Source organism: Myiozetetes cayanensis, unplaced genomic scaffold (assembly GCF_022539395.1).
Source record: "Myiozetetes cayanensis isolate MyiCay16 unplaced genomic scaffold, myiCay2020 scf16, whole genome shotgun sequence".
Taxonomy (NCBI): domain Eukaryota; kingdom Metazoa; phylum Chordata; class Aves; order Passeriformes; family Tyrannidae; genus Myiozetetes; species Myiozetetes cayanensis.
The window spans coordinates 18,357,912-18,484,402 of NW_026087270.1; the positions used below are offsets into that span (position 1 = coordinate 18,357,912).

At 39.5% G+C, this 126,491-nt stretch overlaps 1 protein-coding gene across 1 annotated transcript; it reads right to left on the reverse strand.

Moving 5' to 3' along the window:
* Positions 1-5,080: 5,080 nt before the first annotated feature.
* Positions 5,081-106,100, reverse strand: SMPD3 (sphingomyelin phosphodiesterase 3). The gene is made up of 8 exons (XM_050311040.1): positions 105,936-106,100; positions 36,693-38,313; positions 24,804-24,879; positions 18,280-18,435; positions 15,040-15,129; positions 14,186-14,249; positions 10,570-10,732; positions 5,081-9,403 (listed from the first exon to the last, which is right to left on the reverse strand). Exons 2-8 carry the CDS (start codon positions 38,025-38,027, stop codon positions 9,302-9,304), a joined length of 1,986 nt encoding a protein of 661 aa, XP_050166997.1. The 5' UTR covers positions 38,028-38,313; positions 105,936-106,100; the 3' UTR covers positions 5,081-9,301.
* Between the last annotated feature and the right edge of the window lie 20,391 nt (positions 106,101-126,491).

Below are 126,491 nucleotides of genomic sequence, written 5' to 3' on the forward strand. Positions count from 1 at the left end.
TCTGTCTTGCCTTGCCCATCCCTCTCATCTCTGGCTGCAGCGCTAGTACTCGAGCTCTGGGAGGAAGAGTGGCTGCTGCAGGTTACTGAGTGGAGTCCCGCTTCTCCAGGGTGGTGATGGATCCTGCTGCATCTGTCTCACATAAAGTGACTGCTTGCTTCATGTTAGGGTATCTAAGAAACCAATGACTCACCCCCTGGCAATCAGCAAACAAATCGAGCTGCGGCGATGAATGGGGTGGGAGGGAAGGAGGGACAAACAGCCTTCACTGCGGCACTTGAAAATGTCATTGCTTCTCAACTGCAGTATTTCTAGGAATGGCTGAAGTGACCGTGCAGCAGGTCTACATGGATAAGCTCATGCCTGCCTCACAGGCAGCAGCAAAGTCGTTTCTACCACAGGGCTGATGATATAGGATGACATCCCCTCATGCTGGTGGAGAGGGCTGGGAGCACATCCAGGATGTGTGATAAACCAGCTGCTCTGCAGCCTCCAAGTGCAGCAGGTGAGGGACAGGGGGCCCTTGGCCAGGGATGCCAGCGAGTCTCTCATGCCTTGGTGCCCCTCTCCTTGGGGGTTCCTGCAGGGCTGAGCCTCAGGGCAGGACAGACACGTTCTCCTCATGCCTGCCCTCTGTGTCTGCACATCCCAGCACACCAGGCAGTGTCCTGCCTAAGATAAAGTGTGTTGGCACCTGCTGCCAGCCCACGGGGGGCAGAGGGGCTGGGGGAGAGGCCAGCTGTGTTTTGTAAGCAGTAGTGGGACCTGAGAAATGAGAGTGCCATGTTGGGTGACTCCACACTGAGGGAACCAAGCACACTCTCGGGTAGTGAATTGGTGTGCAAAGACATCTCACACCATGTGCTTTGCTGGCTGTTTTGCCACTTGTGCATCCTGTCCTTACACTGGGACATTGGACCAAGGACCAGGGCAGGGGCTTTAGTATTGACTGCTTGTGTTCCTGTTTTCAAACAGCAGTGGTACCTCCTGAGCAGATGCTGTTTATGAGTTCCCCCTAATATTTCTCCTTGCCTGTTTCCTTTGAGTGGAGCCTTAATCCTCTGGCCTTTGAATGGGAAGCATATGGAGAAAAAACGTTTTGAACATGCTGGGCCTCTTTCTTCAGAGGTACAAAACAATGGCTAAATTGTTTGTTTGTTTTAGCATCACTCAGCTCCTGCTGAAATTGTGCTTTTAGGTATTGTTGCTTTTAGTTTAGATCTAGTTGCTTTTAGGTCTAATTTGCTGTAAACCTTTTTTTCCCTAGATATGTCTTTACAAATAACAAAATAAGTCTAAAGAGCTGTTTTTCAAGCCATGCTGACTGACACAAAGGCAAACCGTATGTCATAGGTTTCTGTGGGTTCTGCCCCCCTTTAAAGATACCTTTCCATGTTATGGCTGGCATTTGAATCTTTGCTTTCCATGCTTGAGTAAGAAGGAGAGGGTAATGAAGGGTAAAAGGAAAATATTACTTGCAGAGCTCAGTTGTGGGCTAAATTTAGGATTAAATCTGTTGTAATCTGTACATGCAAGACTAAAAGCTCAGGAGAAGGGTTCATTATGTTAAAGTCTGGTCATCCCTGGTTTGTTTTAAAACATTTCCCTCCCCACCCCAATTTAAATAACAATCACAGCAGCTTTATCATACCTTATGACACAGGCTCAGCTGCCTACATGTACAGCTGTCTGGTGGTGTGTTCTCTTCTGAGTGGTTAAAATGGTCTTTGGACTCCAAATGGAGTAGTTTCATTCTGGTAATGGAATTTAAGTGATGGTCCCTTAAGTGACCCTGTTGGCATTACTTCTTACTGAGCCTTGGCCTTGCTTAAGGCTTCTCCTTCATGCATTAAATAAATTTCTTTTTAGATCTCAGGTGTTTAGATTCTGACCACACCCTGGCCCTTCTCTTTTTGTGGAATACTGATGAGTGTTCAACAAAAACTGACAGGTTCCTCTGTGTTGCAGAGTGCACTAAATGAACTATGAAGTCAACTTCTACGTTAAATGTTCCATTTTCACCTTTTCTGCATTATCTTGGCACATACCTTGCTACATACATCAAAAAAGTTTTCTCAAAGGGAGGAAGGAAGGAAGGGAGATATCTAGGAAAGAACATGTCTTCGTATTTCAGTACAGAGCAGGTTTTCTGTCTGTTGTAGCTGGGTGCTCTGCTTCACACGTTTCATGGGTATGTACTAACAAAACATTTCATTTGGGTGTGTTTTGTGCTTGTCACAGACGGGAAGCTCTCCAAGGGCAGTCTCTCACTGAGTTCGTGTGCTGTGCCTGTGCTGCCAGGCTGGGGGGGTTGTTTCTTGCTTATGGATTCCATGAACAGGCTACAGGTATAAGTAGCATTTCCCTTCCATAAGGGGCAGCAGCCCCTCCGATCATCTGAGCACTTCTGAGCCAGGGGAGTGTCCGTGCTGAGCTGCTGGTGCTCCATTGCAGGAGTGCTGATGTACAGGTGTGATTGGCATGTTCCTTGTTCCAGTGGCAGCCCTCAGATGGCATCTGCAGTTCTGTGCTTAGGATGTGATGTGGCCCTCTTAGGTGCTATAAGTTTATCCTGTTCTTCTTTGAAGGCTCCTTCGATGGCAGAACATGTCCCCATTTCGAGTGGTACCATTTCTGTTCTGTCTGTGCCAGTCAGCCAGGCCTTGGAGCTGCCTGGAGAAATAAAGGTATTTTCTCACAGGAGATCATCTGTTCCAATTGAAGCAGTGCCTTATATCCACTGCCAGCTTCCTGCTGCTTTCTTGGATGCTGCTGCCCACACCCCTTTACTTGCAGGGAGAATATTCCACTTGTGTCTCTGCCTCTAGCTGGGAACTGGATACACTGCTCCATTGTTTACCTCCCCTAGAAGCTCTCTTTTAAGACAGTCTGTATTTGCATTCCCTGGGCTGGCTGGGCAACAACTAATCAAATAATTATATTTAAAATAAGATTTAACAAAAAAAGTATCTCTAAAAATAAAGGTGTAGTCATGCTTCTCACCGACAAAACTAGTCAGCAATGTACGTTCTGTGGAATGTTTCCCAAATAATTGAGGGCCACTTAATGTTCTTAACTTTTTTTTGTTGCTGTTTTTTAAAATTTTATTAGATGTTCTCCTATCTTTATAGTATGTCTGCAGATCAAGTATCTCCTCCTTCCATTCCTTTTCTTTCCATTCCCCCTGCCCCCTGTGCTTTAAACAGTCCTTGCATAGAGCCTTGAAAAGCAGCTATTCATACTTGAAGAGTTTTTGCTAGTAAGCTCCAGTTCTGGCCATGTTTAAAACATGAATAAAAATAGCAGTATTTTTTTCAAGATTAAACTGAAGGTCCCAAACAGATAATTTTTCTTGTCCTTATAAATAAGCATTACCCAGAAGCTGAAGAAATGCTGTACTTTTCCCGTCCTCAAACCAGACGGGACCGAGTGGGACCTTCTGGGTTGTTCTGGATCATCCCTTCCTGTAGCTGGGCTCATGCATAGGAACTCTTTAAAAATACATTCAGCTCTTTTAAAAGCATTGGGGTTTCAGAGAGGAATTTTTGTTTGTTTGTTTTGCATTCCATTGTGGTCATTTGGAAGCTGGTTTTGAACTTGTCTGGTCTTGTGGTCAGAAACTTTCTTCTAATTGTCAGCCCAGGAATCCAGGCCTGGACAAGGACCTCTTGTACTGGTCTGGAGCCATTGCCCAGCACTTGACCAGACTCAGCATTTCTTTCAGCCAGTGTATAATAAATGCTCCATTTACAGCTTCTAATTTGCTCTTTCAGTGGAACACGGAGCTTCAGGATGGTGAGGCTGAGGTTTCTGCAGTGAGGTGGAAGGACACTCAAGGTCAGCTGTGGGCAGAGGGGATCTCACCAGGGTAAGCACTGTTAGTTCAAAAGTGACACCGAGTTTCAGGAACACAGACCTAATAATTAGTGAAGTAGCTACAGCCCTTCTGACGTGCTTATTGTGGCATACAAGACACATTTTGTTAAAAGTCTGAGTTTGTTGTATATAAATATCTTCTCGGCAAATGTGGAAAAGAGAAATCAGATGTTACCAAAGAGTAACAGAAAACAGAGTTTAAAATACCCGTTTCGTAACAGTCTTATTTTGGGGCTGAGATAATGGACCAGGCTTTGTACTGAGAATTAGTTTGTCTTGTATGATATACCTTTCATTAGAAATATATTTAGCAAAGTGCCTGGCACTGTGGGAGTCCTGGGATTTTTGTTCTGTTGGTGTCCTGCAGACCTTGCAGCTGCCTATCAAGTCTGTTGAAGTGTAATGCTATGGTAGCATCAGAATGCAGACAAAATTCCCCTGTACAGCAGTGGAGAAAGCTGCAGAAATCCATCTCTAACGACCTGTCTCACAGGATGGAGTGGTTCCTTCCTGAGGCCATGACAAGAACCTTGTGCACTGTGCTCCTCCATAATCACCTGCATTCCACTGATTTCCTCCTTTCTGCTTGTGGAAAAAACAAATTCTTTGAAGAGGGGTTTTGTGCTGGTTTTTATAAAGGACTTTGAGGACTGTTCAGAAAGACTAAACCAGTCAAATGGATTCTTTTCCCTTGGCTTGTTTTGTTAAACCCCTGGATTTCTTAAGGACATGTACAGGGTTGTGGGGGTGCTTTTTATCTATGACTGGAAAGCATAAAGATCAAACCTGCTCTCCATTGGTTCAGGGCCCAGGGAACTGTTGGGGGTCCAGCTGTGCAACTGCACAATGCCTTGTTGCTGCAGTCTGATGTTCAGCAGTGCCAGGCTGCAGGTTGGGTGCAGATCCTTGTCCTTACAGTGTGAGATGCTGGGTCAGGTTTGCAGCCTGCAGCAGGCTCTGGGAATGCTCTGATGGAGCTGCACAGCTTGAGAACTGCCAGGGTGTCTGTGCAGGGACGCTGGGCAGTGGAGGGGAGTTAAAAGGACTCCTTTCTTTCACCCTTTATTTTCTGCAGGCTCACCAGAACAGGTGTAGCACAGTGAGACTGTACTTGACCCACCCACTCGATCACCCTGTGATTTGGAGTCAGATTTCTGTTAGTGACATCAGACTCCACAAAACCAGAGAACACGACTGCACAGAATCATTTGAGCCTTGAAATTTTATTACCTTGTTTGCATCAACCAGTTATTCCTTTCAGCACCAATAGAAGACAAAAACCCCTCCATATTATTTAAAATACCTTGTTTTTATCAGGTCTGAGATTGTGGTTTTCTTGCAGATAAAGAAACCAATGAAAATATTTAATTTTTTCTTTTTTTTTTTTAGTACATTTATAACAAAATGTTGGAAGGTGTGTGCTTACCATATAAAAACATTAGGTTCCAGAAGGATACAATACTGAAAAATCATTGAAATAAAAAAGGCTATTCTTATTATAGGATTTCTAAACCTTAGCAATATTACAAGTCTTTAAAAGCATCGAGATTATGTTGAAAATAAGGTGGCATGGAAAAGTGAGACCTTCAGTAACAATTTGACCCTTGTAATGAATGATAAAATTGGGAGCTTTTCAAAGTGCTTGAATTGTATTTCTCATCCTGTAGTGCCAGGAGGAGGCAAAAATGCTTAATTTGTGAGCTGATGATATGTGCTGACACTGATGTGCTGCTCTGTGATCCAGGGGAGCTCAGAGACCACACTGGGGACAGTCAGATTGGCTCGTTCTGGAGCACCAAACAAAGGCCTTTGAAAAAAAGATTCTTCAGTGGAATTGTATGTTCCCTAAATCTTACTGTCTTACCCAACAAGTAGGACTGAGGGTCTGGGATAAAGGGGGCCGGTCCAGTGGTTCTCCAGCCAGCAGGACACAGCTCCGTGGATTCATCGGACAGAACGGCATGGATTGACTGGAGCTGGATGTGCCCGAGGCCACGTTCTGTAAGGAGTGTTCTGATCTAAAGTTACTGACTTTGTCAGGACCTGACACCCTCAAAACTTCTGCAAGGGCTTACTTTGACTGTCCTCATTTGTGTCTTTTGTTCACTTGTTCTAGAAGTGCTGTTGTAAAATGCAAATCGAACAGGAGAAACAGGAGATGTTATACACCTTTTATAAAAAGATGACACTTGCTCTGCTGTGTCCCTGGTGCGTTATTAAACCAAGAACAGCGTTATCATCCAGAAGATGCCTGAAATCCCAGTACAAAGTGGGGTAAGCATAGGAGAGGAAGCTTAACCCTAATTCTTATAAATAACATTCTAGTAATAAATTGGGTCATGCTATCCATAAGTAAAGAGAATTGACATATGAACAAACTATCCAGGGTTTGATCTCCTGGGCATGTTCCCACACCCAGGCCTGCCCTCCCTTTGTTTTTCATTTCAGGGCAAGTATTCTGTGACACAGTATCTGCCTAAGGCTTGTGGGGATGGATGTCATGCACAGGCACTGTCTGAGGTGTCGCAGTGGGGGAGGCAAAACTCATTTTTCTCGTGGAGGTCACTCCTGGAAAGGAAAGCCTGTTCATTCCAGCTCACCTGGACAGACACTGCCTGACCCCTGCAAACATGGAAAGGCACAGGAGCAATGTGAAAAACCAAGGAGCATCTGTCCAGTGGTACCACAATGCTGCACCTCCCAGCATCACTCTCCTGCAAAGTTACATCCCTAAGACAGTTAGAAAGAACTTCTGAGACTGGTTAATGTATGTGTATTGTGTAAGAGAGCAGTTTACAACTAGGCAGTTCTTGAGCACTGAGAAACTAGGAAACACCAAAATCTAAACCAGTTTACTTCAAATTTGAAAAACCATTTCTCAATATATCTCAAGAAGGTGACAAAAGTGTCTCGTTTTTAGTCAGCACAAAGCCACAGACCGACTTTTAAGGTAATTTAGACCATGTTAGTTTTACTGTAAATAACGTTGTTTGGCAGTAGTTTTATGTTTATATCCCACACGGTGTCAAATTCAGCTCCTACAACTGATACTTGGTGAAGTTGATATCAAATTGTAATTTACATTGTTAGGAAAATTATTAAAAATAGTGTAGTTAGTTTTACTGCTGAGAAATAGCTGCTGGGCAGCACACACATTGCTACTGATGCTGTTTCGATTTTTTTAAAAAAGGTTAATAAAATACAAGTAAGGTAGAAAATAGGACTAAAAAGCATTGGTTTGGGTACAAGTTTTTCTGAACTGGGTGGAAGAATAAGAAACCAGAAAAACACATTGCACATATGTGCACCCTCTGTATAAAGACAAACATACAAAGTGGGAAACTTGTGGTGCACTGGGGTAGTACACTCAAGTCTCTGGTGCTGTAAACTTGAATTTCTAATTTTATCAAAAGGGGGAATTGAGTCTGGTTCCATTTTTGAGTGCCCAGGGGTTACTTGCAGATTCCCCCTGGTTTGGCACAGTACACTTAAGAGGCAGTCTCTGCTGAAGGGACCCTGGGATTGGAAAATGAGGCATAAAATGTATCAAGACCAGGTGCAGTGGGAGAGTGTGAACAGTGGCCCTACTGCCTACTTGGAATTAGCCAATACTGTTAGTCCTGTACTCTCATGACTAGTAAGAGTTTCTCTATTTGCAAAATCAGGCTGATTTCAGAAATCTGTTGTTTACCATAGCTAACTAAGCCAGTACCAGAGACTGCAGACTGAGATTTCTAATTTAAATCTATTCAGATTTAGCTCAAGCTGATTCCTAGCAGGTGTAAACTAAACCAAAACAAGAGCATCTTCAGGAGCTTGTGGTCAGCATAACTAAAACAGGTTACTTTACGGAGTAAGTCAAATATTGGATTAACTCTTCCTAACACAAGGAATCTGTAATGTACGAGGAAATAACACTAAAATTGAACACGACATAGGCAGAAGAAACTAAGTAATGGTTAGAACACAGGGGGTTTCATTGTTCTCAAAACACAAACCCTCTGAAATGAAATCCCCCCAAAAAATGCCAAGTCTCATTATGGACCTGATTCTCAGTTTTTCGTTCTTTTTGTTAAGGTTACAGAGGCTGGGCAGGTCAGGCCATGGGGAGATGGCAGAAGGGAGCCCCACCTTTGAAGAGCTGTAGTGGAAAGAACACGTAAGTCAGATGGCAAGACTCCTATTCAAGTCTGTACTGCATAACAAAAGGAGAATCACGTCTCACAGACACAAAAAAAGCCTCTGCTCCTGGGAAGCAGTTACCTAAGGCCAAGAGTCATAGCTCTGTACTCTCCAGCTGGCCATGCTACACTTCCCCTTTAAGTGTACTGATTCCTTTAGAAAATTGTTAGGTTATTCTGCCTTATCAATCATACACTTTTCTACGCTTTTTTTCTCCCCAAATGTCACTTATGTTTATGTTTACTCTATATCTAGCATGCATTTTACAATTCATTTCCCACTTCCCCTTTCTAGCTAAGGCAGAATGTTGGCTCTGGTGTTACCAGCGGTACTACAGGAATCTATTCACTCTACTGTAACATACATATCCCATATCATAATTCAGAACTGTCCCACACATGAGAAAGAAAGAAAAGACATTACAGGGAAACTATATTTCTTCTTAAGGGAGTAAGTTGCATTTAGAAAGCTGAAGGCCTGATTCTGGAGTCATCATTCAGACAAAACACTTCATAATTTCAGTGGGAACACAGTAGAAATAAGGGTAGAGCTGTGTTCCTAAAGTCTTAATTCCAAATCTTTTGTGTGTCCATAACTCGGACAGGAAGATATTGGTCTGCAGATTGAAGAGCGCTGTTGTTTGTTCTTAGGTCTATCTGTAGTGACAGAAGGGTTTGCCAGTCCCAGAATGCCTCGCTCTGGCTGGAATGTGGTGTTGGACCCCCTTCCCTCTCTGTTTGTGGTGCTCAGTGCCCGCTGTCGAGCGCATGCAGGGCGGGCCATGCGGCTGCTGCGAGCGCGGCTGCTGCGGCTGCAGCCAAAGGAGAGACAAAGCTTCAGCTTCTCAGCAAAGAAATGATGCAAAAACCATTGAGCAGCACTAACTCACGGACTAATTACAAACTAAATTGTGCTATATATTAGTATAAAAACATGTTTGAGTAAGAATGGCACTGGTTTAGAAGGAATTAGGACTTCCATCTTGGTTCTGTTCGGTCCACAGTGAAAGTGTTGTAGTACAGGCCTGCCCTGTTGCCTGAGCAACTTGTGACAGTGGCTTTTGGCCACAACCCCTTCCATTTCTTCCCTTTTTAAATCCACATTGTTGGTACATTCTGGGAGTAGCCCAGGTCAGGTCTGGTCACCTTTCCTAACGTGGCACCAGGATAGTTCGCTCTTATCCTCTGATATTTTTAAAATATCATTATTGTTTCCCTCTTCTGATTCTCAAAGCTGGTCAGTTTTAAGGATCATCTTCTCCTGTAGACACCATGAGACGCATTGCTACCGGTAGGTGGTCTGTCAAGCCTGCCAACTGGGTAATGAAGCTGAACTCTTCCACTTCCTGCAAAGGAAAACAAAAGTAAGAAAAGGAATTGAAAAACCTGTCTGTTCCAGCACACACCAGGACTCAGGCTCTGTGAACGACCTCAATGTATTAGTAGAGGTGTGGGGCCAGTCTGGTTTGGCTGGGCCTATGGTAAACTGTGCCACACAGACAGTCAGTGTGGTGCAGCTGATGAGGTGAACCACTCACAGGATACCCACCTGAACTGTCTGCAGGAAATCTGTTGTACCTTTTCTTTCCATTTACAGTAACAGCTTGTTGTTCCCGACAGATTTATCCAAGTATGTAGGGAGGCTCTTACCTGGGAGGAGGGGCTGGCTCTACCATCCCAGGCAGGGCATGCAGCTAAAAAGGAAAACCTGTCTTCATTAGACATGAGCTTAGACCAAGGTGTTGGGTGGGAATGTAAGGTGACAGGAATCCTGCTCCTTCTGTCTCTGAATTCCAGCCCTTGTTCTGGCATCAGTTCATGTTTGTAAGATGGATTTACCATAGGGGTGTGCCATGGGCATTTGTGCTTCTGAAACAGGAAGACTTAAAAGAATTTCCCTGCTAAGCTGCTGTCACAGAGCACATGAAGAGAGAGTGGTATCCTGCACTAAGCTATGCTGAACTGCTCTGTTGCCCACTCTTCTACAGCAGCTGCAATGCTAAATAGGTGTGAATGAGCTTCTCATTTTCATCATGGCATTCTGTACAATTCTGGCAAGGTCCTACTCTAGGAAGCAGACTGCACCCTGCAAGTTCTCATTCTGGGTAGCTCGTGTCAGCTTCTGCCTGCACATCGCAGAGTTGTAACTTGGGTAGGTTTTCACAGGCACAAAAGAACATCCAGACACTTGAAAAGATTGAAAAATATTCAGACTGCAGGCACAGGAAAAGCATCAGGCAAAACACTTAGTCTGGCAAAAGTTTAGGGAGTGGAAACGAGGTTGGTTGGTTTGGAAGAGCAGCACATCTACCAGTTGCTGCTGGAGTCCTTGAACTCAACTTTGTTTTGTAGTAGGTTTACAAACTCAGAACTTGCATGCAAAAGTGGAAAATAGCAAAGCAGCAGGTCCTCCTTGGAGTATGAATATGAATCCAAGCAGAACAGGCTGCAATGTCATTCAGGCAAGTTTGCTGTGTGAGTTACAGCTCTTTTTGACAAGTCTGACACTCACCACTTTCCATTCCAGGTAGAGACCTTCTTCTGTATACAGCATATAGTCAATCCTCCTCCCATTTCCCTTCAGTGATGCCTTCCTCCCTTTTTGACTGGAACTGTGGTTCTTGCTGGTGGGATAGACTAAGTATCCTTTCCTTCCTTCTTCACTTTCCAGCACCCTATTTCATTCAGAAAACCAAAAACAAGCACTTTAAATGGTTTGCTCATTCTGTCCATCCGTGCATTACCCTGGATTCTCTCCAAATCCCCAGTAAGGGCAATTCAAGTCCAAAAGGACTGTTAAACTTGTAAAGCACATCTTCCCAATGTTTTCCAGTCTGAGGTTGTACTAACTGCTCATGGCAGGCTTGGCATCACTGGTGCTGTGCTGCTGGAGCTCCCCTGTAGCCCCTTTACTTACCTGCCAAAACCTGAGCTCAAGGGTCTGTGCTTTCCCTTGTAAGAGTTGATTACACCATTAAGCAATATCATCAACTGTGTGGGAGAAACACTGAGCCATGAACTTGGGTCCTAGCAGGTACAAAGCCTTTCATTTCACCTTGGAAAAAAATAAGATATTTTTGACCGCCCAGTTTTTGAGACTTGACTTGGATTGCTTTTATGGGGTTGGAATTTTTTAATGCATGATCACGAGAGCACAGGATGAAGGAATAACAAGGGATAACCACCAGACTCTCATGATATATTTTAATGTGTGAGATTCAAATGGGTTCTTTGTCAAACTTGGTCTCTTTGGAAGGACCTGAGTGGTGGCAGAGGGGCACTGGCTACAGGTGATTAGGTCTCAGTTGTGTTATAATCTGTAAGTTTGGATCAGTTGATACACCCGAGAAGCACTTAATGTGCCTTCACAAGGTAACAGTGACAAAATTCTGATCACACAGTTATTTAGATAGAACATTTTTAACCTCCTTTGGATTTAGAGAGGTTCTTCGAGTTTACTCTAATCAGTTTCAGCAAGTAAACTTTCTTTCATGTGTTACTTGGTTTTAATAATAACTCACAATAAATTAGCTTACTCTCTGCACCCCATTTGCAAGATGATTCTACAAAGAGCTACTGCAAATGGTTCACTTCCTTAGATTGTTTTTCTAGGCTAAAGGAAGCAAGTTCTTTGATGGGACTGACCTCTTTCAAAAATTGTATTTATATTTGGCAAAGATAATTAAGTAACAAAGTAGAAGAAACTGCTGATTAGCACTGCAGTACTATTACAAAAAAATCTTATTTGCATTATTTAATAGATGATTTTTTTTTTAGCTTCAATTATGTCTTTTTAAAAGTCTGTGAATGCTGGGTATTCACTTAACCTGCACAACTGCTCACAGAAGGGAAATGTTAATTTCAAATACATGAAGGAAACAAACTGTAAATGTGCAGCATCTGCTGCTGACTAAAACTTGTACTGCTGTCTGCACAGTAGTTTGCTGTTTGTCTCTACAGGAAGTAGACACAAGTGATGGACATCTGGCTCTGCTGTGCTAACAGTTCAACACTAATTGAGTGAACATCATTAATTTTGACTGAGATGCTCAACTAAACCTGAATCTTGTTTCTTAGCTGTGCTGTAGTGTGCTCTCATAGGCCTGACTCTGTTCAGGGTTCAGAGATGAAAGTGGGCTTAAAGAACACAATCATCTTTGTGAGATGGGATTATTGGTGTGCATTTCATGAAGCCTTTCTGAGCAGAAGCTTGAGTGGTTTCCAGCACTGTGGCAGGGCCCAGATTGTTACATCTATCTAATTAATTGCTCTATAATTATAAATGACTCGCTCATTATTTGTAGCAAGTATGTTGTTCTAGTCTGATGTTTTAGGGATGCTGTCCTTAACATGAAAGAGATCTTTAAGAACGAGTTACTCTGCTGCTTTTATGGCCTATTTGTTTTAGTAATGTGAACTACTTAATTTTATTTATAAAGTAGAGAAGAGTGCTGCTGAAGAAATAATTCTCTGGATAGCTTACATTGCCAATCTAAATGTCTGTAAAGTTTGATCAAGGTTTCTTACTGAAAAATTTGAGAATGAATCGGTTTTAGGCGGAACCCTGGCTTGCCGTGTGTATGAACAATATTTGTTAACTAGACAGTGCCCCACAGCCACTGCACAGTTTAACATTTCAATGTCTTTAAAGCCCAGATTCCGCTAATTGCTTTCATGTCCCTGAGTTTCTTGGCAATGCTCCTGTTTACCAGTCCCTTGCAGAGTCAGGAGGACAGGCTCTCTCACCCTCTCATGGAAACCATTCTAATATATGAGCACATTTACATAATGTACCCCTGCAGATCCCTGTTTCCCTGCAGAGCTGCAGAAAAAGCCAGTGAAATTATGCTCTCATAGAGGGTTTTTTCATCAGTGCAAAAGAATTATAACACATTACAGAAAACTGAAAGCCACACTTAGCAGGGAAAAAGTCTTCCATATATTCTGTTCCTAAGGCTCAAGAATATTTTCAGTTATCACATCCTGAGGTGCTCTACACACATCGAGGTAGCAGAAGTAATATTCTTAAATCCTTATGGATCATTTGATGGTTCCCTATCTAATCAGTCATGTTTGTGGTGGAACATAATTGCTGAATACAAGTAACTCTTCAGAGAATAAACTATAATACCCCAAAAGTAATTTAGTGACATGTTGTCTGAAAAGGCCTCTTGGAAGTACAGGTTTTGTTTGGGTTTGTTTCTTTCATTCTGGGGTTTTTTTAGGTTGTGTTGCTTTGGGTTTTTTATTTTAAAGAGCTCCAACCCTGCTCTTGAAACCATAAAATGGAATGTTAAACCCACATAGAGATTTGCATTTGCAAACTTGATTCTAGGGCCAAATCATCTTAATTTTGCATTCCAGAAAACCCTTTCACATATACCAAATTTTATGTTTTCAACACGTGAGTAGAACTGTTTGGAAATTTTGCAAGTTCTCAAATGTGCAAACTGGGACTTGCTGTAGCAAATCTTTATTTTAGACATAAACTAAGCCCAGACCTGATGTCTAGAATTCTCTTTCTTTGTTCAAAACTGATAAAAAAGAAAACTTCAGGGGGCACCTCACCTAACCCATTCAACCAAGTGTCCATCTATTCCATGCAGAGGTAAGTACAAATGCCAGCATAAACCACCTATAACGTACCATTTCCATTATGTGTGTCAACAGAAACATCTGGACAAGCTTGCTAATTCAAATAACTTTGCCTCTGTATTATTATTTTGGTAACAAACAGCTAGAACATCCTTTATAGTTAGTAAGGATGATAATGTATTTAGTCCAGTAAACTCCCCTTCAAGGTAGAGAAGGTGCAAAAAGGATTGCCACATTCATTAACTGCTGCTCTAAAATTTACAAAGCTTATTAATTTCTCTCCACTGGGATATTCTTTAACAAACAGTACAGGTATTCAAGGAATTTATCATAAGACTTTGGCAAATTAAGGTTTCTTTGTATTTTTCATAACTCCACTAGCTCAAACCAAAGAGTTAACACCCTTGAGTTAAACTTTATTTTGTTTTCCAGTCCATAAGCTACCCTCAATTTGGGAAATGTTAAATAGCAAGCAATGAACTCCCTTTTTACAGAACTGTCTAAAACATGTGGAAAGATTAGGAAATGCATACTTCTGTAGGTTATCTGGGGTGCTCACTTCTTCATCATATAATCCTTCAGGATCCAACAAGGTACCTGTGAACAGAAAGGGAGATGTGACTGCCCAGCATCCTCCTGTGCTGCCTCGGGAGGCTTCTGGAGGCACGGCTGTGTGGGAGAGAGGGGACTGCTCTGACTGAGAGCATGTTCTGTTCACTTCTCCTCTCTCCACACTTCCCTGCTGCCTGCCACCTTTCAAAATGTCTCCACCCTTCCACTTCCTCAGCTCCGATGTCTCTGATTTGTTTTTCTGCTACCACAGAGTAAAGCCCCATTATTAAACAGTTCCACTTACCTTTAGTATCTTCACAGTTATTATTGCTGTTCTAGAGACAGTATTAATTCCTGATCTAAAACTTCATCGGGTTCAACTGAATTCCACCAGGAATTAGTATTTCGGAGTTCTGGGAAATCTTTTCTAATACAAAACCTACAAGTTTGTAGTGTTGTTGATTTGCTTTGTTACATCCTCACTGACAGTATTTATGCAACACCAAGCTGCAGGCTTTCACTGCAAGCACACAGTACAGAAACAATAATTTGGTTTCCTCCCCCCAAGTAATCTAGAGATTGTTTTAGAAGCAGGATAGGTGGGGGAAAGCATTCAGGTACCTTGAGACATGGGCTCTAGAATGTGGACTGGAGTTTGAGATTTTTGGTTCTTAATTATAATTCAACAACATATGTTAAGATTTGTAAAATATATGCTACAAATATTTGTTCTCCACCAAATTCTTACTGCCAGTTATCTGAACTCCCTGCTGTTGGAGACGTGTGGGTGACAGATAGGAAGGGTTCCCACAGCAAGGGCGGGAGAGGCTCTTACCGATTGCCCACGGTTTATCCTCCCCAGGACCAATCCGACAGGGGTCTTTGTAGTGTGTAAACAGAGAGTGCTGCTGCTCCAGCTTGTCATCTGCAGGCAAAGAACAACCATCAGCTACCAGTTGTGAACCTATGCACAACTGTGTGTCCTGCCACAACAGGCTCAGCAAGTCCTCGTTTCTCCTCAGTATAAATACAGAGGTTTGATTTGAGTCAGTTCAGCAGCAGCTTTACTGCACAGCAGGATCTCACCTTGGTCAGAAATTCCAACAAAGGCTTGCTAATAACACTGCTTTCCTACCAAGTCTTTTCTGTGAAAGACATTTTTGGTAGTTTTTAGCTCTAAATCGAAGTGAGAGTTTTCCAGTGTTTTTCCTCCCTTTGCCATTGCATTGCTTACACTGATACCAAACTCTTGTTGAGATGGATCACCCAGCAGACAACTGGGCTGGCTTCCCAGGGGCAATCATTTGCCATTTTCTTATTCAGTCATTAATACAGCTGACTGTCCTTCAGCTGCTGCATCCACACCAGTTCAGCTGTTTCATTACATCTTTCCAGCTAGCTCTCAATCTTGAGAACATCCTCATAACTGCAGGGAGACTGAAAAACTAATTTGTCAGGGAATCCTGGAGTTGTGGCAGAGGACTGGAGGACTGACCCTCCCCAAAGTTTGCCAGGTGGGCAATGCAGAGAATTGCTTTTTCTGACTGAACAGCCAATTGGCTTGTTTAACGTTTATGGAAAAGTAAAAGATTAAATTTTTGCTATTTTTTGTTTGCCCGAGTTTTCCCTTGTTCTATCATTTGTCAATAGAATTTCCCTGAAAACCAAGATAGATTAAAAATTATTAATTTGCAATTGGCACCATGATAAGTCACAGCTGGTGACACAAAACTTTACCCATCTAATTGGAAAGCTTTTTATCTTACACTAAAAGGTTTAAAAACATAAGAGTTTTACACGAGTCAGTCCAAAGCAACATGACAGTAACTGTCTAATAACATTTCCACGAAGTGTGAATTCTCTGTATGAACGTTGCCATAATGCTCTATAAAGCTGGAGGGGAAAACTGAGCTGAGAAAATTTGTCACGAGCATAAGGTCACTCATGGACCTGAATATCGTTGAAAACTCCACTGTCAATACAACTAAGAATAGAAGCTTGGTATTCACTGAGACATTAATTAGCTGCTTTATCAGACTGTGGAGTGGGAAAGGACACAGAAAATCATAAAGATAATTACAGGCAGTTGATTGTTGCTTTACAAAAACTTATGTTCAATTAACCTGTAATGCTAGAGATGTCCCTAAAACAATGAGTAATGTAAAAATGGAGGAGAGAACTTTGAAACACTGCATTAATCTTGCTTAGCGCATAAGGAAAGAAAGCAATCTAAAAGTAAAAAATTAAATAGCTTAATTCCAGTTCCCAGGCTGAGTGCATTTTAAAGGGGAGGGCAATGCAAATAAGTGGCAGAGATAGTAAAAATAAAATTAATGTTTATAACTTGCTTTTCAGTCCTCTTTAGCAGTAGTTGCAATGTTTACAACTATTATTTGCAAGAGCAAATAGTTGGTTTTACCTTTTGTTTAAAAAGACAGCTCAGAATTGCACTAATTATACTCTGTGCAAGACCTTGGGTAGGGTGCCAGAACTCCTCAGGTACAGAGTCCTGACTGTATGTTCTGCCTCACAGCTTCACTGCCCTCCCTCCCTGTTCCCTCTGGATCTGTGATCTGCCTGGGCAGTCTCCCACGTGTTATGCAGCTCGTTTATTTCCTTGATGGACACCTTTGCCTCCAGGCCACTCCATCCACCCAAACCATTGCAATGCAGCCCCAGATCCCAGCAGACTGTGTCCTCCAGCTCCTGCCTCCCTTTCCCAGCACTGCTGCTGCCTCTCGGCCAGTCTGGGCAGCTGCAGAGCTGCTACTGACCCCCTTCCCTCCTGCCTTCCCTCAGAACTCACTGCCACTGCTACCACTGGACTGATCCTAACAGGTGTTTGTCTGACTGCAGCTCCCTGGAGCCGCTGCACTTCCCCATCACCTCCCCCTGCAGAAGGGAGTCTTGGCCCAGTCAGAGCGCTTGCCAGCACCTTCTCAGACCACTCTGAGTTCACTTGGGATCATACACCTGGGACTGATTTACTTTTAGTACACATGAATTAGAAATGAGTGACAGAAGGGCTGGGGTTTAGGCTGATGGTCTTTTCTACAACTTTGCTAAAATCCTCCTTTTCAAGTGTCTGATACAAGTAATGAGATTCGAGATTGGGAGTTTTTAGATCAGACAATGCTTGCTTTTTGCTTCTTAAAATTCTTTTTGGTACAGTTGTTGCTCTCTGCCTAAGTTACCTGAGGCTTCTTATAAATACTACAGCATTCACACTGGATGCTGTTCCACAGATGCACCTGGTCTGAGTTGCTGAATCCCACTTGGAATGCTGCAGCCCGAGCTCAGCTGTGCAGTGACCCCCACCCTGTCCCTGCCCTGTGCTCCCTCTGTGTCACCACTTCAGTCACACAGCAGGACCAGCCAGGCTGGTCCATGTGCCAGCTCCAAATCAGCAAAGAGCTCTGGGATACACAGACACAATGCAATTTAACTGTTAACAGAGCATAATATTTATGTTTGGAAAAGGCTTCTATTTCTGTGAACTCACCACCCATTAATTATGGTTTTGTGGAGTTTTTTCCTAGTACCCTCAGCATCCAATTAAAGAAAAAAACAGTTTTAAAATTTCTTAAAATAAAAGCCCTAAAACTACATACCATCAGTTAATTTTTTCCAAGACTGATTCAGCAATGTTGAGTTCTCTCTGCAGCATTAGTCTCCTATGTCTATGTACCATGAAACTATTTTTAACTGCATGAATGTACTACTTTTTCCCCACAAAAATCCCATAACATACATGTCTGTCATTAGTAATTAAAACTGTTGAACAGTAAGTGTCTACCTAATTCAAGTGAAGCTAAACCACTGGATCTGTCCTCATTATTGCTACATAAGTCACAAATTATTGCTCTTTGTGCCTTAAAATCCATCATGCTTAGTAACTCCACAGAGCTCATGGGATGAGCCAAGGAGAGTAACTCACACTTAAAGCTATTTTAGCAGTGTTTGTAGCAATTAAGTTTTTCCTTGCAAATGCCAGTGTTAATATACTGCTCCAGTCCACAGGGATCAAGAACATTCCTATTCCTTTCTGAACACATCAAGGCAAATCTTGTCTTACCAGAGGAGCAGTTATCAAAGTTGAGATCTCCGCAGATTACATCAAAAGCCACCAGCTCCTCTGGATTGGCTGTACTGGAGGAGGAGGTAGATTTTCTGAATTCAGACAGCCAATCTTGAAGCATATCCAGTTGCTCACATCGAACAGTAGTGTCTCCTGTAGCAGACAAACACACAAATAACCAAACATGTTACTCAGCCAAACAGCAGTTGCTAAGCTCTTAATAGACATCCTGAGAAAAGGGTGCAAGGTAAGAGAAATGGTGTGGCTGACAGTGCACTCATCGTGCTTCACCTGTTAGGACGTTCATTAGGAACCACACTTTCTGATGATTTAAATATCTCTCCTGGAACCAATCCTACCAGGCTTGTCTGAAGAAATGAGAGGACAAGCCACCTGTGCTGCAGACAACCAGCCAAATGTTTCTAGCCAGAGGAGGAGCTGATGCATTACATTAATGATCAGGAATTCAGAGTTAAAATCCTACTTCAGACAGAACTAGACAGTATGTTCTGGGGTAAATCACTTGATCTTGCTTTGCTTTCTAACTTTTAAAAATGAAAATGTTAACTTTCAAGTGTAAATAGTAAATATACATCAATGGTGAATTCAACTTACTCATACCGTAGTAGTCCACCCAAGGTAGTGTTCTATTTTTGTTCAAGTAAGAATGCCTGAACCGGAAGTACTTTTTCATCATTTTAAAGGTACATGTTAGATACGTATTTAGGTTGGCAGGTATTCAGAAATAAAGAACTGGATTCTTTTCACCAGGACATGCCCTGTTTTATAGGAGTGATATGAAAGGGCTGAGATTGATCGGTTGCCAAACAGTTTTTGTTTGTGAAACCATTTGACACACAAACCAGCTCTCTAATTACAGCAATTAACCCCACTTAACTTCAAGAACATTAGGTGACATGAAGTCTAATAAAAAACTATTACTGTCTCTCTCTTAAAATGATTACAGCAAAAGCTTGATGTGGGGAAAGGAGCAGAAAGAGAAACATTGTAGAAATAATTCTTTACCATATCGTCTTCCTTTTGTTTTCACTGTACTGATAGTTAACAGTTATCATTTTGCTTGTTTCAGACTTGAAAAGATGTATCAAACCAGAGTGACATTACTTTTCTTCAAAATGAAGGATTTGTTTTCAAATACCACAATCAGAAGGAAAGGCAGCTAACCCAAAATTACTTATTCTGAGTAGAATTTTATTTTAACTTGATTTACGACTTTGTGCTAGATATTAAAAAGGTGTAAAGCCTAATTAAAACATCAGTTACATATGTCTGGAGCTGCTTTCAGTGGCCATTATGGAGATGGTGAATATTGGAGTCTACGTGCACACAGTTTAGTAATCACTCATCTCAACTGCAGCTGTCACCAGCACTCTGTAGACTTTCAAAATGTGAACTCTGCAGCACAGCATCACTACCACTACAACCCTGGGAAGTCCTAGGTTTTCAAGAACATCTCAGGGCAGGAGTGGGGGAAAGGTGTTAAAACACAGTTAAATACAAACAGACTCAGAAATGTTCAACCAACCATGACTTGATACAATGCTAAATAATTTAAAGAAATCTTGAAAAGAACACGACTAGGGAAAGAGTTTTAAGTAGGTTCTTAAGCTGACTCATCTCTTCAGTCTACTAATTCCAACAGAAAATAATCTGCTTTTTTCTTCTGCTTGTGCTATTCCCAGCAAATCTTTACCAGTTGGGCTGTGATAAAAAAGCAGATAAAAATGCTTCCCAAATCTATCCCCTAACCTACAGTTTCCAGTGACTTGTACCTCAGGTTCACATTGTACCCTGCTCACACAGCTTGACACAGATCCAGACCAGTGTATTCTTGGGAAAACCCCTTCCTGTGACAGCACAAGGAAGCCCCACAGTGAAGACACAGCTGAACAAAAGCACAGGAAATAGGTCACATGGAATAAATGCAGCCTGGAGCAGGTGACACCACAAGAGGTGTGCGTGACTAACGCAGACGTTCTGTTAACGAAAGGTACAGGCAAACTTACAGATTCCCAGAAAGCAGGAGCCTGTGAAAGATCTGGAGATCATCTAGTCCAACCCTTGTGTTCAAGCATGGGTCACCTACCACAGGTTTCTCATGAACCATGTCCAGTCAGGTTTTCAATACCCCTGTGGTTGGAGGATAACCTCTGGGTAGCCTGTTGCAGTGCTTAGTCATCCTTGCAATTAAAAACATTTTCCTTTGTTTAAATGGCACTTCAGGTTTTGCCCATGTCCTCTCATCCCATCACTAGGCCCCACTGAGGAGATGCCTCCCTCTTCCTTACACCCTCCTATCAAGCATTTACACATTTTAACAAGAGCCTTCTCCTCCTGCAGCTGTCCCAGCTTTCTCATTCCTGGTGAAACTTATTCAAGTTGATGGACTGTTCTCCTTTTGAAGCATCGCAACCTTTCCCTCCTATCTCCTCTCCTTAGGCCATTCTTTCTTCTGGCTTACTCTTGTTTCCTCACAACATAGTTTTTAAGCATGGTGCTTGTTAATGAGGATGCAGTAACATCTTGTTCCCCACAAAGTCCCAATTACATAAATTGCCTAATTTTCCAAGACTGCCTTTTACGTTCCTGAACAGTCAAGGAGTGTCATTTTCTGTGAATTATCTGTCATGGCTTCACCAAGATGAGTAATTAAAAAAGGCAGCCATTACCACATGGGCATGAGACTCGGGCAGCAACCTGGCACAGATCAGCTTGAAGAATGTAGCAAACCCACTTAACTGACACACAAAGGCAAAATTCTCCAAAACAGAAAGCTCTTGAGAAAAACAAGAGACAGAGAGACAAAAATATTTTAGGAGGATGTTGTGTCTGATAATGTGCATCATTGTTACTAAGAAGGCATTACCTGCATAGTGACAGACATCTCTCTCACTGAGGATGCTGAGCTTTGTAACAGCACTGTACAGCACACAACCTCAGGGCTCTACAGATAAACAGGAGCCTTGGAGCTCTAGAAACAGATGACTTTGTATCTTCCTAGCAGAAGTGTAGAACTTGTGACAGTCTGGCATCCCTGACTATCCCCACTAGAGGTCATAAAAGTAATTGCACCTCTGTGCTCTATCAGGAGCAGTGTCGGTGAAATCAGCTACATTTCCATGACACAAGATGGGATCCACTTGTTTTCCAAGATAGGTATTATCCAGCTCACTGCAGCTGCTCAGCAGGTACAGCTGTATCTATGCAAAAGTTATTAGACTCAAGTTTTAGCAGCTCCCAATGAGCTTTGGAGATGAAGAGAACTCAACTAATCAGACTCCTAAGTAAAAGAAAAGCCAAACCCACATCCAGAACAATCAGGGGAACAGATATTTCAGAAGCTGCTACTGAAATGCAATATCATCAGTAAATATTAACAGAAGAGAATAGGTAGTAACTTCCAACAGTTATGTTCAACTTCTTAAACGTTCAGATAGAATCACTGATCTGACTGACTGCCACCACGGATTAACCAGAGAATACAGATTTTTCCTAATTGCTATGCACTCTTTTCCTCAGAAACTGGCCTGGAAAAATGCACATAATTGTATTGTGAGTGTTTCCTGCAGTCAGCATTTCCCAATTCTCTGAAAGTTCCCTTCAGCTTCAAATTTTGTGGAAGGATGAAAGGGTAATGTGGGAAACCTCAGCCAGCATAAATAAATACTTCTCCTTTGTTAGTTGTAGAATAATCATACTTGCCCTTTCCATTCACTAAAATGCTAAAGTGAAACTCTGGCTTTAGTTAGAACTGCAGGCAGGTACTACACACTGGGGGAGAACTGTTCTGTCCTACTCTGAATGACATTAGAATGAGCACTATGGCGGTAGCACAAAGCAGCTACAGGCCTAGTCAGAGGAAATGAAAAGGTCCAGTGGAGGCACTGGTAAGCAATATGGGATATATTGGCAGGGAACCTGGGGAAGATGAGCAAAAAACCCTTGTAAAGTGTAGGATGTAAAGCCTAGTCAAAAGGAAAAATTGTTTCCAAGTCACAAAGCAAAGGCTTCAGTTTAGCCATGAGACAGGCGGGGTCACACCTGACTTGTACAAACCCTGCACTGGTACCATACTCAATCCAGGGTAGCTGAGGAAACAAACCACAGTAAGAACAAACCACCCAAAAAACCAAAGGAACAAACCCCACCTTTTACTCTGCCGTGTTACTTTCAGCTGGGTCAGGTCCCCAGTCAAGTGCAGCACAGCCTGCAAGGGCCAGGGTAGCACAAGGGCCAGGAGGGGCAAGGGCAGGCTGCCATGGTGTGGGTACTTCAGACGTGTGGAATCACTGCCTAAGGATGCTCAGCACTGGAGTAACTCGTGATTGCACTGCCACAATTCCAAACACAGAGAGCTCTCTCAGTGCTGAGCTCTGCTTCCACTGGGTGCAGGCCTGCGAACCTGGAACTGGTGCATTCCCACTCCACTCCGAGCAGGGACAGGAACGAGGTCAGGAGACAGCATCCCGTGCTACAGCATTGGGCCTGGGGCTGCAGCAGCTTGAGGCTTACTCGGTACTGATGGCTGGGTGGGCTGTCTCAAAGGCATGACTCAACGGGACTGGGGATGTGGGTGGATTCAAGGCAGCAAAACCTGTCCAGAACATTAATCAATGACTAATCAAAAGACATAAGAAAACTTAACAGCCCTTGAAAGTAATTACACCAAGTCTCATTAAAGGATCCCTTCATTTGTTGCTGAAACACAGCTATCTCCACCGTGGAAAGGAAGAGCTGCTTCATAGCAGCAACCCATACCAGGCAGAGAATTGAGAGGGAAAGCTACATCGAACTCTAAGGTTTCTTGAAAAAGTTGAGGGTCGGGTCTGAAAAAATAGGACTTGCTCAGAACAGAGCTGAGCCATCACATCTCTTGAAAAAAAGCATTAGTAGCTGGTCCCTGATAAGCAGTTGGATCACTTCATTTTATACTCGCATAAGTGTCAGAACTGTTTATGTACTGTAAGTTTATGTATCCTAGAAGGGAAACCAGGTTGCACTCAGCCATGAGATGATTTAAATGGCTGACCTTTTAAACAGTGCTAGTTTTTATAGATACCACATCTTTACATTGCTGAACTGGGTTTTTTGGATAATTTTTTTAATGTGTGAAATGTTATGAATTAGATGATGCAAATCAGAAAGCACAGCTCTGCCAAACTTCACGAATGTTAATTTTCCACTTCATTACGGAAACAAATATATCTAAGGACAGACTCTTAAATCATTGTCTGCTCTATTTCAATGTACTTTGAACCAGATAAGCCTAAAAACGCGAAGCACGAAAATGAAAGATTGTGTTTTACCCTTGAAGAAGCTTTAGGCTGACTTTGAAAATACAACATTACTTCCCCATTCTTCTTCCCCCCATCCTCTTCCTCTTTAATATTTTAGGGATTTCACAATGTGGTTATCAAGGACTGAGAATTCAAGACTAGGAAGTAAAAAGGAACAGGACTGAAAACTAGAAACAAAACCCAAAGAACTGAAAACTAAACTAGAACAGCAACAAATCTCAGCTCCACAACAGCAATCTCACAGTACATTACCATAAGTTAAAAATAGAAAAGCAGCGAAGGATGTTACATTGTTAAAAAGGAGCTGAAAAATTCATTAGTCTTTTTTAGAACTGTGCAGTCTCTCTAATGTACTTCAGGGACTGGCAGTTTTGTTCCCCAGTTCCTCTGTGACTGAAGCAGTGACAGGGCAGCAGGACTGGCTGCCTGACAGGGTGAATAAGACATGCCCAGCACAGCTGGAAAGCTCCCCCATTTCTGATGTACGACTGCCCTGCCTTGGTCTGCAGGCTGTGCCCAGGCAGCCTGGCAGGGCTGTGCTGTGCTCTCCAGCACCCAGGAGCACAAGAATCACAGTCATAGCAAGTAAAATGAAAAATATCCACCCCTCTGGCTAAATTAAATTCGGATCATACTCAGACTAGAGGTTTGTAGATTTGGCTTTTATTACTACACCTACTCTAAGTATGAAACTGCTTTTAAACATGACCAAGAGAATTTTCCAATGAGTGTATTAACCTGCTAGTCATTTACCTATGAAATCTGCAGGTCAAAACCCAGAGAATTTTGGCTTTTTCCATCAGAAATCAGTAGGTGGAATAACTGTCCCAACTTGTATCCTCTGATTATCCCCTGATTAGCCAATACAAAGACATTTAGGTTTATATGCCACTACTCACAGCACGGGTTAAATGCTGTTGGGTAACAATGATAGTAATGTATTTCTAAAACAACAGTATTTGTTTAAGAGGGAGCAAAGAGAAGAAAAGCTCTCAAGGGATATTTTTTGTTTGTGTCCTATGATACTTAATTACTCTGAGACTGGAAATGAGAAAGGTTGGGGATACTTGTCTACCCTTCTTTGCAGTGCTCCCTGCTCTTTGTCAGAAACACAGGAGGAGCAATACTTGCTCCTTTTGCACAGGGATACCCCCACAGGGCTGGAAATAGTGACAAACTAAGAGATGCATATTAGGACAGTACCTGCAATAGCTTGCAAGTGAGTGCAGGAAATGTATCCCACAATTCTTTGGTCCTGAGGTGTACTTCCCACTTGCACCTGGAAAAGAAGAAATAAAAAGGTGATTAATGGAAGAGCTCTTAGACGTCTACTTCCAACCCTATCTGTGCAGCCTCTGTATCGTCCTCTTTCACATCTCTATCCAGCAAGCTGCATTTTGAAAACACACACACACAAAGCCACCAGAGACACTGCAGCTTACTGGTATTACTGGGGCTTGCTGCCAGCACACTGACACTTTTCCCAATTGCCATGTTCAATGTTTTGATTTTGATGTGCAACACGTGCAAAAATTTGACTTTCTCCTGTTCTTTGCAGTCCCACTGGTCCTCTGTCCCACTTGTGTTGTCACCCTTTTGCATCCCAGCCCTTGTTGGTATGCAAGATTCAGGGCCACCTCTCAAATGCCATATAAAACTACTATTATCAGCAGCAGCCTGATGGCTTGGTATCTGTGTACAACTGGAATGCAGAAGGAAAAAAAAGGGAGTCAAGGGAAAAGGATGAAACACTAAATAAATATTAATTTTGACAATGTTTTCTTCATTCTACAGCAAGTTTTGGATTTGAAGGGATTTTTTACATTCTTCTACAAAGGTGCTGGGGACTTTCAGTATTTCTCAGCAGGGTTTACATCCTTCAGCTCACAGCAGCAGCCCCCATACCTGCCAGGCAGATGAAATACAATGTGGACTCCTGCTCTTACACACAGAAGAGGCAGGGCTTCCAGGGAAACCAGAATGCAGTATCATTTCTCATCTATATCATGTGTTACAGTCTTTTAAAAAGGTATTTGCAGGTGGACACACAAGCAAATTAGAATTAAGTTCTGGCTTAGGTTTTCAACTTTACTGACAGTTTTGGCAGTTGAGGACTTACACAGCTGCAAATCAAAATTCCCAATGATATGAGGATCAAGTTTTGGATTGTGGAGGGCAATTAGTTTGAGTGTATGGTTTTCTTGTTAACAGTGAATGTGGCAATACTGCATGGATTAAAGAAAATGCCCACAGAGGAAAGTTGTACCCAGGGCTCAGAAAACACCACCACAGATAATTCTCCTTCACAAGGCTAGGCTCACATGTTATCTGACACCTCTAAATAACAAGCAGAGCTCCATTTCATACAGACACAGTTTTGTAAGCTTATTTGGTTTTCTTGTTTTTCAGCTATCCAAGAACCATCTTATTCATTTTATAACTGGAAAGTCAGCTTTGCAGTAAGTGAATTTAGAAGTCATTTGTACTCAACAATGCCTTGTTAACTTTCAAGGGTTTGTGCCAGCCAGGGGAGCATGTAATAAACAACTGGCATTATTCTGTCTTCAGTCTGTTCAGTCCTTTTTTAGACTGTTTTCCAAATGGATATTGATGGTGTTTTTATTGCTGTTCCCATTCAGCTAACCTGCTTCAGGGAGGGTGAAGGCAGAGGAAAACAAGGAAAATACAGGCAATCACTGCTGCATCTACCCCTACATGGGGAGACTCTCCTGAACTGAGGGGATTGCAGCAATCTCAGAGGATGGGCTGATCTGCTGGATGGCTGTCAGTGACTGCTGCAAGAGCTTCTCTACACAGATTCTTCCCTCCTCCCTCAGGCTCCCTTGCTCTGAATGTCTCACTGTCACGGGTGAATCATAAGGAGCATTCTCTCCAGCTTTTTTTATGCAATGTATGCCATTCCAATAGAAAAGTGCAAAACAGTTTATTTCCTCTGCTATCTAGGACAGGCAGGTGTAGGAACCATATTTTCCAAACTTAGTAATTCAAAATCAGGGTTTCTCTTCAATGCTGCAAACCATAAGAAGTCTCCACGGGTTTACTGATTTGCAGTGTCTCATGCTGCAGAGAAAAGTGCGCCTGTCACATGCCTTTCAGTGCCATCCCCAGTAACCACACTGAAGGGAAAACACTGCATGGAGAGTGCTCTGCCTTACAGCAGCAATGTGCTGCTTGTAATCCCCTTACTGACTACAGCAGATGGAATCATCTCAGCATCTCTATCCAAAAAGCATACGAGATTTAAGTCTAAAAGCCGAACATCCAAATGTAAATTACAGTCAGTTGAGAAAAAGAAGTCAACTCAAATTGGCTTTAGCCTTTCCTGTGCAGCCTTAATGGAGTGCCTGCCAAGGCCTCATACTCACCAAGCGATCTGTGCACAGGATCACACTAATTTCCATTAATCAGAAATAACTACGTGCCATGGGGTGCCTGTGAGTGCAGATCGGGACTGCAATGGACTTGGGTCTTTCCCTGTCAAAGTCTGCCAAGGAATGGCCCAGGATAAGGCCTGGCTGTGCTGGAGAAGAGGGGTGAGGGCAGCAAAGCCCCTCAGGGTTGGCACCGCAGGGACAGAGCCCAGGGCTCTGCTGGAGCAGTGGCTGCTGCACACACAGTCCTGGGGGAAAGGGAGGGGCTTTAGGAACACACTGCTAATTAAAAAAAACAGAGCTCAAAAGCAAGAGCTGAAGACGTTAACATAATTAGAATTTCCTTGGAAAGTGCCTGCATGGCAGTGCATCCAAAGCAGCTTGTCTGCCGGACTTCACATTTCCTCCAGCTTTTTTTGACTTGGGGGGGTTTGGGGTTTCTTTTCAGTGGCAGTATTGATGGAAACCATGAAGCAGAGTATATCTGGTGTATAATCATCGTGGAGGAAAATATTTGGGACCACTATTAGGAAAGTAAATAAATACCCTTGCAGGGTCCTAGTCAGTTCCCAAGTTACAATAGAGGCACTACTATATTAAATACCATCTGAGGTAAAATAGTAAGAAAAATCTGTTTATTCAATCTAATTTAGTATTTCACAGAGGAACAAGGACTATGGGTTGTGCAGACAGGAAAACTATTCGACCTCTGGAATATTACAAGCCCTATAATTCTGTATAAAAATATTGGTTTGTGTGGCCAAATGCTGTAGCTACTTTTAGACTGTTCCATTTCCCAGGGTATGCTATATTGTGGTGACTCAACGTGGCAGCCGCAGGAAGACAACGCTGAGCCTTCAGTTCAGCTGCAACGTGGATCTTGGCACAAAGGTGCTGCTTCCACCACACCAAGCCAGCACTTCACAAAAATCAGTTTTGCTGCTTAACACACAAGAACCCTCTAAACTCACATTTTCAAAGAAGATATATGTAAACAAATAAGCCAGAGTGGCTTCTTCACCATAAGCCAGACTTGAGTTCACCTCCACTGCCCTACATTAGCAGCTCTGGGTCGACAACACACACATTGAATTAACCTTCTGCAGGGAACTACTTCTGATACTGATTTCTAAAAATCATCATGTAGTCTTACTTGTGCCATGAACAACTCTTCTATATCTGTGGAAATGTACAGGAAGGTAATATCTAAATATAAAGTCCCTACGTTTTAAAATAGAATAATTATTAAAAGAGGAAAAAATTGTGCGTAATGTCTTGTTAAACTCTAATGTTACCTAGAGGTAAAATTAAAACTGAGAGAATCTATTTGCAGTTTAATAAAGTGTCCCAGTTATATAATTTTCACACAAACAAATAAGCATTTTTCAAATTTATGCTGAAATATGCAAAATATACTCCAACTTTCAGAACATTTGCAATAGTCAAACCAGTCAAACTCTGGTAAGCTAAGACTGGATTCAGATTCCTGTTATACCACTGACCATTACATTTTGCTTGCTTTGGGGAGGGGGGCGTAAAAAGCTCATTACAGATGGGAAAGAGGCTTTTTCTCTTAATGAGGAAAGCCTACTAAGAGTGTGTTTGGAATCCAAATTGCCAGTTTCTGAGGCTACATATTTACATTTATCCCCTGCCTGTAAATTAAATAATTAAGTGCAAAACTGATAGCTCTGCATTTTTATTTTCCAAGTACTGACTGTGTCGAGTACACAAAAGTACTTGACATCAAGTACTTTTTATTAAAAGATTTCATCTCAATGCCATAGCATATTAGTACAGTCTGTTGGAGAGACCATGCTGGGACTGTTCTGTGCTATGCAAAACTGTGCATATTCCCAGAATTGTTTTTCAAAATCCAGTCCTGTATGGACTAAGGAGTGGTTTGTCCTCCACTGAGACTGCTATCAGGTAGTAAACTGCTCATGAAAGAAATCAAGCCAGCAAGGTTATGGCAGAAAGATTCTTGTTGACAAGAAAAAAAAAAATCATGAGTAGCAACAATTTAAATTTAAGAGCTACAGCAAGGGAATTAACTTTACATTCAGTCACATTGCTTGCTATCATGGGAATTTTCTGAGCTCACTGGAAAGCCTTGCACATCTTGTGTATTGTGTGCCAGTGCACGAAGTATACAAAGCTGCAAACTTGACAAATACCTTGTCTCTAACAGTTTATGTTTACACACATCTGTCCCAGCAGTGCAAAACAGTTCTACTGCATCTGGATGTCAAGAAAAGCATCAACAGATACTTAAACAAAACCCTGAGAAATGCTACCTCAGTACTGGGGTATTTCGATGACAGCCTGAAAACCAGCTTCAAACACATCATTGCTGTGTTAGTAAATCATCAAATGCTTGGAAGGAAATGTCTTTAATGATTAAAAATTTGGGCCATGCCATAGATGAGATATCTCACTTGATTAAAGAATCAAACTAGAATCTCAAATACTGACCAGTAATATGTAGACAAAAACAAAAGGGTTGTTTTGAGGAGAACTTAACCTTTAGTGACATTTTCTAGAAGTTTTGCATTGCCAGGAGGGAGCCATTCAAAAAAAACAAAGTAAAGTGGACAGTTTTTTAAATGTGTACCCTCTAAAACAAAGGGTTACGTACAAGTCCAAGCATTTGCCACTGCCTCTTCCTTCAGGGGAAGCAAATACTGGCATGCAAATAGGAAGAGAGCTAAAATTTAGTCAAACCCCTAGAGAAAGATGTCCCCAGAGTCTGTCACCCCACAACCTACACACAGCCAATAAATCCAGAGATGGCAAAATAATCTGACTGAAACACTCAGACTCCCTCAGGAAGATGGGATCTACCAGCCCAGCTCCAGCTGCAGTCCTTACAGTTTAATCACATCTTGGCCTGTAAATGAGCAAAACCATCCATTTCACCTGCTTAGGTGACCATGAAGGTGTCAATTTTGCCACTGAAATAAATGTGACATGTAATACTGCTTCCTGCAACCCTCTTCTGAAGAGGGTAAGTCTCCAAAGTACAGAGCCCTATGGCAAACAAATTCACAGTCACAAGAACCAAACTAATGATGTTCATATTACAAAGGAAAACTAACCCTGCTGAAAGCAGCCTTGCATGCTCTGAGGGAAAAAAAAAAACCTCTCCTCCTAAAAACAAAAGTATGAACACTGCATTTGTAAAGAATCATCTGCCAGGGGCCTTGAGTAACTGTGTTGGAAATAAAACCCCCCAGACAGAGAGTAAGAGCAGGGCACAGAAACAGAATTTACAATCAATGTGACAGTGACTTACTCCCACAGAAACATTCATCTTACCATATGGAGCCAATATTGTTCAAGTTCAAGGGATGCTCCACTAAAAATGCAGAAGGCTGAGATTCAACTGAATTACTGTGGATAAAGCAACTGTGTAAGCACAAGGATTGATATTTGCACACACACTCCAGGTTCAGACCTCCGGGGTTGATGCTCCAGGATGTGGTAACACGGTTTGTACCTCTCTATTTACTGCTGTGGGATATCATTATGTAATCCCATGGCATTATAATGAGCAGACAGAGTGAGGAAGAGAAAAGAAAATACAGTTTCCATCTTTCCAGTACAATATTTCTGTAATCTTTTGTAATTGTATCAACACCTCCTAGACAGTTTTCCCATTTAGCATTTTCCAATACAAGCAGCAGAGTAGGCATCAAGAAACTAACTGGCACAGCCAAACTGTGTGCCCCTGTCCTCATTCCTGGTACTGTGAAGAGAAGATACCAAGGAGAACTTGCAGATAATCACATTCCCAATTCAAATATTCTTGTCCCACAGAGATGACTTAGATTAGTCCTAATTCCCAAGAAAGATGTAATTTTGGTTTGCATAGACACAGTGTAAAAAGATCTAGCTTATTTTTAGTCATTTGACAGCTCTGTCTTTTGCCTTCAGAAATATGTAGCAGCTTCTAAAGAAGACACATTAGTTAAATTACTAATTTATTATTATAAATATGTTATTGAAGTGTACCAAAGAAGTTTAAAATGTTATAGAGGTCAGCTCAAAATTCTGTGTGGTGCTCTGTAATTCTTTCTAGCTACATTTGCTCTTGATTATTTCAGAATCCTATTTTCCCCCACCTGCCATGTGACAACAATTACTGTTCTGTGAACTCAGAGAATTTGTTATTTGGCAACGGTTCATTAAGCTTTATATGTGAGGGAAAGCATTCATGGTGCCATGAATGTAGGCTCTTCCTCTTCTGAAGAGGATAAAGCCCACAATTCACACTCTCTCAAATCTGTATTTCAGTCTGCACAACAGTTTTTATTTATCCCCCTTAATGAAGGGGAAAAGACCATGATTAGTACCATTAATTATAACAAAGTGAAGGAATATGGTACAGTGCCGTGGTAGGGTCTTTTTGTTCTTTTTATAAAAAGTCTCAGGCAATTTACTGGACTCCATCCAATTCCTACATTAACATTTTATAGCAGAAACTGAGCATGTGGAAAATGTTTAGGTTACCCTCCTGTTTTAAATGGCACAGCTTTAGAGTCATCTAAACAGATTCCTGAGCAGCACAAGACCTTTCTTTTATACATCTTGGGATAACTGCAGCTGATGGACAACTGATCAAGGAGAAGAAAAGCTGAGCACGGAAACGTCTCCATGTTGTTTTCCTGGGGTCAGAAAGCAACCACTCCCCTCTCTGAAGATCGTGTGCAGCTGCTGCCCTTCGCTCCCAGACACGACACACACGGTGGCTGGGACAGCAAAGGCAGCCTAAGCTACCCAAGCGAGATGGACCTGCATCAGGAGTATAAACCAGGGGCTCGCAGAGGTTAACTCAGGGAACCCTCATTTTCTCACACAAAGCAGGCTCCTCGAGAGGAGAAAACAATAAAAATGTGCTTCAAAGCAGTTCTGCAATCAGAGCTGCTGCTCCTTCTGCCATCTGTTACCACCATATCAGCCCTTTTGAAAACAAGTTGAGCTTTGCACACAAAGCAAAGGTTGCTAGGTTTCCTTTAAGCAATGAATAATAACATGTTCCCTGAACAATTACTGTACTCCCTGAGAACAGCATTAATTTTCAGAGAATTTGAAAAGTAAATCTCTTAATAACCTTAGGAATCAATATTAATTAAACACAATTTCTTCCAGAAATTTAGCAAAATCTACAAGACATCTTTTTCCTCTTTATTTCTTTTGATTTTGAAGAATACTGTTAACTGTTCAAACTACCCACATCAGACTGTAGTTTTGCTTTATGTTCACATACTGTGTTTTAAGTGAGAATTCTTATTTTTGCTAGAATTTGCTCTCGTGGCAGATGTCAAAAAACAGAAAAATTTCCTGCTAAGAACAGTAGGAAGGACAGCCTTCTACATGAAATACTTCTGTATCTCCCAGTTTCACTGGGAGGAAAAAGCCTCCAAAACCTCTCTTCAGTTGATAGCCATTATGAGAATGATACCTCTTTCACTCACCTCCCTACCCCATGTACACATTTACATGTCTCGTACAGCTTAGATTTACATTACAGTTACAGCTATTACAATTTAAGAGAGCCAAAATTTGTCTTCAGAAGTGAGTTTTTATTAGATTGATACACCTGGAAAAATATGGACAAACTCATCAGGTCAAGTTCTGTTGCACTACTGTCCCAAGCTGACACAGCATCCCTGACAGACAGTGTAACTAAGAAGGCTCCCCATTAATCCTCTATCTAAAGATGGATGTTGCAATTTTGAAGCCTTCTAGTAAACTATAGACACAGTTTCTGCTCAGCACTCACTGATACCTTTTAAACTTGATTTGACTGTAAAATGAATATCCAGTTTCTGAAAAGGATGTGTGTTTTAAAACTCCCTTTAAACTCATCCAAAGCACTGTGAATTAGCAGTATAGGTGTGTCCAACCAATGGCTGCAGAGTAACTGAGACCACTGCAGTGTGCACCACGTTACAAACACATCCCAGTCAGTTTTCAATTGCAATCCCCAGCACAGCATCTGTGCCAGTCCCACTTCCCACCTTTGTCTGCAGCAGAGACCCTGGGAGTTATAAAACCTCCAGAGGAGACTCAAAGGCTCTTCTCTTCAGCATTTTAAATTAATGTGAAATGCAATGCTAGAACAGAGTCACGGCAGAGTCTCCTGAGGGCCCAGCCTGTCAAAGTATGAAAATGGATTGGCTGATTTATGTGTTTGCTAACTTCTCCTCCGAGTCTTTAGTGGCAACTAGGAACAGTGGTTTAACACTTCAGACATGAAACGGTCACTTAGATGTAAGTGACACTTCCCCCTTATTATGTGCTATTTCTTCTGTGACTGTGTCTGTCTTACATCCCAGTGAGACCCTCAGATTAGAGGCAGAAACACTGGTAGAGTTTGAAGAGTTCCAAGCACTCAGTGTAAATTAGTCCTCCGGTTTTGCAGAAAATGGACTTTACACAATAGCTACTCACTACTACATCATCCTCACGTCTTCCCCTGACCTGGAAAGCATCAACCTACACAGATGGAAAAACCAGTCTGTGATCTCTGTCAGGAAAACGCCAACAGCAGCACCTTTTGTGGCAGACATCTTTGGGAGGAGAACAGACCAAGGCTTGTAAAGTTTCATTTGCACAGGTCTCCAGGCAGCTGTTAGAAGGCACAAAACAGTGCTAAAAGCCTCTGTAATTTATTTCCAACTTCATTACTTGGTTGTGACACTGTAGGTGTTAAGCCACAATCAAATCACTTTCCCTTCATGTGCTTTAGTTTCTCCTTCTATTAAGCAGGCACTGACCCTTCTTCACTAAGCACTCTGAGATGTAGGAATGAAAAGCAAGTAGGTAAGAGCTGATTGTTATTAGAGCTACTAATAATAATCCTTGAGCTCTGTAAGTCTCTCAGGTAAAATAATTTTGTATGACTAAGTACATCTCTCAAATGCTTCCAAATCTCTACCTGAACTTTACAATCTAGACAGTGAAGACAGGGCAGGGAAGAAGGCAGCAATGGAAAATCATTTCCTCTTCACTGGAAACAGAACACATTCCAAAATGAAAAAAAGTGCCCTGTACTTGGGCAGTAGGGGTCTGTTTTGTGACACGAGTCCCACAAAATAGTTTTGTCTTTTTCAAAATATTTAAATTTTCATTGAATATTTAGTTCTGAGACCTTTAAATTATCTCCTCAACAGTTATATTTATAGTAAGGAGACAAATCATACTTAAACAAGATCCAGTTTCTTTCTCTGAACATTGTTCTGAATTTAGATGTTTAGTCTGTCCTGAGGTTCGGAATTATTAAAATCAAGGCTTCATCCTCCCAGTGAGTGGAAACATTGACTGGCTTTTATTCATATTTTCAAAACAAGGAAGTCTTCTCCCCTCAATCACTTTTCACAACTTTTTGGTTTTAACCAACATAGAGAGCCATTGCTCCTTTACTCAGAGATGGAAGCTGTGCAAGGGGAACAGTCTTCATAAGTATCCTTTCCAAACAAAACTCAATTGTTGTCTTTTCTACTTGAGGCATGGGAACACTCTCCACAGGAGTCAGGAACTTCAAAACACAGAGTTTGCATAGGACAGAGAGACTCAACTCCATGCCACTATGGAATGGGAAGCAATTCGGGTTCTCTTGTTCTTCTGCAAGTCTCCCTTGCTTTCTTTAAAACCAAAGCGAGAGAAATTCTAATGTAGGACTGGCTTGTATTATATACATTCAAAATACTGGAAGAGCCAGTAAAAGTACCACCTAAAAATAGGGATATAAGCTGTCCATTGCTGGCTAGAATGACACTTGGCAACCAGAGTTCTGATACCCTTTGCTACCCCAGTGTAAGACCTCGAGGCTTCTGAAGTTAATGGATTGATTCTCACTGGCTTCAAAAATAAACCAGGCTTTTACTTACTGTAGCTTTTGTCTCTGGAGTCCACACACGCTCAGTTGCTGATTAAGAACTACATCAAGAAAAACAACCTTCAAACCTACTTTATTTCAAAGATAAAATTAAATAGAATATTCCTACATTTTTCTTGTTGCTGTCAAAGAAATGACCAATGATCACTTAATGTATAATTAAGACAGAAAGTAATTTCATATCAAGACAGACTTAACCCAGAATGAAAAATATTTTAGGAATGAAGCACATTCCTTGTGCTTCAAAATGACACAGAGAGAAGAAAAAATGGTCTTTTGGCTGGGTAGAATTCTGTTATATTTAAAAGAATGGAGTCGTCTTTGATTCTTCATAATAATTGGTCTCTATTCCCTGCTCAACTGTAACATTATTTAACTACTCAGATCCATAATTAAGTTCATCATCCCAGTGGAATTTTGAAAAGAGGCTTAATTTTCTGCAAGAGAAATGGAGACATTGCAGCCCGCCTAGCTGGGTGGCAAATCAATGACTCAGCAGTGGGCAGTTGAAAACAGATTGGTTTTAATCTCCTAATCCCCACTCTATGCGTATGTTGAAGGGTAGTCTTTGTGACCCCTGTAGTATTTATACTGCACAGCATCTCTGTCCATCTTCTGCTTGCAGTACTTCATGATGAAAAAGATAAGTTGTTGCTGTTTATAAACACATAAAAGTATAACATAGAAAGATTAGAACCAGTTTTTAGAAACCTGTATTCAGATATGGATGGGCTTTTATGTCAAATGTATATGAAAGAGCGAACTATTATCAGAATGCAATTTTTTTTTTTACACAAGCCACAATATCAAAAATCTTTGCTTTGTTTACAAATTACAAGCAGGGAGTACGAAACCCCACAGTGATCCTTATTCACAATCTATGTTCTTAATGGCTACTAATGGCTTATGTTGAGGATTTGGGACCAGAAAGCACATATAATTTGAGCACTTGATGTACTTTGCTAGCATTAGAAAAACGTTCAGGGTTTAGTTAGTGAAACCTATTCCAAACTGTGACTAAATTACAAAATCTGAGATCCAGTATTCACAAATTAGAAGAGACCTATCTCCAGTTTAGAAAGGGACCAGCCAGATTCTCCCAAGAACTAAACACAAACAGCCACCAGTCTTGGAAAAGCAAATCACTGCATGCAGACTTTCATTTCTGCTTTTCATGATTTACGGACATATAACCCCAGGCTTCCTGTTCTCTCCACCATAAGTTAATTGAAGTAAACTGTGTTAATGAAGCAAAAAAGCTCTGTGCTTCCCAGCGTTCCAGGCACTTCTTTTCTCTTGTTTACTCTTCCTATCTTTCCTTACTAATTCTTTTGCAAACAAGAGGAGTAGCCATATATATTACTGCAATTCTTTCAGTTTTATTATACTGGCATTTAGACTTCTGATTGTCTTTTGATTGTCAGACAAGCACAAAACAAGCATAAGTTGGTTTCCAACAGTAATACCCATTGTACTGTTCTAATGTTATGAAGCTTAGAATCGGGTATTTTGTTACAGGTATTTCTGCAAAGAAATAAACTAAAATTACATGAATACTACTTCAAATTTTGACTTTTGAAGTTATACTTGAGTTCTACCCCCAAAAGTCCCTCATTATTTCATGCACATCCATCATTTTAATCCAGTGTCTAGGCTACGAGACCCATATATAGGTTATATCAGGAAATCTAAATCTGAATATTGCCTCTGAACTCTAACAGAAAGGACAAAGTAATGTAACTTTGTAACTTGTCACATACATAGAGTCAATATCTGTGGCTTCAAAAAGGCTCTTACCTTGAGAAACAAGGCTCCCTTGGAAGCCAAGGAGTCCATTCCTCTTCCATTGGGGTAACAGTGATAGGCAGCATCCATAACAGGATAGCGGCTGGCAAAAAGCAGACCACTGTTCACAAACTTAAAGCTACAGCAGCCGTGGCAGCTGTAGACCCCAACATCATAGACGATGTACTCAAAATAGTGGTGGAGCTGCTCTTTCAATTTCTCCGCAGCTCTTTTGTCAAACACTTCCTGCAAACACAGAAAGTCCAGGTTGGCAGGGAAGAAAGCAGAGATCTCATGATCAAAGGTCTCATCTGTGTGTTTCTTTTTCCGCACTGAAGTTTTCTTCATGATTGAAGCTTTGTAGAGGAGCTTGTTGTTGACAGTGCTTTGGTCCACTGTACCATCTCCAACACGGACTTTCACCAGGGACTCTCGTGAGGCAGAGTAGCTGTCCAAACTCCCAGAATCTCCTTCCTTCTGTTTGTGGTTAGGTGTTTTTGAGATCTCTGCATCACCTTCCAGCGAGGGCTCTGCTGGGCCACTGGCATGAGCCTGGCCATTGACGGTGTCTGTTTCTGTGTCTGACATGTGGTCATTGTCCTCTCCATTTATACGGACAATGCAAGTGTTTTCCTCTCCCTCATTTGGCTCTCCACTTCCACCTTTATCTTCTCTCTCCTCGCTGTTGTTTGAGGCAGAGTGGTCTCCTTTGTACTCCATTGATGTTGTCCTTTTGATGCCAGCGTTAACAGTACGATTGGTGTTCTCTCCCCCCTGGGGGGAGGCCAAGCTGCTAAAACTCGCTGCACTGATGGAGGTGTTGGTAGGAGAATCTATGTATATTTTAATCTGTGGTCTGCTTGCCCCGTTGTGGATCCTCCGGCCAATCTCTTTAGCCCTCGCCTGTGTATTGAAAACATTATTGAATCTTGCCAGCGAATCAGGCAGCAGGCAAACATTGGCACTGCCAAAGCAGAAGCTTTTCCCACTCCCTGCAGCCTTCCATTCAGTGAGCAGTGCGGCTCCATTGGCATGGTGCTTGTTTTTTAGTCTGGAGTAGATATATGGCCTTCTGGCTGACTGGAGTGGGGACCAAAGCAAGAAGCCAATCAGAGCAAAAGGAAGAGAGGCTGCCAACAGTGCCAGGTAGATGGGAGTGGTGATAATGATGCAGAGTGCATGAAAATAGCAGGGGTCATCTGCTCTTTGCCGTTTCTCGTAGGTGGTTGGAACAAAAGAGCCCACGAGCCTGTCTGCTAGCCAGTAACATGGGAAAATCAGGCCCCAGGAAAAAGAATGCAGAACTGACAGAAAGCTGTTGGGAAATGGAGAAGTGTACAAAACCATTGCAACTCAATTATGACAACACTTCAGGGCCTACTACATGATGTCACTGTGTCAAGCATCCACAAGAACACTGGGAGAGGGCTGGGGAAAAAAGGTCCAGTTAGTTTTGTTTTTTTTCCAGTGAGAGTCAGTAACAAAACTTTAAGAGCATCATTTCACTGTGTTGGAGTAAAAATGAAACAAGGCCACTGTTTTCGTCGGGCTTTTTGGCATCTATATTTGTCAAAGGATGTCATTGTTCACTGGGGGCTGCCATAATGAAACACTCCAGAGGCAAAAGGGAAACCTAAAAAAAAAAAAAAAAGACAAAACATATATAACGGTTATTGGAAGTTAAAGCAGACTCAGATTTTCTCACAACAATTAGAAGCTTATTATGTAGAAGGAAAATTTAAGCAAAATATACATTAATTGTCATTTACATTTGTGTTTTTAAATTCCAATTTTCAGCTTTGAAGGAAACAATACTAATCAAATATAAAAACCAGTTTCACATCTTTCCTCTGAAGAGAGATTTGGTCTTTCAAAAGCTGTCTTACCACTTGGGAAATTCTGACCTGAGGTATTTAGTAAATGTCAAGATTAACCAAAGACATCAAATTTTTAGGGGCCTGATGTTACAAAGGGAAGAAAATTCTGGTGAGATAGTGACAGGGCCTTGTAACAAAAACTGACTAGAAGAAGAAATCAAATTTTAAAATAGAATGAGAAAAATCAGGTTGTGTGTGGACAAAACTATTAACACCTTCAAAAGCAAAACAAAATAGTTGGTACTCAAATCCTGTAGCGAAGAAAGAGTCAGAAAGCACCTGTGTTGAAAAGGATGGTGGGACCACAACACAACTGCTTTTAACTACTGTGCTCTGGGCATGCAAGGAACGACCTTAGGGAGAATGTCAAGAGATCGAATGATGTTTAATAAATACATACATACTGATATCAGGAAAAGATCACCAAAACCTGATTAAAAATAAAAAAGCTGGGGGTGTGGAGGGTAGAAGAAAAACAAGCTGGTTTTCTGCCACAAAACAGCCCCTACCATTGCTCCCCTGCACCTTTTGCCAGCACCACTCACTTGTTTCAAGGGCTGTATTGTCCTATGCAGTTTTGCCCTGAGGGTACTACTTAGATGGAAATTGGAAAGGTTGGATCAGGGCAGGGGTTTTTTTTGTTTTGTTTCAATTGTTAGCTAAGCATCACTTTAACAAACTCATGCTACATGTTTGAGTTCACAGAAATGAGTGACAAGTCAAGTGCCAAATAACAAATGCTTGGCATTTACTTGTTGCCAAAGGCATTTTGGGATGTTGATAATAGAGGGAAGCCTAGCAGATTTGTTTTCCCGAATGATTTTTAGGAGTCTTCAGTAAAAATGCTCAAAAGAGACTTTGGCATCAACATATCAGATAGAAAAAATAACTTAAAACCTACCCGAATTACATAATTACCATTAGAAAAGAAAAAACCGTAAAGAAGTTATTCTGTTCTATTGGATACTTAAAATGCTTTATGAAAGCCCTATTTACATAATCACTCAGCAGACCAGAAAGGTTCTTGCTTACAGCAGTGCCAAGGGTAAACAGAACATCGTGTTTGGGATATGTGAAGTGAGGACAAACTGCAAACCTTATATTCCAACTTCCAGGCTGACGACCTTCCTGGTGAAAGCTGCAGTTGTGTTGCACAATGTAAGGTCAACTTGACTTTTACTATTTTAAAACAACACACCACAAAAAATGCAGAAGCACAAAGGATCCATAAAAATTTGCCTAATTTGGTCTTCTGTAGATAAGTGTTTTTTAAGTCTATGATGACAGGGTGTTACAACTACTAAGGGAACACGACATCAAGAGACAATTTGTAGATGGAGCAGTCAACGCTGCTCAATGATGTGCCGAAGTCAAAAAAACCCAAAACCAATCCAACAATTCTTGCCAGTTCTGCTATGGACTGCAGTTATCAATAATCTACAAGATAAATAACCTGTCCAGTAAACCATGAAATGCCCAACTAAAATAGCTTCACAAGAGCAATGATCTAGATTATGGGGACATACTGTATCAAAGGAATTCATGCTTATTGCAGATCCAACATGTGTATTAGTAAAAGAGGAAGAGAAATGAATGCAATCACAAATCCTTTCAGGGGTAAGACTGCACAGCAAATGTCATAAAGCAAATTGGTTGACCGAGGTTTTTTTTAACAACTTTTAGCAAGAACGTAATTCTTTGTAAACATTGAAGACTGAATGATGGTTCAAGGCCACATTGGAGACTCCTACACTTCCTCTGCCTTAAAAAGGGAGAGTATCTTTAAAAATCAGGACAATTTTTGCCCAGGTGCCAGCTGTATTCCTCACTGCCAGCCTGCTGAGTGGCGAGGCAATAGGGATTTGAGTACAGAGATGTATTCCATCCATTTTATTTCATAAATTCTAATAGAATTCCCACAACTAATAATACAAAAGTTTGAAAACTCTGGTACCACAGCAAGTTTTAATATATCATTGCTGCAGAAAAAGGAGAACAGAATCATTAGCTAGATGTCCTTTACATTTTTGCATTTGGAGACAGAAGAGATGGACACATCAAGACCCTAACTAAAAGCACTCTTCTTCCAAGTAAATTATTATCCTGATTTATTACACTTACAGATGAAGGAAATCACACAACTTGCCAAAGCTCTGTTACAGATTCACTGGTTGTTTGCTACAAAGTCACATGCATACTAGTGTCTCAAAGCCACTCAAAAAAGAGAATTAAGAGAGTCATAAGAGACAGATTTTATCTTAACAAGATCTTAAAGGGTGAGGGAAGGCACCATGTGATTCAACTGGACCTTGGAAAATATGACGTCAGTAACATCTCTTCTAGTGCAATGGTTTTAGATGGAGCCTAAAGCTAAAGTGCCTAATTCCTCGTGATGAAGGGTATTACTTGGTAATCCAATGCTTTATTCAGAGGGGTTTGAGAGATTAAGGGAGAATGTAAGATACTGCAATGAAACAGATATTTTTGTATGCTACAAAGACGTAAATTGAAGTTTTGTTTAATTGTTTTTATTACTTTCTATATGTTTGAAGGCTAAAAATAGACTTTAAGTTTTTTTATGGTGGTAGTATAAAACATCTCAACTTCAGTAACAACAACACATCAGGCGGAAAGGTTTGAAAGATTTTTATGATTATAATTATGCCCAGAAGTATGCTAGAGACATCTTAGATCAAAAGACATGCTCCTAGCTCCAACATCACTTGCAAACTAAACAAAGAACTATACAAGTCAACAAGTGGTAGAGAAACAGAGGAAAAACAAGAAACGTTGCCATAAGGTTATGTGGACAGTCTAGAAATGTGCAGAAAAGTTTTAACTTCCTTTTGCTTAGAAACTAAAACTTTCAAATTCAGATAACTAAGATTTCTTCAAAGTAATATCTCAGCTGTATTTTTAAAAATACTTGTAAATCACTGGCAGAATAATTATTTTTTTAAAAAAATTAATAAAACTGCCGAAATGATTGATTTGGAAAGTTACCCTATAGGTAACTTGACATAGGTAATTTACATAGGTCCATTAAAACTAGTTTTTCTTGAATCCTGACAATTGCTTGGCCTTCAGTGGAAGTCATAGCAGTATGTATCTAAAGTTGGATTCTAGAAAAGCAGTTTGTTTAGACTGTACTGACTTTTTGTTACCTTTACTTCCTTATTGTCTATGTGATTTGAAGCATTGTGATCCCAGCAGTGAACAGACAGTTGGTGTATTAGTACACCAGCTGTACTCCCTGGGGGTCTGACCCAAACCCCGAAAACTTCACCAAACCAACTCCATATTGTAAAATACACCTCCAAAACTTTGAGCATTCTCTTACTGAATGTGAATGCACCAATACCAGCCTGTAAACATCAGTTGACTAGTCAAATGTGTGCCCTGAGGGAACTTTTTACCAGGGCATTTATTTCTACTTCATTTTAAGGCATGAAGACTCACCTAAAAATCTGGATGCCAGAAACTTTCTTCAATTATATTTTTTTCAGTGGAAATAGAGGCAGACTGGCAGTTTCTGTTGTATTTTAGAGGGGTCAATGCCATGCATGCCTCTAAAAGTACCCTGGTTATGCAAACAAAGTAACACAGCAACCAATGCCAGTTATGATCAGCAAGGCCATTACTTTAAAATATAAATTTAATTGCATTGTTTGAGTAACTTCTTGTAATTCATACCAAGATATCCTAATCAGCAGAACTGTCTCTTCTCATATGGAAGACAATCACATATTTCCAAATGTCAATTCCTATTTATGGTCTTAGGAACTGGTAAGAAATAGAATCAATAGCATATCCTCTAATGGCTGAAAATAACAGCAAATACTTCAGACAGCTTAAAGTTTTCAGAAAAGCTTTGCTATCAGGCAAGATTTAGACAAAGTTCATCTGCCCACTTGGTGATCTCACTCAGCACCTGGAAAGCTAAACACTCTCTATTTTGAGACCTTATTTGGTGTACTTTGGTGATGAGACAAGTGCAGTGCACAACCCCATGAATCTGTGACACTGAGCTGTGTTTATACAACAGAGACAGAATGGGCTCTATTTACAAAATCACCTTCTAGTGTGCTTTACCTCGTATTTTACAGAAGCTGGAGTAATTCAATAATGGCTACATAAATCTGATCTTTGTAGATGGTTTGTTTAACAAATCTTAGTGAGACAGAACAGTATTGGCTTTAGGTGCCCAATACAGGAGTGGAGATAAAATTTTTCCTACTCGTCTTTCAGCATCTAAAACCTCCAGACTACAGCCATGCCTTGCCCATAAATTGTCAGGGGGCACAGGCTCCCTGTAAAATGAAAAGCTGTACTTTCTCAAGCACCACTTTGAGCCTTCAGGCTTCTGGTTAGTCCAAGATTCAAGAGAAGTATAAAGTAATCAATTTTCCCTGGAGTAGGTATTTTTATACTGTTGAAATTGGTCTGAAAGTTGGCAAAGAAAAGTTATGTTAACTGACAGCAAATCCAACACAAATCCCTGCCAATAAATATCAGTTTCTCTATAAAAAAGTTTACCTGCAATTCTCAAAATACTTTATAAAGGAAATTAAAATACAATGCAACTGAACTAAAACACAGCTACTCCTATAAAGAAAATTAAAGCACATTTATTCATGTTCTACTTATGGAAAATTGGAAAAAGAGAGCATTTGTAACTTGAATAAGTTTTCATGGAAACCCTGAGACTGGACTCCTTAACTCACAGTTTCCAGCTCTACTGACAAAGACATATTTCCTTAGGATTCAGAGACCTAATTGTATGGTGGATAATCATATAAAAATCAGCATTACTCAAAACTCAACACAGAAATACTGAATCTTTCCCCCCAAACTTACTCTTATGTCAGTGCAAGAATTCAAACTCAAGATTTAAGATCAAATTGCTCTGACACATGCAACAAAAACACTCAGCCTATTTTCACACAGCTAAACATAAGTCTATTAAAATTCTCCTTTTAAAAACAAAACAAAACAAAAAATGACCCAGAGCACTCCACACTTGCAGCTTTTCAAACATGGTGACAAATTCACACAAAAATATTCTGTTTACTTATTTGTAAATTCATTTCACTGCACTGGTAGATTAAAGTATGCCAATCCTCTCAGATTTCCATTTCTTCTTACAGAGTAAGACATAAAAGGAGATAGTTAGCAATATATGAGAATTTCAAAATATCCCACCCAGTCTCTTAGCACCTTGTCTTAGAGAACACTTGTTGCCACGTTTACAGAAAGCATGGCTAAATTTTGCTCAGATATTACAAAGCTATTCATCGCTCAAGTACTCCTGAATGAACTACTTAAGATCACAAAATCTTTTTGGTGCTTTGTCTTAAAAGCACTCCTAAGAAAGCAGAGAGAAGATGTCGTGCAGGTTTACTCTGGGAAGTCTCGTGCCACGTTCTAACTGCAACCCTTGGCTGGCTCCTGTGGGGTAACGTGCTGGGCACCTCTGGCAGAGCAGTGATGCCCAGTGAGAGGCACGCCAAGAATCTACTCCTTAACTACAGCACTCTGCAGCTCTGGGTCTGTGGAGACACCGTGGCAGCCAGGAGACAAGGGGCTGCTGTGTAGGTCCCAAACACCCACAGCCTGCCAGGGTGGAGCCAGCAGGGACTGTTGGTAAGGACATGCTGTGAGAAAGAACAGGATGTGGCCGGAGAAGGGGTCATGCAGAGGTAGGGCAGCACTTTTCTGGCAGAAACATCCTTGTTCTGGCTCCTGGAGACGAGCACAACACAGCACAGGGGCAGGAAGGAGGCTGAGAATGGCCATGGACTGTCAACCAAAGGCCAGTTCAGCAGGGGCAATCCAGACCACCAAAGACCCCCAAAGCCTCTGACTCATTTCCAGAAGGGTCAAGAAGAACAAACAGCACATCGTAACTAATTTGTATAGAAAGGGAGAAACTTGGCTCCAGGGTAGGGAAAACTTATCTGTAAAAACATACCTCCCACAAATCCCAGGCATGCACATCCCAGGATGCTGGATCAACACTGGAGCAAGGACCTTTTTTTTCTCTCCTTCTCCCTCTCTTTAATGTCTTTCGCTCTTCTCTTTCACCCTGCCCCTTATTCAAAATGGACCACTGTGTGTTTATACTGGAAGATAAAGGACTAACATACCGATTTCCATGCCAAGTGCATAATTTACTAATAAAACTAAATTTTTTTTAAAGGCTCTGAACATTTGCCAGTACTTTCCAATCACAGACATCTATGAATCCAGTGCTCTCTTCCCCTTCAGGATGAGCCACCACAACCCTGCAGCGTTTGTTTAATGTGTTTGCCACCGTGGCATTGTCAGAAAAAACCTTTCACTCTCACAAAAATGCAAAACAGAAGGACTGCAATATGTTTCTCACTCATCCTAAGATTTACTTCACTTTTTGTTAATCACTGTCTTACACAGAAAATGCTGATCCTTCCTCTTTCCCTTCCAAAATGCCCTGACAAAGTGGGCAATGCGCTCAGTGTGTTCTGGACACGTCCCTGGCACAGCACAGGAGGCAGAGTTCAGTGCCAGCCCATGCTCTCAGTCTGGTACCACTGCTGGCAGGAACCAGGCTTCTGGCCCTTTGCACTCACTTGCCCCAGTCTCCCTGCTGTCCGTGGGCAGAGCAGATCCTGGCTCACACCTGGATGCTTTCAGCCTTCCAGATTCTGTGCTTCAGAGGTTTCTGCTCCTCAGACATCACTGCTTTCGTGCACGAGTTGTGGGGGAATTTGGTAGAAAAAAGTGAACGCAAAATTTGAGGTGGGATGAGGAAAGGGGAATCTCATTTCTGAACCAAAATTTTTTGTATCTCTGTGGAAAAACAAGAATAAAGGGTAATCTCATGTTTTGTAGTATATACAAAATTCTGTGTATCCTTGAAATATCAAAATTGTGTTGTCATTAATCAAAGTGTTCCCTGTTTAGAAACAAAACAAGAGAAGATGTGCTAAATATGGAACATTCTACCACTTCTACCACTAAATCAGAGAGTAGCATAAACCAGAAAAAGAATCTGACAAGAACCTGAAAAGAAAAAAAATAACGAATGAGGGAAAATGAGCAGCTACTTTGTTAGGGTATGCATATGTGCATACAAAGTTCCTCACTATTTTGTGGACTTTTATTTTCCTTTAAAATTCTGTGGGTTTCTGTTATTAAATGCATTTGTAAAGATCAGGACAATCTACAGATATTTCATTTTACACTCCATATTTTGATTACTCTTGGAACTACAATGAAAACAGGAAGTGTCCTACATCCAGAAGAAGCAGGAGAGGCAGAGTATTTGTATACATATTTCAAAAGAAGTCCTGCAGTGTTCTTGTGTGATCACTAAGAGATGACAGACACTAGATGCTTCTCTTAGCCATCAGCAGAAAAAAACTTCTTTAAATATTTAATGTGCTTTTGAAAATTTCTACTGAGTCAACCTATTACTAGTTTTTTATTATGATTGAAAGTAAAATGTTTAATTGAAACAGCTGTTCCTCAATAAATAGCCAGAAGTTATGTGCACCAATGCGTGGTGTTTCCAGATTAGATTTTCATGCATGGTATTTCATGCATGATATTTCCATACGCTGGAATATAAGATAAGTCTAAATAAGAGCTCAATACAAATAACAAAGCTGTAGAGAATCTGAAGTGCTGATTCAAAACAGACCTAGGCCTACCTCCAGTATAAACAACTTGATCTCAGTATTTAAGATGCAAAGCAAACATCCTAGATCCTCACTGCTGCTTTTATTCACTCAGGCAAGTTTCACTATTACAACTGTTCAGCAAGAAGACAAGGTACTATGGACATATATATGCTGCTATTCCAGGGGGAACAGGATGAAGTGCATTGAAATTTGGGCCAAACATAGCCAGAAAAAACACAAAGTGGCTTCTCTCTTTTTTTTCTTTTCTTTACCAGCTCTCTGATGCATATTCACAGTGCAAGCAACTAATTTTAGCTTCAGAAAGGTTGGGTTTAGTAACTGCTACACAGCCAGTTCTACCACAGCAAGTTAAACATGGGGCTGTTTTTACAAGACCTGCATCGATGTATTTGTCAAGTTTGTTCCATTCTCCAGAGTCACTGTGCAGTCCATTGTTTTCAAAGAGCATCACCAGGCATGTCAAATGTCTGTGCAAATTATTAGGTTTATAGAAGAGCTAAGCAGTACAGCATTCACACAGGAGGATTGTTAATGCAATGCCTAAACTGGAGAGACTTTTGCTACATCTTCCAAACCAACATAGTCTTGTCCTGCTATTAAATAAACTCATTTTGCCCTGTGATTCACTTCAGAATTCAATTTTTAAGAGTCATTTTGTAGAGCAGAAATACATTTCTAAAAATTCAATTGTCTTTACTAGAAATGCAGGCTTTCATATATTGAATGTAATGATCTTGGAAGTGAAGCTCTTCAGCACTGAAATGAAAATCATATGTCAGTGCAAGTTTGCATTATCTCCTGCGTGTGACAGAACTGTTCCCAAAGGAAAAGGTGCAAGTTGTGAAAGGTAACGTTTCTGACACTGTTAATTTTTTGGAGGGTTCTCTGATTCTCCCTCCATAGCTGAAGATGTCATATACCAACAACTGAGAGTCTGTGTCAGGAATGGTACAACTTCAGTGATGAAACACAAATGCCTTTTTTTTTTTTTTTAAATTATCTTTGTTAGCTATTAGTTGCCTTTTTACCTCTGCTGGCTGCCCCTTGCCTATGCTACACTTCTCAGGACATACTTTTATTTGAGTATTGCAGGTAGAGATGCCATTTGTTTTTGGCCACGGTTTGTACTTCTATATTGTCTTTAGTAGGACTGCTCCCAGAGGTAAATTTGCATTAGTGAAGCAAATGTATACTGGGAAAGCATCAGAGAACTGCTAGATTGAATAATATTATTTGTATAATTCTGATTATTATGCACCCCAAATTTTGTAAGATCTGAAGTGATGCAGAAGGAACATACTGTTACTATCTTACATAATTCATCCTGATCACTTAAATAGTTTCTTAAAACAGCATCCCCTGGATGCCAGCTTCTGAAGTGTTTAACGAGGTATACATAAAGAGGGTAATAATTATAATGGGGGTGTAATGAGCTTCACTATCAACGGGAGTCAAAGTACAGTAGATTTTTATCTCAGACAGTTTTTGTTATGTGCTGTAAATGCACCAGCAAAACTGAAAAAAAAAAGTCTTTGGATTTCCTCTAGTGAAAGGAATTCACAAAAGAAAACACTAATTTTTATTCTTATTTTGTTATATGAATCTGACAGGTGTTATCTGTGAAATGAAGGGCCCAGAAGCCTTGTGCAGTGACACAAAGCTGTATTGTACAGCACACAAAAAGAACTTCAAATTCCACTGTGTCTTGGCTACAGGTAAGAAAAAAACACTGATGTCTATACAATTAAACATCAAACTTTTCATACCAAAAGGACAACTTGCAATATGATCAGGAGAAGTAACTACCTTAGCTGTGAGCAGCACACTGCTATCCCAGAGACACCCCAGGACCAGCATAACCCACCAGCTACTGCAAAATGAATGACCTTTTCCTGGGGAACAGGAGCATTCATTTCCAAGCCACCTTCATTCCCTCTTGAGCTCTACAGCCAAAACAACCAAAAAGTCCCTAAATATTGCTGGTACATTTTGTAGTAAGTGTTGTCAAGCTGGGCAGGGCCTGGGAGGAGATCCCTGAACTCACATAGAACTCTGAAAGCAGGTACCACCAGCTGGTTCCACTATTCATTCTGGTTAAAAGGATTATTGATCTTTTGTGAGGGAAAATACTACTGGCCAAAAGCCATAAGGCCAGTATATGCAAGATCCAGCCACTTCATCCTTCCAAAGACAAAAAACCTCTTCTACTAAATTTTAAAAGTTTGTGTTCTGTTTTTAATATGCATGAATAATTTTTCCTTTGTATCTCAGAGTGTCTTGTGCATTTAAAGAAGTAATTTTGTAGCTGAGATCAAAATTACTTGCTGAATTTATTATCCTGAAACTAATGGAGAATTATGACTGGCTCACTAAGGCAAAGAAGCCCAACTGGTAAGCACTGAAGGTGGTAAGACTTTGCTGCTCACTCAGCTGATAACACAACTTGATTTTCAGCATTATGAGACTCAGTAAACAACTCATGTAGGTCACTTGGAGAGCTCCAACCTAATCTTTTAAACTTACTGTTGGTAAACCTCAAACTTGTCAAAGTGCCTTCACATGCTGCTTGGCATATTAATTCTGTCATTGTTATACCATGTTTTCAGATATACTGCTGATACATTTACAGATCAATGAAATTACAAGCAGCTAACAGAAGAAAGGAAGGCATGAATACAACCTAAGTAAATTCAAAGGAAGTTCACTTCAGTTCCAAAACCACTCCTCCAGAATCAAAGATGTTCTTTGAAGTCAACTGTTATTGAAATGCAGGTTTACTGATTTTTCATTTTCTACAACCCAGGATTTTCTGTGCTCCAACATTATCTGAAAGCAAAGAAAGCAGAACAACAACAAATAAAAGCACTAATTCTATGTTTGTGAGTATTTCTCGGAAACCAAATAGCTGCCTTGTTTTATCACATTCATCCCTCTTTTCAATTGCAAGAACTCTGACAAACAATTTTTGAGGAAACAACTGCTTTTGTAATTAACATTGATCTCTACAGGCAAATGTGTACGGGCTGTCCAAGGCCTCTCTGAGCTATTTGCATCCCCAGCCACATTACAGCTGCTTGCTGTAGTTCCAGGACACATGCATACATTACATTTATATAACAGGCATACACTGGAAACTGAAGGATTTAAATTAGGACCCTATTTTGAAAGTCCTTCACTGAGTCCACTTACAATGGCTCATACCCACAAATCTACACAACAGATTTGCAACAAGTAATTCAGCCAGGTTGAAACCTTGTTCAGACTGTAGCTGTGGCTTTTCAGGCCTGCCCGGTCAGTAAAGGAACTCGAGTAGTACTCAGTGTAAAATTGTCACTTTGCCCTTTAATACTACACATGACAGTTGATGCCACCTGCAAATTAAGTTGATAGTGCTGAATGGCAGCTTCTGCCACCAGGGCACAAGGGACCTGCATACTGGTGTCAGCTCCCACAAACTCCTCCATGGGAGATCTCCTATTACTGACCTTTTCTTCCATAATTTGATTGCCTTTCAAAATAAAGGCTTGTTAAAAACAGTGTGACAAAGGCTAACAGTGTAACATGCAGAGAAGCCAAATAGAATTGAACTTCAGACAGCTTGTACATATCACCTGCAAGCCCAAACACATGGAAGCACTGAGCTGAATGACTCGATCTTTACTACACTGGGTTTTTGAAGACTAAATGTATAGGGATGACTCACATGAATCTGATTTAAGAATTCACCTATAAAATCCTAGGCTTCAGTATGCAGTATCATAAACAGAAATAAAAGGTTGCCTGAAACAGAGTGTATGGAAGGCTTTATAAACTAATTTAGTGATTATATTCCACTGTGTGGAATGACCCTTTCTTAAAGCCCATCGCTGCAACAATCAACCACAGGGACCCTTGCTGACACTGACAATCTCAGTGTTAGATTTTAAATTATACTGATCCAAAGACTGGACCTTGTGTTTACCATTCTGGATGTGCTCCTGGCTGGAAATGAGACAACTGAGAACAAATGACTCCTGTATGCATAGATTTGGTTCAAAGAACCACTTGTGACTCCTATAAACATATAAACCTCTGCCTTTATTTTGAGGGCAGAGTGATGGCATATTTTGAACTGCAAAAGCTTAGAATGCCACTGATCACGTTGTGTCAGCTTGCCATGTAAGCATTAAGATTTTTCAGTGTCCAAATGCTTTAAGTATTCACCAGAAAAACTGTGTTTTTTCAAAAGAGAATAATCTCTGGGATTATATCTCTGGGATAATCAGAATTATCAACTAACCATGCATATGTTGGTTACCAACTGTGCTGGTATCACGCTGATTTGGCACTTCACCAGACTAATATTTCTTTTAAACTCAGTCGTCTCCCTAAGTCGCAACGTAAAGAGAAAAGAGCTTCAGTCAGTTCTCCTCGAATTACAACTTTGCTTGCTTTTACAAAATATACAATGCTTCATGCTAAAATACCATCAGCAGAAGAATCAAAACAGAACTATCACTATAAAGTAGTTTTTATGATATGTAAAAATCATATTCCCCTTACAAGCGAACTCACAGACCGCAGCATATTTGTCAGACAGTCACTGAGCAGTCAAACCCTCACATATCAAACTACCCCTGTCATCAGCACACACACAATTCTTGGAACAATTTGTGTTCTGAATACCCTCAGTCTAAACTCAACAGTTACCTAGAAAAGAGATGGTCTCTGCCTGAAGCAACGCACTCGAGACCTCTCAGGAAGCACAATGGTCACGAGCTGTTTCTCCACAGGGAGACTGAGGAGCAGCTGAGGATCATTTGATATTGTGCCTCGTACGAGGAGGCTGAAAGCTGATGAGGTTTAACTACTGTAATTCAGTTTCACATGGTGAGGCTAGGAGAGACTTTATACTGTAAGTCAATGAGAAAAAAATCTTATTGATAAGTGGGTAATCTAGGCAACTTTCCCATCAAATACTCAAATTCATAAGAACGTAGGATGTGTGACTTAACTTTCTGTTTTGCTTTATGATACTGTTGCCAAAAATTCTACAGAGAAAAAGCTACTGAGCCTAGGTTTTAGTGATTTACTAGGTATAGGACATATTTGTCCTCATTTCTTCTTCTCTGTGAGCTGTGACCACATCTTTTTCCCCTTAGAAAAACCCTTCAAACTACTCTTATTTCTTCATATTTGGGGGAGTATAAGTGAATTAATTATTATTATTACTTTATGGAAATTCCCCCAACAGGAATAAGTTTGGTATAACTACACAAAAAAGCTCATCACCAACAAAAGACTTTGCCATTCACATAGCAGGAAACCCAAATCTTGCAACGTGCCTTATTTTTAATTCTGCCTAACATTTTCTGTTTCACAGTTCTCTTTTAATGCATGCAGACATGTAAGTACTGCTAATACATCTTGTTTCTACTCATTTGTATTTATACAGCACACGTAGTACTTTTACCTGCTTTTAGGTTTAGAACCCTACCTTCAAGACATGCTAAATTGAGGAGAAATACTACAGAAACGAACCAGAGTTGTATCTCTTGTCACTGGCTTTCATCTCAAAGAGACAGTTAATTCCATCATTACCACTAACTGGACTGTCAGGCCAGGACAAAGGGGGACCTCTCCACAACAGCCTAACTCTGTAATTCTACATAACTTGCATTCCTTTTTTCTATTGTATCTGGAGGATAAACTCGATGACTAGAGTAAAGACTAGGTTATGGCAACCAATACAGGACAAAGCACTGCGTCACAAACTTTTAGATATGCTTTACCATTTCTGACATCTCTGTGTCATCCAAGGTCCCAGTCAAACCCTCCCCTGCCTTTTCCTCCTCGCCACTGCACAACACGAGCAGCTGAGAGACGGTGACTCCGAAACTTGGCAGCAGCTGGGGCACAGACACCAGGCAGAGTGAAATACTGCTGCTGCCTCCATCACCTGCCCCGTGGGAGCTCCCAGCCTCTGTGTGCACTTCCTCGTTCCCTGCCCAGGCTGGCTGACCTGCTGCAGTTCTGCAAAGCGACACACCTTGTATTCAGCCACAGCTTGTTAGGGAGGAGGAAGCCCAATGAGCTGCTGAACCTGCAGCTAGTCACTGGATCAGAAGATGAGCTGCCCTCTGCAAATAGGCAATTTTATTCTTTGAGGCAACAATCAGCTGTTTAATGCTAGTCAAGTAACTTTCCCCTCTGAGATGACTCCATTTCTTGCCTTCTATCTCACCCCTTCCCACAGCTTTTAGGAGAGCAGTAACAGCCTATTTTGGTGTCTTTGAGGGAAAAATTATTATTCACTGTACAAGATTTCCCATCATATATATAAAATCATTTATTTCATACTCAACACATTAAAAACTGATGCATTTTCATCAACATAATTAATGTTGGTTGTATTATCCCTCAAATAACTATATACAGTTGTAGCTGGAGAACAACACTCAGCTCTGAAATAGCTCTCTTCAGCTGTAGATCAATGCAAATGCAGCTGGTAATTCAGCTTTTGTGAACAGGTCATCAGTATGACTAGCATATTAACATCTCAGCCAAGGAGCAACACTTAGAGCTTTCTTGTAAAGGTTAATGAAAAGGCTCAACATGTACTTCAGCAGTGATTATTTCCAAGAAATTGGTTAAAGGGAAATGGGCCTCACTTGAATTTTAATTTAAATTATAATTTTAATCTGAACACTTAATAGAGGTGTTGTCTGACTTAAGAATATATTCTTGCTCCTGAACCCATTGTAACCTGCTTAGATTTGTTCAAATTAATTGTGAATGGTGTTACTGATTAAATTCCCTAAGAAAAGACACAATACTCATATATAATGACTAATTCTTTCATCTTATTGATTCTAAGTTCAGAATCATTATGTCAGTGCAAATGCAGAATACAGGAGAGAGAGATGCTACACTTGGATCATAGAGAAGGCTCATACCAAGAGCAGCAGCTCACAGTAGCCATAACTATTTAACATTAAAGATGTACACTGCTATCTACTTAATTTTGCACTAATCTGCCCTCCCCACCACCCCCCCCAAAAAGTTCTGGCAACACAAATAAATACACCCCCTTTCCCCCCAAATATCCATTTGGAAGCATTCAGCATATTAATATATTTTTCACTCTAAAGACCCACATTGGAATCCTCCAATGAACTGTCATTAGAAACACATGAAACAGCATCACTTTCAGTGACCTAAGGACTAAGGGAAAGGTCAGCCTCCTGCAGGCAGCCCTACCTGCTGCTACACAAGAGCTACAATTATTTTTCATATTTCTTCAGCTGGGCTTTATGTCTCTTGCAGGGTAATCTTCATCTTTGTGGTCTGAAATCTTTGAGGCCTTCTTCGAAAAGCATCCCCAGCAAGATCAGACCCTTGATGGATTCCTAATGCCCCGGCAACTGAAGCCTCAGTTCACCAGTTTTCTGCAAAGGCCAGCAGCTGGCAGCTCAGCCAGCGGGAGAGCTGAGAGCATTGTGCAAATGCAGAGATCCAGAATAACTCTTTCAAAATTCATGCTGTCTAACTGCACATGAGAATATAGTAAACTGAAGAAGGAATAAAAGAAATTAATTCTCTCAAATTCTTCGCATCTCTTACTGAGGGAAAACTTAGCCTCAATATCTTCTAAGGACAGGGTTCTGTCTGCTCAAGAGTGCTTCTCAGTCATTTCTGGGGCTTTTATTTTTAAACAGAGGTTTGTTCAATCCAAGCCTGCTTGGATTGGAAACTCCTCAGCTCGTACCTGGTATCACACCCTGAGATACTGGAGATAGAATTAAAACACTGTTAGCACTCAGCACAATCTACTAAATGTTGTCAAGGGGATTACTGAAAGCTACTCCTTGTCTGTTGCAGACATAAGATGGGAACTTAGCAAGAGAGACCGCTTGGCATGCAAATAGCAAAATAAGAAACAACAATAAAGAGGCAAGCAATATTATATTCCTCTCTTGGTATCACTAAAAATCAACTGACAGTAACACAATCCTTTTAAGATACACCAAATGAAGATGAATAATATCTACAGATAGCAAGAAATTTAATCATTTTAAATGTATAAGCAAGTGCAGTTTAAGAATACAGTTATGATAAACAACCTGACTTCTAGATTTCCCATTAGTGAAGCACAATCTGCTCCTGACACCTCAGCAGAAATTCTCACCCTCTGTGGGGATCCACAGCTGCAGCTGACAGCAGACCAACAGCCACATTTCCAGTCTTTCCTTCCATCTCTAACTCTTGGAGGCCCATTTTTAACCTTTTGTTTCTGTGAACCACTCAAATCCAAGCCAGTGGGAACTGCACAGATCTGAAGGCAGAATTTGCCCACCAGTCCTAACTGTGTTACAAGTTGCATGGGAGCACATCATGACACTTACCCAACCTGGACAGGACTGAGGCCAAAAGGCAGGAGGGGGACGCTGTCAGGGAACAACTGGGAGCACTTGTCCTCAGGAGGGAACTTGCTCTGTGCAGTGCTAACCACGCTCATGACTTTATTCACCTAAGAGTTCCTCTGTACGAACTGATGAGCATGTAGGTGTGCATGAACAACCATGTATGCATTTGCATATATTAACATTGATTAGCAGAACTGGGAAGCAGTTTTATAATCATCACATGAACGCTGAAGGAAATGCTGCATTCACTGTGGTGCATGTGTGCATGTTTCATACTGCCAGTTCATTCTTCTTCATAGTATTAAATTACTTCTTTCATTCAGACATGGGTAAAGTATTTTTATGAAACAAAAGCTTCATAAAAGCAATAAAAAGGAATTTAAAATAAACACAGGCAATATGTAAAGAATAAAAAATACACAAAACTCAACAGGGATATCACTGTCTCCTGTGTATAGAGAAGGGGAAAGGACCAGGAAAGAAGAAGTTCCCTCCTGTGTAAATCTCTAATGAAGATTAATTCGATACATTATGCACCCTTGTGGATTAAGAAACTCCAAATACATAAAGTAAACATTCACAAGTTCATTGTCTCCCAGACATGGAAAAAAAGGTACATCTTTGAAGAGACACTAAGACAGAAACAAGAATTGCACTCTTTGGAACTCATTAAGGAACTAAACAACTGACTGCCCCCCTCACAGCAGGAAAATCTCCTCCTATAAAAATAAATGCTATTGTAATGGGTGCTGATCTGCATAATGTTATGGTAACACATACAGTTCCTTTCTCTGAACAAAAGATGCTGTTTTTCCAAATTAACCTGAAATCAACCCACTAAAAATTGCTTACAATGAATAACTGCATTACTAGACTATCTTTTCATAATTGTTAGTTTATATTCCTCTCAAAGATAATTTATACTATGAAAGGAAATGTTCCTTGTAGCTCAGAATGATAGTTCTGCTTTGGTTATCTATTCTTCAGCAGCTTTGATGTCCCTTCCAAAGTGCTAAGAGGTTTATATGGAACCTGTGTGCCAACTAGTGCTCATTTTTGCCTTCAGAAACACAACTGACCATAAGTAAACTGCAAAAATTTGCAAGTCTTCTGAATCCTGTTTTCAGTTAATTGTAAGTGCTTTCTTTTTTCTCCCCACTTGTATGCAATTCATTACGCTTTAGCTTTTCTTTTTGGCCATGATAGAGCCTGACACAGCAGTCTTCTTAATTAAAAATACTTTTTACCTGGTTTTAAGGTTTCGGAAACTACTTTATTGTCTTTGGTGAGGGAGGGTACATGGAAAAAAACTATTCTGTGGGCCTTTGTGCACCAGGTTTGTCTCTGTTTTCCTGCGATTGTGAGGGCTTTGTATTGATAACCCAGATGGTCCCTTCTAGTCTTGCAATCCTTAAAAAGGACACCGAGTGCTGTAACTGATGCTACATGGCATAAAAAAATCACAAAATTCTTTAAAATGTCGTGTAGCTACTGAGCAATTTTTAGCCCTATTAATGCAACCTCACTGAAGGAAAATCACCACTTTCAAATGCAGTTTGTGTTAACAAGCTCTGAAATTAGAAAGTTAAGCTAGTTCTACCATTAAATAAAGGCATAAATGCAGTATACCTCTTCCCCAGATCTAGAGCAGAAGAAATATGTTATTGAAAGTAAAGGAAACCCTGAAAATACAAAAAACCCTGACATTTCGTTGGACATGATGATCCTAAAAATAGTCACCAAGCTGTATTTTTGTGTGGACATGGGTATTTGACAAGTATATAAAGAGCAACTCTCCATCACTATTGTTATGATCTACATCTTGTCCTCAAAAGTTTTACACCTTTTTGCAGCAACAACTCTTTCGCTGCCCTGTCAGGACCGCAGCCAGGGCAGCCAGGTGCCAACCCCACAGGAACCCCTCCCAGGGGATCCAGGATAAGGGAACACCACCACTGAGTTTGTATGAGCAAACCGAGTCTGTAGCCCAGGAGTAGCTCTTCTTCCTGTGCATATTCTTTGGAATAACCTTCATGGAATTATGTGCAATGTGTAGCTCAAGACTGATAAGAACTTTCAGAGAACCCTGACTACACAAACCCACCATTAATACACGATGCCAAAAAACCATCAATAACTTCAGTGGGAATCCGAGCCAACATGGTTTAGAAGCTAGAAATAAACTAGTACCAGCACCAAATCCAGTTTACAATAAATATGGAGATACACTGTGAAAAATCTAATGCATATCTATGTAACAGTCAATAAGAATCTGAAGCACTACTCTCTGTTAGGCATCTCTTTCAGGGTACACTGCTCACAACTCATCCTTTTCAGGGACCCACATCAGGTATCCAAGCATTCACTATGGCCTCCTTATTACTGTGTTTGGACAGCATGAGTTTTTTGGTAAGCAAACCACTATTAAGAATTAATTAAGATTAAGAATGTTTGTCCTGAAATTCTGAAATCAGTATGAAGTGTTATCAAAGATTTTCCAGCTTCTAAAGTAGGATAAGCCATTCTAAATCACCTCTGCTTTCACATAAGGGATTTTTCAAAGGCACAAAGAACAGTTTGGTGTTCAAATGCCTTCAAAAATATCTTTGATAGGAAGCCACCAGGGAAGCGAGTTAACGTTACAGCTCTGACTTTTCTAACACTACAAGTCCGTCCTTTGTTTCTCCTCTACAGAAAGAGCAACAAGTTTCCTGGAATTAAGAATTAAATCTACCCCTCCTCACACACCAAGCATCAAAGGTGGGATTTTCTGGTCTCCTCAGAAGTCAGTAGCTCAAAAAAGCCTCCATCTTTGCCTTGCAGGGTTCACAGAACTCAGCTCCTATGTCAGTCCATAACAGTGGTAACAACCTCCCTTCCAGATGCACACTGATCTACTGACAAACACCACCTACAAACTTCACCCTGCTTTCCACGTTCTCAGACTACTCACTTACTGTAAGAATGCAAGGAGCTGCTGTTCATTTTCATATCTTGGTCTCTTACATGTGCTCTCAGAAGGGTATCTAATCTCAGGTGCTTTAAAGCTGCTGCCAAATGCACCTATTTCATCACCTAACACATTGCATGGGGAACAAAGGAGGGGAGGGAAGAAAGACAGATTACTGATTATTTTCTAAGGATGTCTTGGACAGATAAAGAAACTGGCTGTGATCTAAGAGAAGACTTCTGTTCTTACAGATACCTAAAAGCCATTTCATTTTTCCACCTTTCAGGTACACAGACTTTAGAGAGGAACTCTCTGAACTTAACACATACGTTTGCCAGAGAGTTCATACTGAAAGCTACCTTTAGAGCTCAGAATTCAAAACAACTGATAACATGAACAGGAAATGAGCTGCAATTAGCTGTTTAAAAATATTCTGTTACTTGGCTAAATCTCTGACAATAATCTCAGAAGCTTGCAGAAAATTATGTGGCCCTATTGGCCTCCACAAGTTTGTTCCCCCCATTGCAGACAACTGAGCAGAGCTCAGCTTTCAAACCAGCTGAGCACAGCTCAGTACAAGGCTGACCAAGAGCACTCACCCTGTGGGGGTTTTCCCAACCATACTCTCTGGGTGAGGTAACTCCAGGAAACAGTCCTGGCAGCAGACAATAGAACACAGATTGGGGTCCTGCACTCTGTCCTCAAAACACTGGGCTGTTTTCCTTCCTTAATCCTTAAACACTAATTGAGAAATCATGGGGATAAAATGACAGAGTAGAAACACCATCCAAATAATAATAATGCCCATCTGGATCATTTTATATGACTACAGTCATCAGAGAATGGAGAAGCAATGCTGATAAAATATACTACATAAAATAAAGAGTTAAAACATTGGGTAGGTGCAGAACATACACTAAAGAAAGTTTCGCTAAAGTAAAAAAATACACTTTTATTTGCTGACTGCAAGGAAAAGCACCTAGTGTCCTATTGAGATCCTTATATTATTCATCTACTTTTATGAACAAAAATTGCAGAAAGAGGAAATTTCTCTTTACATTCTACAGCTTCCCGATTCTCTGGTTCAATAAAAATCATTAAACATTTATTTATTCATTTACCTCTATTTACAGATAGAATCAAACTGTTAAAAATTTCACCTGCTGATAGCAGCTATGAAAGACTTAGGGAAAAAGCCCAGCACATTACCAAGATCAACTGATCAAATGCTTTCAGAATCCAGCAGCAAAAAACAGAATCTTGACAAGAGCACTGCAATCAGAGTGCTAATGGAACACATGTTGCCATCACAGTACAGACAAGAGAGGTGAAATGCTATTATTATTTGTTATTTCTGAACCCTGCATGCCTGGATGCCCAATTGTGCCTGCAAACACTCGCAGAGCATAAGCTTCAAGGAAAATAAACCCACCAGAGTGTCAGAAAAACTCCGTAACATAAAGGAGAAAACCCGCGCGGGACGAGCTCTCCTCAGGAGTTTGCACCGTAGCAGAGAGGGAAACAAAACCCTCTGAGTTTTCAGCTCCAGTGTTGGTGGGTTTTTTCCCAAAGGTCACTAGCATAGACTTCCACTCTCTGTGCACTCACTTTGAAGTCTTTTAGAGAATCCACAAACAAAAGAGAATGTCTAATAACATCTCTCGTGTATTTGTTAGTCTTTTTAGGAACTGTACACAATTGCACTCGAACAGCTCATCTCCTTGCCTTGATCACCTTGTGTTCTGCATCCTTTATCGCATCAGCTCTCCCATTCAAATTTAATATTATTTTTACGACCACTATTTTTTCCTTATTTATATAGTTCCTTCTCTCTTTCTCCACTACAACAATTCATATTTGATTTAGATATTGCTGTCTATTTTGATAGGTAACTACCTAAAGCTCCAGTTTAGAAAATGACTGAAATTACTTTTATGTTAGGACTGACCCTACCCAATGTGTTGACAGACTATGTGGATACTGTTGTAAATCAATTTTTTCAAGATGAGCTGCATTATCATTACTTTAATTCCTGAATACTGTGACTACACTCTTCACAGCTAAACATGATCAACAGCATTATGGTAAAACAGCACGAAAGAGTGACAATTATATTAAATTTCCAAGTACTCTAACAATCAACATTAACAAACTGAAATTTTAAGTCCTGGCATTAAGACAACACCTCTCAAAAAGAAACAATAGATAATATGAAGAATTTGGTGTTCCATTAAGTACCTCATTACCAGTACCAGCATCAACATAAGACAGTGAATTTAGGGATTTTTCATTTTTGTCAATAGCTAGCAAGATCTGCCAGGGGTACTGAAGCAACTAGCTTTCCTAATAGCAAGAGCAAGGAGACAAGCAGCACTGAGCCCAGGTAAGCAGCAGCATAGGAAATCTCAGAATTACTTTCCCCTGGCATCAAAAACTACAAACACATTATAAAGGCCTTAATTAATTTTTTCTCAGGTATATAGTTCAATTCTAGCTTTTTTGCTTGGGCAGTAATTAAGTGAGGTATATTTTATTCTTAGATGTTAGAATTGCATGGGGATAACAGACTTTACTATCATCTTGGAAAGTCCTAATCACGCAGCTCTGCTGCACTGGCTTTAAATATTCAAAGAGATTCCTATGGGAGCCATCCATTGCCAATTTTATACAGCTGGTACATTTTTACTATAATCCCTACTGCCAGCACTGGATTATGCTCAGCTGTGCCCAGCTCCTTTTTAGCTCATTCTTTGACTGTGATTTTCTCCTTCACTCTGCAAATCAAGGCTTATTTGGTAACGTACAATCTCCATTTTAAGTACATCTTTCAGGATTTAGACCGGAAAGCAGCTCAGCGCATAAAGATCAGCACGCAAGCACACGCTACGATCAACTGCAAACTCCAAGGCTCTGGTCTTCATTTGACAAACAAATCCACGCCAGCAAAAGTCGAGTGCCAATCTCCTGAAAATATTCCTGAAGAAAATGGGAGTGGATGAGGGCTAACACATGCTAAAGAGAAGGCATCTGTTTGTTAACTGGATGTTGTAATAAGCTATTTTCACAGTGCAGTTAGTTAATATTTATAAGGCCCACTTTCAATCAGGTAGGTAATTTCCGCATTCAGACAATCTGATGGGGTTTAATTCAGAGGCATGTCTTCACTTCTGCATCAGCATACCTAGCTCATTTCCTGTGTAGTGGAAGGAAGATAGATACAGTGCACAGAGTGACCACTCAAATAATGTTTCCAGGTGCTCTGCCTGACAATGCATGATTAAAGCATCCTCTGTGAGCTGATTTCCTGTGATTCACAATCAAAAAGCTTTGCTCTAACCACTAGTTAGGGCTTAAAATTTCAGTTTAATTTCAGGTATACACATGACTCACCTAGTTGTCATGTCCCACGGCTGCCTGGCTTCTTCCACTAACACAACTGCAAAAGTGGCATTACTCTCTACAGAAAGTAAATTTATACATATTGGTTTACAAAGTTATTACATTTGAGGCCCGCTCAGTTCATTAGCTAATACGACCAAATGAAAGTTTATCAAAAACCAGATTTTTCCTCCAAGCTGGGTTGCAAATGTAATAGCAGAATGCTTATTAGCATAGTATTAGCAGGCATGCAAGAATAATGTCAAGCAGTCATTCCATTTGGCAACAGAAGTTTCATTTGAGTTCCAGCTGCAAATTTGGCCTTATGCAATTCAGCTGTTAAAAGACCAACAGAAATCCAAAGCTGATGATGTAAGATTAGAGCCAATGGCTTCTTAGCTTACAAGAAAAATTCTGCTAAGTTGATACATGCTTATGGATGTTTTCAAGTGAAAAGTTCATTACATTTATTCAGTTGATCCATACACAATCCCTACAGGCTACAACCTAAAAAATATAATCAGTTCAAGAGAATTCTTTAAAAATAAGAAAAGAGTAAGTTTTAGTAACTTTTAGCTCCAGATCCTTCCCCTTAGCTTAATGAATTCATAGGTTTTGCAGGAAAGGATCGAGGCTATGAAAATCTTTGTTAAGTCAGAATTACAACTCTCGTGACTTCCATAGCCAAATTTTGTGGACAAATAAGGAGTCTCAACTGCTCAGGGAATTCCTTCATCAGTCAGAGGGAAGGAGCTTACTATGCAAATGAGGCAGTCCAAGAGAGACTGTATCTATCAGATGTGTATCCAGGACAGGCAATTACGCGTATCGCACATAAAATATACATATATCATACAAAATTAGAATCCATCATCTGTATTATTTCTGTATCTGTGCTATGTTTCACGGTAACAGTTGTTATGCAGCAGATCCTAATTAGATTTTCTGCTCTCACCCACCTTTCTATAGTTCAGCCTCATTAACACGATGTTTGCAGATGTCAAGAACTCCATCGAGCCTGGTACAATAAAGGCTTAAATATGTGAAGCTGTAGCTGCCATCTCAACAAAACATTCCCAGAAGAAACCCCTGGTTGACAGGAGTCAGGGGCTTTAGGAATTAAAATGTAAAAGTAACTAAGATCCTAAGTCCCCAGTACACACAGCTGCACCCAGCAGATCTAAACCACAAGCCACATGTTTTGGTTTGATAAGTTTCTATCCACTAGCAGACCAGCTTTTTAAATGTCATTGCAACATTTATTACTCCCTTTTATACTTCCACATAACTAACAAGAACAGATTTAGTTACCTTTCTGGCTGAGTTCTTATGTTTTAGCTGCTTTTTGAATGTTAATTATTAACGCTAACAAAGTGCACTTGCTGCTGTGCTGAACATTTCTTAGTGTAGCTGTGGTCTGGAATGAAGGAAACCTCATTGGGACATTATATAAGTGCAGTTACCATCAATTCCACTTTGTTGGTTTATGACTTCAGCAAAAAACATCATGAAAAAACATTGCAATTTAGATATTTTTAATCAGCTGCTATTAAGTTAAAGCCTGTTATCTTTAATATGACCCACAAAAAAGTCTAAACAGACTATAAATTTTGGAACCACATGAGCTTTATGATGTTTCGATCTTCAAAACTGACATTTCTAGTGCATAAAGTAACCTCTTAGAGACTTGAAAAAGTGTTAGTAAAACATCCTACAAAATTTCCACTTACATAACCAATCCACAATCTTCCCACAAAGTTCAAGTAAGTAACCCTGCGAGCTCAGGATGTTATCAACAGCTCCGCCTGTGCTTTGCATTTGTTTGTGAGTGGAGGACTGAGAAACAAATAAAGCAGACAAAACTAAAATGAACCCCCCCAAACAAACAAACAGAAAAACCCCTGAGATCTTGAACTCCTAGAAAGGATTTGTTTCAAGAAGGAAGTTTGTGAAGGTATTAAAAAGTGCTTTTCAAAGCAGTCACTTAATCAAAATATTCAAATGGCACAATGTTGTAGAATTGTAACATACAATTCTAATCAAGGTTTGTGACGGTCATAGATTTATGACCAGCTTAGAAAATAACTGAGAATGATACTCCCTAATCTCTTGCTATATCCCACAAATACAGAGCAGGAGAGAGAATATGGAACAGTGCCCTTTCCTTGAATCTAAGGAAGGAGTGTTTGTGTAATGAGGAGCAAGCTCTGACTCCATAGAACGATGCAGCATTAGGTAAACACATCATGTCCATAAGGAAAAAGGAGGTTTGTCTTTGATGTTTGACAAATGCCTAAGGATCAGCTATAAGCAAATGTAGAAAAATCACATATAAGCACAGAAATACACTTAAAGACATTTTGTCTTGCACCAGTCTCATGTGTGAGTTTTGCTAGTGGTCCTCTCATTTTATTTATCCCCATACTGTCATCACCAATGCTGAGCTACCAAGTGAGAGTAGAGTACAACTCCAACAGCTTTACAGAGACAATTAGATGGTAGGCAGAATTCAAGTCAGAAGCCCTTCTTTCTTCCTCACATCTTACCCATTTTATAATTAATTTTTCATGGAACTTACTATATACATTGCATGTTTGGAAATGCCAGATTCTCTCATACTTGACAAAAATAGGGAACTGTGATGTGCAGAGACAGAGGGGAACAACAGAAAGACCAGATTAGTGCATAACATTAAAAATACAAATGGTAAAATATAATGTATATGAAAGCTTCAAGTAGTGCACAGTCACATGCAAAGGTACCTCCTACCTATCACACAGATCTTAATTTCACAGCATCCATCTCTGTGTGGCTACATTCCAGGGAACAGTGTTGGCATGGTAACTGCAGGCTCTATGGCTTTCTTTTTTTCCTATTAGCAGTCATATGAGTTTTTTGGTAGCTTCAGGATCAAGTAAATTTAGACTGATAGCACTGTTTATTTGGGGGGAAAAAAAAGAAGAGTGGGATTGTCTGAAAATAGAACCAATCCTGCAGAGGGAGAAACCAGAAACACAGCTTAAATTGAAAAAAAACCCTAGACCGTAAGGAAAAGTTTTACATGTCTGTACTCCTCAAAACAGTGTCAAGAAAGAATATACATCAATAGCTTTGTCGATCTGACCAGAGTCATGCTGAGGACAGAATGGGTTAAACTTCATTTTAACTCTGATGCCTTCATTATCAATCTCAGTACAAAAGTAGAAGAGTAGTCACAACTAGAAAAGGTCTGTAAATAAGTTACCTTAATAGCCATCATACTGGAGGATCCAATTTTATACACAGGAAAAATGGCAGTTTACACAATTTTAACAAAGAGTGCCTCGTGCTTCCATTATTTTTATCACAGAAGAGTAACTTACAGACTAATGAAACACTGCATATCAGAAGGCTATCAGAAATCACAATGCATGCAGCTTAACCTTACCTATAACAGTGTCTCTAAAATTTCCCCAGTGACCAAGCGAATGACTTCTGTCAGTGTAGCCCCTTCCTACAGTCCATTTGCACAATATACAGTAACCCAGTCAAAGACACTGGTGCATAACAGACTGAGAATGCATTAGACAGTGCTTGCAGTGGACCTGCTGAGGAGATGCTAAGGGGCTATAAGATGTCCCCATGACAAGTACTGAGTGAATGAAGTAGACCTGTCAACCTCGAGGTTTACGTAACTCTCTCTTTGACCTGCGCAAGGGTTCACTCAGCAGTTCGAAAACGCCCTGACTAAAACTGTGTTCTAGGCATTTACAGGCACCCGTAGAATGGGATGCCTCTTTGCACCTCCACATAGGGGTACTGCCATCTCTTCCTGCAGAAACAAACAGAGAACACAGTTCTGATACCCTCTGGAAATTTCTGTGATTGTGAATTAGCTGTGCTGTCACACTGGTATCTCAACTACACTTTGGTCTTCCAAAGTGTATCTCATTTGCCAGATGACTATGTAAGAAAGAGAGTGCAATAACAGATTATCTTTTCTTTTTAAAGTCAAATCTGTTTCAAAGGCATTTTATCCATTTCTTTCATATTGCAGTATGCAACCATTAATCAAATCTCAGCTTCATTCTTTTCCAGTTCCTTACAGCTTGTGAAAAAAAAAAATAAGAAAAGCAGTATAATTAAACACAAGTGTCTTGGCTGCTTGTAAGATCTCTCCCATCTCTCAGTTCTTCCACTTCACCTCCCCTGACATTAGATCTCTAAAACCACTGCCCTTTCCTGCTACCCACCAACATAGCTGACCTTTCTCAAAGTCAGTGGGACAAGTGGATGTGGAAATCCTTCCATATCCATGTTCAATTATCTAACAATTGCTGTCTGACAAAGAGAAGCCCCAATGTCTTGTCATTCATAGGTGCTGTTCCTGACGTTTGCAGAAATGGCATTTCTGGTGACTGCAGAGTGTGAGAGGGGGTGATGTGGGGGGTTCATGTGATGCTCTTACTGTTACTTTACTGTTCAGTTTTGTAGAACTCAAAGCACAACCAATTGCAACTCAATTCTAGAGCAGTCAGAGTATTGCAGATCCTGTCTATAAGAAAGGTAAATATTTTAAAACAGGCGATTCTTCCTCTCCCAAAGAAAATCCTGTTAGTAAAAAAAACGAAGCTAAAAGAGAGGGGGTATTACCTATTGTTTGAAGAAACGTTTATGATATGAAGACCTAAAGCATCTTAGTGTATTTACACTTTTACTAACAGGAAAAAAAATCCAAACCTGATTAGTCCATACAGTCCCTACTTTTCTGGAGAGCCCAATTCTCACTAGTAAAGGTTATCGGCAGCATACTGATTAAGCAGGTATGGCCAAAAGCCAATTGGGAACTCAATAATTAATGAAGAGCTTTTTTTTCTTGATTGAACAATAGGGCCCTTCCCCTCCACTTGAGCTCAGTTCAGCTTTGTGAGCCTCACTTCGCAGAGCTCTGCTGTTTCTCTTGCTATGAGAGCCTAGACTTGTCAGCACGGGTTACCCAGTGTTTCTGAGCCACTAACAGTTCTGTACAGTAGCTGTACAGCAGCAACATATAACTAAACACAGAGTTTCTTATATGGACATTGAGAGTGAAAAAAAATAGAATTAAGAAAAAATTAGAATTTTTCCCCCATAAAGTTTGTGATACCAGTCAATTCCATATTGTTCCCAATTAACCAGAAGCATGTTTAAATTTTATTACACAAATTAATATGATCATCTGCTTTTTTTTTTAACTTAGCATTTTCAGTTTTTACCCAAATTACTGTTAGACCAGGTTGTTTATCATCCTGATATTGGACTGCAAATGACCTGAAATACTGATATAATACTACAAGCTATATGTAAGCATTTCTGTGTTTTATATGTAAAGATTTCTCTTCATATGCATCTAGTCTTCAATGTCTAAATTATTATGATCAAAGTCATTCAATACAACCCTTTATAACATGTTATTTCATAGCATGACCTAATCACAGGCTATATCAAAATAAGATTTGGTAAAGGCACTACAGGAAATAAAGGAAATACGATTACACTAATTCAGACACTGAATAAAGAATGGAATGACTTTCTTAATTCAGGCAATTTGAATTATTAATGAACTGTTTGCATCTGTAAAGATTCAGCAGAGACTTACTCTATTAGAAAGATTTTCTCAACCATCTGGATCAGGAAATTGGAACCTCAACTTCTGAAAGGTCAGATGCAAGATGCTGGAAAGGGCTGCTCTTTTCCAGAATTTACTTCATGGACTCAAACACTATTACCAGAAAGCCCATCCTCATAAGTGGGTAACAAAGTGCCACAGTAAACAGTGTGATGCTGAGATAGCAAGCTAGACACGTGCTTCCAAAATTATTCTCAAACACATTATTCTCAAAACAAAGAAGGTGGTGTTTCTAACACTGAAATACCACAGCAACAGAGCAGCAGGTGCAATAGCAGTTTTGTACCTGAGTTTTGTAGGTCTGTCATCATTCATTACTTGTAAGTCACAGCAAGAAGAGAAATCTATTTTCTCCTGCATCTGGTGCCCTCACCTTTCTGCTCCGAGAAAGAATATTTGTTGTGAAAGGTTATAGACCACAGTGGTTTTAGTCAGTCCATCAACAACTGAGATCAGAGAGAATGATTTCTACTCATGAACAAATGCTGATTTTATTTGTTCATTCTTCACACTGGAGAATGCTAACACTTCACAGAATCATAGATGTAAAATCACTCAGAATATGTAAGGTGATTTGTATATTAGTAAACCTCTGGGCTTACAGAAATAATCTAATTTGTTTTCTGTGCCCATCAAATTCTACTTAAAGAACAGTACTATTTGTCAACGTCTAAAATTGACTAAGACTTCCCATGAGAAATTTATTAATACTGGCAACAGGACTGAAAGAAACCACTACTCTTTTACATTAGATATTTTATTCCTTTAATCTTGCTTAATTATATATTTTATTGAGTCTGTTATTTATTATTTCTGACCTCTCTGCATGTCATTCTTTCGGCGATTTGCCAGTCTTCTTTACAGACAGTTACTTACACTTCAAAAATGTCCTCCTTCCTTCTGATATTGCTCTTCTCTTTTAAACTGAAACCAATATCCAAATCTGACTGTGTTTTGGAATTGCAATGAGAGAATTCTGTCCTAGCAAACCAGTAAATATTACAGAGGTTCAGGTAAAGAAAGAGAGGTGATCTCGCAGGAATTGCTGTTAAGATTTACAATCCTGACCAGAGACTGTCTCTTCATGATAGTGTATCAGATGCTACTGGATAAAAAGCCCGGGTTACTGCCATACACACTATAGAGTGTACTGCAAATAAGCTCCGATATATCAAAGAAATCTAGTAACAAGCCTCAGAATTTTACATACAAAAATTAGTAAATAACCCGTGCATATATGTCTCAGCAGTTGGTCAAACATCACATGTCTTGTAATCGTACAACCTTCAGCAGGGATGCATAAAAACAGAAATTTAGGCATATCAGTTGGGAAATAGATATTAAATGTTCCATAAGGTAAATACATACAAAATTCTACTACCATCTACACTAAAAAAATAATTTAAAAAAAGTCACTTCTCATAATGCTTTAAAGTCAGGTGGCTAATGGCACATGAATAATTTTCCCACCCATATTGTAAAAAACTCTTAACAGCCACAGGATCCTGCACATTCAAGCACTGCAGCTTCTATAACTATGCAAACAGAAGTGTTGAAGTAAGACAATCAGAAGATAAAGGGACAGATGGTATTAGCAGTCCAACATCACCCAGCTTAGAATAACCTCTTCCTTAACAGACATCCCTCAAATCTTATCCTATCCCACTGCATCTTTTAGACATCTTTTAAATGACAAAGCAATTCTCATTATGCTCTTGGCAAATCTCCCCCATCAAATCAAGTACAGTATTCCCTCTAGTAATCAAAAGTTATGTTTCAAGCCTGGATTCACCAGCATATTTGTCATACATAAGACACTTTAGATTTTCTTGGTGAGTGCAAGTCACAAAAGCCAAATAAATTGCATTACATTTGTTTTGTACTTCCAACTTCATCACTCAGCTCTGCCATTTGTTTCTTCCATGACTGAGCTGTTCCCAACATTGTCCTTAACATTGTTAAAACAAATTCACAAAACAAGAAAAAAACCCCTCAGCCTAAACCCACACTTTTACCACCAATATGCTTGCCTTGCTATCATTCACATGAGACATGCTTACTATTCTTTCATAAACTTCAGCAACACCTGTTGAAGAAGAAATCGCAAGGGAAACAGCAGATTTTGGCTGAAAACCAACTCAACAAACAGTGGCATTTTCAGAGTTGTATGTATTTACCTTTGCTAAGCAAAACATGAGAAAGGTACATGCCAAAGTGTGGTCATTAGAGCTGGTTTTGGTAATCAGGTAATTGAAGGTTTAACTTTCTACAATGCATCAGTCTGCACATTTTACTGTATGGTTTTATTCTACCATCAGGTTCCACAAAATCCTAGTTGGAATTACTGGGCACCTCGTGCACAGTCTGCCATAATCAGGGCTTTACAATTAATATTTCTGAAACAAAATGTGCTCTAATCACTTACGAAACTTCTTATTTAAAAAAGTGGCAAAACCAAAACGCAACATACAACTGAGTTCCAAGTTCAACAGTTACCACAAACACTTGTCAGAAAGCCTTTACGCAGTTCCAGACCATCCTGTACAAAGGCTGGATAGTCTTACACAGTCCCTGTTTGAATTGAGTAAATGAATATATGGCACAAAAGTGATAAGACAAAAAAATGGCTGCCTTTCACTGCGCCTCTGAACTACTTTGTTCTGAAGCAGCCAGCCAGACACATAATCTTCTCCATACCACTTTTCTGAGGCACTGATTCAACATTTTGTATAACAACACAGGAAAAAGTTAACTGTGCAGATGTGTGTCAAATCCACAGGTATCAGAATACATTAACTCCCCAAAGGCTTCAAAAAATTCATTTTTTTACAACATTAATACCTCACAAATAAACAAAGTTTATGAATATTTCTAAATAATGTTTAAAATTCACAAGTTTCAGGCCTTGTTTTTTTTTTTTTAAAGACCATCCATTTTCCTTTCCCACATTCAATAGCCAGCTACAGATATTTCCAGCAATGCGCTCAGCGCCCTCTTCTCTCAGCAGCAGAGTTCAGCTCATCACATCTTCCTGACACTGCAGATAATTACTGCAGTTTTGCAGAGAGGTTTTGACTACAACCAGATCCTGCTGTACTGATGCAGAGACAGTCCATGCAGCTCCAAGAATGCTGACCACATCAGAAGACAGCATCTTACAAGAGCCATCTATCAGGAACACATATCCTGAGTTCCCTGCACTGAAGATTTGGCTCCTGAAGAAGTTTGCTATGTTATTCTATTAACATCAACAGGAATCACACAGGTGAATATTCACCTGGACTTTTGATTTTAGCAACTAATACCAGCATAGCAAAGGGAAGAATAGTTCTCTAGCAGGTATTAATGGGAGAAAGATTATATATAAATTATTATGTGCACATATTAATAACAATGTGGGTATTCAAATAAGGCTTTAAGGAAGAAAAAGTTTCTGCAATGCTACAGATTTTTATCTTATAAATACCCATCTCTGCTTCTGCAAGTCAACTTACACAAATCTTTCTAGACTCGAGAGCTAAAACAGCTTTCTTGAAAAAAGCTCTCTCAGCAGCTTACTTTTATCAAGATTCCACAGCTGCTTGCTATAAACATTCCAGAACACATTTCCTTATCAAATTCTTGAGAAGATTTGTAAAACAAAATGAAACCATATGACATTCCCAACCCCAACAGTTCGGTGTTTACTTACAAAACCATGACTATGCAATTGGTCTCTGAAAAGAGTAATTTCTCTCTCTGTAGAGTACTGCAGCATAGACAACCTAATGCTCCCCTAAGTATTTCTAATACAAAACTCTCAAATTTAATACCAGACAAGAAGAACTCTGAATAATTTCCCAGTAAACATATTGCTTTCTAATTTGAAAGACCTATTTGGAAATCCTTATGCAGCAACCTTTTCTCCTCAGTGGGATTCAGCAACAGATTAGCAAGCAGTTAAAAACCTGAAATTTGTATCCTGTGGATAAGTAAAGGAAAAAGCCACGTTGGTTGCTAATATTCTGGTCAAATCTGACTTTAAAGAAAGTAGGAAGCTTGGGACTACTGACTGTGATTTAAGTACTATTCTACATGGGACATTTTCAACCTTTGCAATAATAGGACAAATTTTTGAGGACAGGTTCTAGAACTATTCTAAGACTTTCTGCAGGGGAACAGCTGGACGTTCACGAGTCATGCTGCTAATCACTGTAGCCAGCTGTGAACTTGGTTCACATACAAGTGAATCCCATTTCCTGCTGAGTGCTCCAGCAATTACATTTGGTTTTATACAAGAAACACCTGCAAGTACAATTTCAGCATTTGACTGTGAGTATGGCTGAGCTGAATATTGATAACTTGAGCTCACAGTGTCTGTGAATTTTTGTTACATAAAAAAACCCCCTATATATACAAACATTATGGTTTCAAAAGACAAAAACCCACTTAAATATTGTGAACCTATTGTGAAAATCTCTGGAAAACTTCAACAGAAAAGGAAACTGATCTAGTAGTAATCTCCCCAAACAATATAAAAGAAACAAACAAGCTGAGTGGATCATGTTGTTCCCCAAAATATCTAAAAAGGGTTTTCATCTTTCTCTGTATGTTCAGGAAATGGGCTTCAAATTTCTGTCCCTTTCATATCAGCAAAGCACGCAATGGTACCAATACGTTATTGGAGTCCTAAGAGATTGTCAAAGGCCTTCATACAATGAAGGGCAGATTTCCTTTCCAGCTTTTATTTCAGAAGGGATCAGACTTGTCCAGAGACTGGTCCCATTATGCATCTCTTCTGCATCATCACGCCCATCTCTTCCCTCTGGGCAAACAGCCTCCAGGCAACCCCTAAGTTCCCCATTCAGTACAAGGTGGCTCTCTAGTCCAGTTCTTTCTTTTCTTCATGCCTAGCTGGGTACAGCTGCTGGGCTTTCACACTGATGGAAAATAAGCCTTAGGCCTCAAATTTTGCTATTTTGACTCCTCTGATTTCCACATTCAAACTGTGAAATCTTTGGGACACATCTGTCTTTCACATATCCTTATAAAAGTTATTACGAATTATTCTGGCCCAGTAGCAGCTAAAAATTATGAGCAAAAAAATGGGGGAAAACCAGGGAAAAAATAAGAAAAAAATAGAGAAAAAACAGGGGAAAGTACCTGATACACAATGAAGCAAGCCATAGAAGAGATTCAATTAAAAAAAAAATTGGAAATCTGGAAGAAGACAGCATTTCCCAAAGAAAGCACATATATCCTTCTCCACCCTCCCCTCAAGGCCCCCACCACACTATAGGATTCAAGACAGTCTACACTAAAAAAAGCACCAAGAAAATGATGAAGAAAGATCAGAGAATTCTCCACTTCAGTGACAGGAGAGCTAAAACATGCAGTGCAAAGCCTGTGGGAAATAGCAGATCTGTTCCTCCTCACTTCAAGCCTGCAGTTACTCAGCCAGAACTGCTCCACTGCATCCCCAGACCAATGTTTAGATCCTGGTTCTGTCTGTGGCTCTTGCTCAGAGCCCTCGCAGATTTCCAGGGGTCGTTCTTCCCCTCTCCATCTCCCTGCCATCCTCAGTGGACAGGACAGACTTTTAGGGAGCAGACACTGCCTTCTTGCACTTTTGTGCAACCCCAGCCAGGAGTACGAGTCTCTAGAACACCTCACTAATTAGAACTACTAATACGTTGTCCAGAATCAAAATTTTGACATAGTTTACTATTGCAGTAGACATTGATCTCACCTTTATCATGGCTATGCAGTCATCTGAAAATACATTTATTTGGATCTAGGTTTTAGAAGAGATCTAAAATATGCAAGATTGCCTTCTGTGAACTCCTGTGAAAAATTCTATGAAATTATTTTCTCAGGTCTGAAATACTGAAATATTTTCTCAGAAGTGGAAAATTTTCGTCTGCTCCTTTCATCTTAATTTTGGTTCAAAGTCGGTAGCTTAATATTAAATAATTCTGTTTTGATTTTACAACTTTTCTTCTCCAGAAAATAACTGAAATTTAATTAATGTAATTAATTTTGAAAATATAAAATTTTAAAGTTTTGTTATTTTTGGTTCAAAGTTGTTTTTTCTTAAGGTAGGAGATTAATGGAAAACAAAAAAAACTGGCAAATGATCTTGCTTTTAGTTAATCCATATTTTGACATACGTGGTTTATGTAGAAAAATCATCAAGAAGGTCTATTTCCTTTGTCTGCAATATTCCTCAGTAGGAATTGATGATGATTCAGAGTTTGCATAATCAGATTTTTAATTTGCACAGAGGTTTCTGCCTCTTGGGGGAAAAAGAAAAGATTATTTGGAATACAGAATGACTACAGAAACACTAACTTTTAAATGCACAATATAATTTGGTAAAGAAGAAGCATGCAGAGCCAGTAACCCAGAGGTCAATGGATTAAGACTATTCTCTGCTATTCTTCAGCACCCTCCCAGCACCCAGCCCAGAGCCTGCCTTTTGGCTACAGCCACGGACCCCCCTGCCTTCAGGCCAACAGAATTATGTGACCATCTGCAACACTTCCAACACAGAGGTGCAGCACAGCAGAGTGGGGAGCTCTGTGTTTTGGTGAGGTACTAAGGACAGAACACCCTGTCCTTTCCAAGCAGAGTGTCCTGAGCAGGAAGCAGAGCAGAGGAAGCCACGGGGTTGAGCACAAGCTCCGTGAAGGCCCAGCTCAGTCCCCTCCCCACGTGTTCCCAGATCTGCTCTGTGCTGCTGCTGACGGGGAGCTGGCTCAGTGCAGGGGAGGACAGGGCACACACAGCACCAGTGTGAGATTGCATTGACTGAACTTCATCAGGAAACCACCCTCAGGGACAACCAAACAGCGCTCCCAGCTCAGCAGGGCATATTGACACACAGGTCACTAGGAATGTCATCCCCCTGCACTTTCCCCACTCCCTCTCGATTAATCTGACTTCAATACTTGGACCTGGATTTAATAGGAAACGGTAACTTCTACTTTTCTCAACCGTGCACAGGCTGCGAAGACACAGCCATCAAGTGCCTGGTCATCATCAGCTGGTGAATAGGCAGATATTTGGACCAATAGACCCAGTTTAAATTTATACCTCATCCATGCAATCAGCCATACAACAACATTTTTATACTACATGGGTATCAGTGACATTGCTACAAATGTAATCATAAAGTTTGCTTTAGTGCATACAAGTTCCCTGCATATTAAATTTACCACGCAGTGATAAATTTCTGGTCCCCAGACAGGAAGAATGCCCAGAATGTAGGTGTTTGCCTCGCTTCCTTTAACTATTAGCTGAGGCCATCAAGAAAAGTGCTTATCCATTTTTTTTTCAAATTTATGAATAAAACAAAAGTACAGTTTCTTCAGGAAAAAATATCCTGTCAACTCAGCCTGTTTCCTAGGCCTGATTCTTCATGCACTGCTACACTAAAAGACCATGAAAGGGAGAGAAAAAACTCATGCCTAAACAGAATGTAAAGTTAGTGCTTGATGTTTCAAGCTTTCTTTGAGTCCCCATTTGTTTCTGCATAAGTAAGATTATTGTTTTCTAACCACAAATTAAATTTATATAGCTCAAAATCACTGAAGGACAACAACATCATTTTAATCAAACAGAAGTTAATACAAGAATTACAGCAATCTAATACTTGAAATATTTCTAGAAAGTCTGTGTGTAAAATATTCAAGTATGTAACTTTTTCCTTCCTACAGGTTGAAAGAAATTTACATATCCTAAAATCTTATTTCAGAAGTAAAACTTAGATGTGTATAGTACTCAAATAATAATTCTGCTGATAGAGAATCAGTAATACATAAAAGACTTTGCTAGTAGAAAATAAATTCAAAGGCTGAAGTTGCAAGACAGAAAGAGTGGATAGATCTTCAAGTTTCTTGCTGCAGTCTTCAAGATTAAAATTTAAACAATTCAGAGTGAGAATGAACAAACTTTTTATTCAAATATTTCTGGCTGTTCAAATTTAGTCTCCTGTTAAAGCTCTATTAAGAGCCTTTCAGAGGCAAACAATAGGCTTTTCAAAAATGAGACAGCAAATCTCTGATAAAGAGAGCCACCTCTGAGTCAAACAAGTGAAGATTATTAAACATTTTTTTAATAACTGAAAGCATGAAAGAAAGTTTTCTCCTAAAAAATGTAAGAATTCATACATAGCTAGCAGTCAATAAAGATCAATTGATTTAATGCAAAAGTACTTAGGAGTTTTCTATTTTAAATTGGTTCATACGTGTCTGAAATAATCCAATTGTTTAGAACATAGTTAAAATAACAAAGTGCCTTTATATATAATTTTTAAGGTGACTGCCAATTTTGAGAAGTGATTATATTCCACATAGACAAAAAAAAAGTTATAAAAGAAGTTACATAATGAAACAGCTTCACTATATAGGTAAAGTCCTTCCTGTTTGTATTAAGCCTGAACAAAATTTCCACCACAGTAAAATACAAGAATCCACCAACCCTGAGCCATGGGCTCCAAAACTACAGTTGAGGAACTGCCTCCGTGCAGCTGCTGCTTCAGCTGGAAAACTACCAAGGTCCTGAACCTCCCCTGCAGCACCTTCCAACCAGGGGCAGGAGAGGAAAGAACAGCAAAGAAATGGAGCAGCAGCTGCCTGACAGGGGCTGAGCACTCTCTATTCCCTTTTATTTCAATTGCTGACTAATTTTTAGAATAAGTATCTACACACATGCTGTCACTACAAGCTAGAAAGTTATTACCAGAATTTATAAGCCAATCTTTCCTGAGTGAAGAGAACAGTGAACAACTTCCATCAGTGCTAATGGACACAAGAGCAACAGCTGCTGCTGTTCCACCCCAGTTCTCAGGCTGCTCCTTAGAAGACAATGATGCAGTTTCTGCTCAAGGTCAGTACCACACTGGCTTCTAACCAATTACCATCCAGACAAATACAAGTTAGATATCTGGGGCCTACGAGCAGTTTTCCCCTGTTGAGACGCATTTGCCAACTGCAACCTATGAGAACAGAATGTCAGCCATGAAAGGATCACAAAAGTTGATTAAAAACCAACCCTTTGCCTGCAGCACACACATTCATAAACAAGAAAAAATGGGAGGGAGGAATGAAGATGGAACAAATATTCAAGTATTAGTCCTATTCTTTGGTAAGGAAAAGCCTTTGTGATTGGATTGCATAATAGCACATGGATTTTTCTTTCAATAAAATAACATGACTCACAGCTATTTTTTATTTACTTTTCTGAAGTTAATAAGATCACTTTATATCAAAGAAGGTGTATACATACTACAACAAAAAATTATGTCAGCGGGTATATAGCATACACAAACATGCCTGGTGCTATAGGATCACTAATAGCAAGAAAAAAGGAAATTTCAGCCTGAGAAACCAAACTTCTGATACTTCCCAGGTCCTTCAGCAGGATGAGTGCCAGACAATAATATTAAGCTTTGTATACTCTAAGAGAAATTGTTCCACTCCAACAGAGATCTTCAAGTAAGATAGTATATTATACACATGAAGCTAAGTAGTGGAAGATGTGCTGTATTTTCCATGAATAAGACCTTAAATATCTTCTTGCAACTTCAAAAGTAGTTTTCTATATGCAATTCGTTTTGAAAAGTAGTTCTTTTTTCCTCTTCTTAGAAACATTAATGCAAAAGTCACTTCTTTAGCAAATGAAAATATCCTAAAATTCCTCACTCAGTCTTTGAATTTTAATATATATAAAAAATTCATGCTGAGAAAACCAGGACTAGAAGGCAAATTCTGGAGTTAAATAATTTGGAACAGAACTTGTACTTAACTCTGCTCTCCCAGGTCTAAGTCTACCAGCAGAGATGGCATGTAACTAGAACTGAGGAGAGTGAAAGTAGTGTGGAACTGCAGATCCTGTCCTTTCCCAGAAGTATTTTCTGATGCAACTCACAAAAGGCTTGAGGTTAACTTGCAAGCACAGGGCAGAAGCAGCACAACCTCTGTGATGGGGGCATTCCTGTCCCTACCATGCCATTTTGTAATTGTAATTTTGTGGCTCTTTTATGAGGTCACACCCCTCCCACAGTAAAGCAATGACAGCAAATTAGTTGAAGTATCAACTGAATATACAATTAAGAGGCATGGGAAAGTGGATCCCCTTAGATGGTGGAGTTAATTCCCTTTAGTTCAGCAGGACCAAGCTGTGCACCAGCTTGCATATTATTATTGTTGCTACATATTGTATTATTACAGAAAATTATACATACACACCACGTACATTGTTCAGACTCCAATTATACAAGTTGACTCAGAAACTGTAGAGAAATCAAGTCTACCACATGCAGTTATTACTGTGCTATGTCTAAAAGATTTGAAGTGCATTAGTGCTTATATAAAATGGACAAAACCACTCAACTCATCCCACAAACAAGAAGCAGCACAGCTTTTCTCAATGATGGCAGTAATCATCCAAAATTTTTGCAAAAAGCACTTAACATTTCAGCCAAAGAAAATATTCTTGCAAACACCACCAGTCCTACAATGATAGAAACTCACTGTAAACCCAGACTTTAGGTATCACTGCAGTAAAGTATGTTTTTCTTTATATGGAATCATGCTGGAAATGAGGGGGAGATCCAGAGAAAGTACCTGAGCTGCAAAAGCATTACTTTAGTGATGCAAACCCTTGGAAACATTTTTTCCTGTTTTCTACTCCCCACTTGACTCTACTAAAAACATTCAGGACAGACTAATGTTATTTCCAAAATATTCTTTGTGCATATTAGTTAACATTGCTCCATATTAAATAACCTCATGGCATCTCGAAGAAAAAAAAAAAACCAAAAAACATTATGGCCAGTGTGAGCAACTGCCTTTCTAACTGAAATGGCTCAAATCTCAAACGGCATCTAAATAACCTAGAAAAAAATTAATGACCAAAAGACTTTCCCATTGAAAATACAACCATGAAGAGAGAGTTACAGGGAAGAAAAATACAGACGATGTCTGTATGTGTCCAACAGTGCTTATAAAAAAAATATTCCATTAAAGAAAATTTCTTTTCCATTGTGCTGCCTGGCCACATGCCTAATTACTGTGGTAAAAAAAAAAAAAAGTGGATGAAAAATGATCCTGCTCAGCTTGTAACACTCCATAAGCTCTTCCTAACTTGAAAATTTTATTTGCTCTACACAAATGTTAATTTTACCACTAAAAAAAAATCTAAGGTTGTTGAGAGGTTAACAAGATATATTTTAAGTAGTATTTTAATACATTTTATTATAGCAAGACAGTAATTGCATTTCATTAATAAAAGAGAAGTAAATACAAAGTTATGGTTTTTACGAACTTATTCCCCTAAACACCTACAGTAAGAATTAACTCAAAGCCTCTACCTAAATAAAATTTCAGGTGGAAACTGCTTCATATCCAGTTCCCACAGTGTTTGGTTCTGACTCCAAAAAAACTGATTTAGTGGTAAGATACTAACATGAACTAATTTAATTTTCAATTCTGCATTTTATGGGATTCTTCAGGTTTTATTTAATTAAAAGACAGATACTCAAAAGACTTTATCCTGCATTTCTTCCTCCTTGGTCTGAACACACTGTTGTGTCCATTCAAAGGACTCATTGCTGGTTTGAGCATCCAGTCAGTTCTGTAATTTAATATCATGCCTATTTAACAGGTGGTTCAAATGAGGGTCTTAAATGTTTTAGCCATCCCCACAGAGCAAAGCAGTTAACGGAAGAAAAATGATCCTATAATCCCACCAGTAATGGCCAGTCTTCGCGAGCGAAGATCCGGGGAAGGTCTTTACACCTTCCAGCCTGCGCATTGGATGTTTTAGGTGAGACACAGTGTGCGCGGAACTGAGCCCACCCTTTAATCCTAAGGTTCATCTGCCGGGGCCAAGCGAGCTTGGACGGTGGCAGTGAGGTCCTCAGGACGTAGGTGGGTTGCCTTTAAGGGCTAACGAGCCCCACCTGCCCGGGAGTGGCCCTGACCGGGAATTGAACCCGGGCCTCGGTGGTGACAGCGCCGCGCCCTTAACCACTAGACCACCAGGGGCTCCCAATCCTACCAGTACCTCCACAGAATTTTACACACTTTAAAGTTCCCAGTTAAGTCTAACAGCAGGCAGGCAACCAAGTATGCAAGTCTCTGAACTGAAACAGGTACCTCTGACATCAATCTGGCAACTCTGCTATCAAAGTCGGTTTTTTTCTCTCCTTAAGCAAAAGAATAGATAACAAAAGTTACGTAGATTTCCCTTAGAACTTCTGATATAAACCTGGTAATTAAGAAATTGACAGCTTTACCTAAAGGAATTCACCTTCAGGGCTCTTGCAGGACATCAAGTTGGACTTGTCTCTTCCATTTCTTCCACAAAGCATAACAGCAGTTCTGAAATTATGCTTATTCTGTATCCTGTCTGCATTCTATTTTATGAATTCTCCCAATGAGAAACAGATGCTATGTTTGTTTTTTTCCTGACAGCAGTTCAGTGGGGGAAGGCAACAAGCTTGAAGACAGTTCCACAATGTTTAATTGCTTTAGAAAACGGGACACTACAGGACTCACCCTGAGTGCACACTTGCACACAAACAAAATACCTGTCAACTTCAGTAAGTTCAAGGCTGTTCCCTAAATCATATTCCTATTACACTGCATAGTGACAGCACTCCATGGGAGGAAGTCAGCACCTCCTCTGAACAAATGGCACACATGAGGAACATCACTGCCACTGTGCCCACCTCCTAAACATCAGCTATAAAATCAACTGAGTTATTCACTGACTGTGACAAGTCTGCATTGGCAAGTACCATTCATAGCAAGTCAACAACCGGGTGAATTTCTCCTTGCTCCCAGGCTTCAGGAGCATGGCTTTTCCCCCATTTTTAGTTGCTAGCTATAACAGATTTATACAGATTAGCTGCATTAGTGTTGTGTCCCTGCTAAGCTCTGATGCTGGGTTGCTAATCATCTTCTCTCCCGTTCCATGACCCTTCTTCAATACAACTTGTTCTTGAGCTTGATTTTTTTAACTGCCCCACTCCATGACCTTACAGACCTATCAATCTCAACATTTCAGGACACAGCTGGAGAAGGTGGAGCAAGCTCTTAGTTATCTTGTTGCATCTTAAGAAATGAATGATTCTGTTACTAACTAAATAAAGCATACTCAGGGATATAATTCCCATCTTGTAGCTTTAAGTGACCATTCCCAGATTGTAAAGGCTACACAGTTAAATTGGCAGCTCTGTTTCCAAATCACATCCAGAACTGGTGTTACATTAAAAGCAAGCAAGAAAACAGAACAACTGGTTGCTATGGGTAGATTTTCTTACCTTATTTTTCCCCCATTTTCAAGTCAAACATGGTTTTACTAGTCAATATTAGTCAATTGGAGGTAATGAACAGATGGCAATAAAACTTTCCCACCATTCTTAATGGCAAATTACTACAGAAAACAGTGCTGACTTTTGGAGTAATCACTTCCTATACCAGACTGTGCCTGTGAATTCTGGATAGCACGGGACAGAAAGCAGAATCAAGCAGACTTAGTGCTACTCTTCCTATCTCATAAGTAATTTCTAAGGCAAAGAACACAAAGAGCCAGCCAAGCAGCTGTTTAAAGGAGGAGCTATCCCACTACTATAAACCATAGTGTAAGTAAGCTACAAATACTTCACTGTAGAGATAAAATTGTTCTGTATGGCGGTTGGGAGGGTTAAACATCATCTGGAAGATTTAAGCACTCTCTGTTCTTGCAGAATATAATTTTGTACAAAATGGCAATGGAAAGGATTTTCCTCATTAACAAACCATGATGGGAGGAAGAATGAAACTTAAGCCAGCTAATTTTTCCTGGATCATAATGTTCTTCATTTTTAGGTCATTTAAGTTCCATATTAATTCTAGAAAGATTGAGACTTTGCAATCCCCTGCTCCCTCTCTCATTACATATGTAATTGTAAAAGCTACCCTGCTGTAATAAAACATTAATCTCTGTACTTCTCATTACAGATCCCAGACTCTCAGTGATGGATGACCAGGCGGCAGAGCACATTTCCACAGTGCACCGGAATATTACTGAGTCACCATTTGGAATAGGAAGGTACAAGTCCACAACTTTGACTACACCTTTCTGTTTGTTTGTTTTAAACCTACACTAAAGTAACTTCTGAGTCATACCATATACAGAGATACCTGAGACGTTATTTAGGCATAGCCGTACCCAACTGAATAATTCTGCATATATACAAATACAAAGAGCTTCTGCAATGTGCCTTCCTTGCAGTGTTAAAGACAGAATACATTATACCCAGGAACACCGGTACATGACATGGGCATAAACAAGCATTATGTGACAGTACTTGCTTTGTAGTGCAGTAACGACAGAAATTAGTACACTTCTTAACTTATCTGAGGATTTATCAATGCAGTTTATTTCATCTGCAGACTTGCAGAAAAAGAAATCCTGCACTTATCTTCATTCAACTGGTGTTCAAATACAATTTCTAATGTGGATTTTTACATCTTTTGTATGTGTTCTTTGGTCCAGGATAGCCACAATCTACAAATGCATCTAGAAGATACATTTACCTACTGACAGTAGCTACTTACAACTGCTTTTAGATTAAAAACAAGCAAACAAAACAGACAACCATACCAGATGGAAAAGCATGTCAGTCAGTAGTTTTCACTAAAAAGAAATAAACTCATGATTTCCAAGTTCTCAGAGGCCTTTACTGGAAGCTATAGAAAGTCTAACTCAAAATGACTGCGTTCTCTGAACATAGGAGTCCTAGATATTTAATTAACCATGATCACACAGAAAGTTAAATAGAGTTCCTTCAAATATCCTGCTTCTCAAAGCTCATTGCCCTGGTCATGGAAATTCCAGTGAGCATCTCAGCCAATAAAGAAGTCCTAAAATCAGAACTCATTTTAATTTCTGGAGAAACATAGAAGAAACCCCTTGGTCCTTTCATCTGAAAGAAAACTGGGGCCTAACTCCAGTTAGGCTACTGACAACAGTTTTTATAAGATGAATACACATAGATATCTAAATAAGATTTGTATCCTGTAACCAATGTTCTGGCACATATATATACACACAAACACAGATGTATCTATACTGTTAGTGAGTTCAGTGCAACCTACACAAACAAGTCTTCTAAAAGAGGACAGAAACCAAAACAAAAATCTAAACTTTAGTTCATGCTATGTATCTAATTGCAAATACATAATCCATAAAAGTATGCAGAAATCAGTCTCTCACACACACTACTTAGACAGAACTTGCAAATCTCCCACAACTCTGAAAACAGAAAACTCCAAAATCATACCACCTTACTTATTGATTCTTACAGAAAGGAAGGTTGACAGTGGGAAATCCCCATCTTTACATCCAAACACTCACAATCAACGTCACTCAAGTCTCCATGGGATGGTGTTGTTTCGCCAGTCTGTGTAACTAGATTATACACACATACTCTTTACAGTATATTTTCTCTTCACCCTATCCAACATGAAATATTGAGATTTATGTGTCCTCTTTTGTAGAGCAACACTAATGTTAGTTAAATTTTTAAGAAGTGTTGGAAGTCCTAAGCCTTTAACAATTTCAGTGCTTATCCGAACTATGACAAACATGAAGTTCTTTTACTCTCTCAATAATTATCAAACAGAAAATACAGAGCAATAAGTATTCATTTTTAGAGAAAGATCTTAAGATTACGCAAACTGACAAAGAAAGGTATGAAATTCACATATTCAGATTTCACTACCACTAGACATTATTCTCATAACAAGGCTTAAAAACTACTTGCAGAAGAGTGACTGTAAGAAATGAAAGCTGCCCAAAAGAGCCATCTTCTGCAAAAGTAAATGTGCCTTGTTGAGGGACAACAGCCATCTGAGAGACCTATGCAGTGCTTTTGGATTAAGGCTGAAGAAACACATGGTAAGACATTTACTGTAGATAAAAAGGACATAGAAATGGCAAGCTAATTATGTCTTACCATCCTTCCAGAACTCAGCATTCCTAATCTAACATGTATCACACTTCAAGGATTCAAATAACATCGAATTCCTTAATATTTTACACTTCCTATCACAGTCCACCTGAACAAACAAGGCAAGAGTTTTGAAAACTACAACTTTTCTTTTATGTGTATCAGATGTCTGCTTTAGTTTTTAAGTAACACTATAGTGCTCTCTTTCCCTAGATATTTTGTTTCCTCCTATTTTCTTTTAGTTATGATTTACTAAAATTAATTGTTGTCTTTAGCACAAGCATCAGAGTTAACATCCACCTGACATCAGGAAGAAGGGGTAGATATAGATTGTCATTAGCCAAATGCTCCACTTTTAAAATGAAAGTACTATAAAGTGCATCTGATCTAAAAAGAATGTCTTGCTGGCACAACAACTCCCTGAGAAGAGATGACAGTCATTCAGCTGTGCTGTGTATCAGCAACTGCAATCCCTTACAGGTGGTTGGATGTAGACAAAACCTATTCAAAGCAAAACTCTTCTAGGTTTAGGCACATCCAGTTTAAACAACATCTGAAGTGACACAATACACAGTCAAATGTGTTGTGCTCTTCTTTCCCTTCAAATATATCCAAGAAGTTTTAAGGGCATAGCAGGGCAGACTGCTCTGACCTCTGTAAAGCAGCTATTTTTACTCTCTTCCAAAGCCAAAATACACTTTGCACAGAAGCCCTTGCGTCTTTCCACTGAAAATGGGAAGAAAATGAAAAAGTTGTGCAGATGATTAGCTTTAATGCCACGTGCACAATGTGTTTATACTGTAGTTGCAAATAGCTAGACAAGCTGAATATTCCTCCCAGAAGTGTAACCTGCATGTGTTCCTTGGTCTTTGAAACTACTTTGAACTATTTTATTTTGAGCTTTCTGCCAGAACACCTGTTTCTTTGTCCTTGTTCTCTTGAAGATACTAATAGAAAAGGTCACTCGTACTAATAAATCTAAGCCAATTTAAAAATCTGGTAGTAATTATACAGCAGAAAAGCACTCTCATGAACAGAAAAACACCTAGGTATTTAAAGAACAGCTTTATATGTGCAGAAAGTACTGGCAATTTTCATATATAAGGGGACAGCACAAGGCCCCACACAACTCAAATACCTAAAACCAAAGCTAAATTTTGTATACACTGCCATCTATAAATCGGCACATTTTCTGCAGATAATTCAGAAGCATTTCTATGGGCAGAAGGAAACAAGATTTCAACGTGCCACACAGAAAAAACATGAAGTAACATCAAGGGAAGAATCCGGATCTCCCAGTTCCTAAATTTTACAGTCAGTACATTAGGTCTCTTCAGTTTTTCTAAGGACCGCAGTTTAACATAAAGACAGTCTAAACTGGGTAAATTTCACCCCCCCAAAACCTAATTAAAATTAAATTTCACTGTTTTTTTTACAATGAGGACTAAGAGTAAGAATGAAGGTTCCACACACAAAAAGGAGGAGGGAAAAAAAAACAAAGCTAAAATTATTATTTTGCCTTTGTCTGAAAAACAACAGGTTTTTTTACAAGACAGATTTATAGCAAAGGAAAATGAGGAATTGTGAAGTTAACAATGGAGCAGAACTAATTTCTGAAACCAGCAAAATCTTTCAAACAGGATTTATTAAAGAGACAAAAGCATGCTACACAGAATGCTATCTCAAATAGGGATTAGAAACAAGAAACCCTCATGTAAATTCTACTTTCCTGTAGAGACAGACTAAACACTAACTAGAAATCTGCCAGTTCTGTGAGATGTCACCACTAAAGTGAGAAAAGGTACAGCGTGTCTTAGGTAAAAGTAATCCCCTGGTGATGTACCACTTGAAAACACTTCATTTCTGGTTCTAAAACAGTACACCAAAGACACTAGAACCAGTAAGAGCAGTTTCAATGTTACCTACTTTTTTAAAAATTTTTCAGTGTCCAGCAGTAAAGAATGAAGAATACAATGGTGATTATCAATAGGCAAAAACTCAGGAATGGGAAATATTGGTAAATCTGATATGGCTGTAATTAAACCTCAGTTACTCAGAAACAAAACCAAAAAAATCTCTATCACAATCTAAAAATGTCTTATTTCCCCATTTATTCTCTTCCCCCTCTCAGAAGTGTTTCCTATTCTCTCTCAATGTTTCTTACAAAAACATGAAACAGCTTGGTCATACCGTAGGGTTGTTCCACAGACATTTCAAAGAACATTTAAATATTAAGTAGCTGCAAATACAGTCTAGCAACAAACACTTTTACAAGTATTTATGACCTTTAATCTTTTGCAAATTCTTCTGGTTCTAAAAGCTGGAGTGCAACACAAGCTTATTTGAAGGGTTTTATTGGCTTATTATTTGACTTCAAAAGCAAAAGGCAGATTTAGGTCAGACATTAATTTATTATTTCCTTTATTTAAAATTTCATATAAAAAAGTCATCAAAATAGTCCAGAAGAAAAAACTCAGTCAAAGGAAATTCTATTTTGGAATCCAGATCTCTTATAAACAAGTTGCATATGGCAAAACAGATGTTAGCTGCACACTTAAGCAATTCAGAACTAGCTGCTCATCTTATCCATCAGGTGCACTTCCAATTTCAGACTAAACCCTGAAGTCAGTCTTCTTTCTTTTGAATTAGTCCTATCATCCCAAGGGACTCTACGCTACTGTTGTATCTAGTAACTAGGTACTATTTGCTGCCAAACACTAGCAAAATAAGCACTAACCAGCATAAGACCCATCAGTTCTGTCGTCAGGCAAAAACATTTGCAGCCTCACTGCAGCCCAACTATCTCAGGAAAAGAGAATAGCTAAGTACGAGCCTTAGACAAACGCAGATAACGCCACAGTACTTACTAATGGCAAACAAAACCTGAATGCAGAAGCAATTAGGGCTTTTCATTGGAGTTCCTCATCCTCTCACTGTTGCAAGAAGTGCCACGATTAGAAGTTTATTTCCAGTGAGAAACTGTACCTGGAGAAAATATCTGTTATGCACAATGCAGCCAGGTCACAGTTCTGCCCAGGAAGAAACAAAACCGCTTGTCGTCAATATTTTCCAGAACCACAAAAAACAACCTATAGGCATTACATCCATCTATTAGAACCCCAATCCCACTTTATTTTATCATGAGTTATTCAGGCAAGACCAGCGGAATGCAATGACAAGACAATGGGATGAAGACTCTATTTGCAAAATAGGTTGGATGCTTCTTCTACCAAAGTCCTAATGGAACACAAATTCTTCCAGAGTCAGCTCATCCTGTATTAGTCATTCCCTGGAGGGGGAGATGTGTTTTGGGAGGAGGAGGAATGACAACAAACAAAAACACTCATGCAGGTTATCCCTTATTCCTGCTTTACTAAAAAAAGTACTGAGTAGCATTTTGTAACAGAAGAATTAAAAAAAAAAAAAAAAGTAAAAACACTAAAATATTTCCTTGGTTCAAAAAATATCGATGCACAAAACTCACTTTGTACACATACTTCCAAAATTTCCAAGAAATGTCAACAGTTTGTTTCAATCACATGTGGCAGTAGAAACTCAGCAGTTTCATTTTCCTGCTGGCAAACTTTGTGGGCAAAGTTTGGGGATGGCTGTGGCATTGAGATGGACAAATAAACACTCATCAATTTCCCATGCAATACAGCAGAAAAAAAAAATCTAACATTCTTTTTAATTTAACTCCTAGTATACTTTTTTCTTCTATGGTTCCAGCAAATTGTAGAAATATTAATTCTCTTAAAATGAAATATAGTCTGTCAGGGACTCTACACCCCACGGCCAAAGAGATGAGCTGGAAATCTACTGTGTAGGTCCTAAAGATAGTGATAGATGATATAGAGAGAAAAATTAAGAGAAAAATTATAAAGCTAAGTCACTTATTTGGGGCTAAAAAGTATAACTTTGTTCTTAAAAATTTAATCAGGTCAACAATACTGGAGAAGTATATATTTCTTACAAATGTTAGTCTACATACATGTACGTACTTCTAGTAGGAGTTGTTCTCTGCTGATCGTGGTTTATATAAGTCACCCACCAGCAACTTAAGCTTTTGAAGTTATCAACAATATTTCTGTACAGTCTTAAGGAGTTAATAGTACCTTTGGCCAAAGGATTATATAATATTTTATAAGGAACATGACATAAATAAAAATAAGTAACACCTTTCACATCTTTAATTGCTGAAAGCTACAGGGATTCACATGGTATTTTTCAAGGTATTAGAGCACAACTGGTGCTCATAGCTCCATTAGAAACATTTATATGCAAAACACTGCTTTTTCCAATTGTGAATTTCTTTTAAGATTCATTATTGCCCTATAATACTTTTGTCTGAAAAGAGACTCTGGGGAGATGACACTTTCTTTGGTTAGTATTGTTATAGCTGACAGAATGCATAAAAGGCAAACTGCTTTTTCTCCAGCTTTCAGCCTGAGCCAATCAAATGCAGAAATTCTCAGCCTCTTCTCATCTTGAATTTGGATTTTGAAATTTACAGAATAATTGTAGCTCTCCAGCACAGAATCATTTTGTCACATAGCCCAATCTAGCTCACATAAATGCTGCTGGTGCCCTAAATACCATTAATATGTCAGCCTGATTAAAAATCATTGCATATTGTTAGCATTAATGCATATTTCATTATGAAGAAATGATCCCTGAAGGCACCCTACACTTACCTTCCTATCAAAAAATAATTTATACCTGGAAATGTGGGTTTTTTTCTTCTCTCTTAAGCTGGTATTTTAGGCCCCTCCCTGGATTTCTGGGCCCTACTGTGTGTTAAACACTTGTACAAAAAGCCAGTCTCTGTACTGAAGAGCTCACAGAATCTTTCATTTTATTTTTAGACAACTGAACAGAGTGACTGCAAAGTAAAAGAGAACATCATAATAAGCACTGTTTAATCACTGTAAAGTCTTTATAGACAGTAAATGAGAGTTTCAAAATGATGGGTTTGAAAGGAAGAAAGGTGATCTCAAAGGATATTTAGAGCCAGTTTCTTCTAAACACAAGGAAAGATAAACAAAAGAGGACCGTTAGAAAGCTTGATAAATAAACTACCAAGACACTTTGCTCACTTGTAGTTCAGAATAAAAACTAGAAGTGAGGTAGACCCCAGCTAAGCGGTTGGAAGAACTGGAAAGCTCCTGTCACTAGGGTACTTAAGGGACAACAAGGAGAACCACACAGAGAGGTTAACTCAAGAACCAAGCAAACCACCTGACCAGCAGAGCTCTGCACTGATGTCAGTTGCACACAGCTGGATTCAAGGTTCATAGAGGAGGGGCTTTTTCTCAGTTTGGGAGAAGTCTGGAATTTGAGTACTGTTTCTGGTTTTGCTTCAGTTCAATGCAAAATATTACAGCAAGTTATTAAGGGTAACAGCATTTAACATCACCCAAGAGTTCAATACTTTAAAAAAAACTCAAGCATTTATTTCATTAACAGTGGCACTTCAACCTACACCTACACTGTCTCTTCACCCCTGGGTCATCAGGTCTTTTAAAGCCCCATGAGTTGAGAAGCCACCTAGAAAATAAAGGTCTATGAAAGTCAAGACAACATAAGTATCAGAAAAATACTTTATGATATACTGGGACAGAAGAAAAGCCAGCACTGAGCAGGCAGTATAAAGTCTGCAAACAACACAGACACCTGAGCTGGCTCCAGTTCAAGTTAATGCAGCCATATGGAGGGGCTCAGCCCAGTATGGACAACGGGACACACAAAGAACTGAGTTAATGCAGCACTGGGGGTGAGGTAACAACCTCTGCCTCTCTGCAGGCTCTCCCACCTTCCCAACAGTCTGCCACATCCACTGCCAGCCCAGCAATCCTGCACTCCACTGCTCAGCTATGCACCAACAACCAACCATGATCACCAGGAACTGCAGCCATCTGTTTCCCTTTGCCAGGCCCCCACTGAAAACATTTCTTACATCAGCACTGTCTCCATAGCACCTAGAAAACTTCAGTGATTTTTTTCCAGTACTAAAGCAAACCAGAGCATAAAACTGGACAAATTTAAAAGCAAGATGACATTTAATAATTTAATAAAGTATTCCAGATGGCAAGAAGTAACTATGTGCAAGTCCATTTTTCATCTCTTCACAGAAATTTTGACTTAGCCACTGTGAACCTGTACCAGGAAGGACTGTTTTGCAGTTCTTCCCACCTGCTCTTTGTGTTTTCACTGTACCCTTTGCACTGATACTTGGCATCTCAAGCAGCCCTGCACAGTCAACTAAACCAAGTAATTGATGCAGCTAAGAACTTGTATAGCAGCAGTGATTTGCATAATCTTAAAACTGAGCATGGGTCTGCATCCCCAAAGTACTACACTGTACCACAGAATGCCACACTGCAGCTGACAGCTTCAGAATCTTTATGTGACTACTTGTAGATAAATTGGTGAAAGGGCAGAAAAGATGATCTAAATGAAATTTACTATTACCCGCTATTCTACCAGTTGGCAGTCTTACTATTCATATTCCATTGGATCCCTTCCTCTGTCAGAAGTACCTCAAGCTTGAGATATATCTTCTGAAAAGTATGTGCAGTTTTGCCTGTTTCTACCCGTTTTGTTAGATTTCACTCTTTGCTGTATCAAAAGGAGTTATTTGCTTGCTGCACACGTTTATTCCATTTTCTCTGGCCACCAGTCTTCTGGGTCTGTTTTTTCTTCAGAATGAAAATACTCTCCATTTGAAGTAGAGTTAAACTATTTAATACAATGTAACTTATATGGACTCTGCCTCCTATTGACAGTTATTACCCTGCTGCCTCATCTCAAGCATTCAGTTCACTGCAGCTTCAGAGTAGTCCTACAGCAGGCAGCAGCTTCGCAAAAAATGTATCCTGTTACATCCCATAACAGTCAGTATCACTGAATTCTACTCACAGAAGAGAAAGGACATTTTGGAAAAGCAGACAAAGTAAGTTTCTAATATCTTAAACCACAGAAGAAAATTAAATTGATTAAATGCCAAATATTAAAAAATACAAAATTTTGCTGGTAAGTATTTCTGTTTTCTAGAGCACAATTGATGCCAAATATTTTACCTTCAAAACTGAAAGCACATTCAGTATTAAAGCAGTAAATATGCTTCCACGTTAGATTTTTTTGAACTATAGCTTAAACATTCTCACAAGTTCAGTAAACATCAGGATACCAAACTGCTTGACCTTGTTTCAGTACAAGTGCTATGCAGTACACAGAACTACAGAAGTTGTAGATATCTGCAACCGAGACAAATTCCAGAGACAACACAGCGATGCCTAGCACTACCACTGCCTGGGGACTCTTTCAAAGCAGGTACTTATGAAAAATGGCCTTTTGATAGATACCAGTGTAGTATTTTTTTTTTCCTTTTGCCTCATTTAAAATCCTTGCTGCATTGCTCTGGGCATGTACCCTTCATTACTAGGTCACTTCTTACCTTCATGCCTGTAACTGGAGAGTAATGATGCCATCATGGGCTCACAATGTCAGTGAGGTGCGAGCTGAATCAAATTCAGCGTATTAGGCTCAACAAATTAAATTTGCATTTGCAGAAGGACATTCAACGAATACAGATGTAAAACAGAGCTAAGTTATCCCCCCCACCCCAAAAGCATGACAAAGGAAACTGAGTGTCATCATAAGCACATCAGATATTCTTTGTCCAAACTGAGGCTTGTGAATGCTGTGAGATTTCTTTAGCTCTGGGAAAGGAGCCTTTTGAATCACACAGCATGTAGTGGTTCTGCCTTGCAACTTCAGTGTTCAAGTTCTACACTTCAAAAATAAACAAATCAGGACATGAAACATTAGCAACTGCTACATGAAATTGGTATGGATAAGTACAGAGACTCTGTGTCACACTGACCTCAGAACACATGTTAGCCTGAAGAAGAGGAGGCTCAGGGAGACCTCATCACTCTCTACAACTCCCTGAAAGAAGGCTGTAGCCAGGTGGGGTCTCTTCTCCCAGGCAACTATCAGTAAGACAAGAGCGCATGATCTTAAGCTCTGACAGGGGAGGTTTGGGTTGGGTATGAGGAAGAAATTTTTTACAGAGAGAGTAATCAGCCATTGGAATGGGCTGCCCAGGCAGGGGGTGGTGTCACCGTCCCTGGAGGTGTTTCAGGTGAGACTGGATGTGGCCTCAGTGCCATGGGCTGGGAACCACAGCAGGGTCGGATCAAGGGTTGCACTTGATGATCTCAGAGGTCTTTTCCACCTCAGCTGATTCTGTGATTACATGTGCTTATTAGTGTGCACATCTGCAACACGAGAAGGATAAACTCCCGAACTTTGTGCCCACGGCTAACAAGGAACACAAGAATACTTCTCAAAGCCCAATCAAAATCCTATTAAACTTACTTGCACTTGACACCAGCAAAACAGAATAATGCCATATTATCACAGCTAAGCAGGCAGTAAAATACAGTCTCCATTCAGCCACACAGACAGGCTCTGAAGCAAATGGAAGGGCCTGGACCTGGAGCTCACAGAGCGGGGACTGTGCTTATGGGCAGTTTGCCGCATGCAAATTATTTCAGTCTCTACAATCACCATACTATTCTAACTTACTAATTTTTTAAAAGCCTAGAATTCCCTCCAGCTAACACTGGCAGTGTAGAAATAACATGATGCCTTAAGTCTCCAGTTCAGTTTCATGACAGGTCTGTAAAGCAGGTACCTCAACAATTCATCTCTTTTCCCTTATCACATTTATGTGAATGTCTCTGAATATTATTGCTCTGAGAGTTATTGAATTAAATGTAACCATTTTCAGTCTATTTTCATTTGTTTGTCAGAGGTTCATGCAGCTATAAGTGCACCACAGCATATAGACAGATATCCCACGCTTCCTACATGAAAATTACAGTGTTATTGTTTACTTATCCTGGATTATTGAAAGTCCTTATTTCAACTGTGCAAGCACTGCACAAAAGAAGTACAGTGTGTACAAAAATATAGCTCTCTTTTGATTTGTTTTGTCTTTCCTTTTTTCCCCTCAAAAGTCCACAGAAAACTGTTTGTTTCTTCAGCTGCAAAAATTAATAAATCATTTTTCAAACAGTGATTTTTAAGGGACCAAAGGCAAGGCCAAAACATTGCACAAAAGGACACTAAAATGATTTCAAATAAAATAAATTATTCAAAAATGTAACTAAAACTCTTCCACAGTGCAATAGCAAGTCATATAACTAGCCAGAAAGACCACATGAATCAATATTACCACCCTTTAACAGCTCTGCCAGTATAAAGGATGGCTGATTTAAATAAGTTTCTTTCCAACACAAAACATTCACTTTGTTTGAACTGCAACTATTTTAATATAGGATTCAACACTGTTAAATCAAAGTCAGTAGAACTTGCACCATTGACTACAGGGATAGAACATCAGAATGTTTATCCCAGGCTCCAAGTCAGAAGGCAGGACAACTCTAGAAGCAGTCGTGGTATCTCAGAACTCACAACAGTACTAACAAATGCTACAGTACATTTTAATAAAAGCATTTTACTCTTGTAGTTTCCCAAACACATGACATTTTTGCACTCATAACCTGCAGCTTTCCTTTCACAAAAGCTTATACTTTAAATAAACACATCCAGAACAGAGGTAGTAAAACAATAGCTATTTTCACTGTTAAGTCCTAGAAAATTATTTGCCTGCACATACCAGAAAGCTCACCCCATCTTACTCTTACTCTGTGCCGTATGGCAGTTTTGGGGTACTGAACTGAGTGGGGGTTGCTATACAGCTTTTTTCTTTTCTTTTTTTAAGAGTTATTACTGCCCTCACAGCATTCTAAGATCATCATGCCTAGCTACAGAGACCAGATTTTCAACAGATCAGTTCAGTTAGGCACAAAATCAAAATGGACAAATCTTCACAAGAGCTCAGAACAGTCAGTACTAACCTCTTTTGAAAATCTGCCCCAATTATAGATGCCAAGTACTTGAAATCCTGGCTCAAAGCTCTTAAAAATCTGTTTTCATATGCTCAAAACCCATACTGCAGTCAGTAAAGGGACTCCTGACACTGGTTTCCTACCAGGGGAGAAGCAAGGCAAGAGGCAACCTAGAACAAAGAGTAAATCTACTGAATAAATCTACTTCAAATGACAAAGCTTACTACTACTATGTTTATTGGCACAGTCCAGTTTTGCGTGTAGCTCCTTTTTTATTTATATATTAGCCTTTCTGTGCCAGAACTGAACACCCCTTCCTTTTGGCATTTCCTCACTGATGTCAGCCTGAGGTGTTGCTAGAGACAGTAGACAATGGCCAGAACAATGAGCTGGCCCAAAAGAAAGTGTAGCTATCCATCACAGCTTTCTCTTCCTGTAACCAAAGCAGGTTCAATGTATGTAAATTAACTGAGTTTACACACCGTGGGAAAAAAAGACAAAACCAGAATATTCATCCAACTGTAAATTTACACAATTGTGAAAAAGAATATAAGCATTTGCTCTTTCAGTGGCTAGAATGATATCACTTAGCTTTAACACACACTCCGGGAATCGCTTCCTAAAAGAAACTGTTGAGCAAAATGAGATCGAATTATACATTTTGAAGCTTTCCCACCTTTGAACATTCATAAAAGATATGAAATAACTAGGCCAAAATTCTTCCCTCAGCACAATTCTTCATCCTGAAGGTACAAATAATAGTTGTTCTTTTACTGGAGTTTCTTTGAGGATATTTATTTGAGGATATTTGAATTTGCAGTACAATAGTTTTTCACACTTCTGTGTTAAAATATAAAACTGAAACAGCAGTTTTGGCCAATTCATACAGTTATTACACTAGAAAGTCAGTTTCCATTAGTTCCCTGAACTGCCATACAGAAAAAGTAGAATCATCACTTTCTTTTTGCTGTGATCAGACCTATACGGAGAAGTCTCCAAGCACCTGTTAAGGAATTCTTGCCTTTAAAACATGTGCATGACATCTAATGTAGAATTGTTCGGCTTTTTACTTCTACCACCTGCCTTGATAATTTAAACATGTTATTTTCTTAACACAAACTATATTTACGGCAGTTACAAATACAGATTTCTCAAAGAGGTAATGTTAATTGTAGCTTATCTGAACACAGATGATTCTTATGAGAAAACAAAAACATCAGGGACTTAATGTAAAAACCTTCTAATACCCTAGCGTATAATTACATTATTCATTAGCAAGTGACTTCAAGTGGGTGTAATTTAACGTTTACTTCCTGTCCCTTGAGCAAACACAACACAGAATAGCTAATCAATTTGATCCCAAGATTCTAAAGTCCCAATAAAATCCGGTAGAGGCTCACCCCAGGCTGCCCTCGAGGATCAAGAGTGCTTAACCAACTTACAGGTTCACTCACTTAAGGGGGAGGATGGCAGATCCACGTGCTTCCTGCGCTTTCATCATTTCTCAGTAAATTCAACTGAAAGAAACTGTCCTGCAAGACTTACTTATCACTTGCTGTTGCTTTTGCCTAATTCCATGTTTTGTGCGCTGGGCTGGTCCCTCGTGAGGTGCCCTGAAAAGGGGCACATGCACCCCAAGCCTCACCTCGCATCTCCCTGCAACAGAACCTGTCATAGGCTGCTCTGTTTGACCTCAGCTTGGTACCGTCTAGGTGAGGAGCTGCACACTGGCAAACAAAAAAAAAAACAAAAACAAAGCCTATTAAAACAATGCTTATGTAGAAACAAATTATTTAATAAAAAATTTAATTACTTCATAAAGCTTCTACCATTCAAACACCTTTTTTGCTCCACAGTGCCCAGCAGGGTTAATTCCCAGCGGCAACACTGGAGAAAGCACTCTGAGACCTTCCCAAGAAGAACCCCCGCCCTGAGGAGCGAGGTGACCCACAGGAGCTTTACACGCAGAAATCCCGCTCCGAGGAGCGGGGCGACCCGCGCTACCGGCCGCGCCTCCCGCTCACCGGCCTCTCTCAGCTGCCGCTCTTGCTGCGCTCGTCCAGCTTTTCCCCTGCCCTTTCCTGTCTCTTTCCCGTGTCAGTCCCGTGTCGGTCCCGTGTCGGTCCCGTGTCGGTCCCGTGTCAGTCCCGTGTCAGTCCCGTGTCAGTCCCCCGGCCGAGCCGCTCCCGCTCCGGACCGTGCGACGGACGCGGGGCGCGCGCCGAGGCCTCGCGCGCCCTCAGGAGCCGCTAACGGCGCGCGCGCCCCGGCACGTGCGCCCCGGCACGTGCGGCACCGCGGGCCCGCGTTCCCGCCGCGCGCCCTCCCATTGGCTGCTCGGAGCGGGGGCGGGGCCGCGCGCTGTGAGGGCGGTGGCGCTGAGGGGATCGCTGAGGGGATCGCTGAGGGGATCGGGAACATCGGTCAGAGGTGCCCCTGCTCCTCTGGGAAAGGCGAAGGGGAAGCTGGCGTTCTCCTCCAGCTGATGTATTATCTGTATGTTATTCTCCTCAATGTTGTATTTGTTTGGAGGTATTTGACGTTGGTTTCAGAAGTAAAGTGTCGGTGCCCTCTTGAGGAACAGCCTCGCTTTTACCTTACCTATATCTTAACGATGCTTCGCAACAAACTTTTAACAGCATAATCTTTAAACCGGGGAAAAGATGCTTTAACTGATTATGGTGACTATGCCATCTTTACTGGTGCCAAACTGCCTGGCTGGCTTGCTGGCTATTTGCCCACTTCTGCCAGTTCCTAAACTGGGCAGTGACTGAAGAATGGGCTCAGAGGATCGAGTGAAGGTCTGGCAGAAGTTGCCCTGCCTGGAGCAAGCGATAATGCTCTTTGGGTTGTAGGATGGCTGCTCCTGTTCCCTGCTGCCTTCTGGCACTTGTGACCTGGCATCTCCTTGTCGAAGCAGTGGCTTTCCTGCCCTCGCGCTGTTGCTTCAGGTTGCTGCTGCCTCCTGGCAGAACTGGAATGCAATAAAAAGCTAGGAAAGGGAAACTTGAGGTGGCCTCAATAAGAAGGGAAATACCATGAAACTGTGTTTTAATTTCTGATATATCTGTAGCTAAGTAGCAAGGCTTGAGGGATTGGGAGGGGGCTTGAGCTCTATCAGCTCTCTGTGGGCCTGTTTCCACTTAATGGAAAAGGCATCCAGTTGATACACAGGTTCTCTGTAGTTTTCAGAGAGAGTGGCTTCTTCCAAACTTGCACTACCTGCCTCTCTAAAGTAGCTTAATAGTAAATTTAGGTTGTTTTGCTGATGCTGACTCTTAAACTGTTTGGATTTTCTTCTATGAACTGTAAACATATTAATTATTTTTGTCATTCTGATGATGAGTTTTATTCTCATTATGACATTACTGGTTTGTTTACATCTATTCTGTGTACCCAAAAGTCTGAGATGGGTACTTCATAATTATGTTGGCTTTTTGCATTAATGTGTGATCTATAATGTTTTGGAGCCATTCCATACTGTTTATTCAATTAGTTTGCCTGGCCTGTGTATTAAAAATCTTTCTGCATCTTGGAAAGTAATCTAATTTTCTATATACCAGAAAGATAATCTTATTCTGTAAGAAATTTGACATGATTTTCAATATTCTACTTGTCCAGGCCATAGCTGTTTTTCTTATGCAGGAGGGGTCAAAGACTCATCAGTGCTTAAAGTGTTTTAGGAGAGCTGTCTTCAGCAATGAGCTTTTTTCTTGAACTGTACAGCTTAAACACTAATTATACAGCACATGCTTGATGAAAACAGCATGTACTGAAGTGTATATCTGTGTAGTAATGCCAAACACAGAAACACCATCACAGAACTCAAAAGAAGGATGCAGTTTTCATCTCGTTCTCAATGAATGGCGGCATTAATAGGCTGGAAAAATAATAAGAAAAAGTAACTTGGCTAACAGAAAGTCAATATAGAAATGCTGTTTTTTAAATTTAGGTGCTTATTTTAGTTATTATATACCTCTTTTCCGTCAGAACTATTTCTTCTTACAGTGGAATCAAAATTTGAGATCAATTTTCATGAGACCTTGTGACACCTCCCTGTGCCTGAAAAACTGTTCAGTTCTCAAACTTGTTCTTCCTACAACCTCTGCCTCCCATGCATTTAAGTAACTCTATTTCCAACAAAATGTTATTGCCAAATTTTTCAGGATTTTTTTTTTGTCAGTGTAAAGAGAAGTGGATTGTACTAAAAATATTTGAAAGTATGCGGAAACTTGATTGCAAACATTTAGCGAGTCTCAAGATGCAGGTGTTGGAGTTGACTGTTATGAATGTCTGGAATCTTACTGGTAGTAAATTTGTAGCTGTGAGAAATGCAAGCTTTGTGGAAACTATTTTCCTGTTAGTGGGCATGTTTAAACTGGGGGGAAGGGGTGGGGTGATGTCACAATTCTTAGCTTCTGACACTGCTTTTCATATTGAATACTAAGAGCTAGCTTTTTGCAAATAAATTCTAGGTGACGGGTTTATCTTTTCAGTGCTAATGTCTATTAAGCATTTTCTGTACTGACATGTAAAATCTTTTTTTCTCACTTGTATAATTTGAAATCTCTGTACTATTTGCTGCTGATTTTTTCAGGTAATGTATGACCTTTTAATCATTCCATTGTCTATTTGCTTCTGCACTAGTACTGAACTGTCAGGCTTGGGGCCTTATCCGTTGCCTGCAGTTCTTCACATCATCCACATTTTTATAGAAACTGTTGAAATTGCATGATTCCGCTCCCTTCACTTACGTGCTTGGCAACAGTTCCTTCATGGGTATAGCTGTTGTTTTTCCTCTCTGCTGAATGTTCCAGCTCTTGCAGTGTCAGTTCCTTCACCAGCCATCTGTCTTGCTGGCTCACTCACTATCTTAACAGCTCTCCTTCTCAGACTAGATGTAAGTTCTAGGGAGTATGCCATCAGCTGTTAATTTTTTATTCAGAAGCTTTTAAAACGGTTGTTGCTGCACACAAATACCGTGTATTTCAATCCTCTCTATTCAGTCCTTGGCAATTGGTTGCTTTCTTCAGCCTCATCATTTTTCCAGGTTCTTTTGCAAATTGTTTGCCTATCAGTTCTTTTTTTAAATTTTTAGAGTAATTTTCTTCAATTTGACAACCTAGCTTGCCCCTGAATTCTATCCAGAAAGTGCATGTCTGAATGCAGGGAAGGTCTCGTCCAGTTCTTTTTGTTGTTTCACAGTAACTTTACAATCACTGAAAGAAACATCTAAGTACTTTCAAATATTACAGAAGTCAGGTAATAACTCCTGAGAAGCGTAAGAGTGATACCTTTTGTCAATAAGTTAGATAATAACTTCTTTGTGGTGGTATTAGTGTTACAGATGGGATAGATTGTCTTGTAGCTCAGGGGCTGGCAGATTGCTAAACAATCTAGCAATCTTTTTGATGAAAAGTTCTATTTGCTTGTAAGCTAGTCAGGCCTGGATGCAAAATTGCTTTATGAAGCCCCAAGAGTATAGTATTCCTTATTATAGGAGCAGTTTGTTTTATTTTTGTACTCTATACCTGCTTTATAATCTTCCAATAGTTAGTGTTGAGAGCTTTATAAACCAGTACTCCAATTTAGTGCAATTTCAAGTTAGAGAAATGAATCACACAGATAATAATTTCAATAGAGACATACCAGATTTTTTTAAATATATATTGATAATTTTTTTCTCCTTTCCTAGACAAATTCAAATATTGTTTATTGCTAGTGCCAATCAGTCAGCCAAGCAAGTTTTTTTTGTGCTGTTTTTGTGCACAGAGTAAGTAAGTAAGTAAGTAAGACATCAGCATGGAAGAGAGTGAGAGTGTTAATTAATTTCTGTCTCTCTCTCAGGCAAGTCAACTTCCTAATCCCAGGATGTGACTTCCAATAGGAAGGTGGCATAGTGATAGTCTTTGAGGCAGCAGAAGTTGTCTCCAAAACCCTATTGAGTGAAGTACTCAGGTGTGGTCATGACAAGCCTTATGATTAATCATAACCAGGAGAGGCAAACAAATTTGAAAATGTCCAGTAGTCTGCAGCTGTGAACTGGTAACTAATATACTTTTTCTCATTAAGTGAAGCTGCAGATATCTTATGCTAAAAAGAGCAAGTAGTCAAGTCCAAGAAAGCTGGAGACAAAAATTGATGAGCTACAGCTTATCTTCCCTGCTTGTTACTAGGATATACTCTGTAGTCTGAGTTCAAACTAAGCATTATCCCATTAATATTAAGGAATGTCATCATTGTTAGGTGAGCACACTGTCTATGTAAATTTACTGTGCTGGAAATAATATGTAAACTTGCTCCAGAAGAATAAAACTATTCACCAGAATGTGATTGGAAGGGTATTTTAAGAGCAGATAAAATCTACTTACGTGCTAGGCTAGAAGGAGCTAGCTACTACTTAGCATGCTATTAAATAAAAGGAATCTCAATTAATTCTCTACCAAAAAAAAAAAAAAAAAAAAAAGTGTTAGGCCTTACAAGTTTTTCAAGATTTTGTGCTTTAAGTAATCTCAGTTACCAAAGAGAATGCCTGCTAGCAAACCAGTCAAAATTTGAACCAATATAGTTAAGGAAGTGTGAAGTGAATAAAAACTTAATTTTTCCATTAGGCTAATAAACTCTTTCCATCATGGAAAATACAGAGGCTTTAGCTTCATCATAGTTTTCACATTGTATTGTAATTAATCAAAACTATCTGAGTAAGTCACACTTCCAGCTGGCAAGATATGCTCTTTGCAACCTGCTAAAGTAATAGGAACATTAGTGTGTAGAGCTTATTAATCTTCCATACTTCTTAAAACAAGGCGTGCTGTTCCATTTACTTATAAAATTTTCAGTAAGAAGCTAGAATAAGTGACTTTTCATATTCTGTAAAAATGGCTGATATGATACAACTTGTGTTGTGGCACAAACATAAAGACTATGTATAGGAAAGTTCTGAATTGGGAAATCTGGAGCTGAGCCTTGTGGTATTGTCAGAAGTAGCTCTTCAGAGGCAGATTATGAAATTAGAGCTGTAATCTCTGCTTGACATAGAGTTAATATGCAGCCATTCCAGGGCTGAAGCTGTTTACTGGGTCTTCCATCTGTCAGGATTCTCCTAGCTTTTCTGGGAAAGAAATACATACCTTTGAAACTGAGATTGCATAGAGAAAATCTTTCTTTTTGGCTGTGTTATAGAACCCTTCAGAAGAATTTTCGGTAGCTGCTGGCAGACCACCAGGTGAAGGAGTGAATGGGTGTAATGGAAGCAGTTATTTACAATAACTAAGCACACTAAAGATCCATCTTCTCCTCTTTAGTGTGACACTTAAAACTTGTTTGTGCCAGAGAAAATAGTGTGGAAAATAATAGTCAAAAGCATTAAGACATAAGGAGAATGATAGACCTGAATGAAGTCTACGTGGGGGGGAGGTGTTTCTTTCTTTTAGGATGGGGCTTAGGTTTTGCTTTCTGAGTACTGTTTTGATGTGAAAGATACGAAGAGGAGGATATTGGGCTGAAGCTGGAGGTTCAGAGAAGTGATCAGGAAGCTGGTTTTTAAAAAGCTGCAAATATCTGTTGCTGGTTTTATTTGAAAGATAATAGTTTAAGAAGGAAGCTGAAATGACAAGTTCAGGACCTTCTCTCGCTGAATAAAAATCCTTTTATACCCAAGATATGCCCATCTATTTACAGCAATATACAACTGGAATTAGGCTTGCCAGCCTGTGGTAGCCAACTTCTTGCACTTCATTTCCATTGTACATTGTTCTTTCAAAGGAATGCTTATCATATAGCTGACACCCTAGCAGTAACTAGAGTAATTTACAGAATCGCACCTTATCAGGACAAGCTTTTTTCAGTAATTTTTCCATCTTTGCTGTGGGACTGAGAAAAGTTTCCCTGGGATTAGAAACACTGAAAGGCTGTTTTTAGACTATGGAGTCATCTTTACTTTTGCACTGTCTTGCCACATTTGAAGGGTAACTGCAACTTAAAGCTCTCTAGAACTCTATCATGAAAAAGGGATAGTTTGTGTATCCTCTGTGACTACAAGGATCCTCATCTCCACTGTGTGTCAGCAAAGGATGTATCCACATGCTCAGGAATTAATTATGCACTCTCATTGTCAGAGTCTCTTCCTCTCTCTCTTTCTCTCTCAAAGAGGCACTAAGGGATTCCAACATGGATTTTATCCTTCTTTCCTCTCACTCATGGGGACAAGAGAACACAAAATTCTATCGTCTGAATAGATCTACTAACATATCCCAGTCCACAAAGAAATAATAAAATTAACAAGGTTCTTATCTTTCTTCATTTGTCTTTGGCAGTTCTTCAGCTTGGATAACAGACTCCTGTCTATGCTGTGTTTTCTAGACTCTCCCTGTCTTCTGCTGGTAGAGTCCTCAATGGAATTCAGCTTGGAGCTGGATGAACAACTTCCATAGGAAAAGCTATTAAACTCCGATCTCTCATCTGTATAGCAGTACTGATTGCACAAAAGTAACTGTAATGGAGACAGGAACTGAGTAGTTTTTCTTCGAGTCTGTGACATTTGAAGTGTTTTGGGGCACAGTCACTATTCTGATATATTTTCACTTGTGATTTCTCACTGAGACAGAATTCCTCATTGTTTTTAATATCAGTGACAGACAGTTCTGCTTAGCAATATGGAAAGGGTGGAGTAACAGCCCCTCAACAGATAGCTGCTTATTTTTCTTAAATAATATTTTCTCTTCCCAGAAAGGATTAAACTCAGACTTTTCTTTATCCAGTAACTGCTTGGTAAAGAAAGAAAACAATGTTACACAACTTCCTGAAGCAAGTGATGATGAATTTTTGCTAGCCTCTTTGCAGTTATCCTAAAGGAGTCTATAGATTTTTAGCCCTTTCTCCAACATGGTTGTGTTAATGTTTTGAGTAAGTGACGGGAATAAAGTGACTAGTTAACTCTTCTTTTGGCAAAGGGGAGAGAGATTAAAGCAAGACATCCTTACTTAAAAGTGAATAGATTCTACTGTACTTGAAGCACAGTATAGGTGGGAAAGAACTAAAAAAACACCAAAATCTGTGTTGAAGCAAAAATGTTAATCAATGTTAACTCATTCAGAAATAATTAAGAGGGACAGATGGAAGCCAGTGATTCTCTCTCTTTTACATGAGTCATATTTAAAATATATTAAAAGCTGGTGTACTTTTCAGTGACAGATATGGCTTGTCACTTTAGAGGTTATTTTTGCTATTGTTAATACTGAAATAGATTGTACTTGAGTAACAGTAGTTGACAGAAGTCTTAGGTACCTCATAGAAAATAATTATCTGACATTTATTAGCTCAGCTTTTGGGTTTAAGGAGTTGTATGTGGTTAAACTTTGAGATTACATAACAGTAATAGAATCCTGTTCAAATTTTAGAATACGAGGGAGTGAAGGTGAGGAGTGGAGGGGGTGATTGTACAGTAAACCCATGTTAAACTTTTTCCCTAAGTGTATTCTTTGAGAGAGCAATCAGCCACCCAGAACAGAGCCCAAGCCACGCTCTCTGCAGCTTGCACTCAACTCATGGTACATCTGCTCGTATTTTTCCCATTGGACAGTAAGGGTCAGCTCACATGCAGAGTGCTTGCTTTCTGTTCATTAAATGTATTTGTTGAACCTTAAAGTTGTAGCACAAGATTCAAGCCTGAGAGATTGCTCAGTCTCCCTCACCTTCATGGAGATTTTCTACAACCATGAAGTTGCTTGCTCCCGCTTTGGCCCAAGAGGGCGTTTGCTGGTCACTTCACTAAGGCATGGCAGTATTCTGCTGCTTTTAGAGTAAAAGCTGAGTGACCCTAACAGGGCCAGGGTGAGAATGATTAAGTCAAGAATCACCCAGATCTGGTGACTTCACAGTGGATAAATACAACCTTAGTGCAAGGCTTGTCCTGTGTCCCATAATTTTCCTCTTCTTGCCTCCATCCCAAGCACTAGAAACAAAGCTGAGTAGAACTTAAAGCAGGAAAATCTTATATTCATTGCAATTCTGCATAGATTCTGTCCCCAAACTACACATTTCTCAGGAACCAGTTGTTCTAAACAAAATAAAATGGAAGTTAATATTTCTGCACAAATCTTTGTCAGCATTGTGTTGTCAGCTCAAATTATGGACTTTCTGTTTCTACAACAATGTCACAATTCAACCATAGTCTAACATTTTGCCAGAATTTAGAGTGACTTTGACCTGTGAGACACAAAAGTACATGATTATAGCAATAATGCCTTAAGTGAGGTTACAGTTTTCTTCTGTTTACTCCTGAATGTTGTGGAGAACTTAGTACAAATGCTTAAACACTACAGTTAAATATTCATAAGTTAGAAGCTATACCTCCGAAATTGCTGAAAATATTACTTGCTACTTGAAGGAAGTCACTGGGATTACTCCTTTTGAGTTAGCAGGCCCTCTCTCGTAAGAGGAGGCAGTTCAGTGATTGCTTAAATGCACATTGCATTGTGCATTTAAATATCTTGTTTGAAGAGTAGACTTGGGAGTATCATATAAGAGTTTAGAGGCATTTATGGGGATAAATAAAATCTAGTTATGTTTAATGCCAAGCATTGCTAGAATTCAAGCAGAGAATTGTTACTATACAATACATAAAATTATTTTTTCTCATTTTAGAATTGTAGAAAATACATAGGCCATCTCAGCCACAACTCAGTGAACAAAAGACCATGTTATAAAGATGTTTTGGCAATACAAGGTACTTCGGTTCTCCTTAATAAAGGTATGTGTCTTGTCATTCTCCCTCATATAAATAGCAGTAAGAAGTCTTTCCTTTTCAATAGGACATTATACTATAGATACTATATACTATATACATATATATAACATTTAACTATAGCATTTCTGTACAGATTGTGCTTATAAGGATACTTTTTTAAATCCTTTTGTTACTCTATACTGTTATCATAACAGTGGCTTTAATGTTAAAAATATATCCAGGTCAGGTTTTCGTGCAAGCCTTTTTGAAAAATAAACTTTTAGTTAAGTGTAATGGAAACATTTTGGTGACTTCAGCAGTCTACTGTAGAAGTTAAAATAAACATTTCCACAAAGAGATTGCAACTTGAGATTTAATGTACTGTGCTGAATGCGTGATAACTGGGAAAGTCGCAGTGGATCCTACATCGGAAAAGTATTGACTGTCCATTGCCCAAGCTGACATGCAAGTAATTAGCATAAATGTTCTATTTGTAATAGCCTTTAGCATAAACAATGTCGGGGGACACAAGTGTCGTTTTTAATATATTTTGGGAAGACCAGATCATTGGCTCTATTAAAAGCTGCCCCAGCATCATTAGTTTGAAGCAGCTTTGTCTTTGTCCTGACAGACCAGGTAGAAATAGGAATGTGGCAGCAAGCACAGAGTCTGGGTTTGTGAATTATGGCAGAGTAGGGGTGTGGTCAGAGCATGCTGCTTGGTTTCTCAGATATTTCAGTGGCTTCTTGAGGGCCATTACAGGCAGCAGCAACAGAAAATATACTGCTGAAATGTCTACAGTGTACTTCTGCTATTAAGCCTCTTATTCCTACCCAAAAATGAGAACCTATTTTAAGGTTTAACGGTGTCCTTTTAAATTGGAGGCAAACTGCTCCAGGGAGATATTCAGAGTGGGTTAGGCAGTGGATACCATCACTAAACAGAGCTAGATCTGTTAAGATCAAAATGGTTGACTTGTCACGCTATAGTAATTGTTCCCTGTGGAAAAAATTCAATAGCATCGCTTAAATCACACATAGCTGATCACGTGCTCTGAGGCTCTGGTGGTGCTTAGACTAAAAGGCAGAGGTGGGGAGGAGCTGTGTCAGGAAATCTTGTAATTCTGCTGGGAAAGGGGGAAGCTTGCCTTGAATACAGTCATGTGCACAAATTGATTTTTAATTTTACACTAATGCAGTATTATAACTGTTAACTGAATTGATTCCTCAAAGGCTACTGTTAAGGACCAGACCTTATGGTTATGCCCCTGCATGTCCAAGGTACCTACTGGAGGGAGAGCTTTTGAGTGTGCAATGACAGTCAGATAGTACCCAAATTGTTCAACTTCTTTTTATTACAGTAAAGCACAAAATCTGTTAATCTGCAGCCTAAATAAGACAAATTGAATGGTGGTGCTTTTAAACAGTTGCCTTGCTGCTCCCAGCAATTGTCTTTCTGGCTCTTTTTCTGGTTTACTACATGATATAGTAACATGGGGTGCAGGTGATGCCTTAGACACAAAGAAATTCTAGATACAGGGCAGAAGTGAGTTAAGGTGAAGTGCTAAGAGTATACTAATTAGATTACATTTGGTTTTCTAAAGGAAGCAATTTTTTCATCTTAGTTTGGTTCTTCAGTTTCTTTTCAAAACCAGCACAGAAACTGTGCAAGTCCCTGGTCTGGCTGCATGCAGTCTCTTAGGTTAAACTTTTCTCCCTATCTACACCCAAGAAGAGTGCTGAGTTTCTGTTTTGCCAGCCTCCCCCTTCCCATGCCATACTGAGAAATTTTAAGTTAACCCATATTACCAGTATCACAAAAGGGGTACAGCTGCATGCTACTCAATCTAGGGGAAAACACAGTCTTTTGATAGCTAAGGAATACTCACTGATCCTGTGACAACAGTAGCTACTACACATACGAGCAGTTAAGAACACTTGCTGCTTGATTATGCACGTTTAATAGGCTTGCTCAATTCACTATTCATCACCCAGCACTAAGAAGAAGCCTGAAGCATCAGGCATAGCAGCACAACGCTTGGCTGTAAATGACTTCATGTAGGATACAACTTGTCATTTGGCTTTAAATACAGTGGAATTTTTTCCTCCCTTTTTCTGACACCCCTTCACAGAAACACTGTGTCTGCTACACTGTCTCTAACCCTCTGCTGCTTGTCCAAGCTCTTTGGTGGGGCTGGGGATCCACACAGAAATAAGTAAGAAATGATTGCTGTGCAAAATTTATACAAGCGTTACAGTTAAGGAGGGTACTCAAGGAAACCATTTTGCAGTCTTGACTATAGCACTCCCTTACCTGTATGACAAACACATCTTTTCCACCACTGAACTGTGCGAATAGGAATAGGATTCCACGAGCAAATGAATATATTTAGGGATTTTTTTCCTACATCTAACTAAGAACAGATATTTGCAGCTAACCAGCCATCCCGCTCTTCCTTTCCCCACTCCCCGGAAATGAAAATAACAAAACTACTCAAAAAGCATATGCACCGCACCGCTTTGTTCCCCGTGCTCGCCTCGCGGGGCTCGCTCCCCGCCACACAAATCGCGTCTCCGGCAGCCGCCGGCTCTCGGCTCGGCCAAAACCCCCGGAGCCGGCAGCTCGGAGCAGAGGGCGGCCGGGGATGCAATGCGGATGGGCGGGGAGGGAAAGAGGGAAAGGCTTTACCTGCCGCGTTCCCCCGCGGAGCCGGGGGCGCCTGGAGCTGCTGCATCCGCGGCGGGGCGCGGCGGGCGGGCGGGCGGGCAGGCACTCAGAGCGCCGGGGCCATCGGCGCGCCGGGAGCGCTGTGGAGGGAACGCCGCCGGAGCCTCGGGGAGCCGCGGGCACACTCAGCACCTGGGCGCTGAACAGCTCCACGGAGCGCCACGGGCGGGGCCGGCGCCGCGCTCCCGCCCCCGGGCGCTGGGGGGCCCGCCCCGCCCGCCGCGCTGCGCTGCGGCCGCCCCGGCCCGCGGGGCCCGGCCCAGGCGGCGGCCGAGCACGGGGCGGCGGCCACCGCGCTTCCCAGCCGCCCGCGGGGAGCCGGCCGCGCTCCCGGGGACAGCCGGGACGTGTAGTCCTGCCGCCCGCGGGGCGCCCACAGCGCCGGCTCGGCTGGGCGGTGCCGGCCGTCGTGCGAGGGGCCGGTCCCGGCGGCCGCAGCGCCGGGGAGGAGTCCTCCGGTGCAGAGTCCGGCCCCGCCGCCCCCCGTGCTCAGCCCGCCTGGCGTCCCGCCACCGCCCCGCACCGGAGTGCTGCCAGTGCGGCGCTGCGATTTGTGTGGAGACTGCACAAAATGTGTGACTGTCTGTTTTTGTTTGTTTTCTTGGGGGGAGAAAAAGCTTCTTTTTATTACAGTAAAACACAAAATCTGTTCATCTGCGGCCTACAAATAAGACAAATTGAATGCATACTGTCTTGGACATGAATAACATACCTGTACATTAATCGTTAGTTATAAAAAAAAAAAAAAAAAGAAGAAAGCTAAGTCAGTGAATATGGGAAGTACTATGTTTCAATCCAGACTGAGAATCTCCAATAACATGGTTTAATACATGATATAGTAACATGGGGAGCAGTTAAAAAGTTACAAAAGCTCTGTCCTTTTTTGTTTGTTTTGTTTTTTTCGGGGTTTTCTTGAGGAAAAAAAAAAAGTAATATTAATAGTTCTTACTGTCTCTGAGAAAGTCCTGAGAGTTGTGCTGCCTCCCTCCCTCCCACCAAGATTCAGAAGATGACACGTGGTCAACTAAACAGAGCTGGCATTCTGCCTCATCAAAAGCAAAGTACCGCAGGAAACGTAGCAAAAAAGTACTGTAATCCAATCGGAGCTGCCTTTTAGAAAGGCATCTCTAGTACTAATGTTTATATATAGCGCTTTTGAGGTAGTTATGAAGCATTTTGTGAAGCAGGATGTGTTATTAACTTACAAGTGAACTGGTACAGTATTTCCAAACATTTTCTCTTTACTTGCTCATCGAAAGAAAAAGTCACTATTCAGTGTAGTTTAAATTAGAAGTTAATTTATGCTTTTGCTAATGACCACAATAGAAGAATCTTTCAAGTGTTGTTTAAAAGAAAAAAAGAGTTACAGTTAACAGGTAAATTTAGAAGTTTGAGCACTAACCCATCTCACCCTGAATTATGTGATGTTGAAAGGTGCTGAAGGCTTTGCACAGAGGATCCTGTATGTTCTAGTTCCATGAATGCCCCTGCTGTTGGTGCTCTGAAACCCTGTTGTCCAACCATTGCCCTCATCTAGGAGATTTTTAGCAACTGTACTGCCAGCTTTCAAGCACTATGACAGAAAGCAGGGGCAGCCAAACTAAACTGGGCAGTATGTTTTATGTCTACTCTGTTAGCAAAGCCTCCCTTTGGGTTGTCTTCATCCCTATGTGGTTTATTCTTAACTAGTCATGCAGAAGTTAGATTTACTGCTTGTTTTTTCAATGGGTGAGTATTGTAGTAATTTCTTGCCCCCTTTTAGATGCTTTCTTAAATATAACAGGTTTCCTTGATGCAAATGGGCCACACCCTACTGAGAGAGTTCATTTCTGTAGCCATCCTGAAAAGGCGAGAAATTGATAACTGATGTTACATGTTGCATAGTGATTCTTGGATTTAAAGTACTGTCAGATTTGTGTTGTAATGAATGCCTTATCTGATCCGACGTTCTCTGCCCCCAGCATGCTAACTGGATCACAGCATAAGTGGAATATGTACAGCTGTTTGTAATTATTCTCATCTCTGTTACATTCTGACTGCTAAATTGCTTCCTGAAGTACCTTCCCCAGTGTTTTCACAAGACTCACTTAGGTCAGAATTATGTATTCTCAGTTCCCTACCTTGCTGAACTTTTCAGCATTAAAAAGTTGTAGCAAAGTATAGTAGGAAAGTTTAAAACATCAATTTCCTTATTACAACTTTTGTTTGATTGAAACATGTTGCAGATGTGGAAAGTATTTATGAAATTATGTGGCAAATGTGTCCCTTTGAGTAATGACTCTTGATATTATTAAAAAATGTGTTCTTGGTATAGTAAAAAACAAAATCATGGGGAAAAAAAGTCTTCCATTTGTCACTTCCTTCCCATTCAAGTAACAGTAGAATGTACTTCCTCAAAGCTGGGGCTTTACTCTGCAATCTAGGCTTCCTCTCCAGAAGGCACGTGCACTGTCAGACAGTGGGAAACCTGCCCTGACAAAGAGCCTGCCCGAGGTAACTCTAGAGCTCAGGAAAGCCTTCAGTAGTGTCTGTACCTGTAGGGCCTTCCCAAATTACAAGACACAAATAAGCAAATGTTTTGGTGCTGATGTGGAGAACAACCAACACTACTCCCTGCTCATTTCTCTTTGTTTCTCCACCCCATTAGTCTTAATGAAGCCAAGTTTGTTCTTTTGTTAGCTGAAAGGGTACTGCTAAAGCAGTAACCATTTTCTGCTTTGCAAAGCAGAAAAATTGAAATATAGACACATCCAAAATGCTTTCAGAATAGTTGTGAGTAATCTAAATATATTTATTCAAACAGTAACAGTTCAGATTATCTTTCAATTAAAGAATTTAATGACTGAAGCTATTTCATGCAAGTTGCAGTAACTTAGTTAATCCAAGCCTCCTCTTTCATACCCACAGTTCTGAACTATAACTTTTTGGGCACCAGAATAGGAGAACAAACATTACTTTGCTTCCAAGCTTATACAGAAATTCCTGAGAACTCCCTTTTAAACTGGAATTAGGGCTGCCTAGGATGAGTTTGCTACGGTTACACTTGGTTCCATACAGAAATAAAAGTGAAATGTCTTTATCAAAGCAAATATGAAAAGTTCTTCAAGATCTTACATATGCAGCCATCAGCCATTCAAGTACAGCTGAATAACTGGATCCGTGGTTCCTGGTTTCTGCTAACAGCAGCTGTAGTGTGCTGTTGTCAGCAGCAACCAGTCTGCTTACCCTACAGACAATGAATCCCATTTTCCTGCACACATAGAAGAGATTTAGGGAAACCGAGAGAGAAGATTAAATTTCTCCCCAGTTTCAGTGAAATCCCTGCGTTTGTCTCAGTAGGTCATGTATCTTATGAAGGAAAGCAAGAAAAGATTACTAATGTTATTTTCAACAGATACCTCAATGTTTTGCTTCTTTCCAAGTTTTGTACATCCAAATTGTTATTGATGGGCTTAGTAAACATTGAATTAGACATACTGAAGGATAACTAATCGTTCTGTCCGAGGGTTGCCCAATTATGCTTTCGAAGGTTTTCTCTTATTAAACGAAAGAACAGCAGATGTGATGATTCACCCTCACTACCTCCATTTTCTTCTCTGTAAATTATAACCAGACAGTGTCAATGTTTTTTTTTGTCTTGCAAAGAAATAAATTGGCAAATTAAAATAAAGTAAAAATAATTTCTGTTAAGTAGATTACAGAATACAGAAGCAGAGGTTGTGCCAAATGTAGCTAAAATAAATGGCACAGTAAGAGCCTCATAAAATTGAAAGGATATATAACAGAATAAATTCAAGGTATTTCCTCAAAAATACAACTACTTTAAAAATTCATAGATACAACCTTGATCTACCCTTAAGTAGTCACTATCTAAATAGAGATTTGAGATTATTTTTAGACCTTCCAGTTCACGTAGAGAGTACTGAAAACTAATTTGAGGTGTCCTGCATAACTCTTTCATGATTCTGCCTTTTGAAGTTCAGTATTTCATCAGTAAGAAGTACCATGGCACGGTAGTCTATATATGTTGTTGTAACTCTTTTTTTACTACTTTTCAAGTGTAGACATCAAATGCACAGATAAAGTAGACTGAACTGAGAAAGCAATTGATTTTAAAGCATCGATTAACAAACCAGGAGAAAAAAGCATGAAATAGTTGTAAATGTACAAGATTTCAGAATTATGACAGGGAGATGTCAGTCAATAATGCTAAAAGGCATTAATTAGACAGTTCAATCTTTTCTGCTAATTCTCAAAAATTTGGAGATTCCACGAGATGGTGACCAAGTTGGGTCCACAGAAGGTGAAAACAGCTGTCATGTTTGCAGAAATGATATGGAGTACAATGCAGTAATTGTGCTGTATTTTTGGAATGCAGTCAGGTAAAGGAATAAAGGTAGAGAAGGAAAAAAGCAGAGAAAGCAAGGTATAGTGAAGACTAAGGCAATGAGGTAGGTATTGCAATTGTTGCCAGCATGTTTTGTTACTGCCGTTACTGGTATAAACAGATACTTTTTAGTTATGATATGATTTACTTGTATACTTTCATCTATTAGTATCCACAGTAGGAAATTAATTTTTCCATTGTAACTTTATGCCATGGCTTCGGACACTCTCCCTGTGGAGCCTATGTGAAGAGAGAAAAACTGGAGGCAGGAATATTTTTTTCTAAGTGAGAAAAACCTGTGCCTTACTCGTCATGAGGCAGCTGTCCTTTGTGTAAAGAAAAGTGTTTATACTGACCTGCCATCAATGAAGAAGGATAAGGGTTTCATAATGACTAAACTGTATCTGAAAGTATTAGGAGGAGCTGATCAAGAGAGTGAAATTGAGATTGTTTTCCATCGATAGTGTTGTATTGATACAGACAAATATTTTACCTACATGGTCCCCAAAAGGCAAGTTCACTTGTTCCCCTGCTGCACTTTTAGTTTAACTTCTCTAGCAGAGTGGCATTTCAAGCCTCTGTTTCTGAAGGGCAGGCAAACACGGCATGGCCCTGCAATTGGGTTTAGTAAAAGGTATATGCTAATTAAACACTGAATCCTTAGAAGTAAAAATACTTAATTCAGCTTCCTAAATACAGCCAGAATAATACCCATAAACCCTGACATTCAAAATTACTCAGATTTACTTCAAAGGACAGTAGCAATTGCTTCTAAATTCATCTTACCATGGAGAGCTGAAGGCCTGCCATGTACTAAACCACTATTGCAGCCTTACAAAATTGATTTTAAATCACTTGTTGGACCACACAACCAGAAGGCAAGTTACCATAGATTAAGACATGCAGACATCTAGTAGCTGACAGTTAGTATTCTCATTTGGTATTTATGGCACATGAAGTTAGCTTGATTGCCCATAATTTATGGAGGGAATTTTTTGTTGATATGGTTGAGAATTTTCTTTCTTTAGTGCGGAAAAAAATGCAATACTTTTAATCTAAGAATATTTTTAACGTTGGTATTTCTAGTGCAACATGTTATTTAACATGCTATTTCTAGTGCAAGGAAAGGGAAGAAAAACACCATGACCCCCCCCTCAGTGACTGAGTGCAGCCCAACAAAGCTTTCTTCAGATCACCACCAAAAACTTCATTTTAATCACTTTTATGCTCTTAACTACAAACTTTTTATCAAAAAGCCGTATGTTGTTGAAATGTTTCATTAATATAATTGCAGTCAAATCAACTATATAGAGCAGATTGCATTTAGAAATATTGAGAGTTAAAAATAGCATAATTGAAGCAACTTTCTTGTACTTTTTACTGCTTAATATTTCTCTCAATTCTCAGAGTTTACATTCAAGACAACAGTATCACAGTTTAGGTAGCTATGATCAGATACCTAGTACTAAAAAAAATTTACTAAGTTCAAAATCATAAGAGTTTTGCTACATCTTATAAGATGACCAGGGTGGGTGATTTATCCAGCATCTGGATGATATCTTTAGGGAACAAGGTGTTGCAGGTAGGTTGTTTTAACTTATCAGTGCTGGAAAACAGTCTGAACTCTTTATTTTCTTCCCTCTCTTCAACTTTATTTCTCTTATTTTTTCATTAGAAATCTAAGAAATCTCATTTTAAAGCCTACTTGACAAATATCTTGAGATCTTTCTAGATCCTAACGGAAAAACAGGTAAAAGGGAAGGATTAAAATCAGAGAGTCACTATGGAAAAACCCATTAGGTTGAAGGCACACAATCCATCATTATGTTCCAAGGCAGAATGTACAAAAGGCAGCAAAGCAGAAGTCAAACATTTATTTTCAGTTCCAGATCTTTTTGTTGCTCAGCAAATTGAATAATTATGGTTGCATCTGCAATTTTTAAGCAGTGTAATTATCCAGACCCGTAGACTGTGCTTCAGATTTCTGAAAGAATGAGTATCCTTTTTCAAGTCTTACTGGCCAGGATAATTGTAGCTTCCAAGTGAGCAACAGGAGACAAAGATTGCTCTTAATCTTGTCCTAATAAACAGAAACATCCGGGCATCTCATGCTCATGTCCTGTGAACAAGTTTAATGCCATGTAACAGATAATAAAGACTTTTTTCTCTGGGCATTAAAAATGTCTGTAATATTTGATCCTCCTGTTCAGAGCTGAACACTCGTCTGTATTCCTTCTTGTTCACTCCATAGGAAAAGTCAGGAAGGGAGATGAGAGACGCTGAGAAATGTTTGTATTGCTTTCTCATTAAAGCAACAACAAAAACAGCAAAACCCAAATGAATTTGATTTCTGGCTGACTACCTTTGGCAATGTCTCCTATATCTCTCACACGAAGTTCCTAAGAGGATTATTGATTGTGTATGGTAGCAGTTTCCAGTTTCCACATTAGCCTTGGGAGGAAATTAGATGATCTATAAGTAAATACTGTAAGCATAAAAACTGTGCTGAAGCCTTTCATTATTCATTTGAATTGGATGTTTTGGTTTTTAGAAGACGACTCCATTGATGTTATGGATGGTTTTACTCTTTTGTTTAATGTTTTATGTATGTTGAAGTATAAAGCCAGTTATCATGTTACTTTTTAGTACTAGAACATTAAAATATCATTATTCTTTTGTGAGTTATTTGAGAAATGAAAAACAAGTATTTGCCCCTTTCATAATCCTTCGAAGATACTAAATTTGTGCAAGATTTAATTAGTTAAGCCTTATTAAGCAATAAAAAAATTTTACTTAGCATATTTGAAAAGCCAGACCATTAATTTAGATTGCTAGGGATAGATCAAGCTGCCTTCATTTGGACATCTGAGTTGGGAAATTTCAGAATCCTTTGTAATTCTAATTGGTTTAATACTGAATGATTGTCATAAACAGTTTGCCTTATTAGGTTTTAGTAAAAAAATTGACTTTGATTCTCAGATTAACATTGAATAAGAGATTATTTCAAGAAAATTTGATCTGAGCATAGATTGTTAAGTAGTACAAGGAGAAGGAAAGGATTAAACTGATTAGAAAAAGATTCATTAAGTATTAGTCCATGCTGAAGCCATATATTGCCTACCTGGTGAAAAATTTACTGTAATAAAAAGTTTAACAGGACTCCTGAAACAGACTTCATTATCTGCTAAAACAGAAAACTCTGAGAAAATAATACTGGGGAGATGAGATGTAATTAACACATTGCATAAGGAAGCAAATCAGAAGATTAGACCAAAGTCTAGAATTGAACAACTGCTCTATTTCCTTCTACTTTTTTTGGCGGAAAACAAAAACAAAACCCAAAAAAGAAACAAACAAAAAATCCCCAAACAAGTATTTGTGGCTACTTCGGGTGATATTGCTCGTTGTCTCTATTGTATTCCTTCTGGTTTTGAAAGAAAGATTTTAGACTTTAAAGCTGCGGGTTCTACGATTTTTTTATTTAAGATATTCCCACTGAGTGTTTAGTTGTAAAAACTTACTGTTTACTGAATTCCTTAATTCCTCTGAGGACATTACTGAACAAGAGAGGCAGGAGGTAGAGAGACTGTAAACATATGAATTTGGTAGAAATCTCAGTGACTTGCTGACTCAGAATTTGAGGTTACTGTTTTTTCTGATACGACATAGTATTCTCTTCCAGTGAAACGTTTTTGGTTTGTACTATCAGAGATCTGTTTTTCAAGTGCTGAACTACCAAGTTCCTTGCTTCTATCTCCTGCAGGCATTTGAGTGTCTCTTTTGAAACTGTTACCTGTGGTAGGTTCAAAACTACCTCGAGCTGTACAATAGGTGGCAGATCACCTCAGCCTCAGAATACTGTTCGGGTTAGATGCTCACTGGGGACTGAAAACTTGCTGCAGACCCGATTTCTGTGCTAAACACTTCTGTTCTCCAATACTGACTAAAAGAATATGAAGATGATATTGAACTCCCCAATTTGTTTTTCAGTGTTCTTTTTCTGTTTGACATCTCCCCTGAATTTCCAGTTCAGTATTTTAGCAGTTTCATACCCTGTGATAAAAAAATGGATTGCATCAACAAAGCAATGTAATTGGTTTATTATAATTTTATGATACTTTCCCAAATATATTCAGTTAAACAAAAAATAAAATGGATTTGAGTGGCAGGCAAATTGTTATTAAAAGGATTATGAACTTTTATCTATGCTGAGCATTTGCCAAAAGCCATGTAATTGTGAAACTGAGAATGAACAGAAATGGTTTTGTTCTAAGCCATTTAAATAACTCTTCATTTCTCCTTCTCAACTACTTTTTCTTTTTTAAAATTGTATCTTTACTGAATTCTGAACTAAGAATTGGACTGGGAGCCTGGGGAAGGGCAGTTTCACAGGCTGGGAGTGGGGCACAATTTACTCCAGGGAAATTTTTGCCCAGTCTATCACTAATGGCTTCCTTAAAGGCATATGCTCTGGAAAAGTAACAAGTTAACAATTCAAGGGAATATGACAGTAGAAGTGATATAACTTATATATCATTCTTGTTGACAGATTGGGTTCTGCAGGGCCTGTTAATTCTGCCACAGTGTTCTCCTCTCACAAATATGATGCACCGTTTTACCTCCTCTCTTCAGTAGGATCCCAGTCCATCTTCTGATCTGTAAAATATTGCTCCCAGTATATAGAAGCAGAATTGCTAAATGGTTGAGAAATAGACTTTAAAGCCTTCTGGAAGGCAGCCACTTCTAAACTGACATGGGAGGGCTTTTTTAACTACAGACCTAATTTTTGCCTTTTTGCATGCTTTGTATTAACAGTAATGTGGGGGTTTAAGAATTGTACATCTTTCACCTGTACAGCAAATGAGGACCTAGAGTCTAACAAGATAACCCTGGTTTGTCTACAAAGTGGATTCAGAATTCCTGCTCTTTTGAAATCAGTGTCTGATATTGGCCAGCACTGGAGACCAGACTGAGCTAATCATAGGCATAATCAAACTAATATAACAATTCTTGTGTTTCTAGCTTTTGCTCAGTAGAGTAAAAATAAAATCAGAAAGCCCTAATTTTGAAGTCTTTGCTCAAGTAGATAAGTTAATCCTCTGTGTATAAAATTTCAATTGAACAGTATTTGAGTACTAAGAAATGTAAAATAAGATTTGCTAAAACATCAGGCAGCCTGAATAGATCAAGATAGCACAAGGAAAGGGAACAAGTCCAGTTATCTTTGGAAATCCACTATGCATTATCCTACTTCTTTTTTCATTTCTGAAATCTATGTGCAAATGTATAAGACATAACTGGTATGGGTTTGGATGAGACTAAAATCACTTTCTTTGCATCACTTGGCCTTACTCTGATATCTGTGATTATATTATGAAGTAGGAAGAAACACAGAACAAGAATATCTTAATTTCTTCAATTTTGCCATCTAGATCTCACAACTGAATGGAAAACTTTTTCAATTCTTTAGCTTGATTAATTTATGCGTGGAAGGCAAATGTATATTCCATATAGTATCCGACATGAGTATTAAATGGCAAAGTGCAGGCCTAAGGATGAAATCTTCCCTGATAAACAGAAGAAAGCTTTGTTTGACAAGAGGCTGAAAATAAGGCAGAAATTACATTCTTACTTTTATCATTCACATGATCCTTTTTAATCTTTATGTGCTGGCTCTTTTTGAGAGGACACTAAACAGTACAGAATCAAATCTTGGCTTTTGTTTGGTTTTGTCAGCCAGGGTAATTTCCAGAAGAGGTTTTGTAATGACTCAGTAGTATGAGATTTCTTGGCCTGTAAGTATGTGTAGACAAGCAGCTGTAGTAGCAAGAATTCTGATTGAATGAACTGCAGTAACAGTTTTCTTGAGGTTAATTTAAAGGAGTTTTGTGGACTGTTTATGGGTGTTCAGTAGCCAAAGAAACCTTACTAGGTTTCATAGTAGCACTTTGCCGAATCTGCCCACCTAGCAAATCAGGAACACATACTTTCACATGCAGTAAACGTGACCTTTTAAAAGATTTCTTTTTTCCCCCTTTGGTGGAATCACTGATCTCCTACCAGAGAATCTGTGGAATTCACTAATGCATTTTAAAAGCATGGAGAGCATTACATAGAAATGGACTTTAATTTTACTGAAGTGCAAGTGAACCATAAAATACACAAACCAGTAAGAACTCAGGCTATACTTCCTAGGAGGCTGAAGCCATCTTTGATCACAAGTTTGCAACTTGCTGCTGGTCTGACACAGATGCACAGGCAGTCCTGGACTGTGCTTTTCAGAAAATTTGTCTTCTTTGGTGAAGATATAGTTTTCCACTCCCAAATTTGTTAACTGTACGTGCCTGTGCTGGTGGAAGGGAAGGGGGTGAAATAAATAAAGAGAGAGAAGGAATACAGGAGCACATATTTAGCTCACTTTGAGAATACATTTTCATGGGATTTTAGGACTGTGTGTTTATGTTTTGTTTGACCCAGCTTAAGAGGGGGCTTTCCCTGAGTACAAGTGCCAGGTCTGTCTGACTGGCTGGCTACCAACAGCCAGTGAGCTGCATTAGTGTGGCATTGTCCTTCAGGTGACACAGCCCAAATTTGAAATGACTGAAGTAGGTGAGATGTTTTGGGATGATAGCACATTGGTTTATGTAGATATAATGCTCTTTAAACCCTAGAGGATGGTAGAAATTATTCGTGTCATGGCTAACCTTGGTAGAGCTACACTTGCTTGCTTGGCAAGTCTGTTCCGGTCAAACATCTTTCTTTAGACCTTTCCATAATGGCAAGTATTTCAGAAGGAACTTTATGTTCTTGTTTGCTGTGGCAGCATCACGGCACTGGCAGCTGCAGTTTGCCAGCCTTGCTCATTCCCAGGATCTTTCTGGCTGTTCTGGTAGCAACTGTGATACACTGACATCTTTCTTCTTGGGGTATGTGGTCCAGTATCGATTAAAGTAGAAGGGCCAAAGTTATGACCCTGAGTAATTCTCACTTGTAAAGTCCCTTTTTCGGTGAAATTGGATAAAGTTTGAGTAGCAACTGCAGTGGTTGATTTGCACTCAAGGTACCAAAATCTAGCTTGAAACAAACTGACTTGTGGTTAACTACCGTTGAGGAAGACATATCTACGTTACTTTGTATAATTTTACCTCAGTATGTAAAAGTAATTTCACTGCCCTGCTTTTCCTGTGCTCATGATAATTGCCACCATCTTTGCAGTTATGTTGACTTTTGTCACACAGAAATGAGTTAAAAAGTTTTCCCAAACCATGGAAATTAAAGGCCTGTGACCACTAAGTACTGCTTTAAGCCAGTTGTTCTTTTTGGTTTGTGGCATCTGTGCAGCCAGCAGCTGCCTAGACCGTGTTTTAAATCCTTGGTTTCTTGCTGTTGCTTAAGCTTTATTTTTCTATCTGTAAATTTTCTGTCTGTCTTTATAATAAAAATTAGCATTTCTCATAGTAAAACCTAGAGTCACTGTGATTTTTTAAAGCAAAAATGTTCACCCCGATTTATCAAGTTAAAGGGGTAATTTCAGAGGTGAATGTGGTCCAAAACATCTTTGCTAACTACTGTATTTTGATCTTCTAATTTAAGCAATAAAGAGTGAAACTGAAACCACAGAGAAGTCTACTATTAGTTTAAGGAGAAGCAAGCCTTGCAATTCAAGCCTTCTGCTATAGCTAGACCTGTCATTCAGATCAATTATGAGATCTTTCATTTGGACTCTGCAGTGACTTTTATATAATAATGTTTTCTTCGAACTGCATTGATGTGGGTCACTACCAAGCATTACAAAACAAAACCAAAATCTGAGATGCTGTGGGCACATAGCAAATGTTGAGGGCTGTGGTCATGATGGTATAATTTACATTTCCCTTGATCTCCTGGGAAGTCATAACAAATGAACATAGAGCTTTCAGGCTCTGAAGCAAGAGGAAAGAAGAATCATCATCCTTCAGTGAGCAATGAGAAATGAGGAAACTACACTCTGTTTTATACCATTGAGCTTTCAGCTAATAGTTGGTCGACTTCTAGGTTTATGTGGTTTAGAAATAGAGTAGACTATCAATACTGAGATAAGCAGAAGAAACCTTTCAAATATGACTCTTGTTCCAATATTGCAAAACCATCATACTTAGATTTATGTGCCCTGTGTTGCACCTTTCATTTATTAGTTAGCTTCCAATGGGTTTATTTCTCAGAATTAAGTCTCAAGAAGATGCTTATTTATCGATATTCATTTCAATTATCTTTCCAGAAAACACAACTGTTTATGTACTGTTAACTCTCAGATCTGTTCTTTTGATGTGATAATTTCAGATTTGGTGCCAGGTGAATTACCTATTGTGGTTTTAGTTGAAGGTGTTTGAAAGGCGCGTGAAGACACCAATGTGGTGTGTTTCACATCCTATGCTTTGCTTCTGTAACAACTGAAAGATCCGTTATCAAAACTCAAGTCTTCCCCTGCTGAGGCTGCTTCACCAGTAGAGGATAATGAAGGATAATGCCCGCAGAACCAAGCGGGCAAATGTCATTGTGGAAATCTATTTATTTGTTTAAGTATTTATTTATATATTTTTATAACATCAAAATGCCTGCCTTCTGTCTGTCTTCCAGAAGTAATACAGAAAGGTTGGTTGGAATGTGATACTCTAGCACTCCCTGGAAGGGCACCCTTAGTTTTCTGTGGTCGGTGTCCAGGTTTGTGTCAGTAACTGAAAGCTCAGGAAGCAGTCCTTTGGAGTTTCTTTTTCCTACAGTAAAGGATACAGCTCATCTAGGATTGGGTATGTGCACATCTGGGCTCTCTCTAGATGATACACACCCAAGCTGAGTATTCTATAGTTCCTCTTGACTCTGTGGCACACCTTGGCCAACAGCAGGGAGATGACAATGTTCTTCCTGCAGGTACTGAAAAAAAAGCAAAGGAAGGAGTTCTTGTAATAGCAAACATAATTTACTGAAATAGATGCTAAAATCTCTTAAAGCACTTAAATAATCTCTACCTCTGAATAAAGTATGCAAGAGCATAGGTCATAGCAAAAGATGTTCTTTTTTTGTGGTATAGAAGAAACTTAAATTATTTGCCTACCACTGCAAGTTAACAAAATTCTCTGTGTACATGAGAGACTGGAGTAAGGTTACCAGTTCTACAGGTATTGCACACACAGTTTTACAAAGGGCTTTGTTTTACTGTTGTAAAGCAAATGAGGATTAGTTCAGTAGTTTGGTAAGTGTTGAGGAGATGAGTTGGAGATGCAGAGATTACTCTGCAGTGGGAAGTTCACTAATCAATTAGAACATGAAATTATATGGTTTTCTAATATGAAATGTCAGCTTATATTAAGAAAAAATTTTCTAATATTTGTAGATCTAGAATTTTTAGAAATTTTTAGAAAACTTAAACCTTTCTAGCTTCAATTCCTTTCTTCCCTAGCTAAAAACAAAGCACAGATAAAAACCTCTTCAGATAAAAATCACACTTGGCAAAAGTGCTGCAGATTCTAAGGATTACACAAGTCACAATTTGAATTAGTGATGGGTTTCTTACTAAAAAAAAAAAAATAATTGCTTTCTTCCTCTTCAGAAAAGTTTCTCAGAATTCCAGATGTTCAACTGCTAAAAACTTGTTAGAGATGTTATAGGTTTAGACAGTTACCTTGAAGTACAGCAGAATAATGGAGACATTTTCTAGCTAATACTGGTCACGAGAAGGTTATTTTCCTACAGAAATTTTGTGTTTTATCAGCTCTAATTGGTCTAGAATTTCTCCTATCTTTTTAATGCCTTTTAAATTTCTCCGAGCTCTCTATGGAAGACTGGTCAAGCACCCAAAGGAATGAAATGAGCAGCATATGTTATATTCATGCATTTAGGGATGCATTTTATTTAAGATAGATGTGTGCAGTGATGAAATAAAATTACAAAAAGATGTTTCCAGGCACTTCAGAGACCTAAATTGGAGCAAGCTGTAAATTCTGATTAGCTAAGGTGGAATGATTTTAGAGCTACATTTGGTTCACTCATAACAGCCCACTTCTAGCCTAGGATATAATTTTTACATCTTCCTCTTACTTTCTATTTACCTGATCCTCTTCTTCTGTGGGTACTTGAGACAGTACAAGGTATTATTTTGGGTAAAATTTTTCTTGCCTCTTATACCTCCCTGTCAACCCCGGGTTGTGAAGGCCTGAAGTGTTATGGTATATCTTAAGTAGCATTTTAGCTGCTTTCATTTCACTATACTTCTATGAAGTTGTTGGAATGATAAATTCAGACTGAGAAGCATGGCTGATGTGGACTCCTCTTCAAAATTTGTAGTTGAGTTTTTATGAACTTTGTGCAAAAATTGCATGTGATTTAAACACCAGGAGATTGTGGGGGTGGGTGTTAGGATAGACTTGCTAAAACTGCTCAAGTTCTAGATCAGGTTTAGTTAGAATTCTGGGAAACAAGTAATAAAATAATCATTCCAGGGTTCTGCAACTTTGCTGTAGAATATTGTACTTTCAAAAACAAATACTAGATTATTAAGATTTTAATGTTGTGATGAAGTTTTGGAATACAGCAACAAAAGTATGTGTGTCTAATTTTGTATTAGAGTGCAACCCTTGTACATGAAGTTGCTACTAAACCTTCAGTTTAGATTCCAAAACACAGAGATAGTCAACACAATGACTTTTGTATACTATACTCAGTTTTTTACTGTGCTAACTGGCCATCTTGTTAAACAATACTAAATTTATTGCTACCATAAATTGTTGTGGTAATCTAATTAAGATGCTTTTTTCACAGATTTGAATTTTTTTGTTTCATGTTTGCAGTCTGGTTATGGGTTCAGTAGGTATGTACGCTGAGAAATACTGTGGTGCTCAGGTTCTGACCACAGAGTTCGATAGATGCCTTCCAATGTGTCCCTCACTTGTATTTGGAACACTGAGAACATACAGTTATTAAAATTCCCTGTATCAGTATTTCTATTGTACAAGTAACGGATCTCCTGTGTAGGAAAAAGAATAGTTTAGTGCCTTAATTTAATTTTTTAATCTTTCTGCATCCTACCCTAAAGAATATGCTGTGAAGAGCTGTGAATTCAGCTTCAGTGCTTGATCGATTGATTCTAGCTGAAAACTGAGCTGGATGCTCAGAATTAATTTATGCTGGAATCTCGCTGCTCCCCAGGTACAATTATGCAGAAGTGGAGATTTCATTACTTTGCTGCTTTCTGCACAGACTGCTGCTGATTAACCAGAACTTTAAGATTTTCTTTCTGTGTCTGATGAAGCTATTTTTGCTTCTTCAAAGTAAAACCTGCTGAGATGAAGTGGCAAAGGCACTGATGATATAAATGGCACATTGTGTCAGCTCTTACCTCAATCAGCTTTAAATAAACATTTGTTTCAAATGGAGAAGCAATTAATGTAAACACAGAGTCTCAAATTCCACTCAGCAATGAGGCAGTGCCTGTCTACTGACTCCTGCTGCTTTCCACCAAGGGTGAACCTGAGCACAATTATGTCTCATAACTGGTGAGGTTTTCAATTGAACCTCCCTCCAGACAGCCGTTGGTAGAAGATGATCTTACAAAAGGAGAAGGAATAAAATAACAGGAATTGGAAAATTAATCACGAGCTGGGCAGGGACCATTGGAAACAGAAGTAATTTTACTATGCTGACACCTGTTCCTTAGGAAGAGTGATGAGGAGAGGAGAATTCTATGAACAAGCTGTTTTAGCTAATATGAAGTCTTAACAGAAGACACTGGGAGAGTGGAATTCTACAAAGGCAGCTCAGTATATGAGATGAAGGATTATGCTCTAAATTCTATGTACTGTAATGTACTGAACGGTTCCACAAGTTTAAAGGGTTTTTTTTAGAAGAATGTATAACACTTGATCAAACATAGACTAGTCTGGCCCTCTGTTATCACACTGGCTTTGTGTGCTTACTATGCTCTTCTTGACTCCTTAGATCTTCAAGACTTAGCCATTTCTCATCTACACAGACAATTATTTAAAGGCTGCCTTCAGCATCCTCTTTCAGCTGTGAATAATTTCAAAATTTCAAACAGGGTAAAAGAAGTATCCAGAAATAGATCTATGAGTTAAAAGTGTTTTAAACACTGTGCTGCAAATCACTTCAGTCAGAGATGCTTCACTGTTACTTAGTGATTCTTATTTTACAGAAATTAACATTATACTTTAGCATGGAGTTTCAACCCAAATAACTCTTTTTCACCAGTGGAAAGATGTTGAATTCAAATGTTTTTCCCTTCTGTACAACAGGCCACACTGGAGTTCTGCATTATTTTTGGAGCAGAGCCCTTAAATGCAGTCACTGCTAAGTGGTAATATTTGTTCTGTGAAAACTCCAGCCAGAGCTGTGTCAGCTAAGAACTTTGCCAGTCTCCCAGTTGATCTGTGTTTCAGATGTCTGTCCTGCCATTTTGAGAAAAGAGCTATTTCTGGAAAACAAACAAACAAACAGCCCCCCCCACCACCACCAAAACCCCCACACCCTCAAAATTAGATGTTTTGGGGGAAAAAAAAATCAAAGAATGCTTTTTTGAAAAAGACACAGGACTTTTACCATCCCACTGTCTGTCTAGTTAGGCACCTCATTATTCCACCTCTGTTGGAAGTGAAAGGGTCTGTTCCTTTTTCTCCTGTAACAAATGACTGATTTCTGTATACCAGCGCAGAAAAATGTGCACAAAGGGTGGGGAGTTGCTTTTTTTTTTTCTTCTTCTCTGCCCTTGGGTTAAATTATATGCCATGAAGATATACCAGAAAAAGAATTTAAGTTTACAAATTAAAGGAAGCTTACATGTTAACTTAGTAAGTTTGGATTCTGGAGTAGTCAAAGCAACATTTTCACAGGAAAAGCTTGCTACTTCCATTGAAGGTAACATGAATGTTATGAACTATGCCTTGGAACACCTTCATTTTCCTCAGTCCATCCTATATACCCAAGGGGTAACATAAGATTTCATGGTTTTTTCTCTCTATTGACTGCTGAACTGGTCAGTGTGTAGTCAAACAATTTTCACAGTAGTCCATCCCAGCAGTCACTGACTCGCTACAGCTGAGGAGAGTCATCTCACTTAACTTGTGACATATGTAACCACTACACAGTGAGGCTGGACTGCTTTGCTTGATCTGTACTTCCATAATAAAGGCAAATGTGTTTCTAGAAAGCCTAAATTTTATCCATAAAAATCCTGAAACCTCAATGCAAAGCCAAATAAACATATTTAAAATTATAATGGGAATACTCTAACTTGTTGACTATACCAGTACAGTGAAAACCTAGTTGAAAGACCAGCTTGTCATATTATTTATAAAAGTAAGTTGCATTTTGAATCCTACAACACAATAGTAATGTTTTGTTTTATAAGGCCAAAAGAACTGAAGCTTTTCATATTTAGTACAAATTTCACTGAGATTTAGATTTAATTTTTTTAATGGAAAATTGTTACATTTTCTCTATATCCTGAGACATGACTATATAACCTGAGATTACAGTGCTTGAATCTCATTTTGTAGAGAGGACTTTTTAAAACAAGGCTCCATAAATTTGAGGATGGTTCAGCCATGGAATTAGACTAAGAATATATTTATAAACTATTAAAATTTAATTATGTTCACCAGAATCACTATCTTCATTTTTCTGCTTTGTATGATAAGCATATACATTATCTTTCTCTATACTATATTATCTACAATACGTGATATACCTTCATTGTCACACTTCTCTTTTATTCAGTGACATTTTTCCTTTTTTCATTTAGTTTTATCTCTAGTCATAAAAGGTAATCTATATTTAATATGGCTGTATCCAACCAGGGGATTAAAAATCTAAAAATATTTTTACTCCAGCGTGTGCCTGCAGGCTTGTGTTTCACTGCATTCAGTGTCAGAACAGAGAAGGATGTGGTCAGGAGGAAATTGGGCAGTCTTTTGATCAGGCACAATATTACCTGAATCATTTGAAGAGCTGATAGGGAAAGGTTTCTTCCCAGACCAAATTTGCTTTGCTGAACAAGGCAACCTACATTAAAATGTTGTTAATAAGTAATATCCTGTCTCAGTCCCTCTCTAATAGCTGTACAGGGAGTGTGGCTTGGAAGTGCTCCGTATTAGTGTGTGAACGTTCCTAGTAAATGTACTGTGAGCTGTAATTGAGTTGATGACTTGTCTTGAAATGTTACAGGTTTTTTACATACTTCAGTTTTGCTCACAAGGTTGATATCGCTGCTTGATATCTGGAATATGAAAAAAACACCACTTTTGCGGGACTGTTGGTCTCCAAATTTTAATTGTACTGCTGTTCTTTATATCACTCTATGTAATTTGTTCTTACTTAGTTTTCCTATATCTTTTTGCCACATAGTCCATTCTGATCTAGTTCAGGTTAGAAAAGAGTATATTGTGATATGCTGTAATGAAGGTGAAGTATTTAACATTATTCATGACAAAGTATTACGAGAGTCAAGTTGACTACTGAAACGTACCTAAATTACTCTCTTCCTATTATGGTCTGTTATTTTAGCTATATGTGCTCAAAGCAAACACTTGTTACAAAAAAAGTCAACCCAACTTCACTGATCCTGCTACATTTCTGTTCCAAGTCCCAACTCAGTGCCCATCCTGAGCAAAAGAGCCAAGCTGTGGGCAAGTGTACCAGGGCCTGAAGGGCAGGAATCAGTCACAGCCATTTCCAACTTACTGCAGGGAGCCACCTTTGCAGAAAACTCTGTTGGTTGTCTTTCCACTGGGCTCTTTTCAAATGGGTGAGAATAAGAACCTCGTTTTTCCTCTCACAAGTATTTATATATGCTTGCTGGGAAGTGAGTTATTACCAAATATAGCTTAGAGGGCTCCAGCAGAATCTTTCCAGCTTGGCTGTCTGCCAAAAAAAAAACCACCAAACCAAAACACACAACTTCAGAAAATACAAGTCTATCACATTTGCCTGAGATTTACTAGGAAGTTGTATGTGTATATGCACTGTGGAGCACACATGCATTACATCTGGCATTTCCCCAAAGCACTGAGCTTACTGTGTTGCTGATACGTTGATAAAATTCTAATTGTGGTTATTGTATTTCTGAACAAATGTATATGTTCACTGTAGTGAATCAAATACAATTCAGAATGTACATGCATAACAAATATATGTGGAATTTTTGGACATATGGTGACCTGTTTGGTGCTGCTGTGTGTGCAGAGATGATGTGACCTAAATACAAAATAAGTAGGGTATGTATGTACACATGTATGAATAAGAGTGGGGAATTGGGAAGTACTCAGCAGTCAGAGACATGCAGGGATATACTACGTAAAATTTCAAGACTAAGAATCCATATATTATAATTCTTAGGATCTGAGGAGAAATGATTTATGAAAGAACTGTACAGGAGTTATGTGGTATTATCTGTCCAGCAACAGCTAATGTCGTTATTGGCATTCACCAATTATAATACCATCAACATATTGTCTGTAATAATTTTCTGTATTCACAGATGGGACCTCTAAACAGGCATTTCGAGGTATAATTTGAGTCATAATTCAGTTTTCATAGTACTCTGTGTAAATGTCTATTTTTGGTGATATGCTGCTGTAATTCATTATAGCATTTTTATCAGTTTTAGATGGGGCAAACTGACAAGAAATGCCAATTGCTTTTCGTATAGTATTGGTTTCTGAGAGACTTTCAAAACCAAATTGCACAGACATATGTCCCAGGGAAGTACGATCCTGTGTACAATGTAGGTACTTCATGGTGTTTTGCAAGGAAGGTTAAGTATAGAAAATAGTGCTTTGTAGTTAGCCTGTCAACCCATTGATTTGAAACACCTTAATTCTAAGACAAACATCTGTCTGCTTGAGTAATCTACATTAAGGATTACAGTTATGCTTATAAAGAATAAGCTTATTAATATTTGAAATTCATTTTAGCCGCATCTCTTAGAAGAAGCTAATATTCCCTATAACTTCCATTAATTATAGCCAAATTAACGTGAACTGAGCATAACTGTTTGGCAATAAATCTTTCACACTCCAAGCCAAATCTTAGTAAAAGTGATAACAATACTTTTAGTGACACTTACGATGGTTATTCCTTATTAA

Excerpts from the sequence above, each read along its gene's own strand:
- SMPD3 (XM_050311040.1), bottom strand. The coding sequence starts at position 38,027 with ATGGTTTTGTACACTTCTCCATTTCCCAACAGCTTTCTGTCAGTTCTG. Across the intron at positions 15,130-18,279 it reads CTTTGATAACTGCTCCTCTG|ATGACAAGCTGGAGCAGCAG; the intron begins GTAAGACAAGAT and ends CTTTGCCTGCAG. Across the intron at positions 10,733-14,185 it reads ACCCCAGATAACCTACAGAA|GGTGCTGGAAAGTGAAGAAG; the intron begins GTATGCATTTCC and ends TGAATGAAATAG.